The sequence below is a fragment of the Aristolochia californica genome, unplaced genomic scaffold (genome assembly GCF_029961685.1).
Source record: "Aristolochia californica isolate CCGP_79_NKW_82.1479 unplaced genomic scaffold, dmAriCali1.0.hap1 SCAF_13, whole genome shotgun sequence".
NCBI lineage: Eukaryota > Viridiplantae > Streptophyta > Magnoliopsida > Piperales > Aristolochiaceae > Aristolochia > Aristolochia californica.
In genome coordinates, this window is record NW_027181804.1 from 26,906,997 (window position 1) to 27,028,892 (window position 121,896).

The 121,896-nt window shown below is 35.3% G+C and overlaps 9 protein-coding genes across 15 annotated transcripts in view; 5 read left to right on the forward strand and 4 right to left on the reverse strand.

The window, feature by feature from the left end:
* LOC137947788 (phospholipase D gamma 1-like) overlaps nt 1–9,079 on the forward strand; it is a 10,631-nt gene extending 1,552 nt beyond the window's left edge. Inside the window, exons 1-10 of the mRNA XM_068793555.1 lie at nt 1–727; nt 829–945; nt 1,277–1,471; nt 1,549–1,800; nt 1,896–1,964; nt 2,044–2,191; nt 3,222–3,370; nt 7,827–8,000; nt 8,206–8,403; nt 8,490–9,079. The exon at nt 1–727 is cut by the window's left edge and continues 1,552 nt beyond it. Coding sequence (XP_068649656.1) covers nt 1–727; nt 829–945; nt 1,277–1,471; nt 1,549–1,800; nt 1,896–1,964; nt 2,044–2,191; nt 3,222–3,370; nt 7,827–8,000; nt 8,206–8,403; nt 8,490–8,783 — 2,323 coding nt within the window. The 3' untranslated portion in view covers nt 8,784–9,079. The remainder of the gene's footprint in view (nt 728–828; nt 946–1,276; nt 1,472–1,548; nt 1,801–1,895; nt 1,965–2,043; nt 2,192–3,221; nt 3,371–7,826; nt 8,001–8,205; nt 8,404–8,489) is intronic.
* Nucleotides 9,080–10,117: 1,038 nt separating this feature from the next.
* Nucleotides 10,118–12,801, forward strand: LOC137948242 (subtilisin-like protease SBT1.3). Its single transcript, XM_068794249.1, has one exon. The coding sequence runs from the start codon at nt 10,194–10,196 to the stop codon at nt 12,552–12,554; it is 2,361 nt and encodes a 786-aa protein (XP_068650350.1). The 5' UTR covers nt 10,118–10,193; the 3' UTR covers nt 12,555–12,801.
* Nucleotides 12,802–31,738: 18,937 nt separating this feature from the next.
* On the forward strand, nt 31,739–34,289 carry LOC137947759 (3-ketoacyl-CoA synthase 6-like). Its single transcript, XM_068793528.1, has 4 exons — nt 31,739–33,191; nt 33,494–33,548; nt 33,867–33,943; nt 34,162–34,289. Exons 1-4 carry the CDS (start codon nt 31,739–31,741, stop codon nt 34,287–34,289), a joined length of 1,713 nt encoding a protein of 570 aa, XP_068649629.1.
* A 4,315-nt stretch (nt 34,290–38,604) lies between these two features.
* Nucleotides 38,605–41,104, reverse strand: LOC137948878 (pentatricopeptide repeat-containing protein At1g62350-like). Of its 6 annotated transcripts, none has more exons than XM_068795078.1 (4): nt 41,027–41,104; nt 39,600–40,170; nt 39,070–39,456; nt 38,605–38,943 (listed from the first exon to the last, which is right to left on the reverse strand). In XM_068795078.1, the coding sequence occupies exons 2-4, from the start codon at nt 39,930–39,932 to the stop codon at nt 38,917–38,919; spliced, it is 747 nt and encodes a 248-aa protein (XP_068651179.1). In that variant the 5' UTR covers nt 39,933–40,170; nt 41,027–41,104; the 3' UTR covers nt 38,605–38,916. The 6 variants fall into 6 exon arrangements, with proteins under 6 accessions (XP_068651179.1, XP_068651178.1, XP_068651181.1 ...); XM_068795077.1 differs by having other exon boundaries at nt 39,600–40,187; nt 41,027–41,095; XM_068795080.1 differs by having other exon boundaries at nt 39,600–39,964; nt 41,027–41,088.
* A 5,487-nt stretch (nt 41,105–46,591) lies between these two features.
* LOC137947760 (pentatricopeptide repeat-containing protein At3g12770-like) lies at nt 46,592–48,187 on the reverse strand. Its single transcript, XM_068793529.1, has one exon. It carries the CDS (start codon nt 48,185–48,187, stop codon nt 46,592–46,594), a length of 1,596 nt encoding a protein of 531 aa, XP_068649630.1.
* Nucleotides 48,188–50,159: 1,972 nt separating this feature from the next.
* LOC137948719 (alpha-L-fucosidase 1-like) lies at nt 50,160–51,816 on the reverse strand. The gene is made up of 2 exons (XM_068794869.1): nt 51,240–51,816; nt 50,160–51,154 (listed from the first exon to the last, which is right to left on the reverse strand). The coding sequence occupies exons 1-2, from the start codon at nt 51,770–51,772 to the stop codon at nt 50,242–50,244; spliced, it is 1,446 nt and encodes a 481-aa protein (XP_068650970.1). The 5' UTR covers nt 51,773–51,816; the 3' UTR covers nt 50,160–50,241.
* Nucleotides 51,817–56,393: 4,577 nt separating this feature from the next.
* On the forward strand, nt 56,394–59,444 carry LOC137948195 (basic leucine zipper 19-like). Of its 2 annotated transcripts, XM_068794191.1 has the most exons (5): nt 56,394–56,564; nt 56,675–56,793; nt 56,923–57,819; nt 57,892–58,029; nt 59,067–59,444. In XM_068794191.1, exons 3-5 carry the CDS (start codon nt 57,258–57,260, stop codon nt 59,090–59,092), a joined length of 726 nt encoding a protein of 241 aa, XP_068650292.1. In that variant the 5' UTR covers nt 56,394–56,564; nt 56,675–56,793; nt 56,923–57,257; the 3' UTR covers nt 59,093–59,444. The 2 variants fall into 2 exon arrangements, with proteins under 2 accessions (XP_068650292.1, XP_068650291.1); XM_068794190.1 differs by having other exon boundaries at nt 56,395–56,564; nt 56,923–58,029.
* Nucleotides 59,445–69,746: 10,302 nt separating this feature from the next.
* Nucleotides 69,747–99,875, forward strand: LOC137948632 (BEACH domain-containing protein C2). The gene is made up of 33 exons (XM_068794741.1): nt 69,747–69,949; nt 70,571–70,892; nt 71,006–73,126; nt 73,407–74,194; nt 74,341–75,120; nt 75,288–75,422; nt 75,689–75,793; nt 76,032–76,145; nt 80,273–80,349; nt 84,922–85,003; nt 86,142–86,480; nt 86,823–87,460; nt 89,080–89,164; nt 89,424–89,618; nt 89,916–90,458; nt 90,558–90,701; nt 90,794–91,270; nt 92,492–92,640; nt 95,465–95,534; nt 95,653–95,736; nt 95,857–95,913; nt 96,018–96,086; nt 96,170–96,256; nt 96,348–96,464; nt 96,561–96,710; nt 96,902–96,986; nt 97,100–97,220; nt 97,488–97,584; nt 97,668–97,781; nt 97,876–98,245; nt 98,357–99,141; nt 99,234–99,356; nt 99,448–99,875. The coding sequence occupies exons 3-33, from the start codon at nt 71,062–71,064 to the stop codon at nt 99,520–99,522; spliced, it is 9,120 nt and encodes a 3,039-aa protein (XP_068650842.1). The 5' UTR covers nt 69,747–69,949; nt 70,571–70,892; nt 71,006–71,061; the 3' UTR covers nt 99,523–99,875.
* Nucleotides 99,876–118,196: 18,321 nt separating this feature from the next.
* LOC137948051 (cytochrome P450 704C1-like) lies at nt 118,197–120,688 on the reverse strand. Its single transcript, XM_068793973.1, has 5 exons — nt 119,885–120,688; nt 119,503–119,792; nt 119,083–119,412; nt 118,757–118,957; nt 118,197–118,659 (listed from the first exon to the last, which is right to left on the reverse strand). Exons 1-5 carry the CDS (start codon nt 120,399–120,401, stop codon nt 118,474–118,476), a joined length of 1,524 nt encoding a protein of 507 aa, XP_068650074.1. The 5' UTR covers nt 120,402–120,688; the 3' UTR covers nt 118,197–118,473.
* Between the last annotated feature and the right edge of the window lie 1,208 nt (nt 120,689–121,896).

The window sequence follows — 121,896 nt, forward strand, 5'->3', positions numbered from 1 at the left end:
TCGCTCTCACACAATGACAAGTGATCCATATGTTTCCATTTCAGTCTGCAACGCCGTTATAGGAAGAACTTATGTGATAAGTAACAGTGAGAATCCAGTTTGGACGCAGCATTTTAATGTGCCCGTTGCCCATGACTGTGCGGAAGTCAAATTTGTTGTCAAGGACAGTGATATAGTTGGATCACAGCTTATTGGGGTTGTAGAAATTCCTGCTGAGAAAATCTACTCTGGTGTTAAATTAGAGGGAACTTTTCCAGTTCTTAATACAAACGGAAAGCCATGTAACCCAGGAGCTACTTTGAGGCTTTCAGTCCAATACATACCAATTGAGCATCAGACGATGTACAACCATGGAGTTGGGTCTGGGCCCGATTTTCATGGGGTCCCTGGAACATATTTTCCCCTTAGAAAAGGTGGAAATGTTACCCTCTATCAGGATGCTCATGTTCCTGATGGGTCCCTTCCAGATTTGAAGCTTGATAATGGCATGATATATGAGCATGGGAAATGCTGGGTGGATATCTTTGAAGCCATCAGTCAGGCTCGGAAGCTAATTTACATCGTGGGTTGGTCTGTATACCACAAGGTCAGACTAGTTAGAGACACAGGTTTTGGTGTTGGTGTCACATTGGGTGATCTTCTAAAATCCAAGTCTCAAGAAGGAGTAAGAGTTTTGCTTCTTGTCTGGGATGACCCAACTTCAAGGAAATTTTGGGTTCTTCAAACGGTAACAACATTAACATTATTTGTTGCTTCCTAATGATTTAAGTTCCATATACAGAGCATTTTGCATCTTCTTTTCATTGGTTTCAACATGTTTATACTTAGGATGGTGTAATGCAAACCCATGATGAGGAAACACGGCGGTTTTTCAAACACTCCTCTGTGCAAGTGTTGCTTTGTCCAAGATCTGCAGGGAAACGACATAGCTGGGCCAAACAGCAGGTTATTGTTTTCTTGATTTTTTCTGAACCATTATCCTTATATTTGTATTTTTTGGGTTGATAACCAATCTGTTAAGTTTCTTAACTAGAATTTTTGCATTTGCTTAACTCTTTTTGTCCACTGTTTCCAGGAAAATAAATTAACTGACACTGTGGCAAAAAAATACAATCCTTGTTTGTATTTTAGAATCACTTAGAAACTCCTTAATAATGAAAATAAATGTTATACAGATTTGAAATTAGTGACCTGTTATTTTTTTTCCTTAATAATGGTTCAGATCCATATATTACTGCATTTTCATTATTTTTTTAATCTTCTTCTTGGTCATCAGGAAGTTGGAGCAATCTATACACATCACCAGAAAACCGTGATTGTGGATGTTGATGCTGGTAATAATAAGAGAAAGATCATAGCTTTTGTGGGAGGACTTGACTTATGTGATGGGCGATATGATACCCCTAAGCATTCACTATTTAAGACATTAAAAACTGTACACAGTGACGACTATCACAACCCTACTTTTTCGGTAAAATTCTGGTATTCTAGTCCTTGGTCATTACTGTATTTATTGATTTCTAACCAATGTCAGTATTTTGTAAATAGGGCTCGGCTGTTGATTGTCCGAGAGAACCCTGGCATGATTTGCACTGTAAAATTGATGGTCCTGCAGCATATGATGTTCTTACAAACTTTGAGGACCGTTGGAGAAAGGCTTCAAAACCCCGTGGTATAAAGAAGTTGAAACCATCTGCCTATGATGATGCATTGCTCACAATAGAAAGAATACCTGATATTGTTGGGATGTTTGATGCTCCATACTTGAGAGAGAATGATCCAGAGTCTTGGCATGTACAGGTACATAAAGTTTCTGTGGGAAGTGCTTGTTGTTTTGATATCAATACACTGTCAAAGTGACCTCATATAATGTCATACAATACCTGTTGATATAGGTTTTTCGTTCAATTGATTCAAATTCAGTGAAGGGTTTCCCTAAGGACCCAAGAGATGCCACGAACAAGGTTAGCAAACCCATTATGGAGATTGTCCTTTATACTATTTTTTTTCTGTTAATAATATTTTTTGTGTTTAACCTGGCAGAATTTGGTTTGTGGGAAAAATGTGCTGATTGACATGAGCATCCACACAGCTTATGTAAAGGCTGTCCGATCTGCACAACATTTCATTTACATTGAGAATCAGTACTTCCTTGGCTCATCATACAATTGGTCTTCACACAATGACTTGGGTAAAAATAGTAACTTACCATGAGTTATCTCGTCAAACCAAGGATTTTATTAGGTTTTGGCTCAGTTGAGTGGCTAGCATCTCTATGTCTACAGTGTGATACCATGACATACTCAAGGATGCTAAGAGGGCAGTTCCTGCTTCATTAGGAAGTGTCCTATGGAAGATTGAAGTCAGAACTAATCTATGGATAGAAAAATGTTATGCTTAGTAACTTTAAGAAAGTAGATTTATTGGGAGGTTTTTTTGGCTCAATCAAATTTCAGTTTTTCCAATAATGGTGTAGGCAGTATTAAAAAGTTTTCATTTGGTTTGCTAGAAAAAGAGAAGAGAAAGGAAAAACAGAAAGAAAAAAAAAAGAGTCAATCTATTGACGAAAAGCTTGCTTGCTGCATAAATTTCTCTTATTCTTTTTTTTTTTTTTTTTTGAGATATTATTCTTTTCTTTTCTTGCATTCTATCCAACAAATGAGTGCTGGTGTGAGCAATGAATTCTAGATCTATAAAAGAGGCTGGGAGGATATTAATCTATTTTAGTAAAGAAATTAGGCATACTTGGTTGAATGACATAGTTGTTAAGTTATTGCATGATCATATCTTGTTTTCTGGAAGGGCCTTAAATTGCTGTTTGGTTTTCAGATCAGAGATTTCATGGGGATAACATCTATGAGTGCATATTTCAAATAGGGAATATTCATCAGGTGTTAATTTTAGTTTGAACAGCAATTGAGAACTTTCAGTTCCGAGTCTCTGTTTTCATGATGACAAGCATTCACTTGTTTTTAACTTTTAACTGCTGGCCATGATCATTAATGTTGTAATTATTTTCAGAATTGTTTTAGAATCATATGTTCTCCATGCCCATTAGTCTCTCCGTATATGATTTATATGGTATTTCTGTCGAATATAAATGATTTAATTTTGTCTATTTCTTGTTGCTGTATACTAGAGGCTAGTGGATTTAATGAGCGCCAGTTATTTGTTTCCCTAGATAAAATTGCAGATTTTGATGGTTTATTCTTGTTATGTAGGTGCAAATAATTTGATTCCAATGGAGATTGCTCTCAAGATTGCAAATAAAATCAGAGTGAATGAAAGATTTGCAGCCTACATAGTTATTCCTATGTGGCCTGAGGGTGTACCAACTAGTGTCCCTACACAAAGGATTCTCTTCTGGCAGGTTATTTCTCACGACAATGTTTGATTTCTGTATTCCACTGGTAACTTTGTTTCTGAATGCATGATAAATGGCATTTCAGTAGTAGGCATCTAGTCAGGTATTGCATTTGAATTACTTTAATGATTTCTGGAAAAGCTTAAGACCCCGTCATACTTAAATTGGGGACAAAGACATTAGGTTGTATTTTGTATATGTTTCAGTCAAACGCATTGAATTGTTCTAAACCCTCAAGCATCCCTTTGTAGTACTTAAAACCAGAAATCGTCCTCTTTAGGCCCTAGTTTTTTATTTAAGGATGTGTGGTGGCTAAATAGCTGTTGGCAACAAATGTGTATTTTTGCATGACAAACAATAAAGGAAATGAGTTGGTACTTTTGATTGTAACTTTTGTCATGTGTTTGATATTGGGTGAAGGTTTTAAGTTGTAGTCAGTATCACAACGAATGTGGTGATATAACAAATCATATTGTTGCTGTTTCAAGAAATTTTAATGTTGTACTGGGAAAAAAAAAGAAATGTTAATGTTATAATGCATGAGATCCTTCTTGTAGAATCATTACATTTGTGAAGTTGGATCTGAGAGTTGTACATAAAAACATTGGAATTTGATTGATCTTTTCTGGAAAAATTGCAATAGATCTCTGCCAAGCTAATAAGGCAGATTCTCTTGTTGTTAGGGATTTGCTCCCTGTTTCTTTGTAATTCTTTTTGTTAATATATACATCCTTTTCAAAAAAAAAAAAAAAAAAGCTAATAAGGCAGATAGATCGTTGGTAGATCTTACTCAAGGAAAACAAGCATCCAGAAAAAAATAAAAAAGAGGTTTCTCAGAAAAAAGAGTGTGGAACTTGTGTTCTGTTTCTAAACTTTCTTGTTAGAGAAACATCTGTCATCTCCCCAGGGAGAGGAATCTCACAAAGAAGAAAGCCGAAAGTTGTCATTCATTCAACAAGATATCTCTGAGAAAGAACATCCCTTATAATCTAAATCCATAGCTAGAACATGGTCAAAGATTCTAATTAGGACTTCCATGAAACTAACCTATTATTACTATGGAAGCAGTTCTTTCTAACCAAATGTATTTCTCCTGACCATGGTTCTATTACTCACTGAGTTGATTGGTGAACCAGGCAAGTTGACTCAGTTTTAAAGAGGCGGTTCAGTTCCTGGGTGGGGAATTGATCTCAAACATTACTGTTGATATACTTGGTCAAAATCCTTGTGACTGGGCTCGAATCAGTGCTCGGCTTAATCCTGGAGAATATGAGCCTGACTCAAGCTAGCTAAGTAGACTATCCACTAGAGGTGTGACAATATGAGCTTGACAGTAACTTTTATCAACCACCGACCACTTCCACATAACAGAACTGCCCCTTTTTATCCAAAAATAAAAAGTATAAATGAAGAAAAGAAAACAAATACCATGTGATGGATGCATTATTTTTAAAACAAGAGATCACTGTATCTCCTCAAAATTTGTGAAAGTCTCTTCCTGCTGTCTTCTCTTTCGATATTGAAGAAGGAAAAAAATTAGAAAACTGAGAACTGTCTCAACTTCAACCAGAGAGAGGGATTGTCTTTTCTTAATTGACCAGATTAGAGCATAAATTCCTCTTAGCTGACTTAAATATAACAGTGCAAAATGATCAAAACATAATTACCCACACTAATTCAAAGTTAGCCATGTCTCTTTAAGGTAAGAGACAAAATACCCGTAAGGATGAAAACAAATAAAAAGGGGAAGACAAAAGAAAAAATTACAATAATACCACCCATTTTTAATATATCTCTACACTCCCCCTCAAGTAGTGGCATAAATATCAGGAAGACCCGACTTTTTACTCAAGGTAGTAAACTCTTTCTTTGGAAGAGCCTTAGTGAAGATGTCATTGATTTGTACAATGAACATGAGGTGTAGCTATCTTCCTAGTCAATAATGACATCTTGTATGAAGTAACAATTGACTTCTTTATGTTTGGTCCTTTCATAAAAAACTGGATTACTAGCTATAAAGATAGTTGCTTGATTGTCACATTAGTTCACGTGGATTTGGGCTGGCTGCATTATCTTTATATGGCTGCATTATCATGAACACAACCAAAATTTACCATGAGAGCTTCCACATAAGTTCACATGCAGTATGGGTGGTTATTGCTTTGTATTCTGTTTTAGCACTGGATCTTGCTACAATAATCTGTTTCTTACTTTTCGATGTGACTAGCTTGCCTCCTACGAATGTACAATAACCACTAGAAGGCTTATCCAGCCTATATCCAACATAATCAGCATTTGAGTATCCAACTATATCAACACTATTATAAGGCTTGTAGCTCAAGCCTCTTCAAGGTGACCCCTTAAGATACTTCAAAATCCTCACTGCTGCATCATAGTGGACTCATCTAGGATCCTTCATTAACTGACTAACTACCCCCATTGCATAGGACATGTTTGAACGAGTGACTGTAGTGTAGAGCAATTTTCTACCTAGACTTTTATATTGAGTCTTATCCTTTAACTTGGGACTATTAACATCTTGCAATTCAACATTGGCAAAGATTGGTGTCTCCCTAGGTTTAGCCCCTAACAATCTGGTCTGAGTCAGAAGGTTTGTAATGAATTTCCTTTGTGACAAAACGATCCCTTTTTTTTACTCCGGGCTACTGTGCCAAGAAAATAATGCAGCCTATCGAAATCCTTGGTCTGAAAGTGTTTCTTTAAATAATTTTTGGTGTTAGCAATGCCAACACCACTTCGTGAGAGGACGCTGTTATCCATGTATCCAATTAGCACTAGAATACCTATTTCTCATCTCCAAAATTCAAGACAAAGTGGTCAGATTTACTTTGAGTAAATCCAAAATCCATCAATATTGTGCTGAACTTCTCAAACCATGCATGTGAGCTCTGCTGAAGCCCATAGACCTGCAGGTTTTTTGTTCCTCTCCTGGTGCAATAAATCTAGGAGGTTGCTCCATATACATTTCCTCCTGCTAGTCTCCATACAGGAGTTTTTTTTTCTTTTCTTTTATGTCTAAGGGATATAGATTCCAACCTTGATTGACAGCTATGGAGACAAGGATGCGAATGAAACTTAACCGAGCAATAGGATCAAAGGTGTCAAAGTTATCAACACTGTACGTCTATGTAAATCCCTTAGCCACTAAACGTGCTTTATACTATTCAATTGCGCCATCAGCATGATACTTAATAGTAAAACTCCTGCAGCTGTCGAAACAACACATGAAGGGAGGTCGTAGAGTTCCCATATCTGTCTAAACTGCAAGGCTTGCAACTCCTCTTGCATAGCTATCACTCGTGTGGGATCAGTGCTTGCATCTCCTCTTGCATAGCCATCACCCATTTGGGATCAGTCATAGCCTTCTGATTGTCTTTGGAATGACACCGGTAGACAATAAAGAGACAAACCTGGTATACAAAGGAGAAAGATGCTAAGGGAAATAAAATTAGACATTAACTGACGACTATAGGCTCTTATCCTTTTCTCCTTGTGCAGTCAAGTGTATCTTTCTTGTATACTCAAGGGTTCAAAAGGGATACTGGTGTTTTTATCCAGTTGGTATGTGACTGTTTTTTTAGAGTAGTCCATTCTTCTCTAATCCTTTTGATGTCTCCACGAGTCTTTGTCTTTACCTACCTTCTTCCTGTTCCAACTTAGTGCTGCCAGTAGAAACTAAAGTGCCAAAACCCTTGGAAGTTTATAAGAGACGAAATAAGCAACCGGGTTTGGGCGCATTTCAGCCTCCATCCCTAGATGACCCACTATATCCAGCCACTGCTGCTCCACTGATACCATTGCCATGAAGAAGCAAAAAATGAGAAAACTGAGAACTGTGTAACTTCAACTAGAGAGAGAGGGATTGTCTTTTCTTAATTGACCAGAGTAGGGTATAAATTCCCCTTACCTGGCTTAAATACAAGAGTGCAAAATAAGCAAAGACATAATTACCGTATCTGATACAAAGCCAGCCATGTCTCTTTAAGTTAAGAGACAAAAATACTCCTATGGATGAAAAACAGAAACAAAAGAAAAAATTATAACAATACCACTCATTTTTAATATATCTCTATAAATATCTTTCCTCGAAATTTATGGCATTTCTTCTTTCACTCCATCTTTTTATTTTTTTATTGAAAATTTGATCTTTTGGAATTTGCTCAAAAAGCTTTTAAGTACGGAAACTTTAACTTATTCCGCCTTAGTTACCTGCATTTTCAGTTCATATATTTTTTGACCTCTTCTGCTTATTTTCCTTTTACATGTTCATTGACTCTAAATCTCTGCTTCAGCTTGGAACATGAATTCAAGCTCTTTTCTTTTCTGTTCCTTAAGTTCTGACTGTTTGAGCAATTGATAGGTCTAAAAGTATTTAACTAGAAATGTAAACGTAAAGACTATGCAATTCTTTTCATTTTTGAACTGTCGCTGGTCTCTGCAGAATAAAACAATGCAAATGATGTATGAAATTGTTTATAAAGCTCTGGAGGAAGTTGGGCTGGAGAAAAAGTATGAACCACAAGATTATTTGAACTTCTTTTGCCTTGGGAACCGTGAAAATTATGATGGAAATGAAGCTAGCTGTGATAGTCCTTCAACAGCAAATACACCTCAGGTATATGTTCTTTTTTTTTATTGATTTGTCTTCTGTTGGTTTGCTGGGTCCATTTTCTGAATGTTTGGCATTCAATCAGGAAATCAATCAGTTCATGACTAGCAAACATTCCTAGCTCTTTTCACTGTGGGTTTTAGATATCGTTGTCAAAATTGGAAGTGAATCAGTTGCCCAAAAGCCTTATATAGATTGTTTACATTTGTAGGGGCTTGCTCGGAAGAGTCGGCGCTTCATGATCTATGTTCACTCTAAGGGCATGATAGTGGATGATGAGTACGTGATACTGGGTTCTGCCAACATAAATCAACGCTCTTTGGAAGGTACCAGAGACACTGAGATTGCCATGGGTGCATACCAGCCCCAACATACATGGGCAAGAAAACAGCAGAGCCCACAAGGAAAGGTAAGAAGTCTATAACTTTACTTTCAGTTTAGTATATACATCTTTACTTAACGACATTGTATTAATTGATGGATTTGGATATATAGATATACGGTTATAGAATGTCACTGTGGGCAGAGCACACCGGAGCTGTTGAAGAATGTTTCACACAACCGCATAGCCTTGAATGTGTGAGGAAAGTAAGAGCAATAGGGGAAAGGAATTGGCGACAATTTGCTGCCGATGAGGTGACTGAAATGAAGGGGCACCTCTTGAAGTATCCAGTTGATGTAGATGCAAAAGGGAAAGTGAGGCCACTCCCTGGTAACGAAACTTTCCCCGACGTTGGGGGCACCATAGTAGGAACTTTCTTTGCTATTCAAGAAAACCTCACAATTTGATGCTGGCGTATGCAACTGCCAGATTTTCCGTATTTGGTTTGCATGATAACAGGATTACTCTTATACAACTGTCTCTGTTCATATTTGTCTGATTTGTAACAATATATCTGTAACCTTTCATCTCTGTTATATCTAGTTTTACATGGCTCTTTGTAATTTTACAGAAAGAAGGATGATTAATACAACTTGATTTTTTTTGGTTCCAGTCAAGTTGAAAGCTGCCATCTCCAGGCTTGGCGGTTGCACTTTCTCAGGTTGTTTTATTGTTCGACCAAGCAGCTACTTTTCCTTTTTCCTTTTCCTTTCCTTTCCATCTTGTCTCTCTTCGCAAGTTTCTCCACTTGTGCACAAAGAGTTTTCGATTTTCTAGATTGAACTCTTTAGCAACAACAACCTCCTCTCGTTGTTTGTCCGTATTTCTTGAGAAGGAGAGCTCTGGTACCTGTTTGATAGAATCTAAATTCCTAGTTAGAGCGAGAGAAGAAATTGGGATAAGAGGGTGGAAGAGAAGAGGAATTAGAGTGATTGAGAGAGAGCAGGGAAAGAAGGGGGAGCATAAAGGAGAAAAAAAACGGGATTCCAAGTTGTCTCTCCTTCAAATGCAAGGGAGAAGGGGAAGGCAACCACTCCTCTTTACTCTGTCGGTGCCAAGGAGGGAAAGGAATTACTACCCCTCCCAAAATTTCTTCTAGAAAAGAAAATTCTCACTTTTTCCAAGAAAATGGGAATTTTCTAAGGCAAAACCTAAACCGACCAAGTAGAGTACCCATCAAATATATAAACAGAAGTTGACACCTCGAGAGTGACCATTAATTCTCCATTTCCGGGAACGGGAAGGAATAGACGTGGTTGGCAAACCAACCCAAAGAAAAGCTGATTCAATTCACAGTCGGTGGAGTTCATTGGGAGTTTAAATAGGAGATCAGTAGATCGCTTCCCCATGAAAAAGCATCACATCAGCGTAGGATCTCTCTTACGATTTACGAAAGTTCTTACCTCTTCCGAATGAGAATTAGTTTAATGGGTTCCAGGAAACCAAGACTTCCTCTTTCTGGAGAAGTTACTTTACAAAGGAGAAGAAGCAGAGATCGGAAGAAAATAGCAGTAACGTCAAATCCTTAAAAGATCTCAACAAACTTCTTAAATGTATCGGGGAAATTTTTACTCGATCTAGGGACACAGGTGGGCTATAGTTTTGATATACGAAGAATTCAACGAAAGAGGCTGTAATTACTGCTGCTGTAATTGATGCAAACTCCTTACCTCCATGAAACATATCAACTACCTTCTTTATTACTCTGCAAAAGGAGCGCAGAAGACACCCATCAGTCCCTCCCTATTAACTACAGTAGCGAAGATCAGCGTTACTTCTTCCTCCTCATCCTCCCTTGCTTCCTCCTCTTTCTCTTCATGGTTCAGAGTAGCAGGACGATAATGGGTTTTAGTTTGGCAAAAATGCTTTTCTTCTTCTGTTTGACATACCAGCTGATTATCACTTTCTGCTACTCTTCAGCTCCGTTGGCAAGAAAGACGTATGTTATCCAGATGGCGAAGTCGGATATGCCAGATTCCTTCTCTCACCATCTGGAATGGTATCACTCCTTGGTAAAATCAGCAATGGCCGAGCCTGAATCATTTCTTGACACAATTGAAGATTCATCCAATCGGATGATATACAGTTATGACACTGCTTTCCATGGTTTCGCTGCTCACCTCACGGAAGAAGAAGCAAGGAGGCTAGAGAGCAGCCATGGAGTTGTAGCAGTACACCCAGAAACTGTTTACCAACTGCATACTACGAGGAGCCCTGCCTTCCTGGGGCTTGAACCAGAAGACAGTACTATCTGGTCCGCTGCTCTCTCGGATCACGACGTGGTCGTGGGGGTCCTTGATACCGGAATTTGGCCGGAAAGCCCAAGCTTCAGTGACAAAGGCATGACGGCCGTGCCTTCTCGCTGGAAGGGCATCTGTGAATCTGGCCGGGGCTTCAACAGCACCGACTGTAACAAAAAGATCATAGGGGCCCGAATATTCTACCGCGGTTATGAAGCGGCCGTCGGATCCTTCAATGATAAGGACGAGTTCAAATCGCCAAGAGACCGTGATGGTCATGGAACTCATACGGCAGCTACCGTTGCTGGCTCCCCTGTGCGGAACGCCAACCTCCTTGGTTATGCTCGAGGCACCGCTCGTGGAATGGCACCGAATGCTAGAATAGCAGTTTATAAAGTCTGCTGGGCCGGTGGCTGCTTCAACTCTGACATCCTGGCGGCGGTGGACCAGGCTGTGAGTGACGGAGTAGATGTCCTGTCGATCTCGTTAGGTGGTGGAGTCGCCTCCTATTTCCGAGACAGTATATCGATTGCAGCTTTCGGAGCAATGGAAATGGGAGTATTTGTATCCTGCTCGGCCGGGAATGGAGGACCGGACCCCGTCACTCTCACCAACGTGTCTCCATGGATAACTACAGTCGGCGCCAGTACTATGGATCGGGATTTTCCGTCTTCAATCAAGCTAGGCAACGGGGAGACTATAACAGGCGTTTCCCTTTACCGAGGGCGGCGGAGCTTGTCCCTTCAGAGCCAATATCCTCTGGTTTACATGGGCGGGAACTCGAGTGGAGCCGACCCGAGATCCCTGTGCCTGGAAGGAACGCTAGATCCCCACATAGTCTCTGGAAAAATTGTTGTATGTGATCGGGGGATCAGCCCTCGGGTGCAGAAGGGTCAGGTGGTGAAGGATGCAGGTGGACTCGGTATGATTTTAACGAACACGGCAGCTAATGGGGAAGAGTTAGTTGCAGATTGTCACTTTATTCCGGCCGTGGCAGTGGGAGAAACTAACGGAAAAGTAATCAAACGGTACATCCAGGCTGCTCGGAAATCGACTGCTACGCTTTCTTTTGCAGGAACCAAGATCGGAATCCACCCGTCGCCGGTCGTTGCAGCTTTCTCATCTCGTGGACCCAATTTTCTGACCCTGGAAGTCTTGAAGCCCGACGTTGTGGCTCCGGGAGTGAACATCCTGGCCGCATGGACTGGCGCCGCGAGCCCAACAAATTTGCCGACGGACGTCCGTAGGGTCGGGTTCAACATCTTATCCGGAACCTCCATGTCCTGCCCTCATGTTAGCGGAGTTGCAGCTTTGCTCAAAGCGAGCCACCCTGAATGGAGCCCGGCCGCCATTAAATCAGCTCTGATGACTACAGCGTATGTTCATGACAACACCCATGGACCTCTGAAAGATGCAGCGACAGGTGAACCATCGACTCCTTACGACCATGGAGCCGGCCATATAGACCCACCGAAAGCATTGGATCCTGGTCTTGTTTACGACATCGGAGCAGAGGATTATTTCAGTTTCCTCTGCTCGTTGAAGCTAACTCCAGCACAGCTCAAAATCTTTAGCAAGTCTTCAAATATGTCCTGCAAAAATGCGCACAAAACCCCCGGAGACTTGAATTATCCAGCAATCTCAGCCGTCTTGTCCGACCAGTCTTCTGCTGCGTCACTAACCCTCCGGCGAACTGTTACAAACGTTGGCCCTTCCAGTTCAACCTACCATGTTAGAGTTTCTCCTTTCAAAGGTGCTTCTGTTATCGTCGAGCCTCCGATTCTGCGATTTACAAAAAAGAATCAAAAGCTGAGTTACAAAGTAACATTCACTACAAAATCTCCGCAGTCTGCACCAGAATTTGGAGCTTTGATCTGGAGAGACGGGGTTCACGCTGTAAGAAGTCCAATTGTGATAACTAGGCTGACACCAATTTGAGTCTTCTCAGAGCTGGTTGATCTTGAAGATTCAGAGATAATAAACCTGAACTTATGAATGATCTTTGGAAATCACACTATTTTCTTTCTTTTTCTTCTTCTTCTTCTTTTACATGCAATGATGTGTTGAAGGAAGAGAAAAGGCCTGTGTTTTTTTGTTGTTCTGTTTAAATCAGAGTATGTTTGCATGGTTCATACTCATCTAATAGCTTTCCTCGCTCTTAACAAAGAAGACGACGATTCTCACATTACTGCAGCTATATAACATGTACTGGTCTTTTTGTAGTTGAAGTGAGGTCTGGTAAGAACAGATGCACCTAATGAACGGAGAAGAAGATAGAGCTAAAATCACACATCTCTTCCCTTTTTCCATTTTTTTGGAAGCCTTGGAACAAGGGATCCCATTCCTGTGATTATATGAGGGGTATTATTGTGATTTCTGCCTTCATAAGATTCGTCGTTTATTGATTATAAAAGGGTATTATTGTAATTTAATTTGTATATCTATATATGGATGTTGTTATATCAATTTTGACTGTCTTTAGATATTGTAAACATGTAGTTATGTTTTTTTTTTAATTTTTAAAGAAATTTATATATTTTATTAATTTTTTACTTTTTTTGTTTATTTACCCGTTTATCGGAATTGGAATGCCTTAAAAAATAATCGGATAGAATGGATACAAAATAAAAAAATGGTAATTGAAACGGTATATAGAATAGACCTAATTCTGTTTCATAGTTATACTTTTTTAAACCTTGGGGGAATGAAATTTTGATCGTTATAATAAAAAACTCAGATCGATGGTCTAGATCAAAATCGAAGCTCTCGAGAGTCAAAGCATTGAAGGATATTCAAATTGTTCGTCATTTGTAAATTGGAATTTCGATCAAAATCTAGATCAATTATCGAGATTGAAGTCTAATGATCAATTGGGATGAAGTCAATTGTACTGAGTCACCACTAAAACCAAATTACAAGAAAATATCACTTGGATATGACTTATGTGCCACACAAGTAGAGGGCTTGGCACATGAAGGACACATGATGCCCAAATGAGCTCCACATAAATTACCTCATTGACACATACAAAGGGGTGTCTGAACTTATAATGGAGATCGAATCAGAGGGTCACTAGAGATAGGACTTAAAAATCACAATAGCACTATTTCACATATGGGCTCATTTCTACGTTTACTATATAAAATTTTTTTATTAATGAATTTACCTTTGGTTGAAAGGTTTTTTTTATTTTTGTTAAACTAAAACCCTTTTAGTGCCTTTTCTAAGAAATAATGTAAAATCATTTTTGAGTAGATATAGGTTTTCCCTAAGTTGTCTTCTTCCTCTCAACAACATATTTGCCCATCATAAGCCTTGTTGTTGCTAATAGGTACCTTTCTCTGGCTCTCTTCTCCCTTCTCCCCCTCTTTTCCTTTCTCATCTTTCCCTTCTCTCTTCTCACTCTCTCTTTTTGAGTAAAAACTAATGTTGTCAGAATTAGACCAGTATCGAACTAGCCGATTCAGCCTGATTGAACCAACATTGGACCCTTTTTTGGTTCTCACATAAGGAAAACAATTTTTAGCTTAAAACATGAATACCTGGCTGGTTGGTTTGATCTAAACTTGAACCAGACTAGTTAGTTCAATATGGTTCAATCATTTTCTTATGAAGAAATGATGAATTATTTTTTATTAAAAAAATATTCAAAGCCATGACCACTTAGCTACATGTAAAAGGTTCAACCAATCGAAGTCTGATTTATGTCTAACTTAATAAAATAATATATTTACAAAAAATAAGGAGATGAGCTAATTGGACATGGTCCAACCAATGGGAAAATCCAATCTAACCCGATTGGACCAAAACTAATTATCTTATTGGTTTGATGACCAGTTCAATTTTAATAACATTGTAAAAAATATACCTATGTGAGTTGGTCTTATTTTTCTTTCCTTCTAAATCTCTCTCTCTCTCTCTTATTTTTTGCTTTCATACGTCTTAAAGGCAATGCATGTTGTTCTTCTTATTTCTATTTTTTCTTTTACCAACATTTATTCACAATTATTGACCATTTCTTGGAGTATTACTGCTAGTGCCAAGGCACTAATGAAGAAAGCCTACTCAGTAGCGATGATATTGAGTTTCAAATTGAACACTTGCCAATCCCGACCCTTGTCACGCATAAGTGGAAGCGAATTTCCTTGGTTTTTGTTTGAACTGTGAACTTTCTAGTGGTTGTACTAAGTTCAAAATTGTCTCCATTCTACTTGTCAGAATGATTTCGCAGTCTTCTTGTGTTGGCCCTACTGGCTTCTCAATAGAGGGCTGAATTTAGATACACAATAAAAAAAATTAAATGTTGTACAATTTGTTTAATGGGATAGAAAAATATAAAACATTCACACACCACAAAAGAAAGCAAGATATTTTCTTCTTGATGTTCCCCTAGTGGTAGTCATCGTACTAAGCACCCTTTCTTGGAAAATTTTATTAATATGCTCTATTAGTTGAAATTACAACTCTAGAGATTTTCCGACCCTCTTTTAGCTACGTGTAATCTCCAATTACACTATTTCAATCTCTCCCCAAGACATGCAATAGAAAGACTATATTATGGCTCTAGTTGGCACTCCTTTTCTAGATTACGGGTTCTAGAAACCCAAATCATTTAGGTTTAAGGTACTAGATAACATCTAAGAGAAAAATGTAAAATACAAAAGCAAAGATCAAACTTACAATCTTTCTTTGGGGAGATAGTCTTTCTCCAAGAGAAATCCAAACTTTTAGATTTTTAAGCATGTGATTTAGAATGAATGGAGTTTGATGGAGCTATGATGCTTAGAAATTTTGAGAGATGTGGGAAGGATTTTGCAAAAGTATAATTTTTTCTATCCAATAGGGAAAACTAAAAATTTCAAGTTGAAAACTCACTTTGAATGCTTTGATATACCAATATATGCTCACCAATATGTTCCAACGAGTTTGGAACCCTATTTATAAGTTTCCAAACCAAACTGACAATTTTTTAATCGTTATAAAAAAGTTGAGAGACACATTGACAAGTCAATGAAAAGGTAATGATCGATCAATAGTATTTAACCACTACATTTTATGGCTCCTTAGGCTTATTGATCGATCATAGTATTGATCAATAGGTTTTCTTGCCTTTCAAAAAACACGATTGATGGATCAATCCTACCCAATTAATCGATAATGGTTTTTAGCCTTGGTTGTGCAGAAGTTAGTATGATCAATCATGTAAAGAGGTAAGATTAATCATGTTGTATGTCCCTTTATGACATACTTCTATTCAATCGGTCAAGCCAATTGATATGATCAATCAAGCTTTATAGTTCATTATGCATGAACTTAGTTATGATTATTCAATCTAGTCTTGGTCATGTTTTATAGCTCATTCTGGCACAACTCTAGGTGATCGATCAATTCTACTTGGTTTATTGACCATACTTTGTAATGCTTGGCAGTTTGTACTCTGGATGATTGACCATGACCAATAATAAGATTGATCATGCCAATTGCTAGTATTCTAAAATGGCTTATAAACATGATATTTTTTTTTCTAAGGTGTTGTAGCAAGTCTTAACCATTAGTATGCATCAGTTAAACATGATGTTGAAAATATTTATGCCCTAAATTCCATAACATAAATATGCCTAAAATTGAAGTTTGGTTGGCTATCTACTAACATGCTAGACTGTTTGAGATATTCAATTTGATTTTGACTCTAGTCTTCAAATCTTTGTTCTCTTCTTTTTTGTAAATTCTTCTTCTCAACAACAATTCTGAATGTGTTTTTGCTTTGGGTCTTGACTTTGCAACTTGATTGATTGTTCTTGATGTCTTAAGCTTTTTCCATAGACCTCGTAATATATGTAATGGAAAGCATTCATATAAAATACAATAATAATACCGTTAGTAGCACTTTCAAGCTATCTATTTTGTTATCATCAAAATAATAGAGATCAACATGATTATACCATTTGGTCAATCTTGTTCATTACCAGTTGAATTTCAACTTGCATAAGCTACAACTTTGTCCTCACCTCATATATAATAACTAATACTCTTTCTATTAGTGCCTTCCAAAGAAACTCTATTCTAATGTGGAAAACAATTATATCCCTCATTAAGGTATGAGTTCAACCTTCTAGAAATTTAGTCTTGGATACTCTTCAAATTGGATTTTTCAGAAACAACAACCATTATAACTCTCTCAAACAGACTAGTGCCACCAAGCATATTATTTATCTTCTTAATTAGAGTGTTCTTTTCAACTCCACTTGTTCCATGGATTCCAAAAGATTTTACCTTTTCTTTTATCATGCAAAGCTTTTGTTGAATTTATGGAAAAAAAAAATATTTCATTGATTTATTATAATCAGAGTACATGAACTTTTATTTATAATAGAGGAAGGTAGTAAAGTTCAATTACAATTAAACTACCTTTGTCCCCATTACACCCAAACTCTAACACTTAAAGATAAGTCCTAACATAATTAAATAACCCAATATAAATAAAAGATTAACATGACTAAAACACCTTTAAATTGATAATTGTGGCTCTGTTAGACTTCTTATTGTGTACTCACATGATTATGGTGGGTCTCATATCTTATGGGTTTGGGCCCATCTTCCAACACTCTTGGATATGTGGGTCTTCCTTGGTCTTATGGGCCCATCTTCCAATACACCGTATATGTAGGCCTTCCTTGGTCATGTGGGCTTAGGCCCATCTTCCAACACTCCCCCTCAAGTTGCGGGTGAGAGAACATCATAAACTCCCAGATTGTTGCAAATATGTATAAGATCTTCTCATATAAAATGGTTGTCCTTCATATCTTCCAACACTCCCCCTCACTCTGGTGCTCTCTTCAATGAGGCCCAGTTGGCATAAGATAAGTGAGAGTAGAATCTCTCCAAGCCGTATGACATCGTTCTATACTCCAGTCATAACCCATGCTGGATACAGGGCACACTCCTATCATTCTCAGGTAGTGGGTCTATACGCAATACTCAGAAGTGTAATAAACTTCCTCCATCATCGTGTCCCTCCACAAGACAATGACTCTCAAGAGGTATGAGTAATAAATTCTAATTAAGGGGGATAACTTATATGTAGTAATAAGCTCCTCCATCACGGTGTCCCAACTCGTGCCCGACTCTCATAGGTAGAAATGGGTGATTTTACTCGTACCACATGACTATTTCTTTTTAAAGAACGTTATGAAATACCATCTATATTTAAATCCTTTCATGCTATGGTGTTCACTCAATTTGGTTAGAAAATCAAAGTACTTCGGTCTGATAATGCCAAAGAATATACTTTCAGAGACCCTGATTTATTTTGTCAAGAGAATGACATTATCCATCAAACATCGTGTAATACCTGCTTCCATAATAATTGTGCTAAGCGCACACAACCAACAACTTCCAAAACTTGCTTCATAACCATTTCTATCCCTTCAATTTCCTCAATGTAATGAATATGTACTTGTTCAACATGACTTGTTTGACGCACATAAATATGCATATTGGCTTTGCAATTCTCTGTATAATATTTTCTTTTTTCTTTGAGTACAAGAAAACAAATATGTAGTAGAAAAGGAACCCAACAAAATTGGTAGAATCCAAAAAAGAACTTTTTTGTACCTTTCCCTTATTGTTTGTTTAATTTCTGAAATGAAACTATAGATAACAGAAAACCCAGAACATCACATTTGGATATCAATCAACTAATGAGATTTAGAAGACACTCAAACGGGTTAACAATTAACAATAAAAGATTTATGGAATTATGAATTATATATTGAATCATCTATTAATATTAAAAAAAAAGATTATGTACATGGTACTTTGATTTGAAACTGGGTGATTTTATTGAGAGGGCAAAGAAGTCATATTTTTCATGTTGCTATAGCCTATTGCCTTTTCCAGCTATATTGTAGGTTTTTTTTAATATTTTATTTCTTTACCATGTGATTAATTTACATGGATTTCTAGTTCTTCTTTTTAGGTGTTGCACTTCTCTAGAGATGTAGTTTTCATAGTTAAACTGAAACTTTTTTTTTTTATAATTCTCTCTAAACACTTTGAACTTCATATCTTGGACATCCCGTAGTCTTGATTTTAATTAATCTTTGCTGTATTTTGGGTGTCGCTTTTTTATTTTGCTCTTTGCTTAGTTATGGCAGTTAAGTACATATGCTATGTGATTGAAAACTCAAATAACTACAAATTATACACTTTAAAACCATGCCACAAACTATACACTGACATAATAGTGTAGAACTCAAATCATTTCTTCCTTAAGAAGATAGTATCATTGCAAGATCCAATTATAGTCTTTCTCTATTTATAACTTAAGCAACTTGTTCTATTTTTCTAAAATCCTGCCGTTTTGCTATCACAAAACTATTTTTACTTGATATTATTGCACTTAATTTTCATTGCGAAGCAAATAATAAGAATATTGTTAAATAGGGTAGCAAACATTCTTGTTAGGTGAAGGCTCACATTTGAAATGGAATTACACGCTTTGAGAAGTTCTTAGTATCCAAATGGTGAGGGGAAATACTAATGTCCAAAGGTCTTGGCCATCCAAACTGATTAACAATTCACACTTGGAAGAAGTAGGTATGAAGATTATTCTTTACATTTCATAAGGTAAAAGACACTTGTCTAAAATAGTGAATGGTTTTTATTTTTTTGTAAATCACAAAAATTAAAATGTTGAAGGTAGAGTAGGCATTGCTGTAAGAGATTTAATGTTGTTCTAAGTAGGATTCATATCAACTTATCATTTCTATAAACTCATCCAGCCTTCTTTATGTCAAAGCTACCTTTATGAAACCTAAAACAACCAAAATAACTTTCTTGATTCCAGTGTATTTTAATACTTTGGGTACCCAATTGAATGTTCTTTTATGTCTTAATATCTCATTTGTACAGTTCTACTAGTTTTAATTATTTTTCTTATGCGACTCCATTTTAATATTATTTAACAGTAATGGCAGAGTCCATCAAATTCTTGGTGATATAACTGTGTTAGAATTGAGTACATTCATACTCTATTTATAATAAAGAAACACTTAGAACTAGAGGATAATTACACTACCCATGACATAGTTACATTGAAATTATATCTCTTGAATTTAAATCATAAAACAAGTAAAGAAAAATACTTGGTGAGATAAATAGAAGACTAATAACACTAAAATGCTTCCTTGGTGAGACTCCTTCCTGTAAGATTGCCATGTGTATTCTTACTCTATGAGATTCTTTACCAAGAGAGTCATATAAGACATATGATCTCCAACACTCCCCCTCAAATTGGAGGTCCTAACTTTAGCTTGCAAATGGCCAGCTTGGACCAAACAAATGTGAAAGAATAAACTCACTTATAGTCAAACGACAAAACTCCATATACCAATAAAAAATTATCAAAATCTTAAAATAAATTCCACTCAATGTCAAAGACAGAAAAAAAAACTCAATTTTAGTACATGAAAAGAGAATACTCACTATTTAAGGGCAACTAAAAAAATCGCCACTTGGGTTAATAACAATAGTTGATTTACGCTAGATGTTGGGCGTACTCCTGTTCTATGTAGGTAGTGGGTCTATGAACATTACTCTAAAGTGGCGAACAAAACAATTGAAGATGATAAATTTAAAAAAGAAGAAGAAGAGGTTTTAATAATCTACAAAAACTTCTAGAATATCTAGATTTTTTAAGGAATAAAAGTAAAAACTTTAAAAAAAAATTAGAAGCGAGATTACACCAATAGAATTATAAAATTTACAAATAAGTTGAACCAAGTATGAAGGAAATACAACTTGAGTGTTTTTTATTTTATTTTTTATTTTTATAATACCTATAATGACATGGCTCAAGAATCACACATATGCAAGGATGACCAAGAGAGAGACAAACCATATTGACCCTAAGTTAAAGGGAGGATACTATACACACCCAATTGATCATATGATCAAATTTTAAATTGACTACCAATTTGGACAAGAAAATTAAAGACCAACACATGAAAGCAGAAAATCCTATTACAAAAAAAAATAAAAAAATAAAAATCTATGAAGGAAACCCCTATAAGAAATGCTAGCAATGATAGAAATTTCCCCTTGAAATACGAAATACTAGTAAACTTAAAGAGAAGAACTCCCTTGCAATCCAAAGAACCTTAAAGAATAGAAAACCCAATCCAAAGAAAAATCTTAAATTCCTAATATTGACGTTGTAGGAATAAAAAATTACCGAAATAAAGAAACAACAAGTTGAATCCTGATCTTTAATGGAAGACCAGAATTTGATTTAGAGAAGCAAATCCAATTGGAAGCAAACTAGTGAAGAACCAAATCATGTTACTCGTAAAGCAAAAGAGTCACCTATATGTGTCATAAGGTGGGCATGCTTGAAGAAGAGGAGAACATGAGAGTAGGAAAAGAGAGAGGCGAGAATAATCACAAGAGAGAAACTAGAAAAAAAGAGGCAAGAGTTTTATACTCTTCCCCACACCCCTTATGTCTTACTTATAGTTGTAGAGTGATGTATACAATAGCATTAATGCCCTTCGGGCTACATCTATTAAAAGAAAAAAAGGCACAAAGACACAATAGGAATGAAGGACTTGAGCATTGAGAAAGAATTACTTGAAATCAAAGAAAGAGGTTATCAAAGATGAAAGATTATAGAGATGGTTTATTCTCGATTCTAACTATTGAAACGAAAGAAATAAAATACAAAATAAGAAGTAGAGAGTTGCTAAAGAATAGTGCACATGAGAGACTAATCTCAATATACAATCTAGTAAGGGAAAGATAAAACAAGCAAATATGTTTTAAGAGAAAAAATAAATGGAAAAATTAAAAGCAATGAATTGGACCAAAAAACCCAAATCTTTGCGAGTTAATTAGTTAACCCATAAACCTAAGCAACATACTCTGATACCATGTTGGACTTTTAGGAGAGAAATAATCCATTACTATATTAAAATTGAGTACATTTGGCCTTCCATTATAATAGAGAAATCTATTAGAATCAGAGCATAATTAAACCATATCTTAGTTACACCCAAAACATATTTCCTGAATTCAAGGTCTAAAATAAGCAAACAAGTATAATATAAATAAAAGACTAATAACACTAAAAATCCTCTTTGGTGAGACTCTTATAAGACTCTACCATGTTGATTCTTCCTCTATGAGATTTTTTACCATGAGAGTTATGTAAGACTCTTCTATAGCTGTTCTTCAATAATCTTCTATTGACTTCAACACCTTTGGCTACAAAATTCTTCATTTTCGATTCTCCTTACTTGGATGTTCTTCATTACAGGCCACACGAAACTTTTTTTACCGCAATTTTTGAAAGTTTTCATTTTAGGCTTCTCAACACCTCTTCTTTAATACTTCTTGTACTTCTCCCCTTCGAGCCGAAAATTATTTTTTTCTTTTTTAAAGAGGTGCAACTTGCACAGAGCCTATTCATTCTTTCAAAAGTAGCTAAAAAATCATCAGTTAGGTGAAAAATAAAAGTCCTGATTCAAGTACCATATTGAAAGCACTTACAGAAAAAAACCAGAAGATTGACTTAAAGCAATCCAATATTGATCAAAGAAACAAAACTACAAAGACCAAACCTGAAATGACAACGGGTAGCAAATTACAAGAAAGTGGACGGACTTCACTGCTTTGAACCAGTCGTAACCTGATCTTCAACTGCACCGCCGTGCTCTCTCGAACGGCCATGAATGCAAGGAGAACATCTTTGGCCATCTAGTTCGACACAATATTCCCAGCATATTATGGCAGCACATGGCGTAGGCAGCTTCTCTATCCCTTTTGGATTCTCACTGCACCGTCTGCTTAGCTTCGACTTGGTTTTCCTTGATAAAACAACCAAGAAAAGCTTGACCAGAATGTGATCAAACAACAAAAGAATTTATATTCACAACAGCGCACTTGATTGACCAGCAAGTGGCAACAGCTTCAAGTGGTAGGTTGGGAAATGTTTGAACCGTCATCTGCTATCAGAGGCAAAATAGTCTCGATTACAGATTTGTTTGATCAGGAGAAAGAGATTTCTCGGCGAGGATAGTCACAGTTTTCAGCGTCCTTGCAGACAACATCCAGAACCCAGTCAATCAGCTGTCCTCTTCCTGTGGTCGTCCTTCGCCTAGTTATTTCCAGCACTCGATTGCCCAAATAAAAAAGTTGTCAGGCCTCAAATCTGTTCGTAGTTCCGGCCTCCAAATTCATGAGAACAGCAGCAATTCGGGACGAAGACAATCCCACTTCCAGCAGTTGACTGTGTCAACGATTTTGAGAACAGTGGTGATATTGCAGCTCTTGTTTGAGGAGTAGAGCTCTTTGATAGGGGATCTCACGCTTCTTCTCTACTTGACCTCTTCTGGTACCAGACACCAAAAAGATGAACGGTAAATGGCCATTATCGTTCTCTGATATATATGCGCTCTCTTTCAATTTGGACGACAGTGGATTTTGCTTACTTTGCTCTTCTTCTCCACTGTAGAAGTACAGTAAGTCGCAGGCTTAGAAAAATAAACTGCCTTCAAAGATTTGTACGTAGCTTAGTTTCAGAGAGAAAACTAATTTCAGAAGGAGATCAAAAGACTCACAATTCTAGTATAAGGTGACTTCCCGATAAAGGAGAACTCAACAGTCCAATGTGGAGACTTAAGTTTCTATCTTAGAAACTCAGAAGAACTATGACAAACAGCAACAAATAGTCATGAAAAAAAAAAAAAAAAAACCCAGCAAAGGCTCAGAAGCCTATCCGGAATCTTCTTGTTAATCAAGAGGAAGGAAGCTCAATCAAAGTTTTAATGAAAATTTTTCCTCTGAAGCATGCTTTGGGTTAGCATACCTGGAATGAGCAGTAAAACAAGTTCAACCAGAACTTTCTTCATTTGCTGTAATGAATTTCTTTGTGCTAAGGACGCCCAATGAAGTTGCTATAAAGAATTCGATCTCCTCCATCTGCTGCAGTCTGGACTGCTTAAGAAATTTGGCTAGGATTAACCATCTCACAGATCAAGCAGAGGTAAAAAAAAAAAAAAACAGAACACATGATGAGATGCAGATATGCAACAAGAAGATAACACTTGACAGAAAACAAAAAAAATTACACAAAATAAACTAAAACATGAGAAGAAAACATTATCTTTGTAAATTAGTGCAATGCCAATTTGCCGACTAAAATCAACTTGTTCTGATACCGTGTTAAAATTTTAGGAGAGAAATTAAAATTCATTAATTGGTTTAAACTGAGTACATTGGTGCTCTATTTATAATAGAGAAACACATAGAATCGGAATAAAATTAAACTAATCATGTCCCAAGTACACCTAAAATATATCTCCTAATAAGAAAAAAAGTAAACAACTATTACAAAACGCTGATAGAAGTGAAAGACCTCTTATATGAGACCTCTACCTATGAGAGTCTTGTAAGACTTCTCCATATTAGTTTTTCATTGTGAGATGCTTTAAACATGAAAGTCACATAATATTTTGCCATATTTTATCTCTTCAAAACAAAAGTTTGAAGTATACGCTCTTCTTTTTCTTTGATAGCTACAAATTAACAAGCCCTCCAGTGGCACAATAGGCTCGATCACCTTTCCTTGACCATCTTACAAATCTTTAGTTCCTTCTTTAAAATTTCTTACTAGTTTGGCTTTGTGACTTTTTTGAGTTGAGCAAAAATCTTTTCATTCTAGTCCATTGCCTTTAGTGCATTCTGATGTATGAGAACCAATGTAAGTATCTAATATTACTCAATCCTGTTACTTTGTCATATTTGTCGATGATTGTACTTGTGTGACTTGACTTTATTTAATGAGAGAAGGATTTGGAGTGTTTGAGATTTTTACATCATTTTGTGGTATGGTTGAAACATACTTTCCAAAAAAAAGTGCAAGTCTTTCCAAATTTTGATGCAAAAGAATATTTTCTCTCGCCATCCAAACTTATTGCAGAAAAAAGAATTATTCACTCAACTTCATGCACATATAACTTAAAAAAAATGGTGTGACTGAAAATAAAAGTAGATACTTGTTAGAAGTTGCTCACGTCCTCTTAATATCTATACACGGTCCTTAGTTTTACTGGCCATATGATATCCTCACTATATATTATCTCATTAATTGTATGCATTTGAGTGTACTTGGTGAAACATTTCATTTTTCAGTAATATTTCCAAATTCCCATCCGTTTCCACATCCACCTAAGGTGTTTGGGTGTATTTGGTTTGTATTCAGCCAATATCATTTTCTTTGAGGATCAACCATTATACTTTTGTGCTATAGCTTCCCCTCTAAGGTTTTTTTTCCTCTACATGTATGCCTAGGCTAGTTGTGCACTTGGACCAGCCTCTACTACAATTTTTGGAAGATTCAGCCAGTAAGACCTCATCTCCTTTGCATGATCATTTACCTAAGCTTTCTCCTGATTTTGATTTTGGGTTTAATACTCCACCACTTTTATTTTTTATTTTTTTTAGGTTCACATTATGATGATGGACCTAGTACTTTTTGATAGCCCTCTCATCTACCACTCTTCCCAAAAGCTATCAACATCCAAGGTAGAAAACTGCCATGAAAGAAGAGATGGCTGAAATATATGATAATTAGACATGGGAGTTAACATTTCTACCTCCAAGGAAGAAACATGTGAGATGTGGATGGGAGTTTAAAGTGAAACACAATGAGGAGGACAACATTGCCCTTCTGAGGCTAGATTAGTAGCTAAAGAATACACTCAGTCCTATGACATTAATCATAAATAAACATTCTCACTCATTGCTGAACTCAATTTGGTACATGTTTTCATCTCATTAGCTACCGACTTTAATTGGTCCCTTCGTCAGCTGGATGTTTAGAATTTATTTCTTAATGGGGGGACCTCCAAGAAATGGTCTATATGTCACAACCCTGGGTTTACGATTGAGGGAGATAAAACTATATAGACTAAAAAAATCTATTTATGGAGTCAAACAATCTCCGCATGTTTGGTTTGATAAATCCAATAGAGTGGCAACTAGTTTTAGATTCAAAAGATATCAAATGGGTTATGTGATTTTTGTTAAACATACTAATCCGAGAGTACTTCTTACGGCTATATATATTGGTGACATAATATTGATAACTAGTGATAGAGGAGGAATCCAATAGACAAACGAAGCACTAAGTAACGTTTTTCATATGAAGGACCTTGGTCTCCTCAAATATTTCCTTGGGTTAGAAGTGTTGCAATTTCAACATGGCATTTCTTCATCATGAAGGAATTATGTGTTGGATTTATTGGGAGAAACCGGTATGCTTGGGTGTCGACTCATTGACACTCCTATAAATCTAAATGCTAAACTATGAGCAGGGTTAGATAATGAGGTAGATGTGGATAGATTTCAACGGTTTCTATTCATAAACTAATCTATCTCACTATAACCAAGACAAATATATCTTTTGTTGTAAGTGTTAGTAATGAATTAATGCATAGGCCTCAACTTTCTCATTGGTAAGCCTAGAAAGGATATATACATATCTCAAGGAAAACCTTGGACAAGGATTGCTATATAAAATTTATAGACATAATAATATATAAAGATTTTGAAAATGCAGACTGAGCTAAATCTCCTAATGATTGAAAATCCATTTTGAGATATTACACTATGTTTGGAGGTAATCTTATTACTTGGAGCAACAAGAAGCAAAGTGCAACAACAAAATCAAGTGTAGAGACAAAATATCGTTTTACGACTCATGTAGTAAGTGAGATATTGTGGCTACAGTCCTATAAGCAGGCTCTATGTATTACAAATAATCCGGTCTTCCATGAGAGGATGAAATATATTGTCATTGAATGTCATTTTGTGAGAGAAAAGTAGTAGGCTGGAGTTATCAACATGCATTATATTCCATTAAAGAATCAACTTGCAAAGGATAACCATTTTAATATAACGGTATTACACTAATCACGAAAATAAGTGAATATCCATATTGATGCTCATGTCAGGTTAGATGACCTGGTGGAGTTTGGGGAGGAGCATATGTTCCTTTTAATGGTGGCAAAGTTAGGTAGCAGCTGAGTGATTTTACCCCTCACCTTTAATTCACAATCTGTACATTTGACCTCGAACAGAGACTATCTGGCTTCTGAAGTAAAGAAAAATAAATGAGCAGAGGAGGGAATGGATAATGCATTGATCTACCACCATTTTCGACGTAATAAACGCGTCGAGCTGATCTCTCTTTGCACCGACGTAATAAATGGGAGAGGCCCGCCTCACATGGGCGGTCACTGCCGGAAGTTGAAAGGGAGTGGACGATCAGTTCCGACTTAAAACCTTCAACGCTCACCCTAAAATATCTGGGTTCGGAAAATCTACGAGGTTGTTGTGTTTCCATTTATCCTCACAGGAAGAAGTGAGAAGAAGTGAGTTTTGCTTTGCAGCCACCTTTAATGCAACGTTGAACGTGGTAGTTGAAACCGATGAAGCTGCTGAAACGGACGGTCTCGAGGGAGCCCTTTTAATGGAAGCTTCGGTAAAAGGTGTTGGAAAAGGGTTAAACGGGAGAGTCTCAACAAGACAATTGACAGAGACGAGAGAATCCAAAAAAAAAAGTAAAAGAAATTCAGATGTTGACAGAGAAATTGTCTTCTCTCTTTCAATGAAGCTTATTCGTAGGCTTTGTCTAGAAATAAAATCCAAGTTCAATTCAATGAGAAATACATATCTTTACAGTGGAGAATTCCAGAGTTTGTATGACAATATGAACCTAAGTCCCTCTAAATTAAGTCCTCCCAATTTTAATTGAACCATTAAGTTAAATTTAATGACTTAAAAACTAATTTCTTCATAATCATCTACATCTTCTCCTTGTCTGATGCATTCATGTTTGAATTTTATTTTAAGCTAATGGAATGTTGTAAATATAATGAAGTAAGTGACACTCTTGATGTTTTCCCGGCCCAATACCCATTTGGAGTTGGCACCGCCATACTACACTTTCCATATTAGAAATTATAGGTCGACAAAAAGGTCTTTGAGTATATTTAAATTGCAAAAATAAATTATCTTAGTTTTGTGTAAGGAGAAGTTGACGTTTGAAGGTACAAAGGTTAGTCAGCAAGAAAGGTTCTAGTGACAGTGGAAGACTTTATTCTTTGAGATATTTTATATCATAAAGATCAAACTTTATATGGACAATTATATATCAAAAGAAAGCTCTGCCAGTCTAATTTTTAATCCAACAAACTGTTTCTCAATTTGAAGTTCCTAGAGAGAGATATCAATACTGGAAGATTCAAAGGTTATATTAGAAGTATGTTGATTGTGAAAATCAAAATTTTAAGATCCTTCCTCAAATATAAATATGAGTTTCAATTCTGGTTGCATTTCCTTTGAGAACACGAATTCTAAGCTTCAAGGTTTATTTTTTTAATTGCATGATTCATCAATTTACAAGCATGCACATAATAGTCCTTTTTTCTCTATCAAAATCCTTTGCTTGTATAGTGTAATAGGCACACATGCTGAGGTTTCTCTCTCTCTCTCTCTTTCTCTCTCTCTCTCTCTCTCTCTCTCTTTAGTCATTTCTTTCAGTCTGTATGCCATAGATTCACTTCTATATAAACATAAATTCTTTTTAAATTACATCTTCGACACACCTTTTTGCTAGAAAAAATTAATTTGTCATCCACATGAAACCCTTAGGGCTTGAGATTGTTTCAAATGAAAAAAAAGGGAGAAGAAGGGCGTATTTCTTCTATTTTATTTTACTAACTTGATGCCATTATCTCTTAGACAAAGCAAGTTCTCTTATTCAACTCCATTTATTGCCTTTGTGTATTATTGACTTTTCCCCTAATGTTTCTATTTTTTGGGTCATTTTGGAAAACATTTTTCTCCCACATAATGGTACTTCATTCCTTTGGGACAATTTCAACAACCATGATAAAAAATATGGTCTTTCTAATTTGTTTTGTCCTTTTTTGTATCAAGACTAGTCATTCTCATTAATTTATTGATTTGATGAGTGCCTCCTTTTTGGAAGTATAAGTGTTGCATTCTGGCTTCCTCTATTTGAGTATAAGTGCTATTATCTTTGTGATCTTGCAATATTTCTTCTAATTGTCATCTTTTATTTTCATCACTTGGGAACAATGCCTATAGACCCACTATCTTCAAAGAACATGAGTGCCTCCAACATCCAACTTAAATCAATTCTTTTTACTCAAGTGGTATTTTAGATAGCCTTACAATGTGAGTAGACTTTTTATTTTCCTAAAATTCGGCTTATCCACCTTTCAATTTTGTGCGACCTTTTCAGATTGGTGTTTGGAGTTTTGTCATGGGGCAAGGGATGGTTTTTCTTCTCTTACATTCATTTTGTGCAAGTTGGGCTTCTTCACAAAGAAAAAAGCGATACTCACTTAAGAGGGAGAAGTCGAAGAAGAAGTATAAGTGAGAGGAGACTTAAAATAAAGAATCCCGTGCTGTGGTAATAAAATTTTATGTTACAATAATATCCAGGGGGAGAATAGAAGATGAAGAATAGGCTTCTATGAAAAAAAATCAGCCAATACAGATTGAAGACAAAGAATTTTTATTTTTATTTTTTTGCAAGCTGCAGTTACAAACTCCAGGTTGAGGGGGAGATTTGAAGAATAAATATGGAAGAGTTTTTACTTGACTCTCATAGAAATGTGTCTCATGCAAAGGAGTAGGAGGAAGTCCGTATTTTCAGCTTCCTAATTTGTTAAGGGTTATTTAATTGTTTTAGGATTTATATTTAAGTAGTTATTTAGTTTAATTATGATCAGGAATTCTATTTTGGAATTAATTGGGACTTGAATAGTTTAATTTCATTATGGCTCTATATATTTTCTCTATTGTAAATAAATGCCTAGTGTACTAAAGTTAAACAAGTCAATAAATTATTTCTCTTTTCTAGTAATTCAACATCATACTAGAGAATGATTGATGGGCAGAAGCAACTTGTTGTGGGTAGCATTATTCAATATGGAATCTTTTGGATTGCTTGGTTAGAAAATCATTCGATTCTACCATGCATGAATAAAATTGGGCTCAACTATTTATGAAGCCCATTGAAGCTTGACCGATTAACTGGCCAAACACACATTATTCAAGGGAGGCTTCACCGGAAGCTTGTTAGAACATGTTAGATACTTCATTTATGTGATAATTAAAAATATGAATTTCTAAAAAGGTTTCATTTCAAGTGAATTCAAGGTTTCTCTTTTGTTGAGTGGGCAAAAAGTATCACATTAAAAAGTGTTAAGAAATAATATTGGGCTATAAGGTTGAGTAATAGCCTTCTAAGTGGCTAGTTATTTTAGGATGAAACCATATCAATCCAATAGTTGAATTAGTCAGAATGTGTGTGTGAGTCGATGATCCGTTGGGTGAGAGCTTGTGTATTGTGTATTTGGTTGAAATTTTGTGCTTACATCTCAGGTCCATTATGTGTAAGTTTGGATATGAAAGGAATTTTGAGTCAGAACAAGTCCTCCAATGAAAAATGTTAAAAAATAGTTATAGGTTATAACACCAAGCAATAGGAATCATAAGTGACTAATCATTTTGAGATAGAACCAGGTTCAATCCAACATGAGGAGCTTAATTAAGACTTGTCCTATTATGAGATGGATTTGGAGTTATCCATGCATTGAAGAGAATATAAGCTGTAATTTCGTTCCCCTTTCCGCAGGAGAGGATGGAGCATTCTCCTGTATCTCTTTGCATGCATATGAACGAGGATTGGTGCTCTCGTCCCCTTGCCGCAGGACAGGATCGAGCATCTGTAGGAGGCAGAGATTGACGATGATTGCTGTAAGCTTCTGGTTGGAAGAAACTAGGGTTGTGTTTGATTCGTCAACGTGGTTCGTCTCCAGTCATTGCGTATTGCCGTATTATGACTCCAAATAGTTTTGTTTCTTTCACTTCATCACCGGTTGGTGAGGGCGGATCAGATCGTCATGATAACATGCCACATCATTAGGCAGATGTACGGAATGTTATCATGACACATCATCCATTATTGATTTAGATTCTTTTATAATTTAAAAAATACTTTAAAAAATGTTAATTTCTGATTTTAAAAAAATATTTTAGTTCTTAAAAATCTCATATGTCGGTACATGTTTTATTAAAATCTATTTATTGTAATAAAATATAAAAAGCGTATATTAACTAATTAAAAATTCATATTCTAATATATTTAACACATTAAATTATTTTGTTACCTTCTTTTATAATAAAAATATAAAATTATTATATTAATTAATAAAAATCTGAATCTTGTATATTTTTATTTTAAATAAAGGGTAATAAAACGTGTACTGATAAATAAGATTTTAATTTTTTTAAATAATTATTTATTTTATTTTTAAAATAAGACGATATCTTAAATCGATAATGATAGGAGTTAATTAAATAGAAAAAATTAATTAATATAATTTTTTTGATATTTTATTACAATAAATAGAAGATAATGAAAAGTGTACCCATAAACAAGAATTTTAAAAACTAAAATAGTATTAAAAATAAATTAGAAAAAGGTTTTAAATAGGTAAGAAAATGATTTTTAATTAATTAATATAATTTTTTATTATAAATGAAGGTACTAAAATATGTGCCAACAAAAAAGATTTTTACAAACTAAAATAATTTTTTCAATATGAAAGGTAATGTATCAATAATAAAAGGTGTTAAATAGGTAAGAATATATTTTTTTAATGAATTAATATGTAAATTTTATATTTGTTTATTATAAAATAAAAATATGTACCTCCAAATAAGATTTTTAAAAATTAAAGCATTTTCCATGAAAATATTATATTAAAATAAATAATATCTTCAATTATTAATGTAAGGTATTAATTATATTAAAAAATAATAATTAAAAAACCCAAAGATTTTTCTCTTTTACACGAAATGGGATTTTCTCAATATGATAAAAAAAACTCATTTACAGAAAGCATTTATGTTGTTAGTAGTTGGGAGGTATTGTCAGACCCTTCTATAAATAACACATCTGTTTACTCCAAACTAGCAGCCACAGAAACGCTCTCCCCACACAGTCGTTCTGAAGATCACAAATGGATGCACTCACTTCTGAAAATGGTGAAGCCTTTCCATCGAAAGGGATGGAGGGTGTCTTGATGACCCAAATCCGCTCATTTTTGTTTCATTTCCTGAAGTTCTCTTATTTCTTTACTGTTGTAGCTATACAGATTGGTTTGGTTGCATATAGATGCAAACCCATAACCAGCCTTCTTCCAGTTCTGCTCTTGCTCGTCTACACAGCCCTTGACCTCTACTTCTCACGATCCATCCCTGTCTACCTCGTCGATTTCTCCTGCCTGAGGCCGTCTCCCAGATACAGAGTCCCCCTTGCCGGCTTCCTAGAAAATGCTTCTCTGCTCAATCTGTTCGACAAAGAGAGCTTATCTTTTATGATCAATGTCATTGATGCATCTGGGCAGAGTGAACAAACCTACCTGCCACCTTCTTTACATTACATACCACCCAGAACGGGAAATCAGGAATGCATCGAAGAAGTTCACTTGCTGTACTTCCCTGTCATGGATAATCTCCTCTCCAAAACGAAAATCTCTCCTCTGGACATCGATATTCTAGTTGTTAACTCCAGCGGGTTTTGCCCTTCTCCTTCTCTAACTTCCGTAATCGTAAACCGATACAAGATGCGAGATGATATAAAAACTTTTAATCTGTCTGGAATGGGGTGCAGCGCCGGTGCCATTGGCATCGACCTGGCTCGAAATGTCCTCCAGAATAAGAAATACTCTTACGCTGTCATCCTAAGCGGAGAGATTCTCTCCACTGGTTGGTATCCCGGCAAGGACCGACGCAAGCTTCTTCTCAACTGTCTCTTCCGCATGGGAAGCTCTGCTGTTTTACTTACCAACAAAGAAAGCGCCAGAAAGACGTCGAAGTACAAGATTAATCTTGTTCTGAGAACTAACAGATCCTTAGATGACAAAGCCTACTTCTGCGGCTTCCGGACAGAAGATGAAGAAGGCATCACAGGCTTTTCTGTGGAGAGACACTGGCCAAAAGCTGCAGCCGAGACTCTTCGAGCAAATGTCACTCTTCTGAGCTGGTCCGTCCTTCCACCTTCCGAAATGGCGATGTATATCCTATCGTCGGTCCGAAAGCTCTTGAAACCATCGGCTGAACTCTACATACCCAACTTCAGATCCGTGATTCAACATTACTGCATACCCGTTTCAGGGTTGCCGGTGATAAAAGTACTGGGGAAGGGTCTGCAACTGACGAGGGAAGAATTGGAGCCGGCGGTTATGACATTGCACCGGTTTGGAAACCAGTCGGCGTCCGGGATGTGGTACGAGACGGCATACATGGAAGCCAAAAGAAGGGTCAAGAAGGGAGATAAGATCTGGCAGGTCTGGGTTGGTTCTGGAACCAAATGTAACAGTATTATTTGGGAATGCTTGAGAGAAATGGAAGACGAGTTCAAGAGAGGACCTTGGTTCGACTGTATTCATCGTTATCCTGCTGAAATTACAGGTTTTTAGTTATTTCTTGAGTTGATATGTTTGTTATATTTTTCTTAAATAAGTTCACCTTAGACCCTTGTTCATTAGTATCTTTGTCCTGTCATAATTGTTTTCATATAATTTATGTAATAACTCCATCCTATGATTTTTTTTTTTTTTTTTTTTTTTAATGAAAGTGTGATTATATGAGCATGAACTTGAGATTTTAATTTTTTTTTACCTGAATGATTATATGTATCTTGTCCTGTCTCTTTGTTCCTGAATGAATTTCTTGTTCTATAAATTTTTTTTTCTTTTTCTTCATGGTATCAGAGCATGTTTGGTCTAAGGAAATTGCTACGGTGTTTGTGCTCATTTTTATCTTAAGGTCTGTCTATTTGGAACCCCTAGAAAAGAAAATAAAATGAGAATTTGACCATTATTATTCCCTGTAATAGTTAGTGAAAATTAAATAACGATCAAATTCTCTCTTTCACTAACTATTTTTTAGAGTAATAATGGTTAAATTCTCATTTTCTTTTCTTTTCTTTTCCATGAAATTCCAAACGGAACCCTAAGTGTCTCTTAACAAAGTCAGGGAATCCCAAAATTTACCCAGTTCGGTTTCCTTGTTTCTATTCTTTAATTCTTTCAATTGTGGTGTTATGTGTATGGACTTGTGAGTTGTAGATGCCCCATGAATTAGTCGAAAAAATGATGATGTGAATGGTTGTTTAAGGGTTGAAAGGAGAAGGTTAAAAATGGTAGTCTATTGTTCTAAAGGTAAAGATATTAAGAAAGTTCTGAAGACTACTTACATGAAAATAATTAGTTGAAAGTGTATGAAATACATTACAAGTTGCCCACAATTCAACAAAGGAAAAACAAGTGCATGTGAAAAAAAATATTTTAGTTAATTACACAATATAAGTCATGAACTCTAAAATTTATCTGCACCACATCACTGATATTCTTGACCTAACTACTGCATGTACTCAAAGTTATAGTCGATAAAAATAGTTTGATCAGAGCTAGAATTGTTGTTTCACATGGTGGTCCATTGAATTCAGCTTGCTTTGGTGCCTCACTCCAAAAAAAGAACCAAATCTCTTTAGCTTATCAAGTCTAATTAATTAATTTCATGATAGGAAACCTTCATGATAGACTTCTCATCTTGCAGTCATATATATTCAAAAAATTATGAAAAAATAACATGAAAAAACATCCTTTTAATTGGTGGAAGTGGGATTAAATTTTTTTTCTTATAAATAAAAAATAGTTTGAGCCACATATTATATTTTATTATGAGTCACAAAAATGTAGGGAAAGAGAATAAATTATATGCATATTAGAACAAAAAATTGATTCAAAGTGATAGTATCCGACTTTGACGCCCAAATAGTAATCCTAAGCCGAAGCCTAAGTATAAGAGTAAGCCTAATCCCAACCCTAACCTTAACCAAAACCCTAACCCTGACCCTAATCATAAACCTAATCTAAATGAAACCCTAGTTAAACCCTAAATCCTAACCATAACCATAACCCTGATATGAATTGGACCTTAATTATACCTTAAATCCTAATATAAATCAAAACCCAACTAAACCCTAACCAATCCCTAAAGCCTAATTAAACCCTAAAACCTAAAACCTAAGTTCCACAGCTCAGCTATCATTGGATGACATTTGTGCTACCATACACTGAGTTCCAAACAAAGAGGACTCTACACACCAAAAAAAATAAAAAAATCTAGGTTGAGGTTGAAATGGAAGAGGTCATGGTAATTCCAACAGACAGTGAGGTATATCTAATTCCTTCGGTTCCCGTTCTTATACTTAGGTTTATCCAACGATGAACGAGATTGATGTCGTAAACTCCAAGGGAAACCAGAAAATATGAATCAAGTGAGTGAACCAAAAGAGAATGATTCTCACAAAACCAAAACACTCACTGATGAAAATTATGAAGTTCTTCAATGATTAAAGAGTATGCTCATCACCCCTCCTTAAACCTCTTCAACAACTGTTGCCACCATTGGTATGTCATCTGCCTTCTCATATGACTCTTCTCTAGATGACTCTTCTCCTTCCTGGATTATTGACTTTGGAGCTTTTGATCATTCTATTGGGAAGGTTAGTAACCTTTCTAAACTCTCCCCTCGTCCTACTTCTCAATTTGTCTCCATTACCAATGGATCACAAACACAACCTTGAACAATGTGTTTTGGAGCCCACTTAAACCTTGTGGACAATAGATTTTATACTTAGAAAAAATTTCAAATGACCCATATTAATTTTTCACTAACCTAAAACTAAAATTACTACATTTGTCCAATTTTCAAAAATAAGCAGGCTAACTTATTCATGACTACGCAGGTCCTCATCATCTGTTGGTTCCAATTTTGCTTGAAACAGTGGTAAAAGCTAGAAATACTAGAATGTTTCTTCATTCCAATTGTTAGCTCTTCAGTAGTAACACATTCATAGTTGCAAATACAAGTGTAGTAACCATGGCAAACACAATGGATGGACATCTTTTTAATTTGCCATGGGAAAGAAACCCTTTCCATGAAACTACCATTGGGTGTTTTTCCATTAAAATTTTGTATCTCTGGAAATATTTTGGTCCTAACTATTTTTCTTGAGAGCTCAGATTATCCCAAAATTGATATGTAGACCTCCATGAAGAGGTGGCATGTTCTTGTAGATACACAAGCTAGTATATATCTTTTAATATCCTTTCTTTTTTTTTCTTTTTGAGATATAACGTTAAGGGTATTATAGTCGTTGTAATCTACTTCCCACAATTATCAATAAAGCCTCAAGAGCATGGGTTAGAGCATCAAGCTCTAACCTTCTTAGCCTCGTTCCCCTCTTGGGAATTCTCTCCTTCTCCTCTGCTCTAACCTTCTTAGCCTCATTCCCCTCTTTGGGAATTCTCTCCTTCTCCTCTGCTCTAACCTTCTTACCCTCATTCCCCTCTTGGGAATTCTCTCCTTCTCCTCTCTTCTCTCCCACAAGCTCCTCTATCCTCTCTCCCACTGAACATCAGATTTTGCAAAATGTGTACAACTGAGATAGAGATAACATTCACCTTAAGCTATCACATACAAATCAAATATACCATTGAGGTCCATCCTACATCAAAAAGGTAACTCGACTGATAATCAACCATTGAGTGAAGGACTTTTATTTCCATCGATTCTTCCCTGATCTCAACTTGTACTGCTTTGATGTAAATGTGTCTCGTGTGCTAGAGGATGCATTGCTTCTCTCTATAGACAAATTGGTACTACCCCTCTTGGTTCTGGTTGGGATTGGGTTCATTGGCGCTTCTTTAGTGTCCTTCACCTTGGAATGCTTAGATACCCAACGGCTTTTCACATTTTCAAAGTCGAACTTGTCGACCCATGTCTACCATCCATAGAACCATGAAGTGGGCAAAATCAAGTGGAACAATGCGGGTCAATACCCAAAGCCAGTAAAGCCTTCTATCATGCTTTAAACTGATCAATAAAGCCAAGCAAACTAAAATGTGTTTTCCCTAGTCTAAAAATAAAGGTAATGTGATATTTTCGAAAGGCAACCAAGGGCACCCACTTCTCCAAGTTACCTTATCTATTCCTGAGTAAAAAGTCGATAAAATTTTCGCAATGAATAATTCAATTGCGGAATCCACGAAGATACCATCAATCTGAGCGACCTTTTTTTTTTCTTTTTTTTTTTTTGCTAAAGCATCCATATTCATCATCAACCCATGTCTGCTTCATGATTTAGCTTGTTAAATAGACGGGCTAACCAATGGTCTATCCATTCCAACCTATCAATGTGGATCCCATGGCCAATTTCCATTTGTTGAGCCCTGAAGGAAAGAATGACTCATGCTTAGAGCTCAGTAAAAGTATGCTAGGTCCATGTTCATAAAAACAATACTCTTATTAACTAAAGAAAAATGTTCACATGCTTTTGAATACCTCTGAAAATTCAGATTTGGTAGAAAGTAAACTGGCCTAGTGGCCTAGTCCACTTTCGGAGTAATTGTTTATAAAAACAATACATCTCACCAATCAAGATGGGAAAGAAATTACAACCCCAATCTCTTGGTCAAAATCCATAACAGAATATTGCTTATGAAGAATCATTCCAATGAAGACAAACAACCGAAAAATCACTTGAAGAAGATCTATTTGCTCCCAATAACCCAATCATCATAAATCACAGAAAAAATGAAGAAGAAAGTCGATTGAAAAAAACTAAATTTGTCATACAACTAAATGCTATAACCAAAAAAACAAAAAAACAAAAGTCAAACCCTACTTGACTTTTATGAGAAAAGTGGCTGAAAATGAAGAAATGTGTGAAACTTTTATAATATTCTAATAACAATTTGTTTCAAGTCATAGTTACTGAAGATTTCTTTTGTTAAAGGAGCAAAGTGAGAGAAGCCAACCAATCCAAACTCTCAATCTGAACAGAGAATCAGTACAACCATAAGTAGAAGGTGCCTCAGGTGTTTAAAATCTTCTCTACTAATACAAAATCCATCTCTGAAATATTTAAATTTTAGTAACATAGATCTCAACAGCCAACAGAATTCTCTTTAATGAGAAATTCTCAAAAGGAGTAATAAGCATGCAAAAGAAATACAGTCCCCACTTTCATAATCAGAATCCAGTACACAAGCATTGGTTTCAGAAAATTACATTTAATGTAAGAAGCTTGCAAAAGGTAAAGAGGTGAAAAAGATGCAAACCAAGACTACCAAGCAATCGTTTCTCAGGAATATAAATAACAGAAGCTAGAAGTTAGCTACAGAAAAATATAAAAACATAGAGCAATGACTTCGGCACTAACTGCTCAAAAGAAAATTGGAGGTTTGCAAAATTTTCCCAGAACTAACTGTTCAGCAGCATGATGTGCCTCAAGATATAGAGAAGAAATTAAATGAAGAAACACTGAGAAGGTGTAGACTCAGATTTTACTCAAGATAAGTGGAAAGAAAATGATGTAGAATATAATGATATAGCAAGAGAAAATACAAAGTTGTCTAGGTCAGACCCTAAACCCGTATCAAAAGTAGCTAGAAGAGTGTTTGGGTTGTTATAAATAGATAAAAAGCAAAGAATTTGGATGCAGAAAGCAGACGGTATTTCCAAATTCTTTTCAACTTTTAATTGCAGCAGATTGAAGTGCTGAATATTTCAGGCACAATCAGTTTTGCATGGTTGGAGCATTACCTAAGGCAGTTAATGAGCAAAAAACTAATTCTCTTCTTGTTAAGTTTTCTCTCATCATGTGTCGCCCTCAACAGTCATCATCAGCTCATCCATCAAGCATCCTCCAGTGATATTGGCAGAGTGAAATCGACTTACAACTCAAAACCACAGAGAAGCAGTTACCCATCCCTGTCCTGTATCCTCAAGTCTGTGATATAAGTTCCATCCATTTGAATAATGAAATCTTCTACTTTAAACTGTGCAAGCAGTGAGAGCATACACAATCCAACATTTGGTTTGTAAAGCAACACAAAGAACTACAACCAGGCATGTGTACAAGAGGATTTATAAAATCCTGTTTCCTATGAATATATTGTGCAACCATGATAAACATGGAACTACGAGGTCTATCACTTCTTCTCATCTAGTCTCTTCACTAGGTGAGCTCTCATTCTCACAGGAAACGCCCAACTGTGATTCAAACAGCCCATAGATACATTAACCCAACGCTAGATTGCAAGTCTGAGTAGCACAGCAGCTGTCAAACAAGTTCAACTTTCCTCTTCCTCTGTAGAGAAAGCAAGACATGAGCTGTAACAAACTTATTAGAGAAACAAGCACAAACTCTAAATGCTGTAAAATTGGATAATCTGTAACTAGTAATACAAAAGTTGAGAAGTGAAGAGATTTTTACATATGTTTTCTTCACTTCCTTCAGAAATCTTTTCGGGTAATCCATATATTCTGCACATTCATTCTTCACAGCATATGCAAGCTCTTCTTCTCCAGCCTTTTTTAGGTTCCTGATAAGAATGGTCAAGGTTAACTTATCTGGCTCCCACCCTGATTCCTTCATCAGCCTGTAAGTATCCATTGCTTTCTCTATCATGTCTACTTGCAGGTAGGCTCCTATCAGTTCAGTGAAAGTCCTGGTGTTGGGTTTCAGACCTTCTTTCTTCAGTTCAGAGACAAGCTCTTCAACCATTCCAATCAGCTTGTTTTTCCCCAACATAAAGATCATGTCACAATAAAGTGACATATCTGGCTTGTACCATACCTCCTTGCGCAAATTTTCGAACACCTGAACTTGGATTATTTTTCAAATAAGTAGATCATAGATTAAACTAATATAACCTGATATTAAACATGTCAGATCCAATCAACTGACCCTAAACCCTTACAATCTCTAAAATTTATTTCGGTAAGCAACTAAGTTATCGATACCTTGAGGGCTATTTCCCACTCATTTTGTCTCTGCAGCTCCACCAAAGTAGCAACCAAATCAGCTTTCAAAAGCCTAGTAATTCTGCTATTTAAGACATCTTCTAATTTAGAGGAAGATTTTGCCAATTTCAGCGACTGAACAGCTTGAATCGCCTCTGTCGACAGGACTCTACTTCTCCACAACGGTTTTCTTTGACCTCCTCTCAGACCACACGTGATTTTCAAGGAAGAAGGAACGGTAAGCATTGATAATGAGCATTGACCCACTTGATGGAATCTTATACGGCCTTTTCCAATTCCCAGTTCAGAGAAACACAAGCACAAAGACTCCATGAAATAGAATAACAGGCAGAGAATGCATCAATCTTAAGTAGATTCCACCGCACCCACAATAAAACCAGGAAGAAATAAGTACTCAAGAAGCAAAACTTTGAAAAACTGTAAAATGCATGGTGTTGGGTCAGTTTCCGACTCTTGAATCAGTTTATTTTTCCAATTCCACCAATTCCTCGTAATCAGTCTTAGCACAACAGTATCTTGATCCAAACGTCACCGTCTATGATTTTTTGGGCTGCAAAATGAGGACAACTGAAAAGGAAAGTGACCAATAGATCTTGTGTTGTACATAACTTGAAACTAGAAACGTTTAGGGAAAATAAACTTCAGAATCACAAAGGTAAAAAAAGTGGCGAAGTGCAAATCACAAGTACATAAAACCGAGAAAAATAATTTAGATTGCTTTAAGCACATGGATGCAAAAACCCGGTATTTTTTCAAAATGAAAAGAAAACTACTTTTTTAAATGAAAAAAGATCCCCTATTAAATTTCCGAAATCTCTAAACACGAGAGTTAGCTTTACTTAATCATTGCCAAGAGCTTATTTTTTTTATCATGGAAAACAGCAACATCGATATTTCAGTACAACCATAGAAATGCTTCAAGAACCCCATATGCGCATCCTTACTCTAACATTTCAACCAGACAAACACAATTGGGCACTTAAAATGCAGGTCAGAATCTACCATGGTTCGGTGAGCTGAAACCACAGATTACACCCGACAAATCCCCAAACAGTATTCACAGAGAGAGGACGAAAAATACGAACACGAAACTACAGCCACTGTTCCATCAGAGAACCAAATGAAACTATTTCCAAAGGCTATTGACAAAGAGAGAAGAAAAAAAAAAGACATGAAAAATTATATCTACCGACAGTATACAGCTAAAATCATAAAAAATTCCGGCTCATAAAATCTGAAGATCAAATTAAAAGAAAAAAAATATCCATAAAATATCCACGGCGCGAAGACGAGAGAAAATTACACCCACCTGTTCGACCAAAGACCTCAAAAAATACCTCCAAACGCTATTCACAGATGGATAACGAGAAAGTGAAGCAAAAAAGGGTTGATGGAAGAGAGCTCACCGAAGCGGCTGATTTCGTCTCTCTGAGATTGGTTTGGGTGAGGGTTTCTCCATTAAAGCCCCATCATGGACAACGCACACTATGGACAACGCAGTGTGCGAAACCAACAAGCGCAAGGACAAAATCATGGGGCCCACATTTTACTCGTCAATATAATAAGATTGTAATAGTGTTATATTGAACCGGGTCCAATCGAACCTAGGGGTGCCAATGAGTTGGGTCGGGAACGGGTTTCATTATTCATTAAAAATTTATAAAACTTTGAGTCTTTATTTTTAAAAAACTGGATATTAACGTCCGAGTAAAAACTATCCTGAGTTAACATTTTATTTCCTAAAATACCTCGAATAAATTATAAACTACATTACTTTATCATTAAATTATATATCATTTAAATTTTTAAGAAGGGCATTATAGGTTTTAAGTCCTTGTAGGTCAGGAAACTCATCCCGACCCAAAACCCGACCCAATCAACCCAAACCCTGTGCGAGGGTTAAAAAGATGGGGCCTACATAAAATAAAAATAAAAAATAAGAGAAAATTTCTCTCCCGTGCGTGAAAAGGAGGATGATGCAAAAAAATTAGTTTTTTAGATAAAAATTTGAACCAATTTTAGTGATTAAACTTGATTGAACCAGGTTGGATTGGACCTAGCCACCTCACAGGGTGGAGTCTCAACCAAACTTAAAAAATTGCTGATTTTGGCTATTTTCTCTATCTCCTAAGGTTTTTTTATTCGAATCTCGATCAAACCTGTTTTTGTAATGGTAAAAATCTTTGATTTGATAATACAGATAATACAGAGAAAAGCAAAAGTAGGCTCATTCTGGTACATGGGTTACTTTTATCTATCCATATAGCTAGTATAACAATGGTGGGATAAGGAAAATTTCTGGCATGACAACTCTTTCCTCTTGCCCTAATCAAACATGGATTCAAAAAAAACAAAAAAAAAAAAAAGCAAGAGAGAATTTTCTCTAACCCTTGCTCCCAGCTTTCTTCCATTTTCAAGTCTCTTACATCATTAGATTTTTCTTCAAAGACCATTATATATGTTATTTGATGGGTCTAGTTTGGCTCTGATCCTTCTCAACAGTTCATAGTTCAAAGAAGGGACTGTCTAGTCCTCCAATCTTGGAAAAATTATCTGACTCTGTTTTCTATTAGAAGTGAACAAAAATGGGGAAAATCTATGTTGATTGTTTCTGCACTGCATGCAAGTTTCGATTGAATTTGGCTTCACACAGCTATAGCTGAAACAATGCTCATGTGACTAACTATTAAATTAATTCCATATAGAAAGTAAAATGAGAAAACTAATCAAATGCAATGGTTGCAATTCTTCCCTACTTCATGTCATACACAAATAGAGCAAGAGCAATTTTATGAAGTAATGATGCAAAAGTTTATACACGCACTTAATAAAAAAAGATTATTAGCTTTAGGCTTTGTTGCTTCTCTTACAAGTCATAATAGGAAGAAATAGAGAGATGAGGCATGGATTGAGCTTCATCAACTTTTTACAGCATGGGATGAAATTCTACGAGTACTTACAATGGCTCACATGAACTACAAGGATCCAAATTTGAGACCATAGTTAAGCTTAAACTGACTTCACCTAGAACTACACCTACTATATCCTCAATCATCCTAGTTTGCCAACAAAGTCCATCATTTGTATTTTTCACCTCTCCATCTCCATTCTCTCCCATCTTCGACCTACTAGGTCTTCCTACTTCGCAACCCTGTCTTTCAATGAAGAATTCGAGTCCCTCAAACTATTCTATCACACCTTTCAAAGTGTTCACCTCCCTTGATTTGTTTTTCACCAATTCTTTCAATTGATATAGGCGAACACTCATAGCTATGATTGACTGAGAACTCTCCCCCAACTTCTTTCACCTTCCAATGTCTTCTATATTGGACTCCAATTGCAGCCAACATATGTCCTACTCAATAAAGATAAACAGAATAAATAACAAATATAATAACTTGTGCTAGCCTCAAATGAGAAATAAATGAACAACTTGTAGAAACTCGAGCCTTTATATTGCTTATTTTCTTGTGTAAGTTTCCATAGACACTGGTCCACTTGAACTTTTTGATCCCCCATTTCGAAAAACAGGTTTGCCATTGGATCAACTAATTGGGACAAATGTACTAAAGCCAATCTGGTTCTCAATATTAACTCATAGGACTATTACCTACACAATAACATAAAACGAATGTAAGTCATTCTTTAAATGTAAATCATTCAAGTTCACATTCATAAACCCTAAAAAGTAAAAGCTTACGATAAGTGCCGAAGCACAACCACAAAAACATTTTGTACTCTTCTCCTTCTTTTTCCCTAACTGTTGAACAACATGTCTATGCCCTCAAAAAAAAAAAAAAAAAAAAAAACATGCCTATGTAATGCATCCCCCAAGTTTTAAGGATCTCATAGTTTACTTGAGGGAAGAGGAAATAGACAAAGATGAGCAAAATTGTCAATTTGGATATGACGCTCACATCACCATCATTTTTAACTAACTCTACTCTTGAAGGGCTTCTTCAATTTTATCCCTCTTGGGCACCTTCCAACCAAAGTAGCTTACTACAATTCCAATTGTCCCAAAGTTTTCATATTTCCACATGCTAACCTTCAAATTTCAACCTGATAATATTTGAAACTTCTTTAGCTTTAAACCCAATGTATTGATCTCTTATAAAAAATGCATTGTGATCTGTCCCAAAGTTTTCTTATTTCCACATGCTCACCTTCAAACGTCAACCCAATAATATTTGAAACTTCCTTAGCTTCAAACCCAATGTATTAATCTCTTATAAAGAATGTATTGTGATCTTTATCATAACTACCGGACAAGCAATGTACTAATATTGCCTCAATATGACCACCATTAATATTGAAGAAATGCCTAAATGGGATTGTTCTGATGGCTTCTTTCTAAGTGTCATTAAAATTCAGCTTCTCCAATAGTTCCACAAAAAAAGTAGGGCTATACCTTGTTGTAGAAACCTCTTTTGTTCTTTACTTTCGTTTTCTTTTGTGAGAAAAACTATTATTACTTATTGCTAGCAAATGCTCACTAGATTTGCATATTTCAACCACATTTCTACTTCCTGATGCTCCAAATAAATGTTTTCAATTATAATTGAAATTGAAATAATGTAGGACTTATAAACAAAAACAATTTTTGAAATTAAAAGTTTTTTTTTTAAATGATGCAATTAAAAGATATTAAAAACGTGATGCTCAAAAAGGGTCTAAATATTTGACATAAAAAGTTATTCCGTTTATCACTTACCAAATGAAAGAGTCAAAATATGTGATGCTCACCTAGATGGAGAAAAGCTATAATCCATTACTAGGATTTAAAATTTGTGTACATGTTCCACAGCAATACATCGACTACATTCTCCGAGCTATATGGCACACTCAAAAAATAGGTCTAAACTCCAGGTCTTCTTCATGAGAGAAAGAAGTAAAGTTCCAAAAGACAAGTGATAGCCCACAAACAACACTCAATTCATAAGAGGTCAATTATCAAATAATATGTAAAAGCAAGAATCAATGCCATAGCTTAATCTTTCTATCATGGATTAAACTGATCATCAAGGCCAACCAGACTAAAATGTGTTTTATCTTTAGTCTAAAAATGCAGGTAATGTGACATTTTCGAACGATGGGGAGCAAGGTCACCGAGGCCACCCACTCTCCGAAATAAAAATATCTGTCAGTTACCTTATCAATTGCCGAATAAAATATCGATAAAATTTCCACAATCGATAATGCAATCGGGGAATCCACGAAGATACCCTCACTCTGTACGACCTTTTCTGTTTTTGGCAAAGCATCCATATTCCTTATCAACCCATATGTCTGCTCCAAGATTTAGGCTGTTAAAGAGACGGCTAACTAATGGCCTATCCATTCAAACCTATCAATGTAGACCCCATCGCCAATTTCCATTAGTTGAGCCTGAAAGAAAGAGTGACTCATACTTAGAGCTCAATAAAATCATGCTAGCTCCATGTTCATAAAAACAATACTCTTATTAACTAAAGAAAAATATTGACATGTAATACTATAAATTTCACATACTTTTGAACACCTCTGAAAATTCAAATTTGGTCAAAAGTAAACCACCTAGTCGCACTAGTCGCCTAGTCCACTTTCGGTTTTATTGTTTATGAAAACAATGCTCTTAGTAACATACATCTCACCAATCAACATAGGAAAGAAATTAAGTCCCCCAATCTCTTGGTCAAAATCCACAAAAAACATTGCTTTCGGAAAATCATCTCCATGAAGACCAATAACCGAAAGTCGTTTGAAGAAGATCCATCTGCTCCCAATAACCCAATCATCATAAATAAATAAATAAAAATGAAGAAGAAAGTTAATTGAAAAACCTAAATTTGCCATACACCTAAATGCTATAACCAAAAGAAAGAAAGCCAAACCCTACTTTATTTTTATTAGAAAAGTGGCTGATAAATGTAGAAGCGTGCGAAACATTTTATTCCATTCAAATAGAACGAGAGCAAAATTGAGCAAAATTGACTTTTATACTATTCTAAAAACTATTTGTTTACAGACTGAAGATTTTCTTAGTTAAAGGAGCAAAGTGATAGAAACCAACCAATCCAAAATCTCTATCTGAACAGAGAATCAGCACAACCATAAGTAGAAGGTGCCTAAGCTGTCTAAAATCTTCTCTACTGATATAAAATCCATCTCTGAAATATAAAATTTTAGTAACATAGATCTCCACAACCAACAGAATGCTCTTTTATGAGAAATTTTTAAAGGAGTAATAAGCATGCAAAAGGAATACAGTCCCCACTCTCATAATCAGAATCCAGAACACAAGCATTGGTTTCAGAAAATTACATTTAATGAAAGAAGCATGCAAAAGGGAGAAAGGTGAAAAAGATGCAAACCAAGGCTACCGAGCAACTGTATCTCAGGAATATAAACAACAGGAGCTAGAAGTTAGCTACAGTAAAATATAAAAACATAAAGCAATGAGTTCAGCACTAACAGTTCAGATGAAAATTGGAGGTCAGCAAAGTTTTCCCGGATCTAACTGTTCAGCAGCATGATGTGCCTCAAGAAACAGAGAATAGTTTAAATGAAGAAACAGATGAAGAACCACTGAGAGGGCTTGTAGACTTTATCAGCCAAATAAAAAAAATCAATAGTTGCTAGCTGGCAGCTATTGTGCTTTTCTCAACTGGCTTTTAATTCGGCTTGATAAATGTTTCTTAATTTTTTATAGCAGAATTGCATCAGAAGAAGGTGATGGAGCTGTAGGACAACCCATATCAGAAATACTTCATATGGACTTTGCCAGACCTGGAAGATCTGCAAAGTATAATTCTCCTCTATGATAAGGTCAGCCTCCAAGTTTGCTCCGGAGAATTTAAACCAGTCATAGGTAAGATACCTCAGTTCTTGTAGCCTCAAATATTTCATCAGACTTCCAAAACTTATGGACAGCTCTGGGTAAAGTGACTGTGCCTTAAGAGTATTTTAGTTTGATTTTCTGATTCAATGATCTAAACCTGTTGTTCAAAGCCCATCCAACTATGACCGGTTTCCTTTCTCAAACCGCTTGCATCTAATCTTTCCCTTACCTCATACTTGTGTTGCCACATTCCTCTTTTAGCATAAATATTTGATATCACTACATATGGTCCATCTTTCTCTGGTTCCAATCTCATAACATTCCATGCTGACTTTTCTCCCAGTTCATGCTCCCCATGAATTTGACAAGCACCTAACAAGGCTTCCCACACTGAAGCATCTTGCTCAATTCCCATATCGCCTATAAACTTCTCTGCCTCTCTCAGTCTCCCTGCACGACCCAAAAGATCAACTACACAGGTATAGTGTTCCTCCCTTGGTTTCACTCTGTAATTAACCATTTTTCTGAAAATCAGAAGCCCTTCATCTACTAAACCACTGTAACTGCACGCTGATAAAACTCCAAGGAATGTGACTTCATCTGGTTTGAGACCTTGTCTTTCCATTTCCTTGAAGGTTTCAAGGGAGTCTTGTCCTTTCCCATGCTGGCCAAATGCTGTGATCATGATTGTCCACGAGATTACATCCCTGTTTTTCATGGTCCAAAATGCTTGCCGAGCATCCTCTAAACTGCCACACTTGGCATACATGTCAATTAGAGCATTCCCAACTGATCTATCAGACCCACATTCTGTTTTGACAATCCTTCCATGAACTTGCATCCCTTGTTCAAGGCTTGCTAGACTACTGCATGCTGGAAGAATACTTGCAAAGCTGAACTCATTTTCCTTTATCCCTTCTTTCACCATTTCCTCATAAAAACCAATTGCTTCTCTGCACAGGCCATTTTGCACAAACCCAGATAGCATGGCAGTCCAAGATATTATGTTAGGTTGTGGAAGTATTGAGAAAACCCTTTTGGCGGAGTTCATCCCTTTGAGGCACTTGGAATACATGGTAATGAGTGCATTTCCTACAGGTGTCTCCAAATCCAACCCGAATTTTACGACACATGTATGAATTTGCATTCCTTTGTGTAACTGCTTGGAATCTAAACATATCTTAAGTATACTCGTCAATGTGAAGCAGTCAAATCCTATACCTTCTTCTCGCATTCTAGAGAATATCCTTAATGCATCTTCTTCATTACCATTAACTACACAACTATCAATTATAATGTTCCACGAGATCAAATCAAGAACAGCAATATCATCGAATGCTTTCATTGCAGATCCTAACCTCATGCATTTTGAATACCCATCTACCAAAGAGCTGCCAACGAACTTATTACAATTCAACGCAGTTTTTATAGCTCGAGCATGAATTTGCTGTCTTGTTGCTAGACCAGAACAGGCCGCAAGTAAGGTTGACAAAGTGATCAAGTTGGGGGCTATGTTCTCCTCTTGCATCCTGGAGAAAAATCGAACAGGTTCAGCTCCATTGTGTTCTCGCCGTGTGTAAGCAGTGATCATCGTATTAAAAGATATTATATCCCTGTGGGGCATATCATCAAACAGTTGATGCAAAGATCGAGTGTAACCACACTGGCCATAAACATTGAGGACTTTGTTCCACAGAGAAACGGAAGTAGCTGGCTGCACTTTGACGAGATGGGCATGGACGACCATGGCCGACTGGACATCTTGGTATTGCATCGATAGCTCAAGTACTTGGATTAAGGTACTATCTTCTGAGGTGCTCATGGTGGAAATTAATCGAGAGATAGAGAACTGTTGGCGATGACTATGAAAATCCCATGTAGCAAGTCTATAGTGCCGAGGAAAAAGATCAAGCTTCATTGCTCATAAGGTTGAACAAGGAATCGTACTTGCTGGAGATCAATTCTAAATCTGGTCAATATAACGTTTCGCGCTCCTTTGATTACCCTTAACAAAAATTTAGACCAAAGTTTTTTTTTTAAATATTTTTATAAGCTATACTTTGGCAAAATAACGTAGATATTCCCCTACAGGTAGTCACTGCCGAATAATAACCCTTGTTCTGAAATTTTTTACTAATAATCTCTATTAACTGAAATTTTACACTTAAAAAAGAGATTCAAACTCTCTTAAACGTAGTGTAATGCCCAATTACACAATACAAACCTCTCTGATATTGTACAAATAGATTATAGCTCTAGTAAGTTTTTCCTTTCTATATTTGAGGTTCTAAAACACCTCTAAAAGAATAACTAAAAATACACAAATAGAAGAAAAACCTACACCCTTTTGAATAAGAGAGACAACTTTTCCTCTAGAGCTCCAAGTTTCCAATCCTTTTGAGCATAAGAGTTGATGTAAAGGAGCTTGAATGCTAAGAGTACTGAGTGATTTTAAAGAATTAGAGAATCATGCAATTTTTGCAAAGTGTATAACTGTTTTTCTCAAAAAGGGTTTGTATGACGATTACAAAGGAATAGGCTTTTAAGGGGCCTATTTATAACTTTCTTAACAAAACTAGTCATTTCTTGTTTGTTTACAAAAAGCTGCAAAAAGTTTTGATTGGTCATTGGAAATATATAATCGATCAACCATGTATAATGGTTTATTTTTTAGTTCTTCAATCTTGTTGATGGATCAAGGAATCAATTAACAAGCTTTCAACCTTTCAGAAAACTCATTGATCTATCAACCCATTCGATGATTAATGATGCTTTTAAAGTTGGTGGATGATCGATCATGCACCAGTGTGATTGATCATGCTTTATAACCTTATCTGGCAACATTCTAGATGATCGATCTTGCTAGACCAGATGATCGATCATGCTTTATGGGATCTACCATACTCCATTCAGGATGATCGATCAAGCCCATGTAGGGTTGATCAATCGTGCTTTATGTCAAAATATAAATTTAAGTTTAAGCATGACAAAATAAGACAGGATTTTAGCAAGTTTTATTCGGTTTTATACATCATTTAAACATGGTTTTGAATAACTTTAAGCCCTAAGGTTGCAATGCACTTATGTACTTTAAAACTGAAGTTTGGTGATTGTCCCTATACATGGCTAGAATTTTTAAGATATTTCTAAAAGACTTTGACTACAGTCTTCAAATTTTTAAGTTTTACTCGTAGATGCCTCTTCAAGATGACTTACCACATCATCTGGCTCAAGGTCTTGTATTGAATTTTTGGATTCATTTGTATAGACCTTAATCTTATGTCTCTTGAAGGTAACACACATGAAATACTAGAATTGTAAATATTAACACAAATACGGTTAAGCTTTGTTATCGCCAAAATATAGATGAGAGTTAATTTACTCAACAAGTAGTTTTTTCAATACATTTTGTTACTTATAATCGACAACAAAGAGATTAAGCCTTGTGTATTTCTTCTCATAATGATGGAACATTTAATAAAATAAATAACTAAAATATTTTAATTATACATATTCAAAGTTTTATTGCAATTTTAAAAATACCCAATTTAAATTAAAACTGAAAATTAGATATTTAGTTAATTATTATTTTTTAATTCAGTATTTTGGTAAAGCTCCTCCTAATGAATTAATGGAGGAGGCGCACTCTTTGAAGTGATGCCAGGTCTCAAGCTTCACCAGTTCACATGGTCTTTCTATGAAAAACAAACTGAAAACTGGGACCTGCTAAAATGGTAGAGATTCTTATTCTTTTCAGTAACCAGATAAGTAGGTAAAAGAAAACGACGACACGGTAGTGCTCTAAGTTCTGTGCCTGGATTCCCAAAATGGATCGAAATGGAGACCCACGGAAGCAATCAGAGGCAGCCCCTTGGATTCCTCAATCTTAATCTTCAAGCTTTGACAATGAAGCACCTGCTCCAACCGGTGCAGTCTCTTGTAACCCACGGTTGTCCCAGTGGCCACCAGCCGGCCGTCCGCAAACACTTGATGCTTCTTCACTCTCTGCCCAAGCCCAATTGCTTCTTGAATCCTCACCACATTGAATCGGAACTCCCCCCTCAGTTCCAACCAGTGTCTGTTGTTCTTGTTCACTTCCGGCGCCCAGTACGTCCATAGGTGGTCGTCGTCGAGGACGTTCGCAGCGACGAAGTCTCCCTTCTTCCCACCCCTTTGGCTGCTCGCCTTCACTGAAGCGCTCCTCGTTGCTAAGTTAACGGAGAAAATACTATCAATGCCTTTGCGGAATTCTCCTAACCGTTGGACGTCTAATTCGGAGATAAGCCCGGTTGTGTTGGGTGGGACGTTTAGTAGCATCACGCAGTTCCTTCCCACAGAGTTATAGTATATGTCGAGAAGCAGGCTGAGAGGTTTCGGCCTCTCGGATTTGTGCCAAAACCAACCTTTTCTGATGGAAACATCGCACTCGGGAGGCACCCAATCGGTTCCACTGGGGTCTCCGGTGTTTAAATAATCGACCAAGCTCGCGTCTCCGATCCGGAGAGATGTTCGGTTAATCGTCGACCAACTGGTATTTCCGGCGTAACCCATTTCGTTTCCCACCCATCTAACGTCTGGCCCTGCGTCGGAGAATATGTTAATGGTGGACTGCAACTCCTTCACCATTGAGAACCATGAGGAGAAGTAGTATGTCATGTTGGGGGCATTCGCGCCCTTCGCCCCATCAAACCAGACCTCGTGAACACGGCCGTACCTGAACACGAACAGGAAAGGATCAGCTAATCTGCTAGCACTGAACCCTTTAAAAAAGTAAATTAAACCAAATGCCTGAATATTACCTCGTGAAGAGCTCCTGCAACTGGCCCAAGTAAAACTCATTGTAGGGTACGTTCCTCCCGTAACGTTTCTCATGGCGGTCCCATGGCGAGAGATACAGCCCCACATCAATGCCTCTCTCCTTCGCTGCGTCGGTGAACTCTCTCACTACATCCCCTTTGCCGCCTCTCCAAGCACTCCTCTCCACGGAATGGTCTGTATATCTAGAAGGCCATAGGCAGAAGCCGTCGTGATGTTTGGCGGTGAGGATAGCAAGGGAGAAGCCGAATCTGGCAGCCACTTCGACCCATTGCCGGGTATCCAGCCCTGTTGGATTGAAAATGGAGGGATTCTCATGCCCTGTTCCCCACTCCGAGTCCGTGAACGTATCGACACCAAAATGGTGAAACATTATCAGCTCTCTTTGCTGCCATTTTAGCTGAGAATATGTTGGGAGTGGAAGAACTGGCAGAGGAGGCGGCGTCGCCTTTGACGCAGCTACCCCAAAGGCTCGAAGCAGTAGACCAAACAACAAACTGATACTTCCTAAGCTCATGTTGATGTGTGAAGCTTTTCGCTCTGTTAAAGAGGACTAAAATGATCGGCTTTTTGTTCTGGAGAAGTGGGAATCTTTTTCCTGTGCGCTGTGGAGACGATAAAGCGATACTGACAACGCAAAAGATTGACACCAGCCTGTTTTGTACATATTCTCGCTCTGTACTCGAGCGACGGTGGAATTACAGGAAGAGATTTTTTACGGATTCCTGAAATTATTAACAGAAGATCTGCAATGTGCAGGTGGTTAATGGTCCTAAATGGGTCTTGGAAAAACAAAACAAATCCCAACCAGTAATTGTTTACATCATTTTCTATTTATTAGATAGAATAAAATGGAACAAAAACTTACATCCGATTAGTCCTAGAGATAATTTTACCCAATTATTCATGTATCATTTACTTATTAGGATAAAAAATAAAAAGGTGCTTTATGTCAAATTAATAAATTATCTCTTTTTTGACTCTCATATGAAGAAGTCTTATAGAAGAAAAATTAATATGGTGGAGTTTTAGACTTATCTTGAAAAGATAGACTTTGGGTGTAACGGTTAATGGGTAGTTTAATTGTAATTTGGTTATGCTCGTTTATTCTATTATAAACAAAATTTTATTGTAATTAGTTACAACAAGTCAAAAAAATTATTTACTTCTCTAGAAATTCAATATGGTATCAGAGCAGGTTTTGTAAGTTGACTCAATTACTTATATGTCACCTCTATTAGTTTAAGTTTGTGTTTTTTTTTTTTCCCTCATTCATGTTTTTTAGTGCTAGTATATTATAGTCGTTGGTTAAGTACCTATGTCTTTCGCTCCTAACAGGTCAGTCTTTTGGGTAGTATTGGCTAGGTGCTTAACATTTGGTATCAGAGCGGGCTCCCATGTCGCGAGTTCGAGTCCCGGGACGCGCAAAGGCCAGATTAAAATACTGGTAGGTCCTTGTGATAAGCCCTGGGTCGAGCCAGTGTCGTTGTGCGGGCGCAAAGGCTGGATTAAAATACTTGTAGGTCGCGTCTAGGTATTATCAAGGTGGGGTGTGATGTTATGGCCCTGGTTTAAGCACTTATGTCTTCCGCTGCTAACAGGTCGATCTTTTGGGTAGTATTGGCAAGGTGCTTAACATAGTACCTTTTTTTTTCCTTAATATTTGCACGTCCATAATACACTTTTCATACAACAAAATGTATATTCATAGAAAAGTATTTGAGTCTATTTTGAACTCAAAAAGAATTTTGTCAATCGAAGTTTTCTACAAAGATAAATCGATATTTGAAACAACAAAAGTCAAGTAGAAGGAAAAGTTGAGTGATAGTAGAGTGCTTCATTTTCTGAAGTATTTTATGTCATCAAGAAAGAGACTTCATATAAATAATTATATCTTTAAAAAAAGTTATATGAGTCAAATTTCTAACTCAATAAACTATCTCTCAATCCGATGTTTGTATGGCGAGATCTCAATATTGGAAAACTCAAAGGTCATGTTGGAAGTATGTTACTTGCAGAAATCTGATTTTCAACCTCCTTCCTCAAAGATGAGCATATTTGTTTTAGTTCAGATTCCTTTTCCATTGGGCACATATATTATAGCCTCTAAAGTCACATTTTTTTAATTGCATGCCTCATCAATTTATAAGCATTAACATCATAGTATTTTCTTCTCTATCAAAATCTTGTTTTGCATGTACCTTATAGCAGTCATGAATGCCAAAGTTTCACTTTGTTTCTCTTCTGCCATTACCTTCAATTTGTATATCATAATTTCAATCCCACGAAATCCTTTGAAATTCCTTCTTTAATGAACCTTTTTTGTTAGACAAAATTAACTTGTCTCCTACATGAAACCCTAAATTAGTGTGTGAAGTTGTTTCAAAAGAGAGAAAAAGGAGAAAGACCTATTTCTCACTTTTTTTTAAAGTTTTCAATTTTATTTTATTAACTTCTTGTTATTGACTCCTAGACTAAGCAAATTCTTTTATTCAAACTCCCTTTACTCCCCTCATGTGTCTTTGAGCTTCTCCAAAAACTTATTTTTTAGTCACTTGTGGTAAAGTTTTTGCTCCCACCTAATGTTACTTTATTCCTTCAAAAAAGTTCAAAATGAATGATAAAAAGTTGGTCTTTCTAGTTGTTTGATCACTTTTTGTGTCAAGATTGGTCACTTTCATTAATTTATAAATTTAGTAAGGGCCTCGTTCTTTTGGAAGTATGGGTGTTATATTGTCACCTATTTCTATTTGAAGTATGAGTGATATTATCTTTGTGTTCCTCTAGTATTTCTTTAATTGATCTTATTTTTACCACTTCGAAGTAATGCCTAAACCCACTATCTACAAAATATAGGAGTGTGCCTAAAATCCAGCGTGAATCAAATCTTTTACTCTTCACCCAAGACGTAATTTTTATTCGAACTACCCGTAGAAAGTAAGTAGTCTCTTTGTTGTGTCCTAAAATTGGGTTTTTTCCGCCTTTGAACTTCAGTGATTTTTTTTCAAACTATAACTGTTTTGATTGGTGCATGGAGTTTTTTCGTATCCGATACTTATTTTCTTCTTTAAGCCTTCTTCATATGAGAGTCATGTAAGACTCTCTCAAAAGAGGTAGAAGAAATACAAAATAAGAGGTATTTTATTCCACATGTCGATAGACCTCAAATGGTGGCAACTAAAATAAGATAACATAGAATGAGGTTAGAAGACCTACACTGAAGAAAAGGTAAGCAAAATCTTATCCTTTTCTTGACTTTATTGTACCTGTAATGCTGGAACAACAACTAGAGAAACAAATGGTTCAATTGCAAAATCCAAAGAGGATGGAAGATGTGAAGAAGACCAAAAATTCAATTTATCGTAAATTTCTTTGGATAATCATCTATCCCACAAAAAAAGTATTGAAAGATAAGATCCTGGAGTTGGCAAAGCAATGTTGTATCATAATCGACCTTGAAAATGAGTTTGTTGCTTCAAATTCGATGTTTATAAATGCCTCAAAGAAAAATTGTGAAGAAACAAAGCGGAGACGTGTTGAAGCTAGTCCCCAAGGAAGCTACAATTCCCTTGTAGGGTCAATTTTAAGGCTTAAATCATGTTCATATGTGGAGATCAAATCAAACGGTTAAATTGGAAGTAGGACCTTACATCACTTAAAATCTCATAACTTTCTTTGTTATTGTACTTACAGTTGTGTAGCTTTGTAAACAAAATCTCATTGTATGTTGACATTTTTTGCATATTCAATGAGACCTCTTTACCTCTTAGCTATTTCTTCACAAACTTTTTGAAAAAAAAAAAAAACCAACCCTAACATGATGGTATCTCAAAGCTAAAAAAATGAAGAAAGATCAAATTATCATCCATCTAAAACCAAAGAGGTAGTCAGATAGACAACCCATCAAGGAGCCACCAAATCGAACAAAGAAGGTTCTTTCAAGCACCACATTAATAAGTCATTTAGGTCCAATCACTTAACTAATCAAAAAGAAGTTGAAACAGTTGAAACTATGTCTTGAAATAGAAGAAAAATAAGCGTTTGAGGCTTCTGAATGTGTAAAGAAAATTATACATTATGTTGATATTTGGACAATCACGTTTACAACAATTGTAGATGAAGAACTTCGCCTCAAAACTCTATCAGCAAGTCTTACTTGTCCTTCAAGCCCCATGGTGTTGGCAACAGTAAAGTAATATGAGGAGCATTGCAATAGTTCTTATAAAAAAATGCGACAAATCTGTTGTCATCATTAAAAAATAATTCATCACGACCAACTTCTCCAAGACTTAGTGCATCTTTCATGATGGTACAAACAAATACTTTGAAGGATATATTAAAATTCAAAATCATGTTACCTAATTTAGATATTATTTTAAAATTTTATACATTTATTCCTTAACCTATATTTTATATATTTAATAATTTAACTTATAAAGTAGATAATGTAATTATAAATTTAAGTCTTAATTATCATTAAATTTAAAATTTGTATTTTTTAATTAAATACTTATTTTATAAATAATTAATTATGGATTAAGTCTCAAACTGCTATGTATTTTATATATTTAAGTATTTAATATTTATTATTAAAATAAGAATATTTAATTATAATAATGTAATTTTCCAATTATTTATATGACACAAACATGAATCCACTTGAAATAGCCAATAATTTGAATGAATCCCCACTTTTCAATTATCTACATTGTAAAAAAATCATTTTCTTAAACCATTCGCTTCCGTGTTATGTGGATGGAGGGAGCAATACCGTTCATTTTGAAGAAAAAAAGAAAGAAAGATGGAGATGAAGACTAATTTTGTGACTAAATGTTACAGACTCTATGTGTCATATTCAAACTTGGACCATATTAGAAATTATGATATCTAATGATAAATCATACTTGAAAATAAGACATCTAATATGATCTTATTTAGAAATTAGTGTTTAATTTTAGTGGGGTTACACAATTATTATTAAAATAAATGGTTGATGTAGAAATTTTTAATAAGGGGATTTTGTATTATCGATTTATCCTGGTTAAATTTGATGAGGAATTTCGATGAATCTAACATGATCTTTTGGGTAATACTCTCTTGCTTGAATGATGAATCATATAATTGAGCCAAATCCAACCATTTAAAAGGAAAATCTCTGCAATTACTCGCCAGCTTGTGTTGTCATTTTCCCTAGCCAATGAGTTGAATTTTCAGAATGATGAACGCCAAACAATAAGTGGCAGATTTTCAACGAAGAGGGATAACAGCGGAACGAGGGAAGACGGATGCAAGAAAGTCACAATTCTGAGGTACTTGCTTCGAAGTTGGGTGTTTCTGCTCTAGGGTTTTAACTTCAGGATTTTGGATTTTTTTTCTCTCATTGGTTATCTTGGCTTCTTATTTCTCTGTATGCCCACAGAATTTCGGAATAGCTTTCTTCAGATATACATATCTGTAAAGTATTTTCCAGACATTCGTGATTCTCGATCGTTGCATGTGCGCCATCACCTGGTAGGAAGGAGAATAATCATCTCACTGGTAACGAAAACGGTGCTTTTCGCAAAAATTCGGTTGAATCTCGAAAGAGTTTTTTTCTTGCCTCTTTCTATTTCAATATCTGACGGTACCTTTCTTAATTAAAGTGTTCATCGTCTTTTTACCCTGCAGCTCTCCTCAGAGTACGCATTTCCATCTAGGATTAGTCGGAGTTTCGAGTTTCTCACGAGGGATCATAATTTTCAGCAAACTTTGGCGTTTGCATCTATTGGATACTCGAATTCGAGTTGTTTTAAGTGTACTAATAGCTTCGACCTAAGGAATGACGCTATCAAGATACTTGAAAACTTGAGAAGAAATTTGGCCTTTTATTTATTTCACGTGCTCTGCTCATCCAGTTCCTTAAGAAATTGTAATTCTATCTTGTTGATTCTTAGGAAGGGAAAAGTAGTACTCTGATTCTACCTTTTCGCGTTATTTTCCCTTTTCTACCTGTTGATCTTACCATGGATGACGGAGAGCTTGATTTCTCCAACCAAGAGGTCTTTTCGAGTCCAAATATGGGCGATCAGTTTCCAAGCAGTTGTTCAATGGATAGCTTCTTTGACGAGATCCTCAAAGATACCCATGCCTGTACCCACACTCACACATGTAACCCTCCAGGCCCTGATTTGTCCCATACTCACACTTGCTTCCATGTTCATACTAAGATCCTGTCTGGTTCTCCTGAGGACAAGGTCAATGCTGATGAAACCGCTGAATCCACTGAAAAATGTCCTAAGAAACGTCCACTGGGTAACCGGGAAGCCGTTCGAAAGTACCGTGAGAAGAAGAAAGCCCGTGCTGCTTCTTTAGAGGATGAAGTTGCTAGACTAAGGGCAATTAACCAGCAATTAGTGAAACGTTTGCAGGCACAACCTGCACTTGAAGCTGAGATTGCTAGGCTTAAGTGCTTGTTGGTTGATATCAGAGGGAGGATCGAAGGGGAGCTTGGGTCATTTCCTTATCAAAAAGTTGGGAAGGGAGGCGATGGGGCTATGAACTCAATGCATAGTCCTAACATTTCTGGTGGGTATGTCTTGAATTCATGTGATATAAGGTGCAATGATCAACTTAACTGTATGGATCTTGGTGTACAAGGTGGTGGACTGAGGGGGCCTGGCTTTGGGGTTTGCGACATTAGTAATGTTCATTGCACAGGCAATCTGACTGCTGGGTTGGAGTTAGCTGGTTGTGGAAGTGGGAATGTTGCATCAGCTGGTATTCCTTCCTCTACAAGTAAGCTTAAAATAAGTTGAAACTTCTGTTTCTTTTGATTCTGAGTTGTTGGCTCTACTAAAGTTGGTGATTTTGTTGAATTTTGTTCATTATTGGGTGCAAACTTCATTGTTATTTACTTCAGAGCCTTTCTTTTTGTTTTTGAAAATAGCGATGATATGTCCTTCATAGTTTATCTTGTTCCTTTAGTGCTCTTGTATTGATTTCTGGTCAGAAGCACTGTGTGTTCTGGAAAACCTCTTTAGAGTCTTTAATTAAGTGCATGCAGTTTTAAAAAATCAAAGAGGCAGAAAAAAGAACTGAAGGTGCTTATTCTGGCCATGTAAGAAATTTGGTATGAATGAGCTTCTGGTAGGAGCACTTCTGGTTTCCATCAAGGGGCCAGAAATATCCTTTCTAGTCCCAATGATCACTGACATATGTTGTTTGTGAAGCCAAGCCAGTAAACTTAGCAAGTAACACATGTTCTCTAGGGTCAAAGCTATGAAATTTTAAGCAGTAAAGATTTTTTACTGAAACTAGTTCCACCAATGCTTAATCATCTGCTTTTTTCTCATTCTCGAAAAAAAAAATCACTTTTTTTTCTCAGCAATATCATACCAACCATAGCTCTCTAGCACATTCACCTCCTCTACTCTACAGTTTTACTTCAAGATCTTGTGGTGTTTGGATACAATTCTTTGGCCTTGCTAGTGTTCTAGCATGATCATGCTATTTTAACTAATTATACATAGTTCCTGTAATGGTTTAAGTAGGAAAATTAGAATGCAACAAGGTGCACCCAAGTTTTTCTCTCTTTGAAAAGTCATAAAATTTGTCACACTGCTACTCTATCAATCATATTGAAAATCAATGTCGGTATCAAATCAACTTTATAGTTAAAGATGAGAAAATAAACATCACACATGGGATAAGAAATTTTTTAAGAATGACTACAAACAAATCTAATGGCTAAATTAAAATGTGGGTTTACCTAACAAATATGAACTTGAGTCCATCTTCCTGTTATCCTAATTTAAACAATGTTTATTTAATAGGTGCAAATGCCCCTGCAGAAGGTTGAAGGCTGCTTGTATCAGATGATTCAGTCGGTCCTCATCAATTTAGTAAGTAGTTGGAGACTCCTGTTCTAGCTTCTCGGTCTTGTTTTTCCTCTCCCATTCATAGTGTGGGAGTAGTAGGCAACTTCCATGAAGATAGCATGTAAACCTGAAAGATCATAGTGATAAACAGGCATAGACTGGTTTGAGTTTTGTGAGGTGATGGACCTGCCCAGTGGTTTGGATGACTGGGGTGGATTGTGGTTAGGTATTCTTATTATAATACGGGCACTTTGGCTCAATATTGCCCATTTATAACTTCAACTTAAAATATTTGATTGCAAAGAGGAATGGATCAGATTATACTTGATTTCATAGAGGGACTCAACTGATCTTTTCTGCATTGTTTTTTTTGCCCTGATCATCTTATTTCTGGTAAGAAGTGTCTACATATTTCGTGTACATCAGCCTGTTAATCATATTCCCTTTTGTCATATTGCTCTAATCATCTTCCCTTTTTTCAAATGGTAAACCTGCTTACTCCTTAAATCATCAGTGATCCTTATGACTACAAGATTTGCTAGTATTATGTAAACTTTAGCCTTGCAGCGATGCATATTCTTGTTTGATCCTCTTTCTACTCACCTGGTATTAGAGCCACAGTCATGAAGTTCTAAACTTTCTTCTTAAAATTTAGGTATATCTTGCCTAGTACATTTCTAAACTATTAACATAAGATTATTCTTCCTTAAATCCCTTCACTATCTGTTATTCCTCTCTCTTCTTCTTTGGTGTGACATCACCTTCGTCATAATAAAATTTTGGTAGCCCTCTTACCTGTTTATGGCAAGAGGCTGTTATGGTATATTAGGCTAGTCCAAAAGTTGTTGATACTCATGAGGGGTTAGTCAACATGAACTTGTACTTCAAATTCAAGTTCATGTTCATTTGAATCATTTACATGAATTTCAATTTCAAATTGGTGTTAGTGTGGACTGAGTTTATGCAAAGGAAAACAATTCCTAGTGTTAGTGCCCCAAAATGAGAAATATAACAAAAATAAGAGAATGAGTAACTTGTAATAATGTATTTAAATAAAACATAATACCTATGCTTACTATACTAATTAGTAATTTAATGTATTATTAAAATATATCAATATACTAATTAATTAAATTAGATATTATATTATTTAATGATTGTAATTTATTGTACATTAATATAGTAATTACGTTGAGCCAATTAATCGTGCACATGATTAATTATAAAAAAATTAAAAAATAAGAGAAACGAATATAATAAATTAAGTTATTAATTTATTAATAACATAAGATATACTTTAACATAAAAAGGAATGATTAAATAAAAAGAATTGATCAAATGCAACTTTAAAACATTATAAATTTTTACGTATTATTAATTAATAATAATTTTCCATTAAAAATAAAACCATTGGTTTTATTAATTATAAAAATAGGTTAATTAAACTAAAATAATTGATCAAATGTTTGATTTAACAATATTTTAATTACCACTATTAAATCACTAATATAATACATTAATTAAAAAATAAATATAATAAACAAATAAAAATATTATTTTATTAATAACACAAGATGGATTTTTTATTTAGTATTAATAAATAATATATTTTCACAAAATAAAAAATAATTAGTCTAATTATTTATAAAAATGGGATAATTATTGAAAAATAATTGATCAAATGCACATTTTAACTATATTTTAATTATCAGACTTAAATATCTAATTTAATATAGTAATAAAAATTAATGAATATAATAAATAAATATATTATTTTATTAATAATATAAGATAAATTATTTAATAATGAGATCGTGTTTTTAATATTAAAATAATCAAGTTACTAGTTTAGTACATATGAACAACTATATACATGTTCACAAGCAATAAGATACAACTATCATTTATCATTTCACATATGAGTCGCCATGGCATCTCGATATTGTGCGACTCTTGTGGATTCTAATGCACGCTGCCTATGAATGTTTGTTGATTGGTTACCCTCATCCACAAGATTATCGCTATCATTGTTGTTTGCATAATCCATTACACTTATTGACACAATCCATTTATACCTCATGCTTTCAAACCCCATTGGACAACTTGTTCCCTATATTGACCTGCTCGACTAAGAGATCGAACATTTTGCTATCTTCTTTGATGGTCCAAATGTCATATGATCGATCATTTTGTTGTCTTCTTCTAGCCATTTATAATATAAATCCGAGATGGTCTTCATGGGAAAAACTTTATCAGACAACCTTTACCCATCATAGTAACTAGGACACATGGAAACACAAACCACCAAAAAAGAATACCATGTGGTGGATATTTATAACACCCGAATCTCTTCATCACATGGCAAGATCATTCCATAACACTTCAAAATTATTCAACAATATTTTATAACATTTCAAAATTAATCAAATTAATTCTATTGTAGATGTCCTAAACAATGCAAAAACACACTCATGAAGTCCAAATTCACCGAACACCCCTGATAGAGCCCCATATGACTTCGCAGTCACTACGAACTGTACCTTGTCAATGATGGGGGTCAGGTTTCATTGGCTAATGGACGCTCGTGTAGGCGACTCTACCTTGTTTGAACCGAACTAAACCCCCAAAACCCTAAAGCCTAAATCCTATCACCCAAAATTCTAAGCCCCTAAACCCTAAAGCCTAAATCCTGTCACCCAAAATTCTAAGCCCCTAAACCCTAAAGCCACAAAACCCTAAACCTAACCGCTATTAACCCTAAACCCTAATTCCATAACCTAAACCCTAAAAACCCTATAACCCCAAATTCTAAACCCTAATCGAGAACCCTAAAAAATTAAAATAAAAACCATAAACCCTTAAATACCTTGAACTATACCCTAAATCCGAAATTATACACTATAAAGAAGAAATTGAACCCTAAATACCATAAACTTTAAACCCAAAATCCCAAAATTATGTAGTAACTAAACAATCAATACAAATTACGCACATAGAAATTAAAATTAAATCAAATACAACACTATATAAATTGAAAAAAAATAGGGTTTAGGCTTAACTTTTGAAATTTGGGGAAAACCGAAGCCCAATCGGGAAATCAAGGGAAATCAAAGTAGAAGCGAAGAAATCGATGCTAAAATGTGGAAAATCGAAGTCAAAGGAAATTGGGAGGTCTTTTAAGGGAAAAGAGAGCAGTGACAGGGAAAAGAGAGTGGGAGGCCGAGAGGGAGAAGAGAGCATCATCTTCAAATTCATCTGATTCATCAACATAAACCGGGCGTTGGTGCACCCACTAATGACTTTAGGAGATGAATTAAATAATCAGGATGAAGTTCATCTCCTGATTCATGAAGTTAATTATAATAATTTAATTTTCTAATTATTTGTATGACACATACATGAAACCACTTGAAATAGCCAATAATTTGAATGAATCCCACTTTTCAATTATCTACATTTGTAAAAAAATCATTTTAACAATAATTTTTTTATGTTTTTTTTTTTAAATTACACTAACATGAAAAATTACATTCTACTATACTTTCTATAGGATACATTAACTCAAGAAAGTACATTCTCCAAGGGAAGTAGATCACCTTTTACTTTTAGGTCATTTCTAAATCAGACCAATGCGGTCAATTAGGTGATATAATTATGAATACAAACTTGTAATCATATTTAACGAACAATTGATGTATCGTTGTTACTAAATTTTAATATTAAATTAATATCGCTAAATCACTTTTTTTTTTAATATTTATTTAAAATATTTTTACTGAAATCTAATAATTTTTTTTATTATTATCTCATATTACATTAGTTTCCTTAAGAGAAGTCTTTCCCATTATGTGTTTAATTTTCTTTCTAACAAAGTCCAAAATTTTTTATTTTGAAAGTTTTGTTTCCTAATTCTAAGTTCCAAATTTTAGTGTCCTAAAACCTCTCTCATTATAGAAATTATCTCTTGAATATTTTCTTTGCAAATTGGTTATGTTAAAAATTAATTGCCTTATTAGAGAAGTCTATTTTTAAAAAGTTTATATTATTATATTCCATCTCAAAACTATCTTATTGAAGATATTTTTTTAAGTTTCCTCAATAATCATCTTCATAGAAGAGTTTTTTTATCTCCCTCTTGAGTCAAGCTTTGTCACTTTTTATCCATCGATTGGTCTAAAAGCACATCCTTCTTACTTGGAAGTATGAAGAGTTGCATTGTGCGCCTCCTTCGATTTGAAGTATGAGAGCTGCCATCTTTTTATTCACACCATTAATTCATCAAAGTACTTTCTTCAATTTATGTTTATTAAAATCACTTGTCTATTGACCCACTACTTAAAACTATATGAGTGTGTTCACTATCTAACTTGAGTTAAATATTTTATTCTCACTCAATGGGTGATTTGTGTTTGAGCTACCCTTAAAAAGTGAGTAGTCTCTTTGTTGTACCCTAATGTTGGGCTATTTTTCTGCCATCGAAATAGAGTGGAGTGTGTTTCAGACTTTGACCATTTTGACTGATGTATGGAGTTTGGTCGTACGACTAAAAATATTTTTTTCTTTCACCATTATGTTGTGTAAGTTGGGTCTCTTGGTAAAGAACGAAGTGATCCCCAACTTCAAGGGAAGAAGTAGAAGAAGTACAAGATAGAGATAAACCAACATTGAATAATTCCATGTATTGTGGTAATCAAGTTTTGTGTGGCTATTATATCCAAGTAAGGGGGAGACAAGATGAGAACAAGATGAAGACTACAAACAAGAAGTAAACAAGAAGAAGATGACTAAAATCAAGGCAATCAAAATTTATTTATTTTTACCAAAATAATTGGCAAAATGAAGTTTTAAACACCAGCCTGAGGGGGAGTGTTAAAAGACACCCACGTGTGTAGGGGTCGTGTGACTAATAAATAAGAACTTGCAAGGTACTAAAGAACATCTTGTAAAGAAAATAAAAATACAAAAGAGAAAAATAAAGATTGCAACTTTCTTTTGGAGAGATAGCCCTTCTCCTAGTGAAATCCAAACTTCCAAATCTTTAATCACGTGAAATGAAGTGTATGGAGCTTGATGGAATTGTGAATGCTAAGAATATGAAGAGAAATTGGAAGATTTAGGCAAATTTGGAGTAATTCTTTTAAAAGGGTAAAATCAGAATTTGAAGCACAAAAAATATTTTTTTAGAGGTTTAGTATGTCAATATAAGCTCATAAAATGCTACTTTACGAGTTTGGAAGCTTATTTATAAGTTTTCTAGCTAAAATAATCATTTTTTTTACCTTTTAGAAAAATATGCAAAAAAGGATGATCGATCATGCCTTTTCATTAATCAATTATGTCTTTGTAACGGCTATATTTATAGCCTAGTGATCAATCATGGCATCAATAAACTACTTTGCAACCCTTAGAAAAATAGGTTAATTGATCATGTCATTTGATTGATCGATTATGCTTTATAAAATGGTTTAATAGTGTTCTATATGATCCATCATGCTACAATGGACAATCAATTTTACCCATTCAATGATCAATCATGCAACAATGGATGATCCATCATGTTTTACAAATCCTACCTAGAAACATTCGATATAATCAATCATTCTGCTAATTAGATAATCAATCATACCTATTGCAAGTATACAAAAATGAGTTATATGCATGATATAGACCATGACCAAGGGTGTTGAAGTTTCCAAAATATCCATACGCACTTAAAAAGATTTTTGGCAAACATTTTATTCCCTAATGTTTTTTCTTGAATTCAAGGTCGGTATAATACAAAAGCATGAGATTGAAGTTTCAAGTGAAGTTTATATTTGATGAAAAATTTATGTTATAATTCCAAAACCTTTATATTATATGTATATGATGATTTTGAGTATGATTTTCAAAATAAAATGTCCCAATGCTCTATAACATACTTGTGCTTAAGAATCAGAATTTAGTTGGCTATGTACTGACATAGCTAGAGTTATTCAGATTTTTCCAATGATGCTTGCACTCTAGTCTTCAAATCTTCAATCTTTTTATTTATATAAGTTTTTGTTCACAACAAAAATCTTTAATGTGTTTTTTCTTTGGTCTTGACTTGACAACTTGATTGATCATTCTTTTGGTTTGAGGTTTTGCCATAAACTTCATAAATTTGTGCTAGAAGACGTGTCTAACACACTAATAACATAATTAGTAGCAAACTTTCAAGCCACCCCTTTTGTTATTATTAAAAAAAATGAAAACCAACATACTTTTACCACTAGCCTAACAACAGAAGTACTTATTTTTTCTCAAAAAACCAGCTTGTTTTTGCTCTTTCTTTTGAATTTGACAATCTCATCTCATATTGCTTTGTTTTCTTCTATAGCAATTGTGGCAAATAGTGTGAAGTGCAAAATCATTTAGATAGACAATAATCAAATGGTAGAAATACTAGTTGTTTCTCTAAGAAAATAACCCTTTTTCTTTTTTCAAAAATTGGTTAAGTAGATTGTAAAATATTTGGAAACAAAAAGAGATGAATTCAATGTTTGAGTTGCTAATCACCGACTCTCTCTTTCTCTCTCTCTTATTTGTCCGTGAGTGGCTATTCCATCAAACAATCCTTCGATTGCCAATTTTCTTTCTAAAGTTTCAACAAAAAATTTTCATTAAAATTTCTCAATTAGTTTCTAAGTGTTTGTTATCATTAAAATTAACTTAATGGAGATCTTTAAGCTACCATTGTGTTTAGTTGCCTAATGACATCTAAAGCAAATTACTATGGAAGCTAATTACAAATAATGTCCACAGAGGGACTTGCGTAACTAAATTGACCATAATAGCCAATTTACATAGCACTCAGAGAGTGAGGTCTTTCGGAATCCACCAATGTCATGTGTCTTTAGAGGTACTATGCCTAGGTAGTTGGGCTATATCTACCTAGGTCAAACCCAAAGCAAAATCTCAAAACATTCTTATCTTAGGTTTTATATAATTCCTGCTTTAAAATTCAAATCACTTTTTTTTTATTTTTGCTTTTTTAAATTAAGAAATAAACCTCACACCAAGCTTTGTCTGTATGCTTGGATTCGTTGGATTTGGATTGGATTTGCTCACCCTCATACAAATTTACATCACACTGGGCTCTCTACCCTAGACCCACACACAAATTATTTAGCACACCTGCCCACTCTTGGGGCTTAGTGTCAACAATAACTAAATACACTTACCTAACCCACAAAGGGATATACCCTAGCTAACTTGGTACTCTTAACTACACCCACAAAGAGATTTATAGAGCACACACTTACTCAAGGACTTACAATAGTCATAACAATAAACAAGAGTATCATGGCATATACCCTCAAAGGGATTCCAATAGCCAATTAAGCAACTCAACTCAAAGCCATAGGGCTTACCAATAACTAATCCACATCCACAATGGTTTCTCTCTATCAAGTTGAGATGAAGTATGGTCTTGCCTACATAAGGTTTGACCAATGCTTGCAAGTGTTACTTACAATTCAGCCTTGTGCATAAGCCTCTCAATAGGCTGATTTCACAATACAAACTCAAATAAAGGTACAATCAATCTTATGTTTTAGCTCAAAAAATCCTTAATTAACTTGATTTCTAAATTGAAGCTCAAAATAAATTTTGAATTAATTTAGAAAATTGAGGGACACACTTAAAGCAGTTCGATGTATTCAGTATTTCAAAATTCTAGACCACAAGTAGTAATTTGAACTTGATAAATCACTTCTAAGTGTAATTGAGCTAGATCAATTATACTCGACAAAGATCAATCAAAAAATTACAAAGTAAATACACGTGGAACATTGGATTTGAAAATTTAGTCCTTAATGGTGAATATTTATGCAAGTCTCACAACAAATCCTTTTGTTAGAATAATTAATATGAATTCAAAGTACTTGAGCAAGGATAAAACTAAGTAAATGAAATTCAAATCAATAGTGTAGAAAGTACTTAGCCCTTTAGAGAAGGTTTTTCAAATATCCAAATTCAATCTCCAATTTGAATTTCAAAGTGTAAGAGCGCTTGGGAGTGATTGTTGGTGCCTTAGAAGTCGAGGAAAAATTCTTTGGGGCAGAAAAACTTAAATAAATAAGTTGTCAATGTTAAAAAATTAAAACGTTGAGCTTGGAAAAGAATATTTTTGTCCTTTTATGAAATTTGATGAAATTAACTAAAAATTACAAGAAAATATTTTAAATTTTCTTCATGAGCCACTAAGCATATAGATAGGTGACTTACAGATTTTGGAGACCTATCTTGGACTAGTTGAAGCTTTGAATATCCTTTTGTTGATCTTCTGGGTCGTGTCATTATGATGTATACGGGTCATTCGGATGGTCTTCTATAATCAACCATTCCTTCTTTCGTCATTCAACCTTTTTCGAAATGGATGTCAAAACACTTGGTCAAATGGATCTTACACAGGTTTTTCTCTCTTTGTCGTTCAAATGAATTTTTGTTGGTGGTCTGGTTTCTGGGCGGTGCCTTGTTTTCTTCTTTTTTTCTTTTGACCTTTTCTAGGTTGTTTATTTGGGACTTCGAGGTGACTACTCTATTTCTTCTCCCAAATCAAAGCCTCGATGACTCATAGGGTATATACCCTTCTCTAGTCCAATTTACTTCCTAACAAGCTTATTCATAATTTCTCTTGATTTTTTTTTGTTTTTTTCTAGGATTTCTTTTACCACTCTGATATCTTTTGAATTCAAATTTTGTTTGTCAACATAATTACTAGACAATACCCTCTTTTTGTCTTATTTGAAACTGTTCCATATATGATCAGGCAGTTTGATCACTAAAATATTTTCAGGCAAGGAAGCATGCTCTCTTGATATGCCAACTTAATTCTAATTAGTTAAAATATGGCATAACTCTTGTTGTATGATCTATTTTGTCTCTATACAGTTGGGGTGGATTCAAAATTTAGAATAATTTTGCTTGGAGCAGACACTTCTCTATTATGAGAAGTAGAATAGAGAAGTACTCGCGAAGTGGTTGAAATGATTTTTCATTATTACATTTTCAGAATAATGCTTTGTTTTGGGGGGTTAGTCCAAATTAATCAGACATGAATTATTCCCACATTAGTCCAAAATGATTTCCTCTTCATTTGAATAATGTCAGGTAATGTGGCTAGGCAAAAACTGGAAAAGTAGGTTTCATACCTATTTTGCCAATCATCCACATGAATCGTGCCCGAGACGCATTTCTCACCACCTACCCCCACGAAGGAAAAAAATTCCTCCTTTTTTTTTGTGGCTTGGCCTTCCTCCCCTGAATTTTTCCCTCTATCTTCTCCCTCTCGACCTCCCTCTTTTCTCCCTCTCTACCTCTGTTGTAGAGCATAAGAGGCCAAACCTCTGTCTGAGAGCTTCTCGCCCTCCCGACCTCTCTTCTCCCTCTCGGCGTACCGTCAGAGCGTCACTTCCGTTGCTGTTACCCGTTGGCCCGCCGTAGTTTCCCGCCATTATCGGCGCTGAGGAAGACGGCACATGCCGTGAGGAAGACAAAGTGGTTTAATTTTTCTTAACTATGACATAAAAATAATAAATCATATTTTTTATTTATAAAATAATTATTTTTATTTATTCAATATATTCATTTTATAATTACTGTATTAAATTAGTGATTTAATAGTCATAATTAAAATATTGTTAAAATATATATTTAATAAATTAATTTGGTTTAATTATCCCATTGCTATAATTAATTAAACCAATGGTTTAAAGTTTGTGACAATATATTATTAAGTAATTAACTTAAAAATATATATTATGCTATTGATAAAATAATATATATATTTATTTATTATATTAATTTTTATTATTGTATTAAATTAGTGGTTTTAATGTTAAAATATATCTTATGTTATTAAAAAAATAATTTATTTCTTTATTATATTCTCTTATGTTATTTTTTACTTTTATTTAATTTTTTATAATTTATTTTAATCACACGTAATTATTATATTAATTTATAATAAATTATAATCATTAAGTAATGTTATATAATCATTCATTAATTAATTTATTAATATATTTTAATATTATACATTAAATCACTTATAAGTGTAGTAACCATGTTTATTTTGGTTAATTATCTGTTTAGGCATATCTTTTATTTAAGTATATTACAAAAAGTTACTCATTCTCTTGTTTATATCATATTTTTCATTTTGAGGCATTAACACTGGAATTTGGGTTTCCAGTGCACTTGAACTCGAGTAAACGAGTAAAGAAAATCAGAAACATAATAGGCTTTTATCCATTCACATAAAAAATCTAAAATACTATCTTAGTCGTTCGATATGATCAACAACTATCTCAACCTCGAGTCGTCCAATCAATGTCTATCTCAACCATCATGAAGCCATCTGATCATGATCAAAATTTCAGTTCATCCATCAGGGGCCAAAGATCATCTTGCGAATCATCATCTCCACCGTCAATCTTCTAGATTTATTTCTTTGAAGAAATTTACCTTATAACTCCGTAGCCAACATGAGTTTGCATTTTCCAAGGATTTGACCGGCGGTGGCTCCGGAGACATTTGTTGCAACAAGATCAGAAAGGCACTACCCAACCCAAACGGACACCCGAACTTATGCGGGTATTTAATGAACCCAGGCTCTGTCCTCGCGCGCATTAAGCCTCCTCCTTCGACTCTCCTCCTGTTTCCACTCCAAACTAATCTTACGAAACTGTCAATCTTCTGATCAGATTTGTACAGCGGAACACATTTCTGGGCATCATTTCATCTTCCAGGCGAAAGAGATACGGAGCACGCGGACGACCGACCTACTCCAAATTCTTCACCCATTTGCCCCGGTATTTTTATTAATTTTTTATCTTTTTTCTTGCCTCGACTTAGAAACTTTTATTTTATTCCATTGTTTATCTTTAACGTGGGTAGAAGTTTTAAAGTGATTTAATTAATTGCGATCACATCTGTTTTTTTAGCTTTCTGCTTTTCAATGTATGTATTTTTTTTTCGTTTTTATTTTTTGTAAACACAGTGATTCAACGTCGAATGGTGTATAATTCTCCTAGTCAAATTTAAAAATCTAATTTTGTTTTCATTAATTTATTGTTTTTTGACTAGCATGGAGCCGTCCCCGGCGACCGATCTGTACCTTGTTGGAGCTCCGATCGAATTCGTCTGCTAGTTTGGAATCTACGTCATAATTGCTCTTACGAAGTTTCTTCTTTTCTTCTGTGGATAGACTCGATCCATTTCACGTCCAACCACATTTCCTTTTTTTAAGTTCTTTGTCACATTTTCTGTTTTTTTTTTTTTTTACCGTTTTCTGTTTTTTTTTTTCCACATTGACGATTTCACTTCCTACCATATTTAGTCATTTTCATCCTTATTTTACCCGATTTTTTAGTGAACGGATCAGTCGCATTGCATGCTCATAAACCGATTCGTGATATTTCCTACCTCGTCAGATTGCGGGAGGCGGACTTTGCCTTACTACTTTGGTGGCGGATCGGACAAATAGCGCTAGATTGCATTCTCTCCCTAACTTTTCCGAGACACAAAGGAAGAACGAGAAATTTTTATTGTTCACTTTTCTTTCCTGTGTAGATCACAGTTTGACTCTCTGCTATTCCACTGATATCTTCATTGCCGAAATTTGTAGTCCTTGTAAACGAGAGCGGCTGTCGTTATTTGTATCTGATGGATTTAGTGAGTATCTAATGTTCTCAGATACAGGTATTTCGAAGTGCTCGGGTTTTGGTCTTTATCTAATTAAACTTAAGCGGCAAGGTTGGCTTTGGGTTTTATTTTTAGTTTTTTTATTATTTACTTGGGCAGATTAGTATATTCTTTCTGTATTTGATATGGTCAAAACCTTCTGACCAGAAATTTTTATTTTTCAGATAGTTTCTGAATAAGCTACATGAACTGCTCGGTAGGTTGAGGAGTATAGAATATAATGGAAGGTGGAACACAAGATACAGGGGAAATATCTGCTAATGACTCTGATAATGGGAGAGATGACCCCGGAAGTGCCACAGAGCCAGTAGATATTGTACCCAGAGAAAGTACTGAGTTGCAAAGTGGTCAACCCTTACCAGGGATGAATCCTTCCAGCTCAATTATTATCCACGAAGATTTGGCTGTAACCCATGGGGAAGAAGACCAGTTTGAGCAGGTGTCTCTAAAAGATCGAGAGAAGAATGAAAATGAACATCTAGGCAGTCTGGGATCAGTTCAAATTTCAAATTATGATAATGTGAGCCATGTGTCTGGTGTCTCAGAGGCCTTCGATGCATCTAATATAATAGCTGTGGCTGAACCTGATGCAGCTTTGGTGGCTAATATGATGGACAATAGTTTCTTAGCAAGGTCAGGCTATGAGACGCTCCCTGAGAGAGGAATGGGGGCTTCCTCCCCTTCACCTAGTCTTGATTCATTTGGTCCTGATTCACCAGGGTTTTATGGAGATTCTTCCTTCTCGCCTCCATTTGGATCTCCTCCAAAACCAAGGTCTAAACCTGCTATGCCAAATGTATCTCCTGAGGTCCTTCATTTAGTTGATGCTGCTATCATGGGAAATCCTGGCAGTTTAGAGAAACTGAGAGATGTAGTATGTGGCAAAGAGAACCTTGTAAAGGAAGAGGGAAACGTAGAGAATTTGGCTAGGTCAGTGGTGGATGCACTTTTTGCCACAATGGGTGGGGTCGACTGTTTTGATGATGTTGCAGCTAATAATCCTCCTAGTGTGATGCTGAATTCACGGGCAGCTGTTGTATCTGGTGAGCTCCTCCCTTGGCTTCCATGGCAAGGAGATTTTGATGGCCACATGTCCCCTAGAACATTAATGGTTAAAGGCTTACTCGTTATATTGAAGGCTTGCACAAGAAACAGATCTATGTGTTCAACAGCTGGTCTACTGGGAACACTCTTATGGTCAGCAGAGAAGATCTTTTCAGAAGAAGTTAGTTCCGAGAGTATAGTTTGGGATGGTACCCCTCTATGTCACTGTATTCAGTATCTGGCGGCCCATTCTCTCAATGTGCTTGATTTGCACAAGTGGCTTCGGGTGACCTCCAAAACACTTAATACTGTGTGGGCACGACATCTGATGCTTGCATTAGAGAAGGCCATGTGCTTAAAGGAAACAAGGGGTCCTGCATGCACGTTTGAGTTTGATGGAGAGAGCTCAGGATTGCTTGGTCCAGGTGAGAGCCGCTGGCCATTCTCTAATGGGTATGGGTTTGCAACATGGATATATATAGAATCATTTGCTGATACACTAAATACTGCTACAGCAGCTGCTGCTATAGCTGCAGCTGCTGCAGCTAAGTCTGGGAAATCGTCAGCCATGTCTGCGGCAGCTGCAGCAAGTGCACTTGCAGGTGAAGGAACAGCTCACATGCCACGACTGTTTAGTTTCTTGTCTGCTGATAATCAGGGAGTGGAGGCATATTTCCACGGGCAATTTTTGTTAGTCGAGAGTGGTAGTGGCAAGGGAAAAAGGGCTTCCTTGCATTTCACTCATGCCTTTAAGCCACAGTGTTGGTATTTTATTGGTCTTGAACATACTTGTAAGCAAAATTTGCTTGGGAAAGCCGAAAGTGAACTAAGATTGTATGTTGACGGGTCTTTGTATGAAACACGCCCATTTGAGTTTCCTCGGATTTCTAAACCTCTTTCCTTTTGCTGCATTGGGACAAACCCTCCCCCAACTATGGCAGGTTTGCAACGCCGTCGGCGTCAGTGTCCCCTTTTTGCTGAAATGGGGCCTATTTATATCTTTAAGGAGCCAATTGGTCCAGAAAGGATGAGCCGTTTGGCTTCCCGAGGGGGAGATGTGCTCCCTTGTTTTGGAAATGGTGCAGGAGTACCCTGGTTAGCAACAAATGACCATATGAGGAGATTAGCAGAGGAAAGCATGTTGTTGGATGCTGAGATAGGAGGAAGCTTGCACCTTCTTTATCATCCCAACTTGCTCACTGGACGATTCTGTCCTGATGCTTCCCCTTCAGGTGCTGCAGGTTGGTAAAATATCACTGTTTTCTACTATTAATGTAATTTATTTGGTCATGGATACTTTTTCTTCATTTTTATGTTTATCTTTCTCTTTATGTAAGCTTTTCCGTGCATGTTTAGGTGTAACTGTTGGGTGTGCTTTGAATGTGATAGAGATGCTATTCATACTTAACCTTTATATTTTTAATCTCTATTTCTTTGATGCTTTTCAATGAATCATTTTGTATTTGGTTTACACTCTGTTGTTATCTTTTACATCAGAATGTAATGTTTATAATGTTTTAGGAACGCACCGAAGGCCTGCTGAGGTGCTTGGTCAGGTTTTTGTCGCCAGGCGAATGCGTCCAAAGGAGTCTTTATGGGCACTGGCGTATGGTGGTCCAATGTCCTTACTTCCACTAACAGTTAGCAATGTTGAGAAAGACAGCTTAGAACCGCAACTTGGGAATATTTCTTCCTCACTAGCCACAGCTTCACTGTCTGGTCCAATATTGCGAATCATTGCCATGGCTGTTCAACATCCAAGAAACAATGAGGAGTTGAGTCGCATACGTGGACCTGAGGTTTTGTCACTAATTTTATGCTATCTGCTCCAAACTCTGTCTGCTTTGGATGTGGGGAAGAAAGATGGGGTGAGGGATGAAGAAGTTGTGGCAGCAATAGTATCCCTGTGTCAATCTCAAAAGTTCAATCATGCACTAAAAGTGCAGCTTTTCCGCACTTTGCTTTTGGATTTAAAAGTGTGGAGTTTGTGCAACTATGGGATACAAAAGAAGCTACTATCTTCACTTGCAGACATGGTTTTCACAGAATCATCGGCAATGAGAGATGCTAATGCTATTCAAATGCTCCTTGATGGGTGCAGAAGATGCTACTGGACTGTTCGGGAAAAAGACTCTGTGGATTCATTTCCACTGCAGGAGGGCGTACGGCCTGTGGGTGAGGTGAATGCTCTGGTGGATGAGTTGTTAGTAGTTATTGAACTTCTAATAGGAGCTGCTGCTCCCTCACTTGCTGTTGATGATGTTCGATGTTTGATTGGGTTCATGGTTGACTGTCCACAACCTAATCAGGTAACTTTTGCAAATATATTTTTCCTCTCTCCCTCCTTTTCTCTCTCTCTCTCTCTCTCTCTCTCTCTCTCTCTCTCCGTCCCTCCGTCCTTCTCTCTTGTTCATTTTATTTTTTCATGTTAGTTCTAATTGACATTCCTTTCCAGGTTGCCAGGGTGTTACATCTAATATTCAGGCTAGTTGTACAGCCAAATACTTCTAGAGCTCACACATTTGCAGATTCATTTATTTCATGTGGAGGAATCGAAACACTTCTTGTCCTCTTACAGCGTGAGGCAAAAGCTGGTGATATTTCTGTCCATGAAAGCTCTAGTTCACAAGGTGCTGAAGGTGTAGGTCAAGAGCTTGGACATAAATCTTGTGACACCCAAGAAAGATACCAAGAGGAAGGTCTTTTATCTGATGAGGTTCCACCATCTGGTGATGAGGAAGGGAGTCGAGAAGAGCATCTTCAATCTGTTGATCAAGAGTTGAAAGTGAAGGAACCTATTCTACCCAAAGAAGTTCCTCAACTGCATTCTGATAGTGAAGATAATTCCATTATGTCCCCTGTTACCCAAAATATTGAGCGAGCTCCATCTGCTGCTGAAAATATGTTGATGAAGAACTTGGGTGGTATAAGCTTTTCTATCAGTGCTGACAGTGCAAGGAAGAATGTGTATAATATTGACAATAATGATGGGATTGTCGTTGGGATAATCAACCTTTTAGGTGCATTGGTATCTTCTGGGCATTTGAAATTCGGCTCTAGTACTGGTTCTCCAAGGCCTCCAAGTTCCCTTCTGGGCAATGGGTTATTAGATGAAGGAAGTACCATGTTTTCTGATAAAGTTTCTCTGCTACTTTTTGCTTTACAGAAAGCTTTTCAAGCAGCTCCGCAGAGGCTCATGACTGGGAATGTGTACATGGCTTTACTGGGTGCAACAGTAAGGCTAGACTTATGAAGTCTTTTTTATATTAAACTTAGTTTTGTCCTTTAACTCTAATGTTAGATTAGATTTTCTATTTAAATATTATTATATTGCTCATGTAGATGAGACCTTTCTCCCTGATTGTTCCTGACAGACTCAAGGCACTTATTTTTTTTCTTCAGATTAATGCTTCGTCAACAGATGATGGTCTAAATCTTTATGACTCCGGTCACCGCTTTGAGCATGTTCAACTCCTGTTGGTTCTTCTACGTTCACTTCCTTATGCACCCGGAGCCTTCCAAATGCGGGCCATTCAGGTATTCCATCAAATTATTAAGCTCTGGTTCCTATTTTTTCTAACCAAGTGGATTAGTCGTAGACAAATTCTTTTACCATTGTTAAGAGAACCTTTTTTTTTTTATAGAACTTATATATTGTGCTTTTATCAATGTATTAAGATGCAAAATAAATATTGCTATGCCACAATTTTGAGGATATATGAGAGTGAGTGGTCATCTTCTGAAGAAGCATGGACTCTTACCTAGATGTTGCCTCTGAGTTGTTCCACTCTACGTGATTTCAGGATCTTCTGTTTTTGGCTTGCAGTCATCCAGAAAATAGGAGCAGTCTTACTTGCATGGAAGAGTGGCCTGAGTGGATTTTGGAGGTTCTTATTTCTAATTATGAGGTAATGTGTGCATATTGGCTAGGTTCAAGATCTTTCACTTGCATATTTGTTTTATTTCATATTCCCATAAGTGATGCCTATGAGGAGAAAATTGCCTAACAATGCCACGGTTCTGGATGCTTTTATTGGTGTAAGATTAATTCTTTTCTTTTTATATATAGAACTTCTATGACATGCTTTTGTCGCATAGTGCCTTTTCTTTTTGTTTATCTGTTAAAGGAATCATCTGACCATCCAGATGGGTGCTGGTAAAAGCTATAATGGTGTTAGCATGGGAGATTTAGAAGATCTCATTCACAACTTCCTCATTATTATGCTAGAGCATTCAATGCGTCAGAAGGATGGCTGGAAGGTTTGTATGTTCTCTCATTTTGTTAAGTTGTCTTGTTTTGATGAACATCGTGGATTGGGCCTTTGGCTCAATTGCTACATGGGATATTTTTTAGTGTGAGGTGTCGGATTCAAGTCTCACTAGGGGGTATGAGTTTAGTTTGTGTGTAATCAACATCTCGAAAAAGACTTCACGCCTAAATATTCAAGCTTAAATTATTGACCGTACTCTATGAACTACATACATTTGCTATAAGCTCTCACACTGTTGAGAATTGTTAAATACTATGTAGGAGTGTTTTGGTCATTTTACATACATTATATGAGTTTGTCAGAGTGATAGTGAGATGGAGTTATTGGTAGGAGTGTATGGTTCTGATTACATGTTATTCTAATGAGTAATTAGTGAGATAGAGAGATATAAGTCATGCGGGGTATTTATGTAAAATCTCATCAAGTCAGTTAAGTGAGAGATAAAAAGAAGGGATCAAATTGGTTACCCTCAATGAGTGCAGTCGGTGCACTCTTTCTCTCTCATGTCTCTCTTTCTTCTCTTTTCTTCTTCTATCTGTCTATTTTATACCTTTTTACTTATATTAGAACTATAAGATCCAGATTCAGAGCTCTTTATGTACTCAATTCTCTTCTTTTTAATGTCTCCACATTCCAAGAAAGGGGAATTTCAGGATTCTCTACTGATCAGAAGTCAAGGTTAGACTTTTCCAATTCTTTTTGCACTATAACTCTAAGGTTGATGGCTTGTACTGCCAATTGAGTAGTTATTTATTTAATTTGAACACTTAAGGGTTGTGCCTTGGGAATTTCCCAATTGAGCTGTGCCCAGGATTCTAATCCTGTGTTTGTTGCCTGCATCATCTCTACGAAGGCTGACATCAGCCATTTTTCGTGAAATTTTGCTTGTTTATGATGTCAGTTAATTTTGGTGTGATTGAATTGAATGGTTCAGATTGGATCGGAGTATTTTTTGAAAACCCTAATTATTGAAGTGGGGCCCACATTGCCTGCATAGGCATCAAGTTGTAATTGCTATCTGTTATTGTTTTGTTGATTTTTTATTATATATGGTTGACTTTGGTGAAATAATTTCTCCTATAACAGAATTTGAGGGTTCATAAGGTAAACATATCATTATAATCACTACTAAGAAACTAAATGGCCATTTTAAAAAAAAAGAAACTAAATGGCCAAAATTATCTTAGTTAGTCTAAGTCAATTTGGACTTATCTCAAAGATAAAAGGAAATCTAAATAAATTAGAGAGAATCCATCATTTCCTACTGTAGATGATTGGGAAGCAGAGGAGAACCAAGTCATGATTTGGTTACTTAATAGCATGACTCCAAGCTTAGAAGTCAAATTATGAATTATAAAACCGCGAAGGAAATATGGACTTCTCTTGAATCTTTGTATGCGTAGGAGAGTAACCTATTGAGAGTCTATGAATTGCAAGCAAGATTATATAGTTTTAAGAGAGGTGATAGGATAATAATTGACTATTATAGTGAGTTACAGAGCATTTAATAGAGATCGACATTTTTCATCCATTTACCACAAATGAAAAAGAGCTTAGAAAACAATAGGGGCAGATCAATGTAGCGAAATTCCAGAATGGTTTGGGACTAGAAATTGATATAGTTCAAGCTTAGTTACTTGCCTCAGATGTTACGTAACTTTCCAAAGCATTTAATAGGGTAATGCATGTAGAGGCAACTGTGACATCAAAGGACAACAAAGAAGGTATGGGGGTGGAAGTGGTAGAGGTAGAGGTCATGATAGTTTGCATGATGCCATGGTGGAAGAGGTAGGGGCCATGGTGAAGGTAAAGTTGAAAGGAGGTGTATACATTATGGACACATCAATCACTTCTTTGACAAGCGTTGGGACCAATTTGGTAAACCAGCTTGGGCTAATTCTATTGTTTTGACCTCTTCTTGTTGAGCACTTGGTATTGTACTTGTTTCCCCTGATGAACTTCAATAGCTAGCCCAGTACATTACTTAGTTGACCTCTTTGCCCTTCTCTACATCTATAGCTCAGCTTACACCGTCTATAGCTACTCTTGCTAGTTCAGGTATGTCTGCCTATATGTGAGTTCTATTCCCCATGGGCTATTGACTTAGGTACATTTGTCATACATGTCAGGTACGTTTTCTCTTTTCACAGATCTTAGTCCATCCTCATCTTTCAAGCAAGTTATTCTTGCTGATGGTTCAGTTCTCCAGTCAATGGAGTAGGCAAAATCTAGCCATAGAATCGATGTTATTTGTTCCAAAATTTCCTTGTTAGGTAACGTTTTATCTTACTCATTGTGTGTTTCAGGACTTCTAGACAAGGAGGGTGATTGGTTTCACAGAAATGAAGGGTGTTTTTAGGAAATCAACACCTTTCATCCCTTTACTACAAATGCGAATGACATTCATAAGGAAAAGAATCAGATTCGAGTGGCAAAGTTTCTACTTGGTCTTGGATTTGAGAATGATGCAATTCGGGCACAACTATTAGCTAATAATAATATGACTATATTGGAACAAGCATTTAACCATGAAATTCAAGCAGAAGGAGCAGTGATAGGAAAGAGTGAGAAAGATTCAACACTCCATGATGCAACTGCTCTCAATCTCCACTCATCATTTTATAAGTTTGAGACCCGAGGCCATGGGAGCAGTAGTAGAGGGCGTGGTAGAGACTCCACTACTCAAGGTTGTGGACGTAGTGACAAAGGTGATAGAAAGTGTGTTTACCGTGGGTGAACAAATTATTTTTCTAATAAATGTTGAGAAACGTTTGGCAAGCCCGTGTGGACAAATTCCACTGTGGTAGGTAGAGACAATATGTCACATACTTGTCCACAAGAGGAAATACTACTACTCCAAAGGCTTGGTCAATGGACCTCTGCTCCTACCACTACTACTACCACTTGACCAGATTCCACTTCCTTAGCATGTGTTACAATGATGAGTATTGGTATACCAACACTGAATGTGTCTCACTCTCCCTCCCGGATTATCAATTCAAGAGCATCCACACATATGTCAGGTATGGCGTGGTTGTTTCAATCTATCACTTCTTTTGAGTCCTATCGACATATTTTTCATACTGATAATGGCCTCGAGTTTCTCAATCACAAGTTTACTTCCTTTTGTGGTTTACATGGCATTACTCATCCAGATTTCTTGTATATATTTTCCCAAATAAAATGGAGTTGTTGAAACAGACATCTTCTTGAAGTTGCTCATACTTTACTATTTCACGTGAATGTCCCCAAATCTTTTTGGGGAGATGCAGTGTTAACATCATGTTTTTTAATCAATCGTATGCCATCATCTGTTTTGCAAGGACAAGTTCCTATGCAGGTTTTAAAACCATGTAGTAAACTGTTTGATGTTGTTCCTCGTATCTTCAGGTCTACATGTTTTGTTCATTTTTTTAGTAATTCAGCGGACAAGTTGTCTCCTAGGTTAATGTGTTTTTTGGTCATTTCTGTGTTATGTATCTCATTATGTTACAACAAGTTATAATTCATGTCAGTACTCTAGGTTTGAAGTTTCATTAAAGTCTGATGTGTATTTATGAAGTTACAAGGATGTTTGTTATGAGGGGCATAATTGTTCTTTTATGTAATCTTTCACTTAAGTCAGGAATAATAAGAGAGGGCTCAATTTTTCTGAGCCCTCATTCAATGCAGCACTGTGTTGCTTCTCCATTCTTCTTGTTTCTTATTTCTTCTCTCTTTTCTTCTTTAATCCCTTCCATACTACAATTTTACAGGTATTTTGGTCATTTTACTTGCACATTGAGTTTGTAAGAGTGATAGTCAGATTGATTTATTGGTAGGAGTCTATCGTTCTGAGTACATGTTATTTTGATGAGGACTTAGTGAGATAGAGGGATACAAGTCATGATGGGTATTTGTGTAAAAATGCCATTAAGGTACTTAAGTGAGAAATAGAAAAAGGAGGTCAAAATTTTCCCCAAACGAGTGCAGTCTGCACTCTTTCTCTCTCATATCTCTCTCTTTCTTCACTCTTATTTTATATCTTTTTACAAGAATACATTTCAATGGTTGTATAACCATTTAGTGATTTGACTTGATCATTCCATTTATATCATCATCGTATTGTCTTTTCAGGACATTGAAGCTGCAATTCATTGTGCAGAGTGGCTGTCTATGGTGGGTGGATCTAGTACAGGAGATCAACGAATCAGGTATAAGGATGCTTTATGGTATTTTCCATGTATACTTTGCTTCTTATACTCAAGTCTATGTAAGTTTGGTGCACTCACTTCACTTTACCTTTTTAAGTATTTTTTCTTTTGTTTTCCTATACTGGAAAGTTGTCACCCATTAAAATTTTAAAGATTTTTTTGGTTTTTAAATGTAAAATAGAATACTGCCTTTGATGTAAATATAGTGGAGCAAATCTTAGCTAGACTTAGGTCCAGCCACCATTTCCTTTATCTATTATGTATATTTATGGTTGGCGGGTAGGAAGGAAAAACTCCCACGGTTCTATGGTTTTACGAGTTCATGAGCTGTCTCTGGCTAGTTGATTTGAGACTACAACTTGTTGCCAAAAAAGAATCCCACATCAGTTTGGATATGGAATATTCTTAAACTTATATATGGGAAAATCTAAACAAATTTTGTAACAGAGAAAATTTAAACCTAGAATATTAAATCTACTTTTTCTTCTCTGACTGTTTGTATGTTCTTTGTCCCCATGTATATGTTCTCTATTTTACAGTTTGTTTTGTTTTGGTCTGAAAGCAAAGTAGAGTGGTGAATATAAGTCTCACTGGTGACCATTCTAAGGCACATATGTGTTCTTCGTGTTTCATGTTGTTGTTTAGGCATGAGAGATATTGTATTCCATGTAGATAAGGATTGAAAGATTGTGAGTTTTTTAGTTGAAAAAGAACTCCTTAATTCAGCAGTGATATACGATTATATTTCTGATATTACTATCATAGGAGAGTTCAGCTGTAGTCAGATATAACATATTCAGTTAAAGCATAATAGATTGTACTTTCTCTTGATCTATAATAATTTCTTGAATGCAGAATAATCAGTTGTAGTCAGACATAACAGATTTGGTCAATGTGTTTTTTCTTGATCCATAATAATTTCTTAAATGCATAAAAACATGAAGAACTTCGTCTTGTCAAAAAACAGAGAAGAAATCTATGTTCCATGTTAGAAGTTATAATTTTAGGTTATCTGGTTTACTTTTATTTTTTAGAAAGTGTTTTCCTGTACAAACTAGATCCCTGAGGTCTAAGGGGAACAAAAACGTTATTGTAGTTTTGGCTATTGATTAAGTTAAATCCTAATCATTTCCTCACTTTTGTTTTACAAAATGTCACAAATTTCCGGTTCCTTTAGGTCTATGAGTTGACCTAGTCAACTCACGAAAACTCTTTTTTGCATTCTTACATTGTTAGGGTGTCTCTTAATTTTTTGTGTTTCTCTATTTGGTTTTCTTCCCTTTTGCTTAATATATCATTGTTTAGTCCTGCCTCCCATTACAAACCTTGAATAGTTTCTTCCGTCAACAAATTATCTGTCTTGCAAATTTGTTTGTTCCGACTTCCCAACTTTGTCTTCGTGCTGCTCCACAAATTCCATCTACTCAAGCCCAGGAATCCCCTTTGCTCTTCCACCACTTCCTGAAGTCACTGGTGCAAGTAGCAGGGGCCATCTTTTGTGTTGAGCTTTACCTCATTGACACCTCTACCATTGCTGCCTTCCCCTACCTTGGCCGCACCGCGGCTACCAGCACAGACCTCAGCCATGTTAACCTGGTTGAGTGTAAGTGCGGGGGGATTCTTGTTACCCATGCAAGGATTGTGTTCTCCAAAGATGTGTCCCATTATGCGGTAGGCTTATGATTGATGTTATGGGAAGCATGTCTGCAGCGGATTGATATGTGTGAAAACAAGGAACTTTGGGAGCAAAGTCTAACCTGCAGAAAACAAGGATAATGCTACAAGGAAAGCCTCATCCTTCAGCTCTTCACATATCCAATCTTTAACCATTTGGGAAAATCAGACACAGCATCATGAGATGGAGAGTAGAGGTAGTGTTGAATAACAAGAAAATCAGACCCAAGGCTGCTCCCACAATAGACATGGACGGAGATATCTGGTACATAAGCAAACAACTCAACCTGAATGTCACCTCGACTTGGTTTGTTGGTTCCTTCAGTTGGCTTCAAGTTTTCAACAGGCAAATTCCAAAGGATAATCTCTGGCACAGTGGACTCCGGTGGTTTAGTCTCTGTTGCCATGATCTCTGTTGACCTTGGGGGAGCATCCCCAAGACGACATATACAAGTAGGTTACCACCAGATTTGATACCGCTGAGAAGCTGATCCTCAAGGAGACAAAAAGTTTGCATAGCTTGCTCGATGGATTCAGCTTCTTCTCAACTTTCTATTGATGAAATATCTCTATTAATAACTAAACCATGCTGCATGGTGGATAGTATAGAAGTTGAGACAGTTGGGAACAATAATAGTGCGGAAAATCAGCATCCTAGAGCTCCCTGGACGCTGCATCTTTTCAATTGACTTGATCAACACCAATATTTGGTGGAGTTTTCATGCTGAACCCAGCCCCCAGCTCCTTCGGAGTTTATGCAAGTTTTTCTGATTTTGTCCAAGTTGCTTGGGCTGAAACATAGTCTACTCGAACCAATAATGGGTTTCTTAATATTCTGATGTTCGTCTTACGTTAGAATTATGGTGACTTAATTTTCTGTCAATATTTTTGTTGAATTGTTGGTTTATTTTTTGGTTCATTTTTGGTAAGTTTTATTCTTTTGTTACGGTTCTACTATTGTGGTCTCATAATGTTGTGCACTTTGGATTAGTCATTTTGTTTTTGCCTGTTCGATCTTGAACTGCAAAGATGACTCTCTGCAATTTGGTGAGAATAATTCTTTATGTTTCTTTTTGGAACTTTTGTTTTTTTTTTTAAAAAATTAATTACTGTGTGCTTTGAACTTTGTGTTGGGAAAAATTTCCTTGTGCTTTGGGGATCGAGTGTGTCAATCCTTTAGTTTGAGTTCCTTAATTGGTTTTCTTATTTTGGCGTACATGGGTGATTTGTTCCTTGGTTGCTTATAGCTGCCCATAGAAGTAGGTGTTTTTTATTACGACTCTTAAAAATGGATGATAACTACTGCCCTTAAAAGATGGTAGTTAAATGACCCAATTGTGTCTTCCATACATTTCTACCTTTTCAAAAGAAAAAATAAATGTTTCTACCTTTTTCTTGTGTCCTAGCCTTCATTTAGGGTTGTGAGTGTCCTCTCCACTATTTTGGTTTTGTGTTGCATGCACTTGGACGTTTCCAAATGGTTTATTATTCAGTGGAAGATGGAAGGAGTTGAATGTTGAAGGATCAAAAAGGTTTCTAGTATGTTTAAGCTTGGGATCATTGGCATGTATGCCCTAGCTTATAAGAGTATTAGTGTCGATGAAATTTAGTCCAAAACCGACAAACCCAAGCTCAAGAGTTGAAGACCACAGAGAAGCCATTAAGCAATGCCAAGCCGCAGATTTTCAAAGATCAATTTGGTGTTTTTTCTTTCTCTTATGCATAGAATTGGATGGAAGACGTATTTTAAATCTAGCTGAACCTGTATACTCTAACTTCAGGGAGAGTGTTAGAAGTTATTATTTTATGTTTATTTAGTTTATTTTCTAGGACTATTTTCTTGTAGAGACTAGATTACTTGAGTTTAAGGGGAACATGGACATTATTGTAATATTTACCATTGATCAAGTTATAAATAGGAGAGAAGGGTCCCTAAACCCTAATCTCTCCTATACTTTTATTCCACAAATTTCACATTCCAACTTTTGTAAATTTGGATTTATTATATTCCTTTTTTGGTTTTCAAATTGAGTTTAGTTCATTATGAAATATTCGCAATTTGAAACATTCGCTTTCAATGGATGACTATTTGGTTCGTTTCAGAATTTCATTGGATAATCTTTTAGTGGGACATGCCTTTTTATGTTCATTGATTATATTTTATTTCCTTGTATGCTATGGCTAATCTTTAGCCTTTGTACTTTGTATTCCTCTTCTTTTCCCTTTAATGAAATTCTCGTCATTCAAAAAAAAAAAAACATTAAAAGCTTTGAATCGGTAACATTTGGAATGATGAGAGTTATTCCATTACCTGTTCTGATTACCTACTCTTTTTTTTTTTTTTTTTTTGAAAGTTAACTTGCTTCTTTAACTGTTCAATTGACATGGCTAAATGGTAACCAGTAAATAAATGGATTTGTTAAAGTTCAGGAAATAACATTGAAATCTTTTAGTAGTAAAAAAATTACTGGAACCTGTAAACAAATTAATATACAGGTTAACTTATTTTTAGTTAAAGATTATTTCAAATCAAGTCATTTATGATGCATAAAACCCAAAGTTTGGGATGAACTTAGCAATGTACTTCTTACGTAATCAACGAGTCATTGGGTCTTCAGGCAAGGATTGCCTTTTGCCCGTGTATGTCTTGTTCAATAGATGGTACAAGGGTAAACAGGGTAATCTTACCAAAATCCTTAAATGAGTAGCAAAACTTGTTTCATATCTGGTTATAACCAGATGGGTAGAATGTTAGATTGTAATCAAGTAAAATTACCTGCCTACTGAAATATCACTTTTCTTGACCAGTATAGTTTGCAATTTAATTCATTATTCCACTATAACTTTGGGTATTATATTATTATTCTCATATTTCATTATTTTACTTATTTTTTGAAGGCGTGAGGAATCATTGCCTATTTTTAAGCGAAGGCTTTTAGGAGGTCTGCTAGATTTTGCTGCCAGAGAACTTCAAGTCCAGGTAATTGTTTGTTTTTTACTATCTTATTATCAATTTGATCACTGCAACTCCACTTCTGAGGTGAATTAGCAAGTGATAGATGAGTGGAGGGTGTTAGTGGAAGCATTCATCTGGTTGATCCCAATATAGGTGGAAGTATTTCTTTGCTTGCACGTCTAACAATAGTGTGCCCTTTCTCTAAAGAAAAAAAGAAAAAAGAAAAATAGTACGTGACAGGTGATCTCATCATTGTTATGAGAAGGCTTTGACAATGATGATGATGAAAAGTTCACTTTCTGGAATAGTTCATTAGGATTTATATCCCATGTATAACTTAAAAAGAGTGGCTGGTTTTCTGGAAATGAAAATATTTTAGTTTGTGTGAGAGAAGTGAAGTTAAATTTTACATGGTTTCATGGAAACATATATGAATTTTGCTATTTTGTGGCGGAGTCCTACTAGCGATCAATTTATCTGCTATTTTTGGCAGTATGTCCTAATCTAAAAAGTGGAATCCTTTATTTAATCTTATGTAGTAGTTGGTCCAAATCATAAGGACTTCAGGAGCCTAAAACTCAAAACTCTTGCTGACAAGTAATTTGTTTAACATGTGCTCATTGAGCAGAAGTAGGATATTGACCCACCCTTCTGACTAGTCTAGTTCTGTTTCTAGGAAGATTAATTTGTCATCAGCCAGCTAATAACTCATAGTGGGGTACCAGATTGGGTTTAGGTCGCCTTTATTTTTGGCTTTTTGAATGTCAATTAATCAGCTGTATGCGATAAAAATAGTTTTATGGTGTTTGCTTGACCAAGATTTTCTGGGTATGAACAACAATGTTTTGGCACTTACGAAATGATTGCAGCCACCAAATATAAAATTCTAGGGTAAGCGAAGAGAAAAAAGAAGAAGAGAATTATTGTGGATTTTATGTTCATTCATTTAAGGTGTAATCACTTGTGCTTCATGTTCAATTTGGTTTACAGAAAATAGTTATCTGCAATTGGGTGGAGCAGCGAAATGTGTTGCTTTCTCCAGCTGTTATCACTACATTTGTTTGCTTAAATATGAGTTATTTCTGAATGAATGAGAGAATTGTTCACCATGGTACTTTTTAAGTTTTAGCGAGTGTTACATCCGGCTTTTCCTTTGGAGCAGACTCAAGTTATTGCAGCAGCCGCTGCTGGTGTTGCAGCAGAGGGTTTGTCCCCAAAAGAATCCAAGGCAGAAGCAGAATCTGCCACTCGGCTTTCTGTGGCATTGCCAGAGAATGCAATTGTGATTCATATGCTTGTAGAGGATCATTTACGGTTGCAAAGCCAACTTTTTAATGCTTCACGTTCTGAGGATGTTCCTCCATCTCCAATGTCCCTTGCTTCAACAACTGGTCGCCGTTATAGTCGGTCAAATTCACTAAGCAAATCTGGAGCTGACACTTCTGAGACTGTGTCAAGAAGAACTTCGTTGTCTGCTGATTCTGGGGGTCTTTCTCTTGATGTATGTATGCAGCCATCTCTGCTTTGTTTTCTTCATATTTGGGTCAATCACTATTTGCATTGTGAAAGGTCCAGCTTTCCTTATAATAGGAAAAAAAAATTGAATCAAGAAGTTTTGCTAACCTGATAAGGACAGCAGATCCTGTCTATTCTTAAATCAAGCAAACCCACAAATCTAAAACTAGACTTACATTGATGCAGCCTATATGATCTTCTTCTTTTTTTTTTTTTGTTATTTTCTTCTGTGAAATCAATAAAGATTTTATTGTTCTGCAGCCTTCCTGATGGTTTCTTTCTAGATATGCTGGATGTATTCCTTACTCTGTTTTGCACTTGTTACCAGGTTCTTGCATCCATGGCAGATGCAAATGGACAAATTTCTGCAGCAGTGATGGAGCGTCTTACTGCAGCTGCTGCAGCAGAGCCTTATGAATCTGTTCGATGTGCTTTTGTTTCATATGGGAGTTGTGCTCTTGATTTAGCTGAAGGTTGGAAATATAGGAGCAGGTTGTGGTATGGTGTTGGCTTACCTTCAAAATCCCCCGATTTTGGTGGTGGGGCTAGTGGGTGGGACTCTTGGAGGTTTGCACTGGAGAAAGATTCAAATGGAAACTGGATTGAACTTCCCTTGGTTAAGAGGTCAGTTGCCATGCTCCAGGCCTTGCTGTTAGATGAGTGTGGCCTAGGTGGTGGTTTAGGTATTGGGGGAGGATCTGGTACTGGTATGGGAGGAATGACAGCTCTTTATCAGCTGTTGGACAGTGATCAACCTTTTCTGTGCATGATGAGGATGGTACTTGCTTCAATGAGGGAGGAGGACAATGGTGAAGATGAACTTTTAATGCGAAAGTTGAGCCTCAAGGATGGAATATCTGAAGGATTAAGCTGGCAAGCAAGCAACTTGACGTCATTAGACAATAATAGCCGCTTGTCAACCAGTTTGTCAACAAGGAAACCTCCACGTTCAGCACTACTTTGGAGGTATTGGTTCTGCTTAAATTTGGTCCTCACAATTCTGGTGCCATAAATGGCCTTGTGGATTATGTTTTGTGAATCATCTTGGCATCATACAGTAAAGAAATGATAGTTTGGACTGGAAGTCTATCTTCTTCTCAAAGCATCTAAAAATCCAACATTGACAATTCTGTACTTCTTATTTCTTAAGGCATCATGATTTTTTGTTGGTGTTGATTAATCCTTATCCTTTATGATATGTGACTTGGAATTTTATACATATAGTTGAAACTTGCAGGGAAAATGCTGCTGATCTTGTTTCCTTGTATATCTTTGCATGTCTTTCGAGGGTTTCTTTTTGGCCAATAATAACTTATTTCTTTGTTTTCTTTTTGGCTTTAGTATTACTTTATCCTATTTAATCAGCTGATATTTTATGATGCACGAATTTTCGTTGAATAATTTTTTTGGCAATATGGTTGTGTGATATGAATATATCTGTGGTTGAAGTTTTATGACATTATTATTATTCTTATTTTGCTGTTAGCAGCAATTATCATACTCTTTTATGTTCTATTGATAATATCAAATGATTCTCATCTGATATTAAAATATGAGAGTGTAATGATGTGTTTTGGAGGAAAAAATATGTATGCATAATGGTTTAAATCCCCAGTAATAGGTAGTATATAGTTATTTCATCAAGTGATTACTTTTTGTCACCTTTCTGGTGTAGAGGCACAAAACTTCTTTATTTTTTTCCCAGTGGGATCCCAAAAGTGAGGACTTCTTTTCAGCATTGACTTCAAATCTTAAATATTGTGGTGGATCTGATAATAATGATCCTCCTTATTTTCTTATTGATGTTCTAATTCTTGAGCATTCTTAAAAAGTTCTCATATTCTAAAGTTGCCTGAGTACTCTTGGAAGCAAAGTTTCCCTTGTCGATTTAGGATTTCCTTTTTTTTTTATTGTTTTAATTTTTACAGGCAGCATGGGGATGGAAATTTTTCGTTATGTGTAGTACTTTTAATTTTTATTTTAGTGTTTCTCTTTAGCTGACTTAGTTGCTTGTGTGGATGGATGCTCTATGTACTTTCTTCTTTTTTGAGTTAGTTGCTACTTGGTTCTACTTAGCAGAATAATCTCTATTGTTGTATATTTGTAAATGATGCTTTGTCAGCAGCATTTATTGTTATTTAGTTCTAAATTTACTTTGTTTTATTTTCTTTATTTAGAAGCTTATATCCAGAGTGCTCTTTATTCACCATTTATAATAGGTTTTACCCATTTGAATCAGAAACCATTTGTACTCGGATTTCCTTTTCTAATGTTTTTTTTCTCATTTATAGCACCTTATGGCCCATCAATATTTGATTACTAATTTACCATTTGAAAAATAAAAAAAATAGAAGAATATTTTTACTCAATAGTTTTGTCTTTATGTGATTGTACTGGTTACGGTTTGTTTAGAACTTACCAAGGTGGCATTTATTGTTTGACTGTGACTGAAAGAAGTAGATGTAAAGCACTGCTTAACCCTGTCTTGCTATCAAACTTAATTCCAGAACAGGCAATTAACACATTGTCTAACAACAGATGCTTTTCTTTAATACAGACTCTAATCTCTGGTTATTGATGTACAGTGTGCTTGCACCAATTCTTAACATGCCGATTGCAGAGTCAAAGAGGCAGAGGGTGTTGGTTGCCTGTTGCATTCTTTATTCTGAGGTTAGTAGTATATTGATCTTGTTCTATTTCGATTATAACTTCACAAGCTAAATTGAACTATTGCCACGATTCATTGGATGAATCTGGAAACTGTAAAAGGGTTATATGCAAATTGTCTTCATCTTCCCATATAAAAATAGGTGACAACTCATCTCCTTTTTGCTGGTCTTTGTGCTTTATGTTTTGATTTTGTGAAGTTTCTATCATATGACAGCCTTGATCAGTGTGCCTATCATTTTAATCTTTATCTTTCATGCAGGTTTGGCATGCAGTAGGAAGAGACAAGACACCTCTTCGAAAGCAGTATCTGGAGGCTATTGTACCTCCATTTGTTGCTATTCTAAGGCGGTGGCGACCACTTTTGGCTGGTGTTCATGATTTTACCTCCCCAGACGGTCAGAATCCCCTTGTTGTTGATGAGCGTGCCTTGGCAGCTGATGCACTGCCTCTGGAGGTGCTCCCTCAATTGCTTCTTATACATGTTATGATGATGTCACAGTATGCTTGTCATTTTTATTAGAGATTGGTTGGTGTATTCTTCTCTAAGGAATCTGTATTCTTTTCTCCAGTAAATAAAATTTAGCCATCTTCAAGACATAAATATTTGTTGTATGCATGTCATTTTTATTAAAGATTGCTTGATCTACTCTTCTCCAAGTAAGCAGATTTCTCTCTTGTATTCTTTTCTCCAGTAAAAAAAGTTTAGCCTTCTTCAAGACAAATCTTTGATGTACTCTAATAAATGTGTCAGGCGGCACGCGCTATGATATCTCCTGGATGGGCTGCTGCTTTTGGTTCTCCTCCTGCTGCAATGGCATTGGCGATGATTGCTGCTGGTGCTGCTGGTGGGGAGACTGTGGGGCCAACAAAACATGCCCCAGTTAGGCGGGATTCCTTGATGATAGAAAGAAAATCCAGGTTACATACATTCTCAAGTTTTCAACAGCTCTCTGAAGTGCCTGCCAAGTCTCCGTCTGTTCCCAAGAGCAAAGCTGCCGCAAAAGCTGCTGCATTAGCTGCTGCCCGTGATCTTGAACGTAATGCCAAGATTGGTTCTGGGAGAGGGCTGAGTGCTGTAGCAATGGCAACATCAGCACAGCGACGAAGTGCAAGTGACTTACAGCGTGTTAGGCGGTGGAATATTTCGGAAGCCATGGGAACTGCTTGGATGGAATGCTTGCAATCAGTTGATACAAAATCAGTTTCAGGGAAGGATTTCTCTGCTCTGTCATACAAATATGTGGCAGTTCTAGTTGGAAGTTTTGCCCTGGCAAGAAATATGCAACGAGGAGAGGTCAGTTTTAATTGGCCTTATCATTTTTTCTTTTTCTTTTTTTGGTATGATCCATGATCCTGCTCTTTATCATAGTAGAAATATAACCCCATTCTGTAGATGGATAGGCGTGCACAAGTTGATGTGTTTGACCGTCACTGTGTAACTACTGGAACCCGTTCATGGCGCAAGCTTATCCACTGCCTAGCTGAAATGAATGGTCTTTTTGGGCCCTTTGGAGGCAGACTGTCTAGTCCTGATCAGGTATGAACGGATTCTTCATTTGCAAATCACATTGTTATCTTTTTTGTTTGTCTTCCAACTCATGTTTGTAAATGTTATAAATAAAAATGCAGGTCTTCTGGAAGCTAGATTTCTCAGAAAGCTCCTTAAGGATGAGAAGAATTTTAAGAAGGAACTACAGGGGGTCTGATCATTTTGGTGCTTGTGCTAATTACGAAGATCATCTATTGCAGAGAAAATGTGACCAAGACAGTAAAAATGCCCTTCCTTCTGCTGTGATAGCTGAAGCAATATCACTGGGGGAGGAAAATGAAGATGATGAGCAGATAGAGGCCAGACACTCTGATGATAGAATACAGGATGTAGAACAGATTGCGGAGAGTCAGTCGAAGCTTTCTTCTGGAACTGAGCAGCCTGTTCCTGGGTCCCTAGACTTTGATGGTACCGAAGTTGCACAAGATCAGAATTCAGCCCAAAGTCCAGCAGCTGTTGCACCTGGTTATGTACCTAGTGAATCAGATGAAAGAATTATCCTTGAACTTACAGCATCAATAGTCCGGCCATTAAGAGTTGCACAAGGGACCTTCCAAGTAAGTGTAATGCATAATATGAGGCTTTAGTTGAAATCTATATCCCTTGTTAATGAGTTTACATCTCCTCTTCTTCCCATGAAGGTTCTGATTACTCTTAATAATCTTAAGTTCAATTATGTGAGAAAATTGGATTTTTTTTCATTAAAAAGTTCTAGGTATTCCTGGAAGTGTATGAAAGTTCAGGTTTTGAATTGTTGGTCCAAAAGCTAAGGGTTTGTTTATTATTGAACAACGTTGAACAGAAACATGCACGGTTACTCAAAATTGAAGAGTATGTGTAGGCAAGTTTTTATAAGAAATCAAAATAGAAAACTACAGGATTCAAAATAAAATGTCTTTTTCTTTGTCAAAAAGAAAAAAATGAAGCTAATGAACATTCTAATAGAAGATACAGATGGGAAGTTGTCTCCTATTTTAGGATGAAATTTGTACTGTTTGTTAGTTGCATCTTATAGTTCAGTCTTTACAGTTTTATGATGTTGAAATGTAAGATATCGTAAATGGGTGGTCAGAAATTAGCCACTGGCAGCTTGATCTCTGGTCTTGAATTTCTGAAAGACACTTGTAGATGATTGTTGCAAGAAAGCTCATTTTTTTTTTTTTTTTTGAAAAGTAAATGGGAATTTATGAGCAAAAGAAAAATACACACAAACCCTTGAAGGAGCCAAGGGCACAGAAAAATTTCTGGAACTTTACAATTAACAGAAGCATGAGTCAAGATTCTGGGGAATATGAGCACCATTTGAAGTGTATTTATCTTGAGAAAAGTAAAAACAATAAATTGGAAAAGTAGCAGTTCAGTTTGCTACTTGTACTCTTTTATCTGGAGATTTTCTGCTATGGGAGGATTCTTCTGTTGAGCTATGTTATCATTCGTGGAAGCGAGCAAATGTTACATATGATCTCTTTACTAGACCTATGGGTTTATCTTTTCTGATATAATATATGTTAAAGTGAATCATCATCATCATGGTTATAATCCTATCTATGTTTAGGCCTGCTTCATGTATCCTTGTTTGTCACTCCAATTTATCATTTACTAGTTCTGTTGTAAGTTTTGTTGGTTATCATCTTCTAGTCTCCATTATATGCTTTGAGGCTTGAGCAGTTGCTATATGGTTTTCTGTTTACCTGCTTCTTTGTTTGTTCTAGGTCGTTCTTGAAGATAGATTATTTCTTTATGCATTTGAAAGTTTTGGAACTAAATACTTCTTTCAGATTACTACAAGGAGGATCAATTTCATTGTTGAGGATCACATTGAGGACAATCCAGTGGCTGATATTTCAGATTCTCATACTCAAAAGAAAGACCGTGAAAAGGATCGCAGCTGGTTGATGTCTTCCCTTCACCAGATATTTAGTAGAAGGTCATAAATGCCATTGTGTTATCCTTTCCATTTATTGCGTCTTTTTTCTCCTTTATTTGCTATGTACCAATAGCTTCCTGCCACACTTCTCAAGCACTACATCTGCATGCAGAATTTTTATTGCCTGCATGATAAGAAATATTGTTTGGAAATTGACACATTGAACCAGATTCACTTTGGTTTGGTTTATAAGTTAATATAAAAAAAATTAATAGCCAATAATATTTGAAACTACTTATATGCTGAGATATTGGTGCAATAAAAGTGAAAAAAGATTAACATATATGCCAACGTTAAGAAGTATTTAATCTCATAGGTTAAAATCAAATTCTTAAATGTTGACCATGGATCATGTAATTATAGTTAAATGAGAATTAGTGGTCACAATTGTTAACATTATTTTTGCTGCAGCTATTTGGACTTTTGAAGTCATTTATTATTTTTTGTGAAAATGATGAAAATTTTATCCCAGAGCAAGCTTAAAAGAATAAAATTTTATCCCAGGTCTGACTTTTGAGTACTTTCCAATGATATTGGCAGTCTACTTGAACCCAAAGAGGTCCACCGATGGAATTCTTGTGAATGATTAGTCCTTGCTGAAGACTGTGGAGCTTGACCATTGTAGAATCAACAGTACCAATGGGTCTCGAGTATGTGGCAATAGAGACTCCTTCATGATTCTCAAGATCTTGCCTATACTTGCTGGGCTGTGGTTCCCATAGACACTGCATCAAAGTTCAGTTTAATGTCATTTCTGGGTGGGGGGGTCTATTCATTTGTGCGGCACTGAGGAGAGGCCATTTGTGCAATCAGAGTCCAATTGTTTATGATAATACCTCCAGTCAAGAGTTTTGAAAACTTTCTGAGTGCTAATCCATGCAAGAATAGCGCTGGAGATGGCCTCAATAACTCTCTCCAGCTCCTCTGATTTCTTTTAATCTGTAGCCCACCAGGGAATGTGTGTAATGCAAGCTGAGAGAAGGGCTTTGCGCAATTTAGGTAGGGCAACTGCAGTGTACTAGGGAATGAGCTCACTGGTGCTACTGAGGCAAGTCTGGATTCCCAGCTTGCCCAGGAAATGCATCCAAATCTGCCAAGCATAAGGTCTCTGAATGAGTAAGTTGACACTTTTGTCTTCAACATTTCATAGAGAGCATACAGATTGGGTGACATTTGATCCCCTTCTTTGTGGGTTGCCATATGTAGGAATCCTCCCCTTAACAGTGTGCAAAATGAAAAACTTGATTTGGGCTGCAACCAGTAACTTCCATGCAGTAGAAGCAGGATGCTTCTCATTACAATCACAGCCCTTCATTCTAGATGGAACAGAGAACTCACCACTGTCTGAGGCATCTGAATTAATCTATCCTCTTGGTCGCTGGCCACATTCAGGCCGTCAAGTTTACCGATGAATTTCCCAACTTCTTCTGCTTTCTCATTCACAGATCCCAGCATATGCTCTGGTTTTTCTGCTTTCTTGTTTCATTAATCAGCAAGGTAGGATCGGTGGATAGATTGAAAATTCGTCGGTATGAATCTCTGATGGAGCTTTTCCCCAACCACAAATTATTCCGGAATTGGCCTGTCGCCATTACCAATATAGAATTTGACTTTGTTCTTGAATTTATCAGATAGTGGAAAGAGAGACTTCCATATGGCAGATAATCTTTGTCTTCTACCTCCTTCCAGTCACCATGATCCATTCTGGACGCTCAATTCGTACGCAATATCCTGCAAAGCTGATGCTTTGCAACTATTATACCTCCCTTGTTTGATTAACATGGCCTGGTTAGTTTTTTCTCTGATGGATCTGACACCCAAACCCCCTAGTTGAAGACATCTATTCTTCAAGTATTAATAAGCCATACCTTTTAAATCTGGAACCTTGACACATCTAATTACAGATAGAGTCAAGGCACAAATGCCAGGCACAAAATGATGGTTATAAATCTTGACATTATTCGAGTGTCTCAGGTTCAAACCTTGGATATAGCACTCCGTAGTCCAGTTTTGTTGCTTGGCTATTGGTTCAGGTTTCCATATGTTGTCTCTTAATGTTATGTTCCCGAGTACTGAGATTTTTTTAACATCTTGATTCTCTGTATCCTTGTGGGTGATTAGAGATGCGAAAGCTTCTGTAGTCAGAAGTGCAGGTCAACCTTTTATCCTGTTGCAGGAGTAAGTCATTCCTGACTTCGAGTTGTGAGAGGAGCATGATATATTTATGGAAGATATTTTAGAAATTTAAAGAAGGAAGAATGAGATTTTTACAATAGTATTCCTTATGTCTTTTGAGAAGGATTTTTAGTAATTTTGTGGTGATTTTTGAAGGAGATTTCTCTTTTAAAAGCAATAAAAACATGTAAAGAGAACTTCCGAATCAGCCAGATTTTGCGGTTCTTTCCCAGTTTGACAGTTGTGGGCAAGATACAGCTCCATGAATTGGGTTTCTGAAAATTCAGTGCCTATCATTGTAACTAGTACATGTTAGTAACTTGGGGAGTTCCATGTGGAAAATTTTCCTTTCAGATCATACTCTCCTTGTTCTTGTGGCAGTTTTACATAATAAACTCTTTGTTTCAGTTTGTTTTTTTTAAATAATGCTGATTTTTATTAAGACAAAAGCTCAAAAGAGCAAATTACAAAGGAGGGAATCCTTCCCATACAATGAGAGATTGTTGGAAAGTTCCGAATTTAGCCAATTTATCAGCCAGAGAGTTGGCTGATCTAGGAATGAGATTCCAATTACACTTTGTTTTAATTTGTTGCAACATGTTATTGTCTGTTCCTTGTTCCTCTCATTTATAATGTTGCAGCATTGCAGATATCTTTTGAGAAGAAGTGCTCTGGAGTTGTTTATGGTGGACCGGTCAAACTTCTTCTTTGATTTTGGGGTATGGTTTTATAAGAGATATAAGTTTTGGTTTTCTAGTTTTATTGCAAATTATCCCATTTCCTCCATTTTTGGATTGGTGATATTCACTTTTTAATGTTTATTTGATTTCACATTAGAGTGCTGAAAGCCGAAAAAATGCCTATCGAGCTATCGTCCAAGCGCGGCCACCTCATTTGAATAACGTATTTTTGGCAACCCAGGTTTGTTTCTTACAGAATTTGAAACTGTTGGTTTTCATAGCTGATAATCTCAAGTTTTAAAAAATTGCTGAAAACCTTTTTTACAGTGTCTTTCTGTCACAATTTTGTGTTTTGTTGTAGAGACCAGAGCAACTACTTAAAAGAACTCAGCTTATGGAGCGCTGGGCAAGATGGGAGGTTAGCAAATTCTTAATCATTTGCAACCACAAACATCTTGAATAGTTTCAATCTTGTCTGCTTAGTTGAAGCTCACGTACTCTTACAATTGAATCCATATGCAGATTAGCAATTTTGAATATCTTATGCAGCTGAATACCCTGGCTGGACGCAGTTACAATGATATTACGCAGGTAGGAGTACAGCAGAGTTATTATAAGTTCCTTGAAGAAGCAGTGCAAATGTTTATTTTAAGAGTTCTTATCTTTCTTTGCAGTATCCTGTTTTCCCATGGATTCTTTCAGACTATAACTCAAAGGACTTGGATATTGAAAGTCCTTCATCTTATCGAGATCTTTCTAAAGTGGGTTAGATCACTTCTTTCTTGTCTCTTGATTACTGCCAAGGAAAATTCTTTTTGTAGTTTTCTCAAATGAACACACTAAATTTTGTAGCCTATTGGTGCATTAAATCCTGAACGGCTAGAAAAGTTTCTGGAGAGGTACTCAAGCTTTGAGGATCCCGTGATCCCCAAATTCCATTATGGTTCTCACTATTCAAGTGCTGGGACTGTAAGTTTGGCTCCTTTTTTCTTTTAATTTTTGCTGTTATAGTCTATCCTGCTGACTGATACTGAATTTTCCATCTAATAACATGTACCTTTTTAGGTTCTGTACTATCTTGTGAGGGTGGAACCATTTACTACTCTTTCCATTCAACTTCAAGGGGGTAAATTTGATCATGCAGACCGTCTGTTTTCAGATATTGGTGCTACATGGAAAGGAGTTACAGAAGATATGAGTGATGTAAAAGAGTTGGTAAGGATCTTCTTGGCCCCAATAACTTGGGTGCTGTTTTGCTACTTTACATGCTTTTGAATCTTAAGGATTATTACAAGTATCTTGTGTCTCCTGTCTCCTTTTTTAACATTACTTCTCTAATGAAGTCATCACTATTGTAACAAAAGGAAAAGAAAAGGTAATGTATCTGTTTTCGTTTATGTATTTAGGTTCCTGAGATGTTTTACCTCCCAGAAACTCTAACAAATGCAAACTCTGTTGATTTTGGCACAACCCAACTTGGGGAAAAACTTGGTAACATTATTCTTGATCTTTCCTTCTGTTGAAATATTTTATCGCAATATTATTTAACATTTCTTTGCTTGGAACTGGCTTTTATAAGAAGATCTCCGGCTTTGTTCTTTCAGATTTGGTGAAACTTCCTCCTTGGGCTGACAACCCGGTTGATTTCATTCATAAGCATCGGAAGGCTCTGGAGAGTGAGCATGTATCTTCTCATCTGCATGAATGGATAGATCTCATATTTGGGTAGGTCTATTTTGTATGGATTTGGGATGCCGCATCCACTAGGTCAACATTTTGTTAACATACCAGCTCAGGGGTATTTTTGTCATTTACATATTCTGATTCATCTTAGCATGTCTGTTAGTTAGATAATTATATTAAACTCATCACTCCCAAGCTCTTGGATATATTGACAACATTTTTGTTAAAATACCACTTGTCTTGTCACAGCATTCATTCATGTTGTACTTCGTTTCGGTTGGGAAAATTTGACTTTTAGTTTGTCCCCAGATATAAGCAGCGAGGAAAGGAGGCTATTGCAGCTAATAATGTGTTTTTTTACATAACTTACGAAGGCACAGTTGACATCGATAAAATTACAGACCCAGTAAGCATTTTTGTTTTCTTCAGTAATGTCTTTTGATACTTTGGCAGTTGTTCATTTTGTCACCCCTGGAATATTATAAATAGATACAACAACGTGCCACACAAGATCAGATCGCATACTTCGGACAGACTCCTTCTCAGTTATTGACTGTTCCACACATGAAGAGGAAGCCGCTGCAAGAGGTTCTACATATGCAGGTACCCATCTAATTCAGTGGGAGTGGAACTTAAATGATTTAACAGCATAATCTAGAAATTCTGATCTATGATCATTTTCTTCTGGTTCTGTTAGACCATATTTCGCAACCCAAAAGAGATTCGACCATATGTAGTTCCCAACTCAGAACGTTGCAATGTTCCCGCCGCTGCAATTTTTGCATCACCAGATTCAGTTGTAGTGGTAGACGAAAATGCCCCTGCTGCTCATGTCGCATTGCATAAGTGGCAGCCAAACACACCTGATGGTCATGGGACACCGTTCCTGTTCCAACATGGGAAAGTTGTATCAAGTTCTTCTGGTGGGACTTTTATGCGCATGTTTAAGGGACCCACTGGATCTGGTGGTGAGGATTGGCAATTTCCACAAGCATTAGCATTTGCAGCATCTGGAATAAGAAGCTCTATTGTAGTTGCTGTCACATGTGACAAGGAAATAATCACTGGTAAGCTAGAAGAACTCACTTGTTAAATTTATTCGTGGCTGAACATACAGCAGCTTGGTCTTTTTCTCTGATAGGCTTATCTTATATATTACATATTGTATATATTGTCAGGTGGGCATGCTGATAATAGTGTGAAGTTGATCTCTTCTGATGGTGCGAAGACCATTGAGACAGCATCAGGGCATTGTGCCCCTATCACATGTGTTGCTCTTTCTCCTGACAGCAATTATCTTGTAACTGGATCTCGGGATGCCACTGTAATACTCTGGAGGATCCACCGGATTACTCCATCCCACTCAAGAACCATTTCAGATCCCTCAACCACTTCTACAATTGCTCCTACTAGTGGTTCTTCAAGCAGTCTTGGTGACACTAGTAGAAAACGTAGGATTGAGGGCCCCATTCATGTTCTGCGCGGCCATCTTAGGGAAGTAGTATGTTGTTGTGTTAGTTCCGAAATGGCAGTCGTGGTATCCTGCTCTCTCTCGTCTGATGTGCTTCTACATTCTATTCGGAAGGGCCGGTTGATCAGGAGGCTAACATCTGTGGAGGCACATTCAGTCTGTGTTTCACTTAGAGGTGTTATAATAACTTGGAACCAAACAGAGAAAATGCTCAGGACTTTCACCATAAATGGCATTCCTATTGCAACTGCTAGTTTGTCACCTTTTCCAGGCAGAGTCGGCTGCATGGAAGTCTCTGTGGATGGGGAGAGTATTTTGATTGGGACTGTTTCCTTGCTGACCAAGGATCATGATTTCTTTGGCAGTAATAGTGGGTCTGGATCACAGGAGCTTGAAGAGTTAGATCTCTCGCCGGAGTCACATGGAGAATATCAGAATAGGTTTTCCATGCCAGTGCCTTCTATCTGCTTCCTGAATCTGCACACGTTGAAGGTACTAGCCGTTGAATGATTGGTTGGTTGTGCATGTAAGCATTATGTATTTTTCTTTACTTGGCATCAACTAATCAAGAAAACTCTATGCAGGTATTCCACACCTTGGCACTGGGAGAGGGGCAAGACATTACTGCTGTGGCTCTGAACAAAGACAACACAAACCTATTGGTGTCAACGGCAGATAAGAAATTGATAATCTTCACAGATCCAACAGTAAGTATCCTTGTGAAATATTTAATCATCTGTGTACTGGGGGTTTAAAACATTAAATTTTTGAATGAGATGACTTTTCACTGATTTGCAGCTAAGTTTGAAGGTAGTAGATCAAATGCTTCGGCTTGGATGGGAGGGAGATGGACTGAGTCCCCTCATAAAATGAGGCCGTCTAATCTTGATGTGTTTGATTTTTTTTTTTTAACTGGCTGGATGCGAGGAAGTTGGTCATAGATGCCTGCGGTACCAGATTGGCCAAGGTGCTTTCTGGGCTGGTGCATAGTTTTGTATCTAGGAATAGTAGCTTGGTTGTAACATATGTATCCTTCAATTTGATAAGCATCTATTTTGTTAGAGTTCGGGGCTTTGTAGCGGCAATTTGTAGCCTTGAATGTTTGCTATTAGTGGTTTTGAGTTTCATTCATTTATTTCAAAGGGAAATCTATTATCCTGTAATGGAATAATGTAGACAGAACTTACCACTTATCAGTTGAATAGGGTGCAGGAATCTACTGAGAATGACAGGTTTTTGGAGTCAAAAGTATAAGGGCAACACGGGATCGTTATTCCATTACCTACAATATTATAAGACCTGGCTGACCATCGACCACTTGAATTGTAAAAAAAGACACCACAATGACGTTATTTTTGCATTAAGCTTAAGGAATAAAAAAAGAATGAATCAGGAAAGTTTGTAGCTGCCCTTGCGTTATCCCATTGTCTCTGAAATGTTGAGGTTCTCTTATCTTGAGTTTTACAAAAACAAATTGTTTATATTTATCCTTTTTCCCAAAAATAAATTTTGGTCAAAAAAGATAAAAAAAATTGAATTTATTTTAGAACATTTCCATTTTATTTATTACAAGGTTCCTGGTTTCTCTTCTTGAATGCAACCGAGCTCAGGACTTCATTTACAAGCCTGCCGGGTCGAAAAATCATATGAAATCTCTGTTAATTAATAATTTGGGTGGAATGCCCCTCTTTCCAACAAACGCTTTCTTGTGATCCTAATAGAGCGCGCCAAGGATCAATCTTTCCTTGTGACACTTCTTTGTTTCTTTTATTTATCTTTAGATTGTTTGAACGACTTCTCTCTCTCATGAGTGACCCAAAATCTGATTCATTTGCCATTATTGCTAGTGTATGATTGTTTAAAGTCATGACCGATATTAGACGAATTTTTTTTAAAAATCTAAAAAAAAATATTTAAAATAAATATGTATAAACTTTTTCGATAAAAATACATAAAAATAAGAAAATATTAGAGATATATCCATTTGCAATGTTAGTACTATAGAACTTTATAAATATTTAGCACTTATAAATTATACGTAATATTTGTCTATACTGTGGAATACTATTCTAATAATTTTAATTATTTTATGCTAATTATAATATCATATAATAAATTTATACGGTGTTACATAATTAATGTGTAATTTTATTAAATATTCAAAATTATAACTATTTTTAATTTTATCCTTATACGTAATATTTAATTAATATTTTTATTATAATCAATGTCATTTATTTAGTTATTCTATCACAATATCAAGTTACAAGTCAAGAAAAACAAATACACAATAGGTTTAACCTAAATTTTCAAGTAGGCACCACATTTAACTATATTAATTCACATTTTAAAATATCTTTGAAATACTACGTAATAATCTTTTTAGATAACACTTAAAATAAATAAATAAAATTTATTATAGACATGGTATGAAAGTTAATTAAAAAAATAGAAAAATGGGGTCTTTTTGGCCATACCCGATTATTATACCTGTGTCTAACTTGAGACCTGCTTAATGACATTTTTTCATGCTAAACTTTCAATGCTTAGATTTGGATTTTCTAGTAAAATATGTTGGAATTTGCATGATGAAAAGAGATGAATGACATTTGGATTTATAATGTCACTTTCCCATATTTATAACTTAACTAATAATCGAAATTATATTCATGTCCATGCTCTCAATTGAACCTTAGGAAATAACGTTCTTCTCAAAACAACTTTTGTATAACATAAACTAAATCTATTTAATTCATAATAATATTTTCTAACACTCTTCCTCAAGTTAGAGTTTATAGATCTTCGGATTGTCACAAAGTAGGTTTTATGACTCTATTATTAGAGTAAAAAGAACATAAAAATTGACTTTCAACATTAAACGGATCTACAAATAATATTTGGTTAATATGCTTAAAAAATATTCAAAACTTGTGGCTTCTGTGGTCATTATTTTTTGCCCTCCCACTTTGGCTTTTGAGCTTGTACTTCACGTTCACAAACTTGACGTCTTTCTCACCCTAGAGCTAAGGAGAAAATGCATGTCAATTGTCCCAACTTCAACAAAACAAGAAATCAAAATATTAAATGAGTTCTATATTGTTTGAACGACTTCTCAGTCTCCCTCATGGGTGACTTTGTTGGGGGTTGTAAAAAATCTGATGTATCTTCTAGTATAGATGATGTATTGGCCATTACCGTTAGTGTATTAGATTGTTTTAAGTCAAGACTAATATAAGAACAAAAAATTTTAAAAAAATTTGCAATCTTTGTAATTGATACGTATAAGCTTTTTCGATAGAAATACATAAAAATAAGAAAATATTGAATATATATCCATATGCAATGTTAGTACTATTTGGACTAGAGAAAAACATTATAAATATTAAGTACTTATAAAATATAAGTAATATTTGCCTATACAATTGAATAATATTCTAATAATTTTAATTATTTTATGCTAATTATAATATCATATGATAAAATTTTAAGGTGTTACATAAGTAATGTGTAACTGTATTAAATATTCACACTTATAACTATATTTAATTTTATGCTTACATGCAATCTTTAATTGATTTTTATTATAATTTGTCATATATTTAGTTACTTTATCATAATATCAAGTTACAAATCAATTAATTTTGAAAAAACGAATACACAACAAGTTTAAACTAAACTTTCAAGTAGGCACCAAATTTAACTATATTAATTTACATTTACAATGATTTTTGAAATACTAAGTAATAATCTTCTCAGATAACACCCAAAATAAATAAATAAAATTTATTATAGACTTAGGTATGAAAGTGAATTAAAAAATTAGGAAAATTGGGTCTTTTTGGCCATACTTGATTATTAGACATGTGTCTAACTTGAGACCTGGTAATGACATTTTTTTAAGCGAAACTTTCGATGCTTAGATTTGGATTTTCTAGTAGAATTTGCAAGATGAATAGAGATGAAAGAAATCGAGATTTACAAAGCCACTTTCTCCTACTTATAACTTAATTAATAATCAAAATTATATTGATGTCCATGCTCTAAATTGAACCTTAGGAAATAACTTTCTTCTGGAAACAACTTTTCGAGAATATAAATTGAACCTACTTAATTCAAAATAATATCTTCTAACACTCATCCTCAGGTTAGAGTTTATAGATCTCCGGATTGTCACAAAGTATGTCTTATGACCCTATTATTGGAGTAAAAAGAACATAAAAATTGGCCTTCAACATTCAATTGATCTACAAATAATGTGGTCAATGTTGCTTAAAAAATCTTCAAAACTTGAGGCTTTGTGGTCATTATTTTTTTACCTCCCACTTTGGCTTTTGATTTTGTACTTTACATCCACATACTTACAGTCTTTCCCGCCCTCAAGCTAAGGATAAAATGCATGTCAATTGTCCAAACTTCAACAAAACAAAAACTCATGATACTCATTGAGTTAAACGTTGTTTGAATGACTTTTCTCTCTCATGGGTGACCCTCAAGGGCAGTTGCCCGGCCATTATTACCAATGTATAAGATTGTTTAAAGTCATGAACAATATAAGAATGAAAATTTTAAAATTTTACAAAAATCTTTCAAATAGATGCGTATAAACTTTTTCGATTGAAATACATAAAATTAAGAAAATATTTGAGATATATTCATCTACAATGATAATACTATTTGGATTAGAGAAGAACCTTATAATATTTAGTGCTTGTAAATTATATGTAATATTTGCCTATTCAATTGAATATTGTTTTGATAATTTAAATTATTTTTTTAATTATAATATGATATAATAAATTTATAAGATGCTCCATAATTAATATGTAATTGTATTAAATATTCACAAATTTTCATTGAATAGGAATGTTTAAAGTCATGACCAATATGAGAATGAAATTTTTTTAAATATAACAAAATCTTTAATATAAATAAGCATAAATGTTTTCGATAGAAGTACATAAAAATAAGAAAATATTGGAGATATATCCATCTGCAATGTTAGTACTATTTGGAATAGAGAACAACCTTATAAATATATAGCGCTTATATATCATTCATCATATTTCTCTATACAATTGATTATTATTCTAATAATTTTAATTATTTTATGCTAATAATAATATCATATAATATATTTATAAGTATGTAATATTTAATTAATATTTTATTATAATCCATGTCATATATTTCTCTACTTTATTACAATATCAAGTACAAGTCAACTAATATTGAAAAAACAAAAACACAACAAGTTTAACGAAAACATTCAAGTAAGCACCACTTTTAATTGTATTAATTTACATTTACAATGACTTTTTGAAATTCTAAGAAATTGTCATCTCATATAACACCTAAAATAAATAAATAAAATTCATTATAGACTTAGATATGAAAGTTAATTAAAAAATAGAAAATAGGGACATTTTTTGCCATACCAGTTATAATACCTATGTCTAACTTGAGACCTACTTAATGACCTTTTTTAAAGAGAAATTTTGGATGTTAGATTTGGATTTTCTAGTTGAATTTGTTTGAATTTGCATGATGAATAGAGATGAAAGACATCGGGATTTACAAAGCTACATTCTCCTATTTATAACTTAATTAATAATCAACATTATATTCTTGCCCAAGCTCTCAATTGAACCCTAGGAAATAACTTTCCTCCTGAAATGACTTTCCTATTCCATTAACTAAAACTAATTAATACATAATAATATCTTCTAACACTCATCCTCAAGCTAGAGTTTATAAATCTTCATATTGTCACAAAGTATGTCTTGTGCCCTATTATTAGCGTAAAAAGAACATAAAAGTTGGCCTTTAACATTAAACTAATCTTCAAATAATATGTGGTCAATGTGGCTTCAAAAATCTTAAAAACTTGTGGCATATGAGGTCATTATTATTTTACCTCCCACAAGACCTCAAGATACTGATTGAGTTGTACGTTGTTTGAGCTACTTCTCTCTTCTGGTATAAATGATGTATTGGCCATTATCGTCAATGTATAAGATTATTTAAAGTCATGACCAATATGAGAACAAAAATTTTAAAAAATATATATATTTCAAATAGATATGTATAAACTTTTTCGATAGAAATAAAAAAAAATCAAATATTTCCATCTGCAATGTTAGTAATATTTTTAATAAAGCAGAACCATAAAAATATATAGCGCTTATAAATTATATGTAATATGTCTATACAATTGAATTATATTCTAATAATTTTAATTATTTTATGAAAAATATAATATCATATAATAAATTTATAGGATGTTACATAATTAATGTGTATTTTTATTAAATATTCACAATTGTAACTATATTTAATTTTATCATTATATGCAATCTTTAATAAATATTTTTATTATAATCCAACATGTAAGCAATTATGTATTATGTATTGTGTATTCTTCATTACCTGGCATCAACTAATCAAGAAAACTCTATGCACGTATTCCACACCTTGGCACTAGGAGAGGGGCAAGAAATTACTGTTGTGGCCCTAAACAAAGACAACACAAACTGATTGGTGTCAATGACAGATAAGCAATTGATAATCTTCACAGATCCAACTATAAGTATCCTTGAGAAATATTCCATCATCTGTGTATGGGGGTTTAAAAAATAGATTTTTGAATGAGATGTCTTTCACTAATTTGCAGCTAAGTTTGAAGGTAGTAGATCAAATGCTACGACTTGGTTGGGAGGGAGATGGATTGCGTCCCCTCATTCTAATCTTGATACATTTGGTTTTCTTTAACTAGTTGGATGTGGGGAAGTTGATCATAGATGTCGGTGGTACTAGATTGGCCGATGTCGTGTTTCAACTAAGCCCGGGTACTTTCTGGGCAGGAGCATAGTTTTGTATCTAGGAATAGTAGAGTGGTTGTAACATATGTATCATTCAATTTGATTTGATGAGCATCTATTTTGTTAGAATTATGTGCTTTGTAGCGGCAATTTATAGCCTTGAATGTTTGCTATTAGTGCTTTCAGTTTCATTTATTTTTTTCATAGGGAAATTTATTATCATATAATGGAATAATGCATACAGAACTTGCTACTTATCAATTGAATCGGGTGCAGGAATCCACTGAGAATGACAAGTTTTTGGAGCCATGAAAACAAGGGCAACACAGGTTCCGCAACTAGGTAACAATTGGAATCGATAAGCGTTATTCCATTACATACAATGTCATAAGACCTGGCTGACCATTGACCAATTTGAACTGTGAAAAAGTATACTACAATGACATTTTTTGCATTACGCTTAGGGAATAAAAAAAAAGAATGAGTCTGGAAAGTTGTGGTTGCTCTTGCGTTACCCCATTGTCTCTGAAATACTGAGGTTCCCCTGGCTTGAATTTTACAAAAAAAATCTTTATATTTATCCTTTTTCCCAAAAATAAATTTTGGTCAAAAGAGAAAAAGTTTGATTTTTTTTAGAACATTTCCATTTTATTTATTCCAAGGTTCTTCTCTTGTTTCTCTTCTCAAATGCAAACGAGCTCAGAAGGACCCCAATTACAAGCCAAGTGGGTCAGAAAATTATACTTTTGCATAATTGCTATATACTTGTTGTGTACAAGCTCCCTCTTTCCAACAAATGCTTGCTCTTGTGATCTTGATAGAGGCCGGCAAGGTTCAATATCTTCCCTGTCACACTTCTTTGTTTCTTTAATTTATCTTTAGATTGTTTCTTGCACTAGATTCACTGTAGTGTACGTTGTTTGAACAACTTTTCTCTCTCATGAGTGAACCTATTGGGGGGTTTCCCAAAATTTGACATATTTGCCATTATCGTCAGTGTATAAGATTCTTTAAATTCATGACCAATATGAGAACGAAAAATTTTAAAAATAGATACGTATAAACTTTTTCGATAGAAATACACAAAAATAAGAAATATTAGAGATATATCCATCTGCAATGTTAGTACTATAGAACCTTATAAATATATATTTAACACTTATAAATTATAGTTAATATTTTTCTATAAAATTGCATACTATTCTATTGATTTTAATTATTTTATGCTAATTATTATATCATATAATAAATTTATATGGTGTTACATAATTATTATGTAATTGAATTAAATATTCAAAATTATAACTACATTTGATTTTATCCTTATATGTAATTTTTAATTAATATTTTATTATTATTATTGTCATTTATTTAGTTACTTTATCACAATATCAAGTTAAGTCAACTAATATTGGAAAAACAAGTACACAATAAGTTTAACCTAAATTCTCAAATAAGTAAATAAAATTTATTATAGACTTAGGTATGAAAGTTAATTAAAAAATTAGAAAAATAGGCTCTTTTTTGCCATACCGATTATAATACCTGTGTCTAACTTGAGACCTGCTTAATGACCTTTTTTCAAGCGAAATTTTGGATGCTTTGATTTGGATTTTCTAGTTCAATTTGTTGGAATTAGCATGATGAATAGAGATGAAAGACATCGGGATTTACAAAGCCACATTCTTCTATTTATAACTTAAATAATAATCAAAATTATATCCATGTCCAAGTTCTCAATTGAATTCTAGGAAATAACTTTCTTTTTTAAACAACTTTCCTAGAACATTAACTAAACCTACTTAATTCATAATAATATCTTTTAACACTCATACTCGAGCTAGAGTTTATAGATCTTTGGATTGTCACAAAGTATGTCTTATGACCTATTATTAGCGTAAAATGAACATAAAAATTAGCTTAAACATTAAACTAATCTTCAAATAATATGTGGTCAATGTGGATTCATAAATCTTCAAAACTTGTGGCTTATATGGTCATTATTTTTTTTACCTTGCACTTTGGTTTTTGAGCTTGTACTTTCCATTCAAATACTTAATGTCTTTCTCCCCCTCAAACTAAGGAGAAAATGCAAGTCAATTGTCGCACCTTCAACAAACCAAGAACTCAAGATACTAATTTAATTGTACATTGTTTGGACAACTTCTCTCCCTCTCATGGGTGACCCTTTTGAAGGGTTGCCCAAAATCTGATGTATCTTCTGGAATAGATGATGTTAGCCATTATCGTCGGTGTATAAGATTGTTTAAAATCAAGACCAATATGAGAACAAAAAATTTTAAAATTTGATTTTTGTTTTTGAAATAGATACATATAAAATTTTTTGATAGAAATACATAAAAAAAAATGGAGACATATCCATTTGCAATGTTAGTAATATTTGGAATAGAGAAGAACCTTTTAAATATATAGCGCTTTTAAATTATTTGTAATATTTCTCTAGACAATGGAATACTATTCTATTAATTTTAATTATTTTATGCTAATTATAATATAATTAATTTATAAGATGTTACATAATTAATGTTTAATTTTATTAAATATTCATAATTATAACTATATTTAATTTTATCCTTATATGTAATCTTTAATTAATATTTTATTATAATCCATTTTGTAAATTTAGCTACTTTACAACAATATCTAGTTACAAGTCTAAAATTGAAAAAAATAAATTCACAACAAGTTTAACCAAAACTTTTAAGTAGGCACCACTTTTAATTGTATTAATTTACGTTTACAATGATTTTTGAAATTCTAAGAAATAGCTTTCTGAGATAACACCTAAAATAAATAAATAAATTTTATTATAGACTAAGGTATGAAAGTTAATTAAAAAATTAGAACAATGGGGTCTTTTGTGCCATACTAATTATAATACTTGTGTCTAACTTGAGACCTGCTTAATAAACTTTTTTTCGAGCGAAATTTTGGATGCTTAGATTTGGATTTTCAAGTTGAATTTGTTCAAATTTGCATGATGAAAAGAGATGAAAGACATCGGGATTTACAAAGTCACTTTCCCCTATTTATAAATTAATTAATAATCAACATTATATCCATGTCCATGCTCTCAATTGAACCCATGGAAATAACTTTTTCTTGAAACATCTTTCCTAGAACATTAACTAAACCTAATTAATTCATAATAATATCTTCTAACACTCATCCTCATGCTAGAGTTTATAGATCTCCATATTGTAACAAAGTATGTCTTATGCCCTATTATTAGCGTAAAAAGAACATAAAAAATTGGCCTTCAACATTAAACTCATCTTAAAATAATATGTGGTCAATGTGGCTTCAAAAATCTTCAAAACTTGTGGCTTTTGTGGTCATTATTTTTTTACCTCCCACTATGGTTGTCGATCTTGTACTTTGCATGCACATACTTACAGTCTTTCTCCCCTTCAAGCGAAGGAGAAAATGCATCTACATTGTACCAACTTCAACAAAATAAGAACTCAAGATACTAATTGAGTTACACATTATTTGAACGACTTCTCTCACTCTCTCATGGGTGTATAAGATTGTTTAAAGTCATGACCAATATGAGAATGAAAAATTTTAAAAATCTAAGAAAATCTTTAAAATAGATACGTAAAAACTTTTTCGATAGAAATACAAAAAAATAAGAAACTATTCAAGATTTTCATCTGCAATGTTTGTACTATTTGGAATAGAGAAGAACCATATAAATATATAGCACTTGTAAATTATAAGTAATATTTGTCAATACGATTGAATTCTATTCTAATAATTTTAATTATTTATGTTAATTATAACATCATATAATAAATTTATAAGATGTTACATAATTAATGTGTAATTTTATTAAAAATTCACATTTATGACTATATTTTTGTTTTATCCTTATATGTAGTTTTTAATTAATATTTTTATTATAATCCTGCATGTAAACAATTATGTATTATGTATTCTTCATTACCTGGTATCAACTAATCAAAAAAACTATATGCTTGAATTACACACCTTGGCACTGGGAGAGGGGCAAGAAATTATTGTTGTGGCTCTAAACAAAGACAACACATACCTATTGGTGTCAACGGCAGATAAGTAATTGGTAATCGTCACAGATCCAATTGCGAGTATCCTTGAGAAATATTCCATCATTTGTGTATTGGGGGTTTAAAACAATAGATTTTTGAATGAGATGACTTTCATTGATTTGGAGCTAAGTTTGAAGGTAGTAGATCAATTGCATCGGCTTGGATGGGAGGGAGATGGACTGAGTCCCCTCATAAAAAGAGGCCTTCTAATCTTGATGAGTTTGGTTTTCTTTAACTGGTTGGATGTGGGGAAGTTGATCATAGACTCATGCGGTACCAGATTGGCCAAGGTTTAGTTTTAACTACACCCAGGTACTTTTTGTTGATGTATAGTTTTGTATCTAGGAATAGTAACTTGGTTGTAACATATGTATCCTTAAATTTAATGAGCATTTATTTTGTTAGAGTTTAGGGCTTTGTAGTGGCAATTTATAACCTTGAATGTTTGCTATTAGTGGCTTTCAGTTTCATTCATTTTTTTCATAAGGAAATCTATTATCCTATAATGGAATAATGTAAACATAACTTGCTACTTAATAGTTGCATCAGGTGGAGGAATCTACTGAGAATGACAGGTTTTTGGAGTCAAAAGTACAAGGGTAACACAAATTCAACGATTAAGTAACAATTGGAATTGATAAGTGTCATTCCATCACCTACAATGTTATAAGACCTGTTTGACCATCAACTAGTTGAACTGTAAAAAAAGGTTGTAATTTGTTGGAATTTGCATGATGAATAGAGATGAAAGACATCGGGATTTACAAAGCCACTTTCTTCTACTTATAACTTAATTAATAATACAAATTATATCATTGTCCATGCCCTAACCTGAACCCAAGGAAATAACTTTTTTCTCTAAACGACTTTCCTAGAACATTAACTAAACCTAATTAATTCATAATAATATCTTCTAACACTCATCCTCAAGCTAGAGTTTATAGATCTCCATATTGTCATAAAGTATGTCTTATAATTCTATTATTAGCTTAAAAATAACATAAAAATTGGCCTTCAACATTAAATCGATCTTCAAAACTTGTGGCTTCCTTGGTCATTGTTTTTTTACCTCCTACTTTGGTTTTTGATCTTGTATTTTGCATGCACATACTTACAGTCTTTCTCCCCCTCAAGCTAAGAAGAAAATGTATGTACGTTATACCAACTTCAACACAACAAGAACTCAAGATATTGATTGAGTTGTACATTGTTTGAATGACTTCTCTCTCTCTCGTGGGTGACCCTTGGAAGGTGCCTAAAATTTATTGTATCTTCTGGTATAGATGATGTATTGACCATTATCGTCAATGTATAAGATTATTTAAATTCATGACCAATATGAGAACGAAAATTTTTAAAAATCTAAAAAAAACTTTAAAATTGATACATATAAACTTTTTCGATAGAAATACATAACAATAAGAAAGTATTAGACATATTTCCATCGGCAATGTTAGTACTATTTGGAATAGAGAAGAACCACATCTTATATATCACATATTGTATATATTGTCAGGTGGGCTTGCTGATAATAGTGTGAAGTTGATCTCTTCTATTGGTGTGAAGACCATTGATACAGCATTAAGACATTGTGCCCCTATCACATGTGTTTCTCTTTCTCCTCACAACAATTATCTTGTAACCAAATCTCGGGATGCCACTGTAATACTCTAGAGGATCCACATTACTACTCCATCCCACTCAAAAACCATTTCAAATCCCTCTACCACTTCTACAATTGTTGCTACTAATGGTTCTCCAAGCAGCCTAGGTGACACCAATAGAAAACATAGGATTATGGATCCAATTCATGTTTTGCGCGGCCATCTTAGGGAAGTAGTATGTTGTTGTGTTAGTTGTGAAATGGTAATCATGGTATCGTGCTTTCTCTCGTCTGATGTGCTTCTACATTCTATTTGGAAGGGCTGGCTGATCAGGAGGCTAGAATCCATGGAGGCACATTCAATCTATGTTTAACCAAGAGGTGTCATAATAACTTGGAACCAAGCAGAATAAATGCTTGGGACTTTCACCATAAATGGCATTCCTATTGCAATTGCTAGTTTGTCTCCTTTTTCATGCAAAGTTAGCTGCATGGAAGTCTCTGTGAATGGGGAGAGTATTTTGATTGGACTCCTTCCTTGCTGACCAAGGATCATGATTTCTTTGGTAGTAATAGTGGATCTAGATCACAGGAGCTTGAAGAGCTAGATCTTTCGCCGGAGTCATGTGGAGAATATCAGAATAGGTTTTCTTAATGAATCTGCATACGTTGAAGGTACTAGTTGTTGGTTGGTTGTGCATGTAAGCATTATGTATTCTTCTTTACCTGGCATCAACTAATCAAGAAAACTCTATGCAGGTATTCCACACCTTGGCACTTGGAGAGGGGCAAGACATTACTGTTGTGGCTATGAACAAAGACAACACGAACATATTGGTGTCAATGGCAGATAAGTAAGTGATAATCTTTACAGATCCAATGGTGCGTGTCCTTGAGAAATATTTTATCATTTGTGTATGGGGGGTTTAAAACAATAGATTTTTTAATTAGATAACTTTCCAATGATTTACAACTAAGGTTGAAGGTAGTAGATCAAATGCTTCAGCTTGGATGGGATTGATGTGTTTGGTTTTCTTTAACTGGCCAAATGTGGGGAAGTTGATCATAGACGCTTACGGTGCCAGATTGGCCAAGGTCGAGTTTCAACTAGGCCTAAGTACTTTCTGGGCAGATGCATAGTTTTGTATCTAGGAATAGTAGCTTGGTTGTAACATATGTATCCTTCAATTTGATGTGCATCTATTTTGTTAGAATTCAGGGTTTTGTAGCGGCAATTTGTAGCCTTGAATGTTTGCTATTAGTGGCTTTCAGTTTCATTCATTTTTTTCATAAAGGGAAATCTATTATCCTATAATGGAATAATGCAGACAAAACTTAATACTCATCAGTTGAATCGGGTGCAGGAATAGGAATCTACTGAGAATGAAAGGTTTTTGGAGCCATAAGAACACGAGCAACACAAGTTCCGCAATTAGGTAATAATTGGAATCCATAAGCGTAATTCCTTTACCTACAATGTCATAAGACCTGGCTGACCATCGACCAGTTTGAACTATAAAAAAAGTACACCTGAATGACATTTTTTTCACGTTAAGCTTCGGGAATAAAAAAAAGAATGAGTCTGGAAAGTTACGGCTGCTCTTGCATTACCTCATTGTCTCTTAAATGCTGAGGTTCCCATGGCTTGAGTTTTACAAAAAAAATTGTTTATATTTTTTCTTTTTCCCAAAAATAAATTTTGGTCAATAGAGATTAAAAGTTTGATTTTTTTAGAACATTTCCATTTTATTTATTCCAAGGTTCTTCTCTTGTCTCTCTTCTCGAATGCAACATAGCTCGGGAGGACCTCATTTACAAGCTCGGTGGGTCAGAAAATTATGCTTCTACATATTTGCTATATACTTGTTGTGTACAAGCTCCCTCTTTCCAACAAATGCTTCCTCTTGTGATCTTGATAGAGCCTGACGAGGTTCAATATCTTCCCTGTCACACTTCTTTGTTTCTTTAATTTATCTTTAGATTGTTTCTTGAACTAGATTCATTGAGTTGTATGTTGTTTGAACCACTTCTCTCTCTCCTGAGTGACCCTATTGGGGGGTTGACCAAAATATGATGTATTTGCCATTATCGTCAATGTATAAGGTTGTTTAAAGTCATGACCAATATGAGAATGAAAAATTTTAAAAATCTTTAAAATAGATATGTATAAACTTTTTTGAAAGAAATACATAAAAATAAGAAATATTAGAGATATATTCATTTGCAAAGTTAGTACTATAGAACCTTATAAATATTTTGCTCTTACAAATTATAGGTAATATTTGTCTATAAAATATAATACTATTCTAATAATTTTAATTATTTTATGCTAATTATAATATCATATAATAAATTTATAACATATTACATAATTAATGTGAAATTGTATTGAATATTCAAAATTATAAATATATTTAATTTTATCCCTATATGTAATCTTTAATTAATATTTTTATTGTAATCAATGTCATTTATTTAGTTACTTTATCACAATATCAAGTTACAAGTCAACTTATATTGGAAAAACAAGTACACAATAATTTTAACTCAAATTTTCAAGTAGGCACAACATTTAACTATATTAATTTACATTTACAATGATTTTTGAAATACTAAGTAATAATCTTAGATAACACCTAAAATAAATAAATAAAATTGATTATAGATTTAGGTATAAGAGTTAATTAAAAATAAAAAAATGGGGTCTGCTTGGCCATAACCGATTATTATACACGTGTCTAACTTGAGACATGCTTAAAGAAAAATTTTCATGCTAAACTTTTGACGCTTATATTTAGATTTCCAGTAGAATTTGCATGATAAAAAGAGATGAAAGACATCGGGATTTACAATGTCACTTTCTCATATTTATAACTTAACTAATAATCAAAATAATACCCATGTCCATGAAATTGAACCTTAGGAAATAACGTTCTTCCCGAAATGATTTTCGTAGAACATAAAATAAACCTACTTAATTCATAATAATGTTTTCTAACACATATCCTCATGCTAGAGTTTATAGATCTCCAGATTGTCACAAAGTAGGTCTTATGACCCTATTATTAGAGTAAAAAGAATATAAAAATTGACTTTCAAAATTAAAAGGATCTACAAATAATATGCGGTGAATGTGGCTTCAAAAATCTTCAAAACTTGTGGCTTTTGTGTCATTATTTTTTACCACCCACTTTGAACTTGTAATTTGCATTCACATACATACAGTTTTTCTCACCCTCAAGCTAAGCAGAAAATGCATGTCTTGTCCCAACTTAACCAAAACAAGAACTCAAGATACTGATTGAGTTATACATTATTTCAACGGCTTCTCTGTCATGGGTGACCCTGTGGGGAGTTGCCAAAAATCTGATGTATTTTCGGGTATAGATGAAGTATTGGTCATTATCATCAGTGTATAAGATTGTTTAAAATCATGATCCATATGAGAACGAAAATTTTTAAAAATCTAAAAATATCTTTGAAATAGATACGTATAAACTTTATCGATAGAAATTCATAAAAATAAGAAAATATTGGAGATATATCCATCTGAATTGTTAGTACTATTTGGATTAGAGAAGAACCTTATAAATATTTAGTGCTTATAAATTATACGTAATATTTGTCTATACAATTGAATACTATTCTAATAATTTTAATTATTTTATGCTAGTTATAATATCATATAATAAAACTTATAAGATATAATGTAATTAATGTGTAGTTGTATTAAATATTCAAAATTATAATTATATTTAATTTTATATTTATTTGTAATCTTTAATTAATTTTTTTATTTTAATCCATGTCATATATTTAGTTACTATATCACAATATCAAGTTACAAGTCAACTAATATTGAAAAAACAAATATGCGGCAAGTTTAACCTAAACTTTTAAGTATGCACTACATTTAACTATATTAATTTACATTTACAATGATTTTTGAAATACTAAGTAATAATCTTACGAGATAACACCTACAATAAATATATAAATTTTATTATAAATTTAGGTATGAAATTTAATTAAAAATTAGAAAAATAGGGTCTTTTTTGCCATAGCCGATTATTATACCTGTGTCTAACTTGAGATCTGCTTAATCACATTGTTTCATGTGAAACTTTGGAAGCTTAGATTTGGATTTTTTACTAGAATTTGTTGGAATTTGCATGATGAAAAGAGATGAAAGACATCACAATGCCAGTTTCTCCTTCTTATAACTTAATTAATAATCAAAATTTTATCCATTTCCATGCTCTCAATTGAACCCTAGGAAATAACTTTCTTCTCGCAATGACTTTCCTAGAACATAATCTAAACCTACTTAATTCATAATAATATATTCTAACACTCATCCTAAAGCTAGAGTTTATAGATCTCCAGATTATCACAAATTATGTCTTATGACCCGTAAAAAAACATAAAAATTGACCTTGAACATTAAACTGATCTTAAAAAAATATGTGGTCAATGTGGCTTCAAAAATCTTCAAAACTTGTGGCTTTGGTGGTGTTATGTTTTGACCTCCCACTTTGGTTTTTGAGATTGTACTTTGCATTCACTTACTTACAATCTTGCTCCCGTCAAGCTAAAGAGAAAATGCATGTCAATTGTACAACTTCAACAAAACAAGAACTCAAGATATTGATTGAGTTGAACATTGTTTGAATGGCTTCTCTCTCCCTCTCTCATGGGTACTCAAAATCTAATGTATCTTCTGGTATAGATGATGTATTGGCCATTATCGTCAATGTATAAAATTATTTAAAGTCATGACCAATATGAAATCGAAAAACTTTAAAAATCTAAAAAAATAAATTAAAATAGATATGTATAAACTTTTTCAATAGAAATACATAAATATAAGAAAATATTGGAGATATATCCATCGACAATGTTAGTACTGTTTGGAATAGAGAAGAACCTTATAAATATTTAGTGCTTATCAATTATACGTAATATTTGTCTATAAAATTGAATATTATTCTAATAATTTTAATTATTTTATGCTAATTATAATATCATACAATAAATTTATAAGATGTTACATAATTAATGTGTAATTGTATTAAATATTCACAATTGTAACTATATTTATTTCAACCTTATATGTAATCTTTAATTAATATTTTTATTATAATCCATGTCATATATTTAGCAACTTGATCAAGTTACAAGTCAATTAATATTGAAAAAACAAATACACAACAAGTTTAACCTAAAATTTCAAGTAAGCACCACATTTAACTGTATTAATTTATATTTACAATGAATTTTGAAATACTAAGAAATAGTCTTCTTAGATAACACCTAAAATAAATAAATAAATTTTATTATAGACTTATGTATAAAAATTAATTGAAAATTAGAAAAATAGGGTCTTTTTGCCATACCCGATTATTATACCTGTGTCTAATTTGAGACCTGCTTAATGACATTTTTCCATGTGAAACTTTTGATGCTTAGACTTGGATTTTCTAGTAGAATTTTTTGAAATTTGCCTAATGAAATGAGATGAAAGACATCGGGATTTATAATGCCATTTTCTCCTATTTGTAACCTAATTAATAATCAAAATTATATCCATGTCCATGCTCTCAATTGAACCCTAGGAAATAACTTTCTTCAGGAAATGATTTTCCTAGAACAAAAACTAAACCTACTTAATTCATAATAATATCTTCTAACACTCACCCTCAAGCTAATGTTTATATATCTCTTGATTGTCACAAAGTATGTCTTATGACCTTATTATTAGCTTAAAAATAACATAAAAATTGGCCTTCAACATTAAACTGATCTTCAAATAATATGTGGTGAATGTGGCTTTTGTGGTCATTATTTTTTTACCTCCCTCTTTGGCGTTTGAGCTTGTAATTTGCATTCACATAGTTACAGTCTTTCTCCTCCTCAAGCTAAGGAGAAAATGCATGTCAATTGTACCAACTTCAACAAAACAAAAACTCAATATACTACAACATTTATCATCCTCTATCTCCCCTTAAATAAGAGTCCACGTTGGGATGTTCTAAGAATAGATAATAAACTAGACAATAACTTTCAACCCAAAATATAGAGAAAAACCCAAGAAAATGGTAAGAGAAATATGAGTGACACAAACAAGAAAATTCAAAACCTACACAAAGATGATTTCAAACACAAAATAGTATAACAACTATTAAGCAAGGAAAACCAATGATTGAAGGATGATAAAAGAAACACATTAAAGAGCAATAACAGATCCTCCTTAATGGAAATAATAAATCACCAAGAATAAAATCACCCACATATATAAGGAGACCAACAAAAGAAAAAAACAAATCATTGAAAGAGGTGGAGATTGATTTATCTTGATTTATTTTTTAATCTACTAGTGTTCTTTCTAATCCATGGGTTTTGGCATTGGTTATGTGATGTAAAGGGAAAAAACTGAGACAATTTTAAGAGCTATTGAACTATCAGGCAGTTTTGTGCTTTGAGAGAAATTGGGGTTAATTGAAGAGGATTGATGTTGAAGACAAATCTTTAGGTCTGGTATTGGTGATTTATAAAAGAGTTTGGAAAGTCGTGATTTTGGAAGGGAGTGTATGCTCAATTTGTAGATTCTAGCTACAGTGCTTATTCTTAGGCAGGGATTATAATAGTGACCAGAAGTACTTCAAAGCCTCAACCCAGATAAACTTTTAGTGATGATGAAAATTATTTTTTTCGGAATGCAATGGGCGAGAGGAGGAAGGCGAGCTGCAGCAGGCATAAGACAAAGGTTGGGAAGAGGGAAGACGATCTCATTATCCACCGGGTGAAGCATCTTGAGTTATTAGATATGTAACTGGTCAAGCTAGGGTATCCCTGGCTGCGAGCCTCCCACTGTGGAGTTTCCAAGGAAATAGTTCGTATTGCATTTATTTGGGTAGGATTGTGTCGGTTCTGCTAGCCTGAACTATAGTTTAACTCAATCCACATATATGTGTGTGCAGTGACCATGAATCTCGAGAAATCGGTCGATCAGATAGCAGAAGGAGAAAGCTTCAATTCAGCAGGACCTGCCCTCACCACAAGGCCAGAATCACTTACTAGAAGAGATCCTACCCACAATTTCAAAGGACGGCCAACCCAGAAGTAGAACAATTACAATCACATTATTATCAAAATTAAAAATCTACAGTTAATATATGTATCCTCAGATCTTATAAAAACTAAACTCGTAAATTAGAGACAAGTATTCTCGCCATTTCTTTTTGTTCTTCTTCCATGTAAAGATGACAAATGAGCTGCTACTGAAGCACTTCCCAAGCTATAGTCTGGGGTGTCAGCTTAGCCTTGACAATGCCCGAAGTTGGAGGCCGCCGTCAATATGAAGTGTGAACATTGTTCTGTATTTTACTTCTTTCTTCTCATCATTCAACTGAAACCTGAAGAAACGGAGAAGAACCATTGCAATTATCTTCATTTGTCGATAAGCAAACTCCTTCCCTAAACAGATTCGAGGACCCGCCTGCAATGAAAGCCAAAGGAAGCGGATGAAATGCAAGTAAAACAAGCTTGTTCAGGTGCATGAGAACAGTTTGTTGATACACAAGGAAAGTACTAACATGAAATGCAACAAATTTGAATGGCGACTCCGGTCGGAAAATCCCATCTTCAAGCCATCTCTCTGGCCTGAATTCTTCTGCATCCTCTCCCCATATCGATTTCGTTCTTCCCATGCCATAAGCAAAATAGTTGATTCCATCACCTTTCTTCAACTTAAAACCATCGGGAAGCACATCATCTACTTCTGCACACTTCCTATCCTGAACAAAAGTAACACCACAGGCACTGGTCAGCAATAATAAGTAGAGCTAATTCTGCAATCAGGCAAGGTTGCATTTTGAACGAAGAACAATTGCAACAGAGATAATCGGAACAAGGGGCAGACAATGGGAACGGCAGGGTACAGCCTCAATGTCTCCGTCAGAGCTGCATGGAGGAAGTGCATCTTGTCTAGTGTTGCATCTGTTAACTCCCCGACGAAATCGTTTATGTTCCTTTGATCTTTTATCACATCGTTAACTTGCTGTGAGATCTTCTCTTGTATTAAAGGATGTCTGCAGAGCATGTAAAAGAACCATGAAAGGGTACTGGCTGTAGTGTCTTTGCCAGCAATGATGAAATTCAAGATTATGTCTCTGAGATACTGGTCGTTCATGCTCTCTGGGTCCTTCTCACTTTCGAGTAGAAACAGTGCGAGTATATCTTTCTTGTCACTCTGCAGAGAGTTCCAAAGCAAACTCATCTGAGCAATGGGTGTTGTAGCAAAGGGAAATGAAAATTATGGATATTATGTAGAGCTACTTACGTTATTGCCCTTAAAAGATGGCATCTGCCTCTTATTTCGTATCAGATCATACAAGAAAGCATCAATCGATTTGATATTTCCCTTGAGCTTAGCCTCTGATCCCACATTTAGTACCTTTTTAATCTTCCAAAAGGCATCAGGAAATCGCCAATAGACCAATCCGTTTGATTCGTCGAATGCCTTGCAGAACGTATTCCCAGCCTCACTGGAACCATCCAAGCAGTTCAACTTCACCCCAAATCCAACTTCGAAAATTGAATCCAGAGCGCACTTCATCAATAAATCCTGTACCAAAATTGTTTATAGGAAAATTTGAGAAATAAGATAAATCACATACAGTACTAGATATCAATTAGCGGGTTATCCAGAGTACTCAATTGGATGTCAAAAGCCATCTTTTCTGCTGCAAAATCCTTTACAATCTGAGCAAGTTTGGCGGCGTTTGTTCGAAAAATTGCACAGCTGAAGTCCCTCAACACCCTGGTGGAGAAACCGAAGCTTGCGAGCTTTCTCTGTCGACGCCACTTCTCACCATCGACCCCGAAGATGCCATCACCAAAAAGGTCGTGTACGATTTCGTAACAATGTTGACCCTTGGGGTAATTATCGAAACTGGTTTTCAGGATGTGCTCAACGTTCCGAGGATCAACTGTGTAGATTTCACTCTGAAACGGAGCAATTAAACGGAAGGTGGGATGCTTTCGACTAAGATCGGCGAGATAATCGAATAGCCTATGGAAGTAGACAAGCTGATGGAAAATGGTGCCCACTACTGGGTGATATGAAGGGTCACTGATCGATTTTCCCATTAGAGAAGTAATCAAGATAGCAAAGATACCGATTGACAGAAGAATAACTAGGGTGCCGGTACCTACGAGAAACAGGGATAGTAAATCCATTTTCGAAATGGGTTACTCGAGAGAAGCAGTAGCAGTAGAGTATAGCAGGGAACGAACAGAGGTATATAGAGAACCCTAATCTATAAGACAAACCTAAAACATCTTGAACGAAACTGCAGAATGAAAGAGACCGACAACGGAATTGAAGATGTGATGCAAGCAAGGCCGACCGTTCGGAGAATAATTAAGAGGTCAGAGATTGCCTCACCGTCCGATACAGACTTATTAGAACAATAGCGACGAGCATGGCCTAAAGAATACAATTTGAGTCACCAGCCGCCAACCGCCACCTGCCACCTTGTTATCTTCATCGTATCGCGGCTTCTTTCTCTTTATCTCCGGGAATTAGTAGGTTCCCTGGGGCGGAAGCGCCCATCCTGGGAGTCGGGTAGCGAGTCAGGGAACCGACTCGCTGTTCTGACTCATCACCTCCCCGACTCGCTGTTCTGACTCATCACCTCCCTGCTGCATCAGACACGGAACCTTAAAACCTCTTATGGTTTATGCCAGAGGTGGTTATTAGAATGTATTTTATCATTTGAATATTTATTATTATGTAAATTTATAAAATTACTATTTTACCCTTCTCTTGTATAAAACCCCCATTGTAACCTGTAACCAATACGAAGTTTTGAATATATTGTTTGGAATACATTTTACTCGTCTTCTCGACAGAGCCTCCCCATCAACAGAGCTCAACGGCTCTCTGCTCGTTTGAGTCTCTAACATGGTATCAGAGCGGATGATCCGCCATCTCTGATTTTTTTCCGAACGCCGACATACCTTCATCTCCCTCACCTCTTTTCGGCGATTCTTCCCAGCGACGCTCACTGGCGACGTTCATTTTTTTTCGACAGAGGGGTTTCCGTTCCCTTTTCCTCTCTGTTCGGAAGGGGCTCTGCGATTGAAGCTGTCGGGAGGCTATTTCCGACGTTTTCGGCATTCTGCAGAGGTTCGATTTCTGGCTCCGTTGGTTATTTCCAGCAACGAGGTTAGATTCCGCCCCTCTTTTATTTTTTGACTGGATTCCGTTGCCACGAGGCTGGCTACGCTGTATGCGTTCGCTCTCTGGAATTTCGGCACCGATTTTGGGTGTTTTCTGTGACGAGATATCAGATCTCTGTTTATTGTTGGCCGAGAGGTTGTCTCTGGTCGTGTGGTTGTTTGATTTTTTGGCTGGCCGAGAGGTTTCGAATTTTCTTTGGCTGTTCACGTCGAAGTATTGAGGACAATGCATATCTTTGGCTGAGAGGTTTCGAATTTTGGATTCGAGCTCCCTGTTGGATTTTTTTTGGAGACGTTTTGGTGGAGGATTTGGTGAAAAATTTTCTTTGGCACTGCATTGACAGTGAGACAGTCAGATTCGATCAATCTTCCATGGAGACTTATTCCTCGACGGGTGTTTCCGATTCTGGTCTTCGTACCAATTCGACTCGTTCTATTTTTGAAGAACCATCCAACCCCTATTATATTCACCATTCGAACAGTCCAGGGC

Coding starts and splice junctions, on each gene's coding strand:
- LOC137947760 (XM_068793529.1), bottom strand. CDS start 48,187: ATGGTCGTCCATGCCCATCTCGTCAAAGTGCAGCCAGCTACTTCCGTT.
- LOC137948051 (XM_068793973.1), bottom strand. CDS start 120,401: ATGGATTTACTATCCCTGTTTCTCGTAGGTACCGGCACCCTAGTTATT. Junction 119,793..119,884: donor AGAAAAGATGGCTTTTGACA/TCCAATTGAGTA, acceptor AAACAATTTTGG/TACAGGATTTATTGATGAAG. Junction 119,413..119,502: donor CATCTTTTAAGGGCAATAAC/GTAAGTAGCTCT, acceptor AACTCTCTGCAG/AGTGACAAGAAAGATATACT.
- LOC137948632 (XM_068794741.1), top strand. CDS start 71,062: ATGGAAGGTGGAACACAAGATACAGGGGAAATATCTGCTAATGACTCT. Junction 73,127..73,406: donor TTCCCCTTCAGGTGCTGCAG/GTTGGTAAAATA, acceptor ATAATGTTTTAG/GAACGCACCGAAGGCCTGCT. Junction 80,350..84,921: donor ACAGGAGATCAACGAATCAG/GTATAAGGATGC, acceptor TATTTTTTGAAG/GCGTGAGGAATCATTGCCTA.
- LOC137947759 (XM_068793528.1), top strand. CDS start 31,739: ATGGATGCACTCACTTCTGAAAATGGTGAAGCCTTTCCATCGAAAGGG. Junction 33,549..33,866: donor GTGCTCATTTTTATCTTAAG/GTCTGTCTATTT, acceptor CCCATGAATTAG/TCGAAAAAATGATGATGTGA. Junction 33,944..34,161: donor GGTAGTCTATTGTTCTAAAG/GTAAAGATATTA, acceptor ATGTACTCAAAG/TTATAGTCGATAAAAATAGT.
- LOC137948878 (XM_068795078.1), bottom strand. CDS start 39,932: ATGGAGTCTTTGTGCTTGTGTTTCTCTGAACTGGGAATTGGAAAAGGC. Junction 39,457..39,599: donor AGTGGGAAATAGCCCTCAAG/GTATCGATAACT, acceptor ATCCAAGTTCAG/GTGTTCGAAAATTTGCGCAA. Junction 38,944..39,069: donor AGGAAGTGAAGAAAACATAT/GTAAAAATCTCT, acceptor CTTTCTCTACAG/AGGAAGAGGAAAGTTGAACT.
- LOC137948719 (XM_068794869.1), bottom strand. CDS start 51,772: ATGAGCTTAGGAAGTATCAGTTTGTTGTTTGGTCTACTGCTTCGAGCC. Junction 51,155..51,239: donor TTGCAGGAGCTCTTCACGAG/GTAATATTCAGG, acceptor GTTCGTGTTCAG/GTACGGCCGTGTTCACGAGG.
- LOC137948242 (XM_068794249.1), top strand. CDS start 10,194: ATGGTTCAGAGTAGCAGGACGATAATGGGTTTTAGTTTGGCAAAAATG.
- LOC137948195 (XM_068794190.1), top strand. CDS start 57,258: ATGGATGACGGAGAGCTTGATTTCTCCAACCAAGAGGTCTTTTCGAGT. Junction 58,030..59,066: donor TGGTATTCCTTCCTCTACAA/GTAAGCTTAAAA, acceptor TTTATTTAATAG/GTGCAAATGCCCCTGCAGAA.